The 109,992-nt window shown below is 37.8% G+C and overlaps 3 protein-coding genes and 1 non-coding gene across 5 annotated transcripts; 2 read left to right on the top strand and 2 right to left on the bottom strand.

Moving 5' to 3' along the window:
* Window positions 1–10,547: 10,547 nt before the first annotated feature.
* On the top strand, window positions 10,548–60,703 carry Su(z)12 (Polycomb protein Su(z)12). Of its 2 annotated transcripts, none has more exons than XM_089251462.1 (15): window positions 10,548–10,831; window positions 32,538–32,584; window positions 33,509–33,573; window positions 35,375–35,443; window positions 38,287–38,342; window positions 38,484–38,576; window positions 38,695–38,892; window positions 40,119–40,327; window positions 41,422–41,563; window positions 44,722–44,963; window positions 50,569–50,726; window positions 50,871–50,966; window positions 52,209–52,314; window positions 56,222–56,301; window positions 59,920–60,703. In XM_089251462.1, exons 1-15 carry the CDS (start codon window positions 10,753–10,755, stop codon window positions 60,143–60,145), a joined length of 1,866 nt encoding a protein of 621 aa, XP_089107588.1. In that variant the 5' UTR covers window positions 10,548–10,752; the 3' UTR covers window positions 60,146–60,703. The 2 variants fall into 2 exon arrangements, with proteins under 2 accessions (XP_089107588.1, XP_089107587.1); XM_089251461.1 differs by having other exon boundaries at window positions 10,622–10,831; window positions 40,119–40,336; window positions 59,920–60,278.
* A 6,743-nt stretch (window positions 60,704–67,446) lies between these two features.
* Window positions 67,447–96,988, bottom strand: LOC149068001 (nucleolar protein 11-like). Its single transcript, XM_089251638.1, has 15 exons — window positions 96,552–96,988; window positions 93,195–93,308; window positions 90,357–90,413; window positions 89,055–89,270; window positions 87,392–87,542; window positions 86,968–87,123; window positions 86,772–86,857; window positions 81,919–82,077; window positions 78,862–78,935; window positions 77,751–77,870; window positions 76,151–76,225; window positions 75,159–75,237; window positions 72,266–72,346; window positions 69,865–69,978; window positions 67,447–67,614 (listed from the first exon to the last, which is right to left on the bottom strand). Exons 1-15 carry the CDS (start codon window positions 96,678–96,680, stop codon window positions 67,495–67,497), a joined length of 1,731 nt encoding a protein of 576 aa, XP_089107764.1. The 5' UTR covers window positions 96,681–96,988; the 3' UTR covers window positions 67,447–67,494.
* A 67-nt stretch (window positions 96,989–97,055) lies between these two features.
* Window positions 97,056–108,807, top strand: LOC149067999 (thymidine kinase, cytosolic-like). The gene is made up of 7 exons (XM_089251713.1): window positions 97,056–97,263; window positions 100,246–100,277; window positions 101,290–101,403; window positions 104,401–104,494; window positions 105,574–105,663; window positions 106,701–106,820; window positions 108,535–108,807. The coding sequence occupies exons 1-7, from the start codon at window positions 97,198–97,200 to the stop codon at window positions 108,652–108,654; spliced, it is 636 nt and encodes a 211-aa protein (XP_089107839.1). The 5' UTR covers window positions 97,056–97,197; the 3' UTR covers window positions 108,655–108,807.
* On the bottom strand, window positions 104,744–104,817 carry TRNAS-GGA (transfer RNA serine (anticodon GGA)). Its single transcript has one exon. It is a non-coding gene; the product is annotated as a tRNA-Ser (tRNA).
* Window positions 108,808–109,992: the final 1,185 nt, after the last annotated feature.

The raw sequence follows: 109,992 nt of genomic DNA, 5'->3' as shown, positions 1-109,992 counted from the left end.
TGAATGAATTGAGAGTCACGTTGGCGCATGCTGGTGACAGGGTGCGAATACGGCGCAAACCTCATGAAGCGTCATGATCCTTCATGTTAGCGAGTGCCCAAAGTTGAACTGAATTGGCGAAAGCAGTTGTGCTCTCAAATTTTCAGTTCCCTCCCCTTAGTGATAACGTGTTTGCAGCAGCTCCATTACTCCAACCCCCATTCGCTCATTGACTTACCCACTTGCTAACCCTAGGCGGAGATGTGTGTGTGTGTGTGGGGGGGGGGTGCCCCCCCAGCGTCAAAGGTGGAGTCGACTGATCTAATGTATATATGAGCTGACATCATCATCATCGTGCCCCCCCCCCAGACTTCCAAGTCAATCTCCGCCTATGTTGCTAACCTATTTGCTCATTCACTCCATTTTTGCACATTTGCACAATTGCTCACTCACTAAGGGCCCTTTCACACGGAGCGGATGCGGGTCCGGAAGAAGTTTTAACAATTGGAATATACTGCGCCTTTCAGACGAGCCGAAAAATCTCCTCACCTAGGAAATGTTCATGCGGGTCCGGACGTCGTCCGCATGTGTCAAAACCTAAGTGCGGGCTCCGCATCCGCACATATAAGTTTTGACAATAGGTTTATTCGGAGCTATTCACACGATGCGGATGCGGAGCGAATTCGTCCGCATCTTTGGCTACTTTTTGAAGGTGATTTTTCACGGAATTTTTTTAATTATTTGCCATAAATACCCTTAAAAACACCATATGATGGTCCCTGCTCATTAATATAATGTACCTACATACGTCTATCCCTTAGATATAGAAACTTTAACTGCCTTTTGTCCATATTTCACAATTTTATATAATAAAACCTGCCAACTACGGCCACTGACGGGACCAAAACTATAAGCCATTACGAATATTTAATTGACTACATACTTTAATAACTTTTAAATTTAATTTAAAAATTTTAATTTTTTTCTTTTTAAATTTTTAAAATTATTTAATATAAATATCTGAAATATTTTTTAAATATTTGTTATGTTTTTAAATTTTTAATCTGTTAATTTTTTTAAACTTTAAAAAAAATACTTTTATTAAACAACGTTATCCACGCACGGTGTTCACTCAGGGCCGGATTAAGACGTTTGAAGACCCTAGCGCTTGAATATTTTTGGTGGTTCCCCCGATACCTACAAGTTTATTTTACTCGATATTCAGTCTGTAAACTTAAAAAATGAAATTTTATATTTCAGAAATGACTAATCTCAGGATGGGATTTCACTCTAAAAGGTTTATGAAAGTTATTTTATAAAACTTGAAAAAAGCAACTAATAAATTGCAAGTGCTACCGATAATTTTATTAGTTGCTTTTTTAAAAGAATTATTATAAAATTTTTATAGTGTAATCCGTACTTGAGGCCGGGATTATACTATAAAGTTTTTTAAAAGATCTTTTATAAAAGTTGAAAAATTCAACCAATAGGCGCATCGGTTGCATTCAAGCAAATGCAACCGGTGATCTTAATGGTTGAATTTTTCACGTTTTATCAAAGAGCTTTTACAAAACTTTTATAGTGTAATCCCGGCCTAAGACAGAATTGTGATGTGAATATTTCTCAGCACAGACATTTTGAAAGTCTCAACCCCTCCCTTTTTTATACTTGCAAATTCTTTGATATTTGCTGAATTTTTTTTTTTTGGAACATCGAATGTTTTGGATTGGATTTTTCGAACATTGGATGTGTTTTTGGAATTTTCTTTCATATTTTTCCGAAAAGACAGATTTTTTTTCAAAATTTTTTGAAAATATTTTAAGATATTTTCTCCCATCGACTACTTGTGAGGATCGGAATAGAGGCATCTTTAGGCTCAATGATAAAAACCACCAAAGAATGCCTCTAGGCTGCCTATGGGCACTGAATCAGGGGTGAAGGAGAAAAATAATTACAAAAATTGCGAAAAAACAGTTTTTATGCACGAATTCCGAACTAAAGATGCGGGCGATTCGTCCGCATCTTCAGTGCTCGTTTGAAAGGGTATGCGGACCCGCGTCCGCATCCGCTCCGTGTGAAAGGGGCCTAATTTGCTCATTCCTCACTGACTTGTTCTATTGCCATTCACTCACTAATTTGCTCACTCGGTTATTCACAAGCCGAGCTCACTGAAGCGTAAAGAGTGAATACGGGTACCCGCATGGTTATGCTTGGATAAGATGGGAGTCGGGCAATGCCGTCTTAACGCATGGACCCACCCGGTCACGGCCCGGGGGCCTCCCAAAAATTAGATCCGATTGAAATTTTCTAGGATTTACCAGGTAGGGCCTCCGAAAAACCACTTGGCCCGGGTGCCCATGACACTCTTAAGATGGTCCTGGGATGTCCACTCAGGGCCAAAAGCAGCAACAAGATCAGCTTCGCAACCTATGGGACTGTCTTTCTCTCTCGTAAATAGTGAAATCATTGACACAGTAAGGACATTTATACATAACAGGACTGTAAGTGGATTCAGTGCCGCAACTAGATGCTTCGTCACCCGGGGCAAGTGCGCATTTTGGTGCCCCCTTGTAATGTTGAAGGAGTGGCCCTGAGTGGATTTGTACGACCCATCGTGGAAACTTCTGCGGATCAAGTTTGGGTCGATACCCATAGGTTAAGAACCCCCCCCCCCCCCCCTCAAAAGGGTGGGGCTGAATCCCGGCGGCCCGTGTCGATTCTTATCTCACACGCACACAATTCTTCATATTTTCACCCAAAAAATGTCTCCATCACAAGATCGTGGAGTTTCGTGAAAGCTCAAAATAGTGTCATTTTGACCGCAGTAGACTTCATAGTTTCGAACTAAAAGCTACCTCTCAGTTATATAAGTTATAATAAAAAATGGTCCCGAGTACATCAAAATATAATGAAAGGAATAAAAACCTCTATATACATTTTTTCGATCAGCGGTTGTTGATTAAAATTAACTATTACTGAAGAAATTACATTTTTCAGATTTTGAATTGTAATACGCTTTTGTAATAACTTCTTTCTGATGAAAGCATTATTGTGGCTGCACTATCTACCCAAACGTTGTCGATAAATGTGGTGACGAAACAATATTCATTTTAGTCCCGTTCACATGTGCAATAAAACATCCCGGGAAGTTCCGGGGTAACGGGGATTTCCGCTACAAACCATTCACATGACGTTTAGTTTATGCCGGTAATCCCCATCTTCTTTCCGGAAGTCGTCACTGGTTACGTAGGTTGAACGGAAGTGATTGATTCAAGATGGCTGACGATGGAGCTTATCATGGAGGAAAGAATAATGTATAAGGGGGAATGTATTCTTTCCTCCATGGGAGCTTATAGTAGTTTTCGCGGCGCAAAGGATTATGGGAAAGAAGGTCGGGGTGACGACCTCCAATCCACCCCAAGAAAGATGGGGGGGTTTTTTTATGAGCTTCTCTCCCACCTTTTTCATCCCTACGATGGGAAAAAAGTTGTCATGCCGGTAATTATCACCACCAAAGCAACCCCTAATCTTGCACATGTGAACGGGGCTTATCGTCATGATAAGTAATTCATGACACTCATGAATAACTAATTCGTCATTTTTGAAAGAAAAACTAGTAGAGTGCTCAAAATTTAGAGCAAACCCTAAATTGAAAGAATATCAAGAAATTTCTTTTGATGTTATAAGAAAAAAAAAGGTGGGGGGGGGGTGTCAACTTTGGGCCATAATTGCTGGACCCCATCTTAGTGCATGGGTCCATCTGTGTAGGGCCTGTAGACCCCAGGCCCTTACGGGGCCTCGTGTTAGTGAGACTAAAAAGTTGAAAAAAATGTGTTTAATTTCATAATAGCGTGTTATATACGTTATATACGGGGTATAGCACTTTATGGGCCGTTCAAGTATTACGTCATCATCGATGGGGGGGGGGGGGTTTCCGATTTGCTGACTTTTGATGACAAGGGGAAAGGGGGGGGGTTTGGATAATGCTTACGTCATCAACCACCCTTTATGAAAATATGAGTTGGATTCGGAGGGGCAGAGCTGATGACGAAATTTTGCTGACGGGGGGGGGGCGGGGGTGGTCAGCGTTTTGTTGACTTTTGCTGACAAGGGGGGTGGGGGAGGTCAAAAATGGCTAAAAATTTGCTTACGTAACACTTGAACGGCCCCTTACTGGCGAACCGTTGATCCTAGAGGCATACTTCCAATTAGAAAAAGTTTTCAAATAACGTGTAGTACTCAGATACAGAGGTACTCTTAACGAATGGGACCCACCCGGAGGTCTCAAGGGAAGAAGGGCCTCACAAAAATGAGATTTCGTTGAAATTTTCTAGGATTTACCTGTTAGGGCCTCAGAAAAACCACTTGGCCCGGGGGGGCCCCCCCCCATGATGCTGCTCTTAAGACGGCCATGCTCAGATACATCATTCATGTTGCAAAGAGTTGTATAGTTATCAAAAAAAAAAAAAATTACATGGACACCCTGTGCCCACGAGAAAGTTGTTGCCTGGCCTCTCCTGATGCCCTGATGCCAACAGAAAAGTTTCCACGTTTATAAGAGCAATATTCGCTGAGAAACTTGAATTCAAAAATCTGAGGAAAGTTGGGAAAGAAGAACAAAAACTAACAAAGCACACTTTTTTCTCTTATTTTTGAATTCAAGTATTACACACACGCGAAGATTACACACAGAAACGTGGAAATTTTTTTGTTGGCATCAGGAGAGACAGGGCAATAGCTTCGTAATTGGGTTTTTTGGGCACAGGGTATACATATAAAAAGCTATTTTTTTTAATATTTTACTAACTATATATACAACCCCTTGCAACATGAATGACGTAACTGAAATTCCTGACATCGCACATTTATATCCTGCAGGAATGACTTCAGTATCTGTCAGCGTTTTCTAGTCATCCTATTTTGAAAACCGTCAGGCGGGCGATTGTGGGATACTGTAGATGCGCAAACGCCACCCGGAGTCGTTACAGCGAGTTGTTGCGCCACATACTTTTGAAGCAATCCCGAACTCACGTCAGTGCGTGCACCTGGCAGCAAGCATGCAGTCGAGATTCTGAGAATATAAATACGTCAGGATGGGGGGTTGCGCGCACACACATACGTACCTAGGGGCTGAGGCCATTTGAGCCCCCCCCCCTTCCCCAATAATTTCCGAAAAAACAATGCAATGCACCCTCCCTTCACCTCGTACGCCGTTTGAGTCCCGTATGTACGGGACGACCAGCAACTTTCAGCCCTCCCCCCCACAATGGTTCCTCTAGCTACACATGCACTGAGAACACACGTTGCGACATGTACCGATTCGTTAGAAATTCCGCATGGACCGCATGCTACTACTACTACTACTCAACTGTACATGCACCTCTCCGACATTCGTCTGCGGAATTTCTAATGAATCGGTGCAGTCTGGAATGTGTGTTCTGAGCGTATGTGTGACCCCCCTAATGTATTTATATTGTCAGAATGGCGATTTCATGCTTGTTGAGTTGGGGATTGCTTTAAAAGTATCTCCCTGTACTGACTCCGCAGGGCATTTGCACACCCATGTTCCTATGTAATTTTGGATTACTATCGTATGCCTGAATTGCTCTTTCAGTTTGGCGACGTTTTTCTGAATCAGTCTGTATAGGAAGGAGAGGGCATGCTCTGTCGAACTGAAGTGAAAACCACTGAAAAAATTGAGCGTATCGTATACATTGTGTTAGGGTTGTTTGGTTTAAACCATGTGGTTTTTTTAAAAAAATCAAATAGAAAGTTGCCTAAATATTTTTTCCTTGAAAAATATCATATTGGTTCATTATTAGCTAAAATGTTTCATTTTTACCATATTCTATATCCTTGGGGTACATTTTGATGGTATATCTTTAAATGACATGAGATTTTATAAGTGGTTTTTTTCAGAAAGTCTCATAAAAGTGGCCAGAATATATATATATTTTTCATATGAAGTGTCTTAGTTATTTAAAGTTATATATAAAAGCCAAAATTTCTCATTCTTACAACATTTTCTAACCTTTGGCTACATTCTGATGATCTATATATCTTTAGCAAATTCATGAATAAGGATTGCATCACACATCTAAATGTAGTGGTGCATTATCTCACAGGGTTTCTTTTTCCCTTCACAAAGAAGCAGCAACAGCAGTGACACCATCATGCTAGGGGCAGTTGATCCTATAATCCAATAAAGACTAGTGTACTAGTAGTTACATTACCTCACATACATTTTTCATTTTCTTTCCCATAATAAGTAGCACATCTCCTACTGTATATCTCCCAGTCTTAATATTCAATAGTTGTTTTTTTTATACTTTCACTGTTAAGCCCAGTTAATCAAGGTTCTACTGTATAGTAGTAACAGATTTATGAAAAATAATCAGCTATATGGAAAGCTATATCAGCTATATGGTGCTATATCAGCTATATAATCAGCTATATGGTGATTATAATTTAAGTTTTGATTCCAAACTATACTATAAGTACTGATTAGAATGACTTGAAAATTTGCATGGATACTCCTGAAGCAATGGAAGTTTCTTTCGCAAAAGGGGAAAAAGTGCAAGTAGATGATGCTGTACTAGGCCAGCAGTCTAATCTATTGTGTGCAGCCACATCATTTCAGCGCTTCCACAGCATCAGTGTGTGGATAGAACTTCTATCAAGATGCACATTGCAATACCAGCAAAGCAGCTGCTGAAGACCAATTTTGATAGGATGCACCTTAACCCTTGCAACTTCTGGCTGTGGGGGTACCTCAAAATGTTATAAACAGTGGTCAGATTGCAAGCTTTGGTGAATTGCAATCTCCAGCACATTCCCTATATGTTAGAAGTTCCTCAGGAATATTAACGGGGGGGGGGGGGGCGCGTTTGGTTTAATAAAGCTGAATTGCAAGAACAACCACATCATGACCATGGCATATTCCGATTCTGTTGTTGAAGAAGAATTTTTGTGCTTTCAACTTCAGATTGGACAACATATTTAACATTTCTTAAGTAAGTTGTAGTTATTTTTTGAATTACTTTCAAATACCCTTTTGTAGTCAATTTATAGCATGAAAAAACAAGAATCTTCCCAGGCTGGAGCGCTTTCAGTCCCGCCCACATGCCCCCCACCATGAGGTGGCCCCGTTATAAACGAGTTAAAAACGTATGAGGGCTCCCCAAGTTGATTACTGATCACAGTGATTTGAATTACGTTTTTTGTGATGTTTCCACGAATTATGAAATCGTGAAATGCTATAATTAAGGTATCATTCTGCCATGACTGGCTATCGTTTCCATTCTGCGAGCAAATTTCCCCACATGTTGGATGATGTCATTAATTTTACATTTTTAAGTATTTTTTCCCCTTTATCAAATAAAATTGAATTTTTTCAGGAATATTCATGTCAATTTTCAAGTCATTCTGACAATCGTTCTTTTTTTACAGTGTTTTGAAATCAGAACCTTAGTTGTAATCACCCTGTATATCGTAAATCATTGTTAATTAATCTGCATTATTTATGCTTCATTAAATACATTATATTCACCTAATTTTTATTATAGTTTTTGCAAAATAGCTTCCTAATTAAGTATACTGAAAGTAACTGGAGAAAAACCTTTATATATATTATATGATTAATAATAACATTAAAAGAATTTTCAAACACACAGTAATCCATTGAGTTAAGCAAAAAATTATTAAATTGCAAAAGGTTGGTTTTTGTTAAAATGTAATAAATATTTATTGATTAATTAGCATGGGAATAGTGTTAATTACAATTAATAAACATTTTATTTTAGTTAATTGTTAGAAGTTTGAATGATTTTTCAGAAATTTCATTGTTTTTAATGTTAATACTATTTAAAACAAAAAAACCCGGTTTTTTGGGTTTTTTTTTTTTTAAAAAAAACCGGTTTTTTACCTACCCTGCATTGTGTGAAGGATTTTTGAAGGGTTTACGGAAAATTCACCGCCAACAATTCGCCGCTAGGAAAATTCATTGCGGGAAAATTTACCGACAACAGTTCGATGCGAGTCAGTGAGTGAGGGATTGAGTGATGGAGTGAGCGAGCGATCTACTGAGTCCATGAGCGGTGAGTGAGGGAGTGAATCAATCATTTGTCACACTACTAGGTTAAAACTAACTAATTCACCAACTCACTCACTCACTAGGTCACTCGCTCAATCACTTAATCACTCACTCACTCACTAGGTCACTCGCTCAATCACTTAATCACTCACTCACTCACTAGGTCACTCGCTCAATCACTTAATCACTCACTCACTCACTAGGTCACTTGCTCAATCACTAGGTCACTCTCACAAACTCACTAGGTAACTCTCACAAACTCACTAGGTCACTCACTCACATACTCATTAGGTCACTCACTCCTCTCTCACTGACTCAGTAACTCAATCGCTCATTCCCACGCTGACTCACATCGAACTGTTGTCGGTGAATTTTCCGGCGATGAATTTTCCGACGCTGAATTTTCCTAGCGGTGAAATTTCCTAGTGGTGAATTGCATGGCGGTGAATTCTTGGTCGGTGAATTTTCCTAGCGGTGAATTGTTGTCGGTGAATTGCTGGCGGTGAATTTTCCGGACACGTTTTTGAAGGCGTATTTTCACTAAAGTGACTCATTTAGCAGAGTGCAGAGACGCATTATCAGGAGTTTAATAACATAAGAATACGCCATAGAGGACAATCAGGAATTCCGAAGAAGTGACCCAATAGGCAGAGTGATGCGCTATCCAGGTGACCTGCTAATGAGGTTTGACTGTACTTTTAATGTCCCTAAGGGCAGGGGTCTTCAACTTCTTTGGTCCCTGCGGAATTCCCATTCAATAGGAAATAGCACAAATACTCAAACTGCTCACAACGATAACCTGTCTACGGTGACTCAATTTACAGGTACTTGGAGGGCTATAGCCCAGGGCGGCAAGTTCAGAGAGAGCGGCAAATTTGAGGAATGACTGGCCAAGAAAATTAGTAGAATGAGAGAGAAGGGTGGCCAAATTTGTATAACCCTCAATAAATCCACCTCCGCCCAGACACAGTGCCGTCTTAACGCATGGGCCCACTCGGGCACGGCCCGGGGCCTCAAGAGGAGAGGGGCCTCACAAAAATGAGAAGTAACTGAAATTTCCGAGAATTTTCCAGGTAGGGCCGCAGGAAAACCAATGGGCCCAGGGGCCCATGATGCTCTTAAGACGGCCCTGCCCAGACAGCTGGAGGCTAGGTCAGTGAGGGACTAAAAAAGTGATCTAGAGAGTTTGCAAGCATGTGAGTGGAGAAAAGAGCGACTTAAAGCGTGAGCAAGCATGTGAATGACCAAATGGAAGGACATACAGAGCGAGGGACCAGGTCAGTGAGCGACCTAGAGCAGTGTTTTTCAACCTTTTTCAAGCCCGCGGCCCGGTTTCACTTATTTTTTGAGAGTCGGAGGCGTGGAGTGTGTGTGCAAGCTTGTGAATGGCCAAAACAGCGACCAAGAGCACGTGTAAAGGTGTAAATGATCATAAAAGAGATATAGCAAGGAGCCATGTCAGTGAGCAATCAAAAAGGATGATCCAGCACGGAATCGTGTCAAAGAGCAATCAAAAGAGTGCCCTAGACCATGTGCAAGCTTGTGAGTGACCAAAACAAACAATCTGCAAGCATGTGGGCAACTAAAGGAGTGACTTGAAGAGTGTGTGAGCATGCGAGTGCCCAAAAGAGTGACTTAGAGTCAAGTGTACTTGCAGGCGTGGGGATGGGGATGCAGAGCGGGTTATAGCACAGGGTGGCACATTCGAGTAGTACAAAAAAAAAAGACTAGGGGTTATTCAAGTATTACGGCAGGGCTCATCGGGGAGGGGGGGGGGTTTGAAGGTTGCTTACATCATCAACCACCCCTTTTTGAAGATATGAAATATTCTAAGCTGCTGACGAAATTTTGCTGACAAGGGGGGGGGGGGGGGGGGGAGGAGTCAAAAATGGCTGAAAATTTGCTTACGTAATACTTGAATGGCCCCCCCTAGAATGAGAGAAGAGCGGAAAATTTTCTCAGGCGGAAAAAACCATAAATGCGTCTCCTATCTATAACAATATTTTTTGTAGGTCCCTACGGTTTCGTCATAGACAGGCTATACCACGGTATGACTTTGTGGCCCGCGGGCTTCACTGAAAATTTTTAATTTTGCCCGCAATGTCGGAAAGGTTGAAGAACCCCTCCCCCCCCCCCCCCGCCCCGAAGAAGGCGTTCCTGGTTGGAGGGTGCCAGCATATGCCACCCTCTCAAAAAATTTCTTTTAACTTTTATTCCCTCCTAAAATTTACCCCCGCCCCACCAAGGTATAATTCCCCTCCCCCTTGCTCCCCCCCCCCTCCAGTTCCGGCCCTGTCAACCCAGCACGCAACACACAGGAGAGAGAGCGAGACGACAATCTCTTTCCTTTCCCCCCCCCCCTTTTCTCTCTCTCTCTCGTCAACTTCCCGCAAAGCCCGCGAGGTGGCGCTACAAGCGAGGGAAAGTTGCCGATTCTCTCTGTTGTGTTTTATTATTTTTTTTTTCTCTCTTATGGAAGGAAAGCAACCGTTTTTTTTCTTCTCTTGTGTGTGTGTGTGTGTGCGTGTGGCGGCGGCGGGTGTTGTTTATTATTAATTTGTGTTTGAAATTGGTGTGAGAGATAATTCATAATTACTAATTATTTAAATGTGTGTGTCGTACCGTGAGTTGTGATAATCGGAGGGATAATTTATCCGTCACCGCACACACATACCAGCATCATGCCGCCGAGGAAGAAGGCCAAAGATTCCATGGACCAATTCAAAAGTGACCATGAGCTTTTCTTACAAGCATTTGAAAGTGAGTTCTCTTTTCATATAACGATCGCCTCATTATAACGGATGCTACCGTACGTATAACGTTACTTTGCATCGGGGTATGTGATTTACACGACCGTTATGATCGTATTATCCGGGTTATTCCCCCCCCCCTTTTATTTTTTTGGTAATGGTTTCAATATACACACACACACACACACACAATCGGTGCTTCCCCAGATGTTGTTATTGCATCTTGTGTGGTGGGGGGGTCGGCCTCCCGCCTAAGACGTTTCTGTTATTGTTTTATTTGACGCGAAGGAAACGTTATAAGTGGATTTCTTGAATGGGGGAATCCGGCTTTGTTTTTTTTGTTTTGGCGGGAGGAACGTCTTAACCGGGTTTTTTTTCGGTGTTGTTTATGGGAACTTAACCGTGATATAACGGTTAGTTTTTCCGGGATGTGTGTTTTTTTAGTGATAGTGGAGAAAAAAAAAAGTTTTTGTTGTTATAACGGGGGGGGGGGGGGGTGTGCTGCTTTGTTCGTGAATTTAGTGAGCATTGATGTTGGGGGGGGGGTCCCTGAGCAACCCCATAAATATACCTTAGCAGGCCCTCCCTGGAAAACGCTCTGAAGAGGTGGCCCAGGGCCCCCCCCCCCTAGGCCAGATTTTTTCCACCAGGTACTCCATACTCTCGTGAATTTATAGCTTGAAGAAGCAAAATGATAAGAACCGTCCCTGGCCTGGAGCCCCGTAATTCGTTGTGCGGGCCTCCTTAATAGAGTGAACTACTAACGTATGGAAGGTAGATTCCGTGAATATGCCCCCATGACCTGCCGCAGGGCACCAGGCCAGATTTTTCATGGGCCATAGTGTGGACTTATAGCTTGAGAAAAATTGTCCCACGTAAGGCCCCCCGTCCTCATAGGAGTCGGGGGCCCCTCGTTATAAACTAGTGAACAAATGAGAGCCCTCAAGGCTGGTAAAAGCGGGGTGTCTCCGACGGGGCCAATATGGCCAACAATTTATAGCGTGAAAGTAATATGATTTGAATTGCCCTGGCCTAGAGCCCTGTCAGCCCTACGCGCATGGGGACTCCCGTTATAAATGATTGAACGAATAACGCATGAGGGCCTTCCAAAGTTGGTAAAAGCAGGTTCTTCTAAACGGGGCCAGGCCAGATTTTCCATGGGCCCTTCTGTAGTGAATTTATAGCTTGAAAAACAATTTTAAGAATCGTCCCTCCCTAAGGCCCCCTGTCAACCCCGCTTGGGTGAAGGAGGGGGGCGTTTTGTAAACCAGTGAAATAATTACACGAAGGGCCCCCCTACGAGACTGGTAGAAGCAGGGTCTCCCGAACGGGCTCCCAAGCCAGACTTTCCACTGGAGAAACGTTCTAAATGGCTCTGTTGCAATAAGCAACGTAAGCACTTCGGCTCCACAGGGGTGATCCGGGCATTTTCCGGCAAAACCAGAATTTGTTAATGTGTCGGAAATTAAGACCCCGACCAGACCCCACCCATGAGGTGGCCCCGTTTTTACAACTGAACTGATAACATGAGGGAAGCCCCCCCCCCCCTAAAAGGCTCGTAAAACGGTCACTCGAACGGGCTCTTAGGCCACACCTTTCACGGGGCCCTTTTGTAGTCAATTTATAGCATGAAAAAACAAGAATCTTCCCAGGCTGGAGCGCTTTCAGTCCCGCCCACATGCCCCCCACCATGAGGTGGCCCCGTTATAAACGAGTTAAAAACGTATGAGGGCTCCCCAAGTTGATTACTGATCACTGAGTGATTAGGAAATGTGTGCCGTTGCTTTTACCAGCCAACTGCTCCGCGGGCCACATAAATGCTCTAAAACTGTACTACAAGCCACTTAAATAATCTGTAAATATGTCGCGGATCACGTGAGTGATTTGCAAATGTGCCACGGGTCACTTGATTGATGTAGAACTGTGCCACATGCCATTTAACAGATCTGTAGATGTGCCGCGTATCACAGAAGTGATTTAGAAATATGTTGCTTAAGTGCTCTGGAACTGTGCGGGGCGTCGCCCAAGTGATCCGTAAATATATCGCTCGCTGGTCACTTGAGTGATGTGGGAATGTGCCAAGAGTCGCATAAGTGTATGTGTCCGATTTAGTTAATTTTTACAAGATTTGGTTTGATGTCGCGGGCAACATCCAATTAGTCCGAAGGAGCCATTTATGGGCTTCGGCTCCATGGGTTGAACATATGGGCATTAACGGTCCCTTGGGGGGGGGTAGAAGCTTCGGGTATAGCGTAGGATCCTATGGGTTAGATTGCGTAGGGGCGATGGGAGAAAAGCATTTCTGAAGGGGACGATGGGACAAAATGGGGAAACTATGCTTTAAATCAGTGATTCCCAACGTGGGCACTAACGGTCCCTGAGGTCGATGGAATGTTCCAGCGGGGCGGTAGAAGCTACGGGTATAACGTAGGATCCTATGGGTTAGATTGCGACGGGAAAAAAGCATTTCTGAAGAAAGCGATGGGTCAAAAAAGGTTAGGGAAACTATGCTTTAAATCAGTGATTCCCAACATGGGCGTTAACGTCCAATTGGAGCGATAGAAAGTTCCAGAGGGGGCGGTAGAATCTACTGACATAGGATCCTATGGGTTAGATTGCGATGGGACAAAAAAGGTTGGGGGAAACTATGCTTTAAATCATAGTAAGTTACATAGGCAAGAAATGTTTTTTTCTTGAAGCCACGAATAATGAATCTATGGTAGTATATTCAGTTTTTCTTCTTTCTAAGAATGTATCAGAATTAAAAAAAGAACTTGTTCTTGCCATTATGCCATTCAGAAAACTGATTCGCAATTAAAATACCAACTCAGATTGCCCTGCAAGTAAATTTCTAGCGTTCGGGAAGCGTGGTTTGGTGCACCACCTATGTAGGCGACCCTAACCAGCACCTCCTAGAGATAGAAGGCCTCCGCAGTCTGCTTGTTACGTCAGTAAGTAGTCCATTTTCCCTCAGAATATTCAGTATCATCGTTGTGAGGAAAAGAAATGATCGGGCTCACAATTGGCGATTTCTATACCCCACATCCAATCACTATGCGGTATTTGTGAGCCAACCAGGAAGATTCCACGCCAAAATAAGAAGAAACGAAACAGGATGCCGTGTTTCAAAATGTGGCAAACGTGCTAGGTAGTCTGAATGACGTTTATGGCAACCCGTGCAGAGGCCTTCTATCTCTAGGAGATGCTGCCCTGCTCATTCTTGAATTTTTTTCCCTGCCAGTCGCTGGCAGACCATCGATGAATGAGAAAGTGAGTGAGTGCCGTCGAATTTTCGTTTATCACGAAAATGAAAGGAAAAACTTAACGCACCCGCATTAACCATGATGAAGCTGCCAATCACAACCTAGAACCGTTAGTGGTCCTTGGCGATGGTTGTGCCGTGCGTACCCGTGGTGAACCATGCCACTTGCAGTCATAGAAGACGGTCTGCATGACCTTGAACATTGCATCTCCTGAAGACTAAGGGTGGATTCGCATCCTGCAGAGCAGACACTCATCGTGTCGTGTCAGACACGGCATTCATTCTTTGCACCTGCGCAGCCTCCGTACGATAGATGTGAATACGTTCATTGGTTTTATGTTAAAGAATGTTTGCCGTATCTGACTCACAGTACACGATAAGTGTCTGTAGATGTGAATCCGCCCTAAATCGTTAGTCAAAATAGAATGAAGGGGGTCTTATTATTGCTAATGCTAGCCTCGTCTGCAAATTCTTCTCTGGTCGTGACTCGATGATTCTGCATCACCTGAGTCAATAACGATCTCATTTCTGGATGTTGAGTGCCTATCAGAATGTGCTTCATTCTCCATCTTTGAAGCGGTTGTACACTCTTTTATCGGTTTGGTTTGTTTACACTCGGGAATCACAGTGAAATTTAATGCATAGGGGCGTTGTGTTCTAGTTTTTCCTACCATTTTGTCAAAAACGGAAATGCGACGACGCTCACTTAAACTTTCTCATTCATCGACGAACTAAATTTTTTTTCGTAGGGTTGCAACAAAGCTTCGCGGTGATGAGGAGAGAGTAAAGAAAACTTTTTGGAATTTATTCCACTGGCATTTGGATGCAGTATCGCGTCCTTGATCGTAAAGTATTTAAAAATGACATTTAAAGAATGCAAGTTGCACTTCGATGTTATCATCTTTCGAGCAGAATAACTGATAACGCTGCTAAAGAAACCAAGCTACATGTTGATCAAACAAAATGCTGATAATTTTAATCTCAAAAATAAGTTTGGAAATATTTGCGAAACGAGATGAAACTGACCTCGTCAAGATTTTCAGATATTCTCTAGCATCTGGCGGAACTTTCAACCAATCATGGCAAATTGTTAAGATGTGTTTGATCATTTTGGTCGCACCGCGGTAATTTTCTACACACGAGGACTGATTAGACCGGGACCTGCAATTTATTGCCGATTCCGAACGGCAGCCATTTTTTTTTTTTAATATACTCACCAAGGAGTTGATGCGCTAACCCCTCGGTGTGGGACTTCCTGCTGCAGCAATCTTTTTCTGTGTTCACGTCGCCGTTTTTGTTGTATCCCGGCGTCAGGAAAGTTTTTGACAAGAGTGAACGAGGGTATCGGACTCGCGGCACTTCTTGAACTCCTTTGGTACTTTAGGTCAGTGTTTCTCAACCTGGGCTTATATGACCCCCTTGTGGTACTGGGATACTTTGGGGGGGGGGCGGGCACGGGTAAAAATCGACTAGAAGGAAAGCCATGACAGGTAGCGAAAGGGACCCATAGAAAGCTGTGAAAAAAATTTTCATATGCGGAAAAATTAAATTTTCAAAGTGAAAAATGGTGAACAAAAGTGTGCCTACTTTCAGAATTTATTAGAAACCATTCATAGAATCAGGGCCATCTTAAGGCATGGGCCCACACGGACTCATACATAAGGGGGGTGCCCATGATAAAAAGATCTGATACAGTAATATGATTTTTTGAATTTGATTTTTTTGAATTAAAATTAGTGGGATAGTATTTCCAAGTAAAGTAGCGGGGGGGGGGGGGGGTGCCAGACTATCATTTTGTCCTGGGGGCCCATGTTGCTGTAGAGACATTCCATATCGTGTGGTCCTCATCTGCACAGAGGAGTGACATAATGGTATCGAGTGCTATGTTTTTTTTTTTTTAGTTTAAGTAATGCAACTCATGAGCTGTTACTACCAGCTAATGGACTTCCAGAAAATTCTGGGTTGTCCCAGGACATCATTTTGCCCTGGACCCATGATATTGAAATTGCGCAGGACATCCACAAGAGAACCCTCGCTGAACTCTAGTTTAGGGTTCCAGAGACTGACCTTATTTATAAAATATTTGTTCATTATAAATGTGAACCAAATACAGTAACTAAAAATGATCTCACTTTTTTAGATGAGGTTGGGGGGGGGGGGCTGAATAAGATGGGGGTCACGAGAAGAAAAAATGGTCCGGAGGGGGGCCATGGGCAAAAAAAAGAGATGTAGAACCACTGCTTTAGGTGAGTATCTTATTGACCAAGATACGTTTGATATTTTTTTCACATGGAAATGCATCTGTTGAAAGGGGGAGGGGTTTCCTGGCTGTGTGCTCTGGAGTTCAAATGAGTGAAAGTAAAAGATCTTACGGTTGTCGTGCTCCTCTCATTTATGAGATAAAACCTTCATTTTGTCTGTTATTTCTGGCCCTTGGAGGATAGGGGGGGGGGGGAGAAGGGAGGGAGGTCAACTAGGCTTGGATCAGCACTTGGTCAAAGCTGATATCGCGTACGCTGTTTTGGTCAGGGAAATGATCAAACAGATTTTGTGCGAACGCGGTATTATAAAGACTGTGTAATGTTTTTAGGTTTTAACCAGGGCTTGGAAACCAATAAAAAAATATTTAAGTGCCAGCCATATTTCTCAGGACTCAACCATGGTTTTTGCTCGAGAAAAATGGTTTTAAATAATATTTTTTTAGACCTTTCCAGGACATGATGGGGAACCCCCCCCCCCCCATGGTGAAAGACAGACTGCAATAAAACAGGACATGATTTGTCATCCTTCGTCCTTAAAGTTGCGTCCATAGTCATAGACGAAATCGCTAACCTTTCCATGCTAGCAGACAAGCTGACGTAATTTCCTTTATTTTTGGCTGACCTCAGACTTCAATTTATTATCATTAGGGATACGTAAATACAAAATAATCGCGATAAATGCGAAATTTGCCAATTTTGACGAATAAATGTTAAAATTTAATTTTTTTATACTTTTTTTTTTTAGCGAAATCTAGGTAATTTACTCTTTCAGAAGTGAGAAAGTCATAATTTTGTTCTATACTTGTGAGCGGGCTTGAAAGAGAAACCACAAGCAATACTGCTTTCCCCTCTGTTCAAGTTGCTGAAGACATTCTGTTAGTTGTAAATACAGTCGAGTTCATTTATAACATAGTCCCTAGGTGATTCCAGAGGTGTATGTAATAACCGACATGTATGTTTTCAGTGAGGCGTTGAAATTAGCTTACGTAGCAATAGAATTATTGAGATTTCCGTGGACAAAATAAGCTTATGCAGCACATAATTGAAATATAATATAGTATGAATATAGTTTTTGATTGACATCCGAAAAGTTTTGGAAATTTATTAGAAAACGCAAGATATACATCATGCAGATATTTTTGGAAAGGTGATTTTTTTGAGTTAATGCCAACAGTTTTCCGTTGAAGTTGGCAGCAGTGTACAATTTTTACAAATTCAGAAAAAAAAAGCCCCCACTGATGTTTATGAATTTTGTATACACGTCACCAATATTGACATTGCATTCATAGCAATATGACATTGCTATTGCATTAGCATAGCTCTTCAACAGTGACCGAGTTGATTTGCAACAATTGTTCTTTCATCATCGCCACCAATAGAAAGATCACAAAGTAATAAAAACAAGTAAAAATTTAATAACTCGGATCGGAAAGCATAAACGAACAGTTTTGCACGGAAAGACAGGGTTTTATTAAATGACAAATTAGTTACATTTATCATCGGCAAGTAGCGCTAAAATTAAAAAAAAAATAAATTTCAGTGCCATCTGCTGAACCCTAGAAAAATAGTTAAAATAGTCTGTTTTGACTATTTTTCTAGGGTTTTTCTTCAGTATGTTAAATATCCGGATTATTGGTGAAGACCATTCTTTTGGTTTGTTATATCCACAGTGTATGTTTTAAGCAGGTTATGTTATAATAGATGTAAAAATATATAGACGTAAAAGGGTCAAATTTTAAGGATTACAGAACCGTATGTTATATCCGGGTTATGTTATAAGTGCGCTCGACTGTATATGCAACTTTTTTGGAATTTCGGAAAAAGATGCTATAAGAAGCATTTGAAAAATAAGGTTAAATTAGGAGAAAGATAACGATTTCAACTAAGTACTTTAACACTTTCCAGTAATATGGCCGGGGGGGGGGGGGTTTAAATGCGAAATTTTTTATTTGAATTATGTTTTTAATTTATTCGAGAGGTTTTTTTTAGTGAATGAATGTGAAATTTTTCATTTGGAATTAATTCGTTACTGCGAATAAATAAGAAATTTCTGATTTTAAAACTTTTTTTTTTTTTTTGCGATATTTACGTATCTCTAATTATCATACATAACAAAAAAAAAAAAGAAAAAAAAAGGCGCCAATGTCAACTTTTTAGTCGCCATGATGTGACCTCACCACCCCTTCCCCTAGGATCTGTCAAGCTTTGGTCTACAGAGCATCGTGAATCTGTTCCAGACTATGCCTGCCACGAAACTGGGCTGGAAGAGGACTTACACCGTTCATTAATAGTGATGTTGCTGCGCGTGCACTTATTTTTAATGAACACGAAAAAAAAAATATATATATATATATATATATTTAGTAAACCAAAAATGTGTGTGTATGTAGTGTTTTATCAGATGGCCTTAAATTTAAAATCTTTTTTCTTGAAAAGAAAAAAGTTGAAATTCGACTAACTCTGAGTAATTGGTACAGCTGTTTGATCACTTTTTCCTTTCTGGTAAGATTTTTATAATCTGCCGTTGCGATATCCCTGACTGCCTTTACAAGGGGACACCGGTATCGTTTAGCAAGGGGCAATTCTAGGTTATCGTGTGTCGGAGGGAATTTTTCTCTAATAAAGGTTTGTTAATAAATGGAATAGCTTACCCCTGGAGGTAGGGCCGCCAAGTGGTTTTTCGGAGGCCCTACCTGGTAAATCCTAGAAAATTTCAACCGGATCTCATTTTTGTGAGGCCCCTATTCTCTTGAGGCCCCCGGGCCGTGCCCGGGTGGGCCCATGCGTTAAAGCGGCACTGCCTGGAGGTAGTAAATTCTAACACAATTGACACGTTTAAAAAGAAATACGATAAACATGTTGGGGTAAATCGAGAAGCTCTCCATACTTAGAATAAGACAGCCTTAAGTATTAATGGGCATTGTATAATATTTTATCATGTATATATATTGTTTATAGTTTTTATAATTTCATTTTTAATTGGGTTGCTGTATTTTTGAAATATATGACATCCATATGTGTTATGGGCATCTTTCCTCAGCCACCTCGTCGGGCAGTTTGCCTGTTGTTGCGTTATATTTGAATAAGCTGCAGTACGATAATCTTCCGTCACCGCAATGAAATGCTGCGCATCCTGTCTCAAGTTTTCCTAGATGATAAACCATACCATAGACATTCAGTTTTGGTCAATAAGCTTTAGAACACTGGATTTGTTGCACGATTTTGTCTATGAATGTCTTCATGCCCTTATAATTAGAGATGGGAAGAATATATTCGGTTACTATTTTGCTCTTTGGCCGAATATTTGTGTATATCTAAGTTCATCAAACTAATTTAAAAAAATTATTAATTACAATTTTTTGCATAAATTTAAAATTCACCGATTATATTTCATTGTACATAGTTATATAATTTTTTAAAATTAGTTTGATTTACTTTATAGAGATATAGCCTACATATCTCCTCCTTGAGGTTAACGTCAGGGGAATTTCTATGATTAGGGAAATATGAAAATAGAATCCTACAGCAATAAGGTGAAAGTGAGTAGGAATTACACAAGTCAAGTTTACTACTGAAGAATGTTTCTAGACAAGCTAACTGTGATACCTCGGCTAATTAACTCCTCAGCTTACGAATTTTTCGGATAACAAAGGCTTTTTTCTGCTTCGGCTAACGCATGCGGATTCGGCTAACTAACATTTTAGTTGACATGAATGCGTCAGCTCTCATAAAACAGCCGCGTCGTGAGCTAAATTTTCGTACCAATTAAAATGAATCCAGTGAGTAACTGTCATTTGAGCCAGATTAGTATTTTTCCCACCTCATAGAATCGCTTCCGAGATACCCTTCTCTTCCAGAAAGATTTAGTCATTTAATGTATAATGCTACTAATGACCCTAATAATATATAATATAAATGTAATTAATGTATAATGCTACTAATGAAGCTAAGAGAAAATGAATTTTTAAGAAAGCCCCACACTTGAATGGTTTCGGTGCATACAGCAATGAATACAGTGGACGGTTAGAGCATAGTCTCCCAAACTTTTTGTTCCATCGCCCCCTTCATCAGCAATTTTTTCCTCTCATCGCCCCCCAACTTCAAGTAAACCCATAGGATCCTATGTTAAATCAGTAGGTTCCATCGCCCCCTTGGACCATTCCATCGCCCACCAGGGAGCGAAGGGGGCGATAGTGCCCACTTTGGGAAACACTGGGTTAGAGCTTAGTTCGTTCCGCGAATGTGCTTGTTATACACTATCTACCAATAAGTATTTGGACACCTGTGATAGAAAAGAAAAACTAACTTTATTCAAAATCAATAGTTGGTAGAGCCTCCACAAGAGGCAATTACAGCGTGAACCCTCCGGGGCATACTTTCCACAAGTCCTTGTGTGACGGCTAGTGGTATTTTCTTCCACTCGGCTTGGAGAAGACATGTCAGTTCCTTCACCGATTTTGGACGGGTAGGGCACCCCTTAATTCGGCGATCCAACTCGTCCCAGAGGTTCTCGATAGGGTTCAGGTCTGGGCTCTGGGCAGGCCAGTCCATTCGATGAACCCCATTGGCACCATACCAAGCCTTGGTTAACCTCGCAGTATGACAGCTGGCATTGTCATCCTGGAAGTAACAGGGGTCCACCCCGTAAAACTGCCACAACGTACGAAGCACATTGTCATCCAAAATAGTGCAGTAGGCATCGGCGTTGAGCTTACCATGAATGGGGACCAAGGGTCCCAGTCCATACCAGGAGAAACACCCCCAGACCATAATTCCACCTCCGCCGAACTTGACTGTTGGCACAATGCATTCTGGCAGGAGACGTTCTCCAGGCAGACGCCAGACCCTGCCATCCGAACGGTAGAGGGTGAACCTTGATTCGTCGCTCCAAAGAACCCGTTTCCACTGATCTACGGTCCAATTTCGATGTGCTTTGCACCACATTAACCGAGCAACGCGGTTGGACTTCGTGATCAAAGGCTTATGGGCAGCAGCACGACCACGAAAACCAATCAGATGTGCTTCCTTACGGATGGTATTCATTGAAACAATACTCCCGGATGCCTGTTGAAACTCATCGCGGATGAGGGCCATCGGTTGTGTGCGGTTCTTCCGAATTTCTCTGGACAGCACCCGTCGGTCTCTATCTCCCAGTTTCGTTGGTCTGCTGACTGGGGGCAAATTCGGATAATCACAGCTCACCTTCCACTTCTTAATCACATAGGCCACTGTCGATTTTGGGTACTTCAGCTCGCTAGATATGTCCCTTAAGGATCGGTCATTTTTGTGATACCCGATAATTATACCTTTCTCGAAATCAGAGAGCTCCGAACTGCGCGGCATCTTGCATGCGACTAATGCCGATGTTGTTTCCTACACGATATATACCGGCGGAGGGCGTGACGTATCTCAGGACCGCAGATATCGTCATTTGCATAGGTGTCCAAAGACTTATTGGTAGATAGTGTACGAATCGCTCCTACGTCGAATCAAATCTCCCTATAGGAAATAATGGAAAACTCGGATAATTCGTTCCACAATTACTCATTCACATAAAAATGGCATTCAGTCAGAAATACCACACAATAATAACATATAATAGTTAGTGTTTCCTCAACCTTTCTGAAAATAAGGACCAGTAAAATGTCTGAAACCAATTGACGAACCACTTGTGTCCCGTAACTTTCGTTGTTCCGATATTTATATTACGTTATAATAAACAACGTTTTCATAATATTAATTATATTATGGTAATTATGGCAAAAGTAATAAATATTCATCTCACATATTTGTCAGGTTTAATGTTTTGCTCACAATTTTTTGGAATTTTAATTACGATTGGTGGTTGTACCTACTTGTTTTTGATGACAATTGGCGATGTCCCATATTTCGAATTACTATTCAAGATCCCAGTTGGCCGAATTTTTTTCGTGAGAGAAAAAAAAAACCACATTTTTGTTTGTAGCAACCCTTTATTTCCACACGATTCAGCAATTTTAGTAGTAATTAGCAAATTGTATTTAAATCAATAAATTGCAATTTTTGGCAAAATTTAGGATCGCAATTTCCTGCGTTCTCCTCGATGATGTATATGGTGAACCTAAATATGAAAGTATAATTTTGTTTTAACCCATATGGATGTTATTAATATTAATTACAACGGGTGAATAATTTTATCAAATCTGCCTGCGGAGACATAGATTGAGAAATACTAATATAGTACAATAACGCCATGAATAAAAAGACAATGCGATGATGGTTTACAAATTTACTTACTCTAAATGAGGAGGGACAGGACGTTTAAGACGATTTACAGGCGTTTCCATTTTTTTTTATGTGCCTTTGAAAAATAACCTATCCAATGACAGTTGTTTTTGCCTCCTTTTTAGGATTTCTCAGAAATGGGAAATTGCATTGTCTCTCTCTTGGACAGATTCATTGCTCGCTTTACTACAGCTTTAATTGATTGGTTCTTTTCTACAAAATTTTTCACGGATTCCCCCACATTCTCTATACATCTTACTAATCTCATTAGTCTTTTTCTCTTCCTCAGACGAGATATCGTCCACAAACTCTTGCTGTTGCCTGTAAAGTAGATCCATCAATGCGGTCAACTCGTGACCATGTTCTACCACTAGTTCTTGATTGTCGTCATCATGTACCTTTAGTCCCATGATCTTCCTCGCTCAATGGCACAATCTCTTCGACAAATGTTGGCTCCTGTTCATGAGCTACCCCCTCAAAGTCACGTTCAATAATGGAATCAGCGCAGTTTTTTCGAAGCAGAATTAAAAAAAAAAAACTTCAAGCATGCATACGCTTTTTTACAATGTTACATATAATTTCGTAGCGTACACAGTCACGTTCGCATGTGTGTTCATTATTCGAGTGAGGCACGCTGACCGGAGACTGTATTACCCACAATTCCACAGTACGTGTTAGGATGAAAGCGAAATATCGTCAGCTTAGTTGTGATAACGTGAAAATAAATAAGCAAAGCGCAAACTTTTTGCTCGTAAGGCGAAACATCGCTCGTTAACCAAAGTTCCTTTGTACCAAACTGAACAGTCTGGACATTCTAGGAAATTATTTTCTCCATGTGCATGTGAGAGAAATTAACTGACTATTACATAGCAAGCACATCGCCTCACACACATTTTTATTCAATATGTCTCACGAACCTGACTGCATAACGTACGTAGTGTAAAATAAAAATATATTGTTTTTTTTACCTTTAAGTTTACCTTTATTCAATTATGAAGTTGTTTATCGTAGCCTTCGGTCAGCACTCATTATTTTAGTGCTTCTTAGTATTTTATGAAAGTTGCTTTTTTGAAATTCTCTGGCCAGTTCTCCTAGAACAAATTAAACTATTTTTCCATAGAAACCTATGCAAAATCACGTTTCAGCTAACGAATGTGATTCTGGAATGAACCATCTTATTATAATATTAGCCGAAGTATCACTATTAAGCTACTGGAAAAGGCAAAAGGAAAAAAAAAATCTAAAGACGCAAAAAAAAAAGAAAAGAAGAAAACGAGTCGCAAATTTTATGATAAATTACTGGTTGTGAGTAAACAGTTGTTAATATTTTCTTGATGAGATGTGAAATTGTAACAAGTGTTTAAAAAAAATTTATTCTTTCAAGTACAATATTAATATATCATCGTTAAATTTGATTGTCAGAGTATCATGGCAATAAAAATCTTTCAATTGCGTAATTATAATCCAATTTCAATCATTTGAAATTTTCAATACTTTTATTTTCAATTTAGAAATTAATTTTATTTTAATAAATTTTACGAAAATTTATATTCAGCCGCCAAATATTCGGTATTCGCTTATATCACTATTCCTCCCATCCCTACTTATAATGATGATAATACCATCCAATAAGGTACGCGGGATTTTTTTCAAAGCGGGGGGGGGGGGGGATTCAACTTTTTTTATTTCCCTCGGGGTGGGGGGTCGTTTTTTACTGCAAAAATACATCATAATCTTGGCTTTCCCCTTTGCTTATGCCTATGATACGATACATCTTGGAGCTTGCAACTCAAGATCTCCGCATTTTAGAGTGAAGCTTCTTCACCCTAACTCAAGAGTCCACTCACTCATACACGTGCGGCATTGGCATGTTTGTATAGCAGGCGAAGCTTAATCCACCCACGTGTTTTTTTTTTTTTTTTTTTTGCAAATGGGAAGAAAAATGAAGGAAAAAGGTCTTTGGCTTTCTGGAGACCATTAATTCAACTGTTCTTTTACTGGTCTATACCTCGCTTGATTTTTTTCCCCTTTCTGTTAGTAATTATTGTCTGGAAGTTTCAGGTGACTGGTTTTTTCGTCTGTGACCTTTCTATCGAATTTCATCGTAGCGGTGTGGTGCTTGCGAAATATGTATATTGTGAAAATGAAAGAGACGGTGGCAGAAATTTTCTATCTCTCTTCCCCCCTCCCCCCGCCCCATGAAATGAAACGGCAAAAACACAAAAATTAGAACAGAGCTTAACAAGTCCCAGGAAATGTTCAACTAAGCAAGAAAATGAATTAATTTTAACATTTTTATATTTTTTATCAGTAAAAGTAATTGAAGTATATATAAATGTACAAGTTTTACACCGATAAAGGACTTGCTACTCAAAATAGAAGGCTAATAAAACCTGCCGATACTATATTGATTGATATTATATTAACCCTTACAGCGACAATCCCGACATATCTCGTCAAACTTGATCTGCTTTATTTCGGCCACCCCGGAATATCTCGGGTTCTTCACACGCTTTTATTTCCAATGTGGCTGTTATAATGCGGATCAGGAAAATTTTAAAAACCGCTTAACGCCTTCGCTTACAAGGAATCGGCGAGAAATTCGGATGATCTCTATTTGACGAATGGGTGATAAATATGCTAATCTTGCCTTAACCTAACCTAACCGCACCTTAAGAAAAGGGAAAGAAGATGAAGGGAAAAAAAAGCAGAATAAAAGGAAGGAAAAAATGAAAGGGAAAAATAGAGATAAGAGGGAGAGTAGGTATATTTATAATATATATAAACGAAGTCGATTTCTCTTTTTACCAGCACCCATCACTTTTTCTAGGGTTACAAAAAAGCTTTGCAATGATGAGGAGAGAGGAAAGAAAATAGAAACAACTTCTTTGAGTTTATTCCACAAGCGTTTGGACGCAATATTACGTCCTTGATTCTAAACAGTAATAGTTGATGAACTCTTCTGGTCACATTAATTGCATGACTGATTATGATTGTATGACTATGAAATGAAGTACTTTTTTTTCCCATAAATCAGCTTCCATTTCTTCCGCATTCAGAGGAAGAACGAGCGGTTTTTTCCCACCTTGAGAAAAAACTTCCGAACCCTGGTTTTTATTGCACCTTGGTTCATCAAATGAAATAAGCTGCTTGTCCTTGGAGGCAAGAAAACAGCTTTCAGTCTTGGCTTGGGAATAATCTAGAGTTTCAGAGTTGCATTGTCATCGAAGAGCATCACAGTAAACCAGGGCTGGACAAATCGCAGAAAATCTAGGCCCCAGAAAAATTCTTGAAAAAAATAGGTCCAAAATAATGCTTCTTTTAAATTTTTCAGGGCGTTGACACCTTCTTCTATGCTGGTTGATATGCTGCTATAAATTCCAAACATTTTTGCGCTGCCCTCGGCCTGCAATTTAGCAACTACACAAAGAAAACTTTAGGCGCCAGTACCAATTTTTTGTCGCCGTAGCGATCTAGCGCCTGCGATTCATCCAGCCCTGCATTAAACCAGTTTTTTCAGACAATAACTTTGGACTTAAGGTGCTAAATTGTGACCACCTCCGTAAAAGTGGCAGATACCGTATAAGCTTTGGAATTTCATCTCTAAATCGGTAAAATTTTCATGTTCATATATACTCTAAAAACCTCTTAAAAATAAAAAATCAGCGTAGTTTCATTGCATACGATGTTTTAGTCCAATAAAACAGTTCTTTGATTTATCATTTAAAATAACTTCTACTCTCTCATTAATCTAGTGATCATACTTGAATTTCAGAATCGCATTCATTTTTCACAGAAAATCACGTAACTCCCGAAATCGTGAAACTCTGGGTAGCGTTAATTCAGAAGTATTACTGTATATTAAGAAGTATTCTGTCTAAAAACTCTTTATTTGCGCGATGCTTTAACAATCGTGATATTTATGTTCTTCAAAGATCAATTTCTTACTTAAGGAGAGAAGAAAGGAGCGGGATAAACACTCCTAACCTTTCTACTAGGACTGGTAAAAATAATTGTGTATTTTCAATGTAGCTGAAATTGGATAATGAATTTGAATATTGTATATAAATTTTGTATATAAATAAGAACCCTCCCCCCACATATACACGCACATCTTGGTGTTACCCGTAGCCAGGGTCTTTGACACGCGCTAAAACTTTTTTGGGGATATTTTTATCCAGTAAATTTACTGTATAAAAAAATACACGCAAATTTATACGGATCCCTAGGTAGATACACTCGTCCTCGTCAGCAGGGACAATGCTCATAGACGGCAGCAGTGTTATTCGAAAAATAATAATAATAATTTTCAAGCATTATCTCGCTTTTCTTTAAAATTATAAGGGGTATTTTTGAGGAATAGGTGTTTTTTATCAGTGAAAAATAGCTCTATTAACAAAAATTATTTAAAATTTAGGGTTAATTGAGTGTTTTCACTTTTCAATGAAATTTGAAGGAGTAAAATTGAATTTTGATGCGTATTGCGAATACGGTATTGGTGAACAATGGACACAGCAGTGATATCTATGAATATTCAGTTTGCGACAAGCGGCGATTTTCCCAAAAGTTGCACTACGAGATTAGCCGTGTGATATCTTTAACCCAAAATTATATCGAAAAGACCGCACGGGTGTCTCTCGCTTTACGCGGTTTTGCTATAACGCGATTTTGAAAAATTGATTTGAGAAATTGAGAGACCAGCAATTTTTTTTTTAAATTTTAATCCTGAAAATAGGCTCGCAAATTAGAGGTACGACATAATTAAAATGACAAAATCCATTGGATTTGTTGATTGAGATGAGACCATACATGGAAAAAACGCACAAATCCATCTCACTAATAAGCATCTTTTGGTAACAAACATATCGACAATGTCATCAGAATTTTAATCGAAGAAAACGATTCTAATGAATCTACAACTGTCATATTTGCGAGGGATGTTCAGAATTTTCTGAATTTGCTCCTCAAGTTTTTATAAAGAGACGAAAAATGGTACTTGTCAGCTGTAAATCTTGACTGCAATATACCACGGGTTCCTAACCATTTTCAGCTTCGACCTAAAACCAACAAAAAAAGACCAGCTTCTCGACCCATGGGACTTTGTTTTTCGAAATTATAGTGAAACCAGTGACGCAATAAGTGCCATTATAGCAGGACTGAGTGGATTTGTACGACTCACTTAGGGAAGTCCCTGCGAATCAAGTTTTGGTCGTAACCCATAGTTAATTGAAAGAATCCAAAGAATCTCTCTGGCTTTGAAATTTTTGAAGTGAATTTGTACGACCCGAAAATCGGAAGTCCCTGCGGATTGGATTAATTTAAGGTCGTGACTCATTGCTCAAGAGCCCCTGACTGCTAGTAAATTTGAGCGACCCACCTCGGAAGGCCTTGCGAATCAGGTTTCGGTCGTGACTCATATAGCTCAAGAAAGCTTGGCTATAAGTGGGTTTAAACGCCCCATCTCGGAATCTCCTGCGAGCCAAAACCCATAGGTTAAGAGCTCCTGCGATATACGAAGGGGTTGGGGTGTCCCAACCTTCTTCTACGTTACAAAAAAAACGGCCACTAACGGGACCGTGAAAATGTGGGAGCTATTGGGAGAAGTTTTATTTCGGGGAAAAAAAAGCAACTAAAATTTGCGATGCACGTACATAGCATGTAAAATAACAATCCATTTTGTAACAGATTACGATATTTATATAACTGATTATATTAAAATATACGGTTATATTCTGATAATATTATAATGACTGATTAATCTCGATCTACAGCACTATTATGAGATAGTAAAATTCGGGCGTACAGTGTTCAGGTAGAAGAATACAATAAGTAGAAAAAACTCATATGAACCAAGACGGTGTACCAACAATCCCAAATAATTCTTTGCTCACGCTGGACCTTCAACTAGACCACACAGTGTTTCCCAAAGTGGACGATATCGCCCCCTAGGGGGGACTGAATGATCCAAGGGGCGGTGGAAGCTATGGGTTCAGTATAGGATTCTATGGGTTGGCTTGAATTGGGGGCACGATGGAACAAAAAGTTTGGGAAACTATGAACTAGACCTTTCATTCCCGACTCCAATCCAATAGCTGAAGACATAAGCGCTGACATACATTCTTGTTTAAAGAAAAATTGACACACACATCCCTCTCAAAAAATTAGTACCTAAGAGTGCTGACAACAGGTCTGTTCTGTTGCCCCTTTATTATCTCTTCAATATGTTTTCCTCCCCACTGCATTCAATATACCCATTTAGCATTTGTACCCAAGGAAAGAAAGCATACATAATATTTTATCCCCCCATAAAGTTCAGGGAGCGGGAAAACTCCCTTCAAAATCAGCTTGAAAATTATTTCTCTCATAGCGATATGCGTATTTTTTTCCCGACTCCATGTCCGAAGTGGCCGTTATTCGGAGGTTTCTTGTAATGTTAAGCTTATAAGACGCGTTGCTTTCCAGCAAAATGTGGCCGTTAGATGAGGTTTTACTGTACATCAAACTAATTTCAAAAAAATATATTAAATGGAATTTTTTCCCATAAATTTAAAATTTACTGACCATGTTTTATTGTGTGGTGATATAAACCTTTCTTTGAAAGAGGTTATGTCACAAAGAATTTCTAGGATAAGCAAAACACATAAAACTGACAATGGAATCCTACTGCGATTTAGGTGGAAGTGAGCATGGGTTATACAAAAGTTCACTAACATAAACTCCTATTTTGTTTATAATTATGATGAATTTTTAAGAAAATTGATATTCGGGGCCAAATCACAATTAGTTCCCATCCCTACTAGAAATGCGCATGTGATTTGCGCAATTTTAGCAATACTTAGCATTTTTTTATTACTTTTATGTTTTTCCACCTTGGGGGATTATTTTTCGCGAACATCTGAGCAGAGGCGCAGCCCCCCCCCCTGTTCTTTAAGCTGATCAAAAATTGAAAAAAAATTAAAAATATTAAAGAAATATATGCTAAAATGTTTTAATCATTTTCAATTTAAACTGCTGTTTTTTTAAAGGCTTCTTCTCTGGAAGAGATTCCCTGTAGCCTTTCTCTTTCCGACTCGAAAGTGTGTCCTCCCAATTATGAGCGTACATAGGGCCACAACGAGGGGAGGGGTCTGGTGTCCCAGCGCTGGATTCCGAAGGGAGCTGAGTTGATTGTTTTTCCGTTCGAAATTACCAAGGAGAGGAGCAAAATAGACACTATACCTCCGAGCGACAGAGTGAATTTTCGTTTCTAGTTGTGTCCCTCTGCTTACTCCCCTGACTATGAATTAATTGCCCATCGCTCCTCAGGTTGGGAACTACTGCTACAGACTATTAGCGTACATGCTCAACTCATGACCCGCGGGCGAAATGTTGCCCTCGGAGTCATGCGATGTGGCCCGTGACTTCAAACCTGAATTTTGTAAAAATGTACCAAGGGGAACGTTAACAGATAACTTGAAATTCGGGGCACCGTTCCAGAGCGCTTAAGTGACCCGCGGCACGTTCAAAGATATTTCGAGTGCATTGCCATACTCAAAAGGAGGCCTTCGAGCTAAGATTGTTATTTTGCAGCAATAAAAAATATATACCCCCCTCCCCCGAGAAAATCCTGCTTACTCCTAGCATATTTACTTAAGTGGTCGGCGACGCGTTTCCAAATCAATGACGTGGGCCGCACTCTCCTAAAGGTTGAGCATCTTTGCTATTAGGTTCGATACGAAACGAGCCCCTTTATTTAACGGGGGGGGGGGGGTTCTTTCCGGGAACAGGCCCCGAGCCTAGAGATCGCGGTACGCGTCATTGTGAGGCATTTGTTTCACTAGCATCGAATTAAATGAATAAATTTGATAAATGTATGTGGTGTGGTAATTGTGAGAGAGAGAGAGGTCCATGTTTTTGACGCGCCTATCTGGTATTTGACTTGCCTGATATCTAGAGGTGGAAATGGCCGCGCGGAGTAGAGTGGGCCTTATCTTATCCGTCACCTGGCGTCTGATAGAGGAAGTTGAATAGAGAGGAACTATGAAACTGGAGTTAAAAAAAAATCTTCCTCTCTTTCTCTTATTTTCTCCCTTTTGCCTCCCCCTGTCTATTCAAAGTTCAGGAAATGGAGGGAAAATGATCTTGTGAGAATTTCCTCTTATGGCAAGAAAGGGGGAAAAAATGTCAACCCCCCCCCTTCTTTATGTTTTCAATATATTAAAATATATATACATAAAATTCGACTAGTTGAATCCCTCTCTGCCTGTAATCTTATTTCATGTACTGATTAAGATAGAAATTCAGCCAATTTGCATTTGAATTGTTGGTAATTGGTCAGTCATGAAGTTTTGATTGACCAGAATTTACCAAAATTGATTTTCTATCAGTTTTGAGTTTATTCTGGGCTTGTCTAATGGGGGGGGGGGGGAGAATTAGGTGCCAGCTGAATTTCTTAGCCAGTCATGTGGCTATGGCGGCATATGAGCATTACTTTGTGCTAATTTTCAATCTAATTATTTCAGATTTTTGAAAACTAATTAGTAGAGCCCGGATGTATTCAAATGCATATATGACTGCATATTTTATCACTTTTTATAGTTAGTGCACTTAAATGCATAAAATCACCAAAATTTTTGAATAAGTGCATATTTTTTAGCATTTTTTTATTGATGGCATTACATTAATGTTTGCGAGATTATTTTTCTCTCTCCATTCTTCAGAGTGAATTTCTTTAATTTTTGCAAGAAAATGTTTTACCATTGAGTATTGTTAATTTTTAGGGCATATTTTTAGGCATTTTTAAGGGGGAGGTCATTAAAGTATTAAATCAGCCGATTTTTAGCCTTTATTGACCCTGCTCCTTGTCAGCAAAACTTTGTGCCCCCCCCCCCTATCAGTGTCAGCAAAATTGTCAGCTCTGCTTCCTAACGAATATCTGAATCAGAGACGTACGCATGGGGGGGGGGGCATGAGCCCACTAGGCTCCCCCCCATATAAATTTATTTTTGATGCAAAAAATATTTTAAAAAACAATAATAAATTATCGGAAGAAAACACTGTTATATACTGTTATAATCAATTTCAATGCTGTTTGAAGGCTAAGAGATCAAAATTTTTCTTTAATTCATTGCGACCCACCCTGTAAACCTTTTGTGCCCCCTCGATCGTACGAGCCCTCTATGTATACCTCTGATCAGGATTGCCCTTCGAGAATATACAGAGGGTGGCAGAGTGAAAGTAGATACCCTGCCTCAATCACCATGTACACTCTTGATGAGCCTCCCCCCCCCCTCCCCAATTCGAAGCACATGTATTCGCTTGGGGTGTGTGCGTCTGTTGAGGTCAGAGGTCTACTAGGTCTTTTTTGATGATAAATATGAGTGGGAGTAGAAAGTGAGTATTTATAGAACTCTCACCTAGAATCTGGAGAATACTGTAAATATTATTTAATAATGGTTTCTGTAATATTATGAGGTTTTATTTTCTTAACTGTCTCTTAGTGTTACTGAATGCAAGTCATGTGGAATATATCATCAGCTTATTAAAAGCTTATTACTTGTTTTATCAATATCATAATGGTCTTGATTTTGGTTTATGCACTTAACATTATAAAATATTAACTTGCTATATGATTTGGTCTGTGTGGTTGATATGATTTGGATTTTGCAGTGCATCTACAATTCCCTCACTGCAACATTGGTTGAAAATCCCTGCTGTAGATATATAAGCAGCGAAATAATTTTATTTCAAAATAAAAGTTATTTCTTAATAAATTTTTGTTTTTTAATTAAAAGAAGCCACTCCATTACATATAGAAGAATTTACTAAATGGGAAAATTTTCCAGCTATGCCAATGTTAATAAATTTATCCCAAAGATTTCAAATGATATTTGAATGCAACAATGTGGTAATTGTTTATACTGAATGATAATTTATCTTTTGTTTTTCAGAACCCACTCAAATTTACAGGTTCTTGGGTGCTCGACAGTTAGTATCTGTAAGTAACTCTCTCAATTATTTTCGTGTAATTGTTTCATGAATTTTCATGTCAATATCGCTATGTATCTCTGCCAGCTGTCTGCATGCAGATAAGCTTTTTCAAATGAGGGACTGGCTCGCATCTGTGCCTCGGAGCTGGGAAACTGCAGAAAACGAACTTCAGCTGGCAACCACTATGCCGTCAATGGGGTTCAAACATGGATCCTCAGGACGAGAGTCCAGCACAATACCCACATAACCGCACAGCGATGGTTTAGGCCGCAGCGGCCCAGCTATTTATGAAAGAAAAATGTGCTGTGTGTTAACATGTGGGTGGTTAGAAAAAAAAAGGAAGTGCAATATGAGCAAAAAGAAAACTGTTACATGGCATGACGTGAAAATCTCAGTATGAACTACATCTAACTTTTGCTTAGCTTTCATTTTCAACTTTAATAATAAGCTGTGGTTGTGGATAATAGTAATTTATGCTTATAGCCTATGTAATTCTTGTAAGTTAATAAATAGAGGGTTATGTAATTATCAGCAACCATCGCTCATCCTTAAGGCCTATACAGGTTTTTATATCCCCAAAACATGAGTCAAATCATATGGGGGGGGGGGGGTCCTCTCTCTTAACATTTTGTGTTTCACAGACCCTTTTGTGAGACAGTACAAAAGTTCCACAGCACCCAATACACTGAACCCTCTGTAAATGACATGAAAGAACATGATGTGGAATTGGCTGTAAATCGTAGGCCGCAGTCTAATTTACTCTTGTTTACATGAAATGGCGATGGGGCAAAAGAAAAGGTCAAATGATTGAAATAGCTACATTATTATTGAAAAGTAAATCTTTCATGGGGATTTCAAATAATAGATTTTGTATGATTCATTCTATGGTATTCACATTCAAATCACTCTTTTATTTTCGTTGATTTTGCAGCCAATCTTTCTGCAGAGAACATTATCTTATATGAAACATCGTATGTCACGAACACATAAAAACAGGTAGAAATCATCTTATTTTCAAGTATTTGATGCATGCCATATTGTTAATTTAATTTCAAGCAGATAAATTTCAGCAGTGATCTGTGCGCAATAGTAAGGTTTTGATTGAATAGGTTATGCCTTCTCAGAATTCTTGGTCATTGCTATTCGATTAACCATAGCCATACTCTCTTTAAATTTTTGATATCAAAATTGAATTTAGTATTTCAATAGCAAAATACACACAAAATACAAATACATGCAGTGGAACTTAGGTTAACAGACGATTCAGTTAACGAGCAATTTTCATAATGAGCAAAATTTTTGAACATATTTTGTGACTCCATTAACCAGCGATAGTTCGCATTACAAAATACACACATTACGAACAAAAATTTTGTTCTTTATTTATTTTCACGTTATCACAACTGAACTGATGGTTCTTCGCTTTCGTTGATACACGTACTGTGGATTGTGGGCAATATTTTCCCCTACAGTCTCCTTCGGTTAGCCTGCCTCACTCACATGCAAGCGTGACTGTTTACAATATGTAACAAGATGTAGCATTACATACATAACGTTTATGTGCGCTTAAAGTTTTTTTTAAATTCTACTTTTAGAAAACTGTAGGCTGATTACATTATTGAACGTGACTTTGAGGGGCTAGCTCATGAACAGGAGCCAACATTTGTTGAAGAGATTGTCTTTGGGGAAAGCCATGGGACTACAGGTGCATGAAGATAATATTCAACAACTAGTCATAGAATAGGGCAGGAGTTGGCCATCGATGGATCTGCTTTGCACATAACAGCAAGAGTGCTTTGCACATAACAGCAAGAGTGCTTTGCACATAACAGCAAGAGTGCTTTGCACATAACAGCAAGAGTGCTTTGCACATAACAGCAAGAGTGCTTTGCACATAACAGCAAGAGTGCTTTGCACATAACAGCAAGAGTGCTTTGCACATAACAGCAAGAGTGCTTTGGACAGTATCTCGTCTTAGGAAGATAGAAGTGAAGAGTCCCTCACTTTAAATGAGATTAAAGAGATGTGTAAAATTGTGAATCTGTGCAAAATTTTGTAGCAAGAACCAATCAAATAAGGCTATACCAAAGTGAGCAATAAATCTGTCCAATGAGACAATGCAATTTCCCATTTCTAAGAAATTCTGAGAAAAAGTCAAAAGCAAGTTTCATTGGAAAACTTTTTTTTCCAGTCACACGAAATCAGTGTTTGCAAACAACAGAGAATCCGTAAATCGTCCTAAACGCTGTAGTCCTCCCCTCTCGTCGTTTAGAGTAAGGCAATTTGTAAACATTATTGTATTGCATGTTTATTTATGGCATTATATTATGTATATTTTATTGTATTATTTATTATATTATCATCGTGTTGTATTATATTGATTGATTTTTATTAGTCATTTTTATGTGAATGAATAGTTTTGGAACAAATCAGAGTTTTCATTATTTCCTATGGGAAAGTTTGATTCTATATATGAGTGATTCGAATAATGAGCAAGTTGGTGGAATGAATTAAGCTTGTTAACAGAAGTTCCACTGTATTACCAATTACGTAATAGCCCAAGGGAGTATATAATAATCCATCCAGAGCATATTGATGTTACATATATTAGGGTTGAGAGACATCAGACCGATCATTACATTAATATTTAGTCCTCATTACATTTGCAAAGGGAAGAAAATTAATACGTATTAACCTTATTCAGTTGCATTGATTTTGTTTATTAGTAGTTTTTTTGAGTTTGTGTGAGGAAATTAATTAATGTTTTTAATCGTGGTATTTTTGTTTGTTTTTGTAGAAAAGCGTGTAAACTAGACAATATCTTAGCAAAAGTCATATCACAACAGCATCAGCAAATGGGCGAGAGGTATGTCAAGGAGAAAAAAAAAGTCATTTTTCCTGTTATATTGTAACAGTGGGGGTGGAAAACCCCACTAAATTTTTGCATTTCTAGAGTAAAATCAACAATTTTAACACTGATTTCTATGAGGATCATCCTTTGCCTGACCCTCAAAGTGCTGCTGCTGATGATTGTGATGTCTGTCATTACTGGGAGGATTGAAAAAGTGGCAAACCATTATAAAGACATAAACTATTATACATATATACTGCAGCATTAAAGAAGTATCAAACCCTTGTAAAGGAATATACGAATTTGAAACGCATTGCTAGGGAATCATGATAACTAAAATAAACATTCCAAAAAGTGATTGTTGAGGCCCAGAAACCATTGTTGCCTGACAGCTTTTGCCCATTTCGGACATTTGCCTAATTAGCCTATCGTTAAAGTTGGGTCCCATTTGATATATATGCAAAATTTGTGGTGCCGATAAATCTAAAATTGTAGATTTGTATAGAGAATGCACGCGCCGCTCACACACACAATAATTTTATAAATATAGATTGCTAATTTTTCATGACGGCATCATAGATAGCTTCGAGTCTTGAGAAGTATAGATTCCATTGAAACCTTTCAACATTTTTTCCCTAAACCTTCCCATCGCCCCTCTATCCCAATGCAATAGTTTTCTTCATTTCTCCCACGAACATTCTCATTCATTTCCTGCTGTTGGATACTCCAAGTTTTCAGTAATCCAAGGTGTTCAAATTAGATTTTCAAGACTACTGTAAAATGTTCACAGGACAAAGGGAGCCTCAGGTATCAAAATTTTGAGAACCGAACCACTGCATTATACTATTTTACTTTTAGTATTTGATTCATTCAGTGGAGAAGTCGTTAAAGTTGTCATGATATAAAAATTTGCTACTCGTGCTAACTTAACTAACACTGGCACTTAAGCTGGGCCTGGGAAGCTGTTTAATTTTTCTTAAGTGGTATGAAACGTACCATTTACAAGGATTGATGAATGCAGGTTGTAAAACATTTGTATTCTTAGAACAATAAACATTCATTCATTCAAACTGAGCACAACTCTGTCAATCGCCCTAGGCAATTTACTACTGATTGAGTTGTGCTGGAAGTATAAGTGTCCCCCTTCAAATCTCCTGGGTCCCCTGGCCGCGAAAATGATTATATACATTATATATACATCATACAATACGATTACACACAATATATACATCAAACATAATAGACAAAAGCTGCCTCGCGACATTTGGCCAGTCGTGACCCAGCTTTAAAGTTCAGCCTTTTTGTGAGCAGTTGTCTAATTGGTGCTGTTTTCATTGCACTGCCTCGTGACAGTTGCCCATATGGCGCAGCCGTAGGAACAAAGTATGACTGAAGTCAAACATCATATAAACATGAAATTTGTATGCCTTACCGAGCGATGTATAAACGAAGTGTACCATAAAATAGCCATGTCATAAGCTGGATTTTAGCGGTAGTCATCATCAGAATTACTGTCACTTGAGCCCGACTAACTCCTGTCCACCTCTGGAATTTTCTTTCAGATACAAATACAAACACAACGCCACAACAGGCAAACCGCCCAATGAGGTGGCTGACTTAAGAACATCATGGATCCCGAGCCATTTTTTGGAGGCCCTACCTACTACTGCTACACCACACATGCATCCCCCCCCCCCCCGCGGAACCCCCAACGAATCGGTACATGCGGGAATGTGCGTGTACGTATAGTGAAACCTGACGTGAAGTTTTTTGTTTCTCTGTAATGCTTGTTATGTGTAGTGCTGCCATCTGCCACCAGTTTTTTCTAACTATGAGTAAAGTGTTATGATTGAATGATTTATCATTGTAGGACTGTTGCTCTCTGTGGCGAGACTTTTTAACGGGGAGATCGGCTCGCATTTGCGTCTTGAAGTTGGGAACCACAGAAAACCAACTTCAGCCGACCACCACTGTGGGGTTCGAACCCGGATCCTCGCATCGCGAGTCCATCACTATAACCACTCGACCACCACAGCGGCAGATGTTCCCCCACATCTCTTCATGAAAGTTTTTGAACCATTTCATGTAAAATGAAAGATTCAGCCAATAGAAAATGCTTTGGAAAGAAAGAAAAACCATGTTTTCAGATCATACATTCTTTCAGTGCAAGACTCTGGGCATCAAACTGTCTGTAGATTCAACCCCATAGACCCACTCTGTAATACACTATTACGTTACCGACTGTACCATTGTCGGGCAGTCTGGGCAACTGGACATTCTAAGAGCTTATCTTTTTCCATCTGCATATAGGAGACCCAGGAAAGAACTGACTAAATCACAAATGGAGGGGGGATACAGCACACTAACTGTACTGGGTTGTGTGCGTAGTGTAAAATAAAAATATCTCTCCAGTATCTCATCTTCCTATAAATTTTAATTTATCTACTTTTGAAGCTGTTCATTTTAGCCTTCGGTCAGTTTTTTATAGTGATCCTTGGTGTTAAAAAAAATGAACTTATCTGTAAATTTTGGACAGTACCTGGAATGAATTGGACAATTTCCCATTAAAAACCTGCCCAAAATTGCATATCTCTCTAACACCTAATTTCAACTAATGTAGCTAATTATCTTTGTCAGTCAAGGTATCACCGTATTTGTAACGCTGTGAATTCATCAAACTGATTGGTTTGTTATAAAAAACTATCACATTTTGCTGATGTGTATGATGTAAACAAACATTTAATTTGAGTCAATTTAACTAGGCTTCGCCAAATCTTATTCTTGTTAATAACATTCCGTGAGTTTTGAGAGCATTGTATTTTTCCTCTTTCTGAGCTATATTCTTAATTTTATTGCAGGCCAATTGGAAATCTCAACCTGACATTCATGGGTTATCATGACACAATAAATCGAGGTTAGTCTCATGTTTTATTTATTTGTTGAGAGAGTTTTCATGTAACACATGAAAATTGAAACATCTCAGTGTCTTTGTTCAGTGATGATCTTCTGTATATAATTCTCATGTGTCTGATCACTTTCTTTCGTTATCTCACAGCCTGCAGCGAAACAGTAGTTGTTGAAGCGATACTGAATAAAGTATGCTTCAAGAAAAGGAAAGAAACATCAAACCCTGTGATGCAGACTCCTGGTTAGTATTTTTCTATTGCTCATTTGATATCCATTGTTATAGTGGGTTTTCTTGAAAAGTAGTTGTGTGATCTCTCTAAATCCCATAAATTGTCTGAGTGGTATTTATTTTATTTCAGTTGGTAAATGTGAGGTTTTACGAAACCCAGATCCTAGCCACCCACCCGAAAAGTTCACTGCCATTTCTGTGCCGAGCGATTATTTTAACCTCAGCAACGGTCATCTAGTCAAATCTTACTCGCTCACACTACGCGTCATTTGCAATCCTTCCAAAACGAAAGTGAATGGCATCTGCAATGGTGACATCTCTGATATTGGTCAGTATAAGAATGATTCTTTGAGATTCTAAAATGTAAGTCTTGACTAAGGCTAGTCCTCCACTGGAAACAACACGGCTGCAAGCACGCAGGGGAAGTAAAGGGTAACGGGAACATTGTGTTGGGGGGAAGGGGGGATGTCTAACATCGTTCACTCTAGAAGTAAACCAACCACACTGCACAAAAGGCATAAAATCCCCTGTTTCACTGGATTTGCTGCTCGTCTGCTGCTGTCACGGAGTCACTGATGTAAAATCGGAGCAAGTGAACGACATTCTCCTACTTTTTGTGCAATGGGATCAGTCTTGCAAATACAGGTAACTGGGGCGACTTGTTTATCGCTTCCAGTGGATGACTGGCTTTAGTCAAATGGCAGAGTACTGAATTACTGTGAAAAAAAAAACAAAATCAGTTAAAAAGCTATAAATCTGAATTATAGCATAGTTGCCACGCTCTCAGATTTCTACTCTATTTCCCTGACTCCTGAAAAATTCTTATATCTCCTGAATTTCACCCGTGATTGTGAAAAATCCCTACATTTAGGGGAAAAAATTATTCCCAAAGAATTTACCGAAAAAAAAAAACCTGTTGCTTCATAAGCATTGTGTAAATTGTTACCATTCCCTCAAATCACAAAACGATTTTAAATTTTTTGGGAGAAAACACAAAATTCGCCAATCAGTCAGTGTTAATCCAGCCTTTTGAAAACCAAAATTGGCACAATCATGTGTATCTGCTTTATTCATATGTCCCGTTTTAGGCCCGATGGAGATTTTATAGTTTACGAGATTTGATCTTTGAGAGAAATAATGTCCGGTAATTTAATCCAAGGAATTTAACCTACTGGTTGGCTATGATTGACGATGGCTTGCACAATGTTATGTTTTTTGCAAGAAAATATTCCTACCTACTATTTTACTTTTACTAATGAAAAAATCTCTAAAATGTTTCAAAGATCCCTTTCAGATTTATTTTTATACGAAATTTTTGGATCCACACGAAAACCTAGAATTATCACTCTCCAAAGTTGGCAGCTTGTATCCTGATTTCCTTAATTATATCATTTTGGCGACTGTTAATATTTATTTGTTTATGGAAAGAAATCTTTGCTGCTTCATTCAATCGATTTGTGAACTTTTCGCTTTGTCGATTTGTGAACTCGATTGTGACTTGAACTTCCTAGGAAAAAAAATGTTATATAATTTTTTTTAATCATATGTTTGCAGATGAACCTCCACAGAAGAAGAGGAAAAATCTTCTGAAGGGTCTGCATGAGGACTGCCGCCTGTATTATGTAGATCTTGTTGTCTATGATAAGTATCAGAGGTGTCTGCTGGTCGAGGGCGATTACCAACTAGCCCTGAGAGAATATGGTCAGAAGAGCATAACCAAAAAGACCTCCTCCTGGGAAACTTTCCCTGAAACGAACGAATCCGTAAGTGAGGTGCATATGAGAAATTTTGAAATCTACTCTTTTTCATTAAAATCATATTTTAACCTTTATGTTATGGGCTTCGGACCCATAATTTAGATTATATTTAATGCTTGTAATTTTGATTGTATTTAAAAAGCAAATTTACTACTATACAATGAAATAATTAAGATTATGCAGTGAACACAAGCGAGTATTTGTGCATTCAAATATTCATGACTTATTAAAAGGGTTGTTTATAAAACTGATTTGGTAACTCACTTCACAATCACATAATAAATTGTTAAATTATTCAAAGGGGAGAATCTATTCGGCTTGGTTGTTTAATGCAAGGCTTGATAAATCCAAAAACAGTTTAGGCACCAGCAAAATGTTTTAAGCCAAGCACGTTTTTTTAACAGTCTCAAGTAGGCTACTGATGTTTTTACTTTTCCGGGACTTAATGCTTCTTCCAACATGTGGAAACAAATGTCTTTAAATCATAAAATTGTATCACCTTTAGACTCCAATTTAGCAATCACTTATAGAAAACTTAAGGCACCAGTACTTATTTTCTGTTTGCAATGGCAACCTGTCACCTGGAATGTCTTCTGCGGCATACCAAAGCCTCTGGTCAACACCAGGGCTGAACAAATGGAAAATAAATTTAGGCCCCCCCCCCTTCTGCTGAATTTTTTCAAAGCCAAGTATTTTTCATTTGGAGAGAGAGATATGGTTCGAAATAGTTATTTCTAAAGACTTGAGATGGTAACCGTTTTCATGTTGGTAGACATGCCAACACAAATTTCAAAAAAAAAAAAAAATTATTTGTCCCCATATTCAAATTTAGCAATCTCGCATAGATCGTTTTGGGTGGCTACTTATTTTTTAATTTCACCCCGTGTGGTGCCCAAGATTTGTTAAGCCCTGGTCTACACAGTTTAAGGGAACACAGAGATATAGAACTGGTGCCCATTCCATTAATTGCTATTTTTCCTATTGCAAGCAAAATATGTTTGGTTTATAGCTCATTAATGAATCTGACTGACAATTGTTATTGCTGAATGATCAATATTGAAATTTGTGTTAATTAATGTAATCAAATATTGTTTCCACAGGCGTTAGGACTTTTTGATGTGTTCAGTAAAGGTCCATTAGTAAGTCTGCACTTGGCCTGGAGCAACAATTCCAAAACTGTTAATATTGAACGACCACTGCCAGTCATCAGGCCAAAAGACTTTTATAAGAACGGATGGAAAAGTGAGTATATCTTTCATCTTGTGTGTATTATGGTGGATTATCACTGCCTGTCATTAACATTGCCGGTGATAATTAGGCATACCATAAATTCCAGAGTATAATCCACATGTGCAAATCTCATTCACCAATAATGAAATCTTAAAGAGTGTAGGTGGGGTTGTTTTTCACCTTTTTTTTTCGTCAAAGGAAGAAAATGTATATTTTTCTACTTGCATTCTATATGCAGGGCTCCCACTCGTCCTACTTTTCCTAATATGTTCTACTTTCTAGTTTTTGTCCTACTTTTTTACCAAACCCTATCTACAAAATTAGTGTAATTGGTTTTAATTGAACAGGGAATCATCAATATATTTCCAAATAGTTCAGATGTTGTAGATATCAATTAATGGTTCTGGCAAAGCAGAAATTGTATAGTTTCAAGGTTATTTGGGGGGGGGGGGGGCGTATGTTGACCATTTAGTTTATTAATTTTTCATTTACTTAGTTTGAGGGTTCAACAAGTATAGTAGTTATTAAAACCTTCTGTCTGGATGGAAAAAATAATTTTGTATTTACTTTTCATAGTAACTAGCAGTCATCGTTCAAAATTATGGTGCACATTTTGTGTATAGATGAAACAACAGCTTGCATTACAAAACAGTTGGATGCATAGGCCTATTCTAGGTTTGGTGAGTCTGATGCTACCCAATATCATTCCATTGTCTTCTGTATTTTTAGGGCATGCAGAGGCATAAACAATGTATACAGTATTCAGTAAAGAATTATAAATGAAAGTGCTTTATTTTTCAAAAATGATTACACTGGTATTGAACAGTAAAATGTAAACCAATCCCTTCAAAAAAGGGGATGGCAACGAAGTAAAACCATCCAGTTCACCTTGACTTATTTACATCTGAGCTTGTAATCTACACATTTTGCACTGTGCTTTTGAAAGTGGTTATTTCGAAGGAGCATCATATTCTTAAAAATCTTACATGCCTTCATAATTTGCAGTGTGCATTGTCGAAGAGAGTTGACAGATTGGACTGTGGAAGACTCCAAAAAAGTGTAATTTATATCGTGAGAAGAACAGAAAAGAATTGTCTGTTGGTTGCTGGTGCACTGTTTTGGTCAAAAATTGTTTTTGTAACCAAGTTATTTCTGTTATCTTCCTTTGATTTGAGTCAATCTTATAGGATACTGAAATAGTGTGCTATGGGGAGGGGGGAAAATTAATGAAGTTTTTTTAAATACATTTTTTTTTAGGATTTTTTGTTTTTGTTATGCTACGATTATGTTGTCTAGAGGGGGGGGGGTACCCTCCCCATCATACTTTTTAATCCTGCTTTTTCCTACTTTTTGTAATTTTTTGAATGGGAGCCCTGTATATATCATTTGAAAAAAATTATATGACATAATTAATTTTCAAAAATATTCTCATCTAATGCCAGTCTCTCAGAAAAACTAAGTTGCATATTATATGCAGATGCATGTAATCCTAACTGGAGAAATCAAGATATTTTTTTTCAAGTGTATAATCCACTAATTACACACAGGAAAATGTGGTACTTGCTTCCCTTTAAATGAGTCTACTGTTGCAATTTGCCGAGTGCCAAAAAATCAATAAATAGGAGCAGACCCCTTGACGGTTAAGACAGAAATAAAAATCAATATTAAGGTAGTATTTTATTTATTAAATTTTATGTATCAGTCACCTCATTGGGCATTTTGCTTGTTGTGGCCTTGTATTTGCATAATTAAGACCGGCAGAAAATTCCCGCATGCCAGTGGCTCTCAGCCTCTACGATATTCTGGGGGTGGGGGGTGGGGACAAGTGAAAATCAAGTAAAAAGGGAAGACAGGGCAATTGATTGAAAAACAAACAAAAAATGTGTGACACCATCTCATGGGTGCCAAATCAGGCACCATAAAACCAGTGGTTCCCAAAACTTTTTGAAGTTTGACCCCCCCCTTTTAACAAGAATTTTATATTGGCCACCCCTTTTTTTCAATTCCAGTTAAAATGTGATAGATGTCACTCTACCATTACTATTTATTCATATGGGCATATATATATATAATCAACTCTGCATTTTTGAATTTTTTTGAAAAACCATCATTTTGATTGAGATACGCCAGTGCTCATGCTTGTATGTGCATATTCAGCTGAAAGATCAACCTTTGACAACCAATGAAAGTTGAATTATTGTAGGGCTTCCTGTCATCAAAATCAGCAACTACATGACTTCATTAAACGAGATAATTAAACTTGTACAGGATTGTCTGCAAGCATGGAAAAAGATTTTTAACTTTTTATATTCGCTATTTTTGGGATTTTCAATTTATATTGCGAAAGAATAAAATAAGTTTATTTTAAGACTTTGAAATTTTGGAAATTCTTTTGTGACTCTCCCTACCTCATTTACGCAGCTCCCGGGAAGTCCCCCAACTGTTTGGGGACCACTGATTTGAACTATGATTGTTTTAACAATTAATTTGCTAATAAAAATGTAATTTTTTTTATTCGTATGCATGGCATGTACAAATTTGTGAGTTTTCAAAGTAATTTTACTAATGGAGTGTTTACACCTTCGGCTGGGTTCACACTGGACCTTTATGACAAGTGATATGATCCGCAACACATGAGGAATCTGCCCAGATCGGTTACAAAAAATCCAAATCAATACTGTTTTTTTTCTTCTAACCAATCTGTTTCCATTTCTTCACCTGTCGTGATCATATGGCTTGACATATCGGTCCAGTGTGAACCCGGCCTTAGGGCTGCCAAAAGTATTTCTTGCATGAGCCATTTTTAGATGTGATGTATAGATGGTTTTAATTATTTGATTGTACATGCACCAGTTCTTTTATGAAGAGTTTATGAATTTGTATCAACCTTTTAGGAACAATCCTGAACTTTGGTCACCCTTGTTTAGCCTAATTTACTTAAAAACCATTTATGGGCACATCCACTGTCTGTTTCTGCATCCATGTTCTCATTCCTTTTCCCAATGGTTTGGTTCTAGTTTGCATTAAATCAGATTTGTGCTTTCCCCCCTTTAGAAAGTTTCAGTGGGGGTAAATTAGAATGGTCTCCTATAGGAGCCTTAATTTTGCAGATATAAATCCCATTTACATGTGTCTTATGGCTTTGTTTATTTTTATATCCTTGTCAACAGGTCTGATCAATGGTGTGACCAGTCAAAACAACAATAATCATCAGGGAAACAACATTCATGCCTTAGAAAAGCCAAAGAAGTTGAGGATCTTCTATCAGTTCCTGTACAACAATAACACGCGGCAGCAGACAGAGGCGAGAGATGATCTGCGTTGCCCGTGGTGCAAAGTCAATTGTACTCAACTCTACTGTTTGCTCAAGCATCTGAAACTATGTCATAGTCGCTTCATTTTCAATTACATTGTGAGTCGTTACATGATTTTGATTAATTTATTCTTGAAAATAAGTTTATCTATTTGTTTCAAAATGCTGAAGGAAAGCCCTTTTATTTTCTGATTAATTTTTTTTTTTGTCCTGTTTCGAGCAGCCTTATACAAATTGGTGCATATTTTGAGGGCGTAAATTTGCTTAATTATTTTCTTATATTCATTTCTGATGCATTTACTTAAATTCCATAGCCCTGTTTACGTGAGGAATAAAATATCCCGGGAAGTTACCGGTGACAGGGGTTTTCGCCACAACCCACTTACATGGCATTTAGTTTGTCGTGTTCTCCCCTACCCCCATCTTTCCGAAAGTCGTCACATGGATTGAACGGAAGTGGTTGACTCAAGATGGCTGATAAAGGGGTTAACAGTATTTTTCGCAGTGCAAATGATCAGAGAAGAGGTCAGCATCACTCACCATTCCTCTGCAGAAAAGATCGGCTTCTTTCGAGATATCTCTGTTCCCTCCTTTTTTCTCCCTATGAGAGAGAAAAAAGTTTGCCATGCAGGTGATAATCACCAAAGCAACCCCCAATCTTGCACATGTAAACGGGTCTCGTGTGTTTGAGATGTTTTAATTTTTATATTTGGCTTATATGAGTTGTAATTTTACTGATGAAGGCCTTGTTTTTATTTTAACTTGTAACTTGAGAATTCACAAGAATAACCCATTACATGCAAATATTTAATATTACAGGGAGGTCCTCAAACATTTTCAAATCAAGAGTTCCATTTGTGCATGTCTTGTTTTTTTTAAAGCAGCATTTTTAAGAAAATTGCTAAAACTAGTATCAGAATAATGTTCATACTTGAATGGGTTTTTTATGGGGAAGTTGATCGATACCTCCTAAGAACTACATCTGCCTCAAGCATTGGATTTCGTGGAAATTTTAGTGAGCATTGGAGTGCTTGCGAGCAACAGGTTGAAAACACCTTGTCAAAGTATATCTGTGTAAAAAATCTGCCAAAGAATGGTCTTCCAGCTTTACAAAAAAAATTGTCTTACCACCCAGCTTTTACCTTTGAATATATACTGGACCGTTGTTCGTTTGGTCAGCACGGCTTTTAAGTTATCCTTGGTCATGATCAAATTAAATCCTCCTTTTGATAACTGAAAAAGAATTTCTTGGGGCAAAGGGTTGTCGATCGTATGAGTTCATTCCCTTCTCAACGTTTTCCAAACAGTAGTTGGTTGGCACATTACTGGATATAATGGATTAAAATTTTTTTGTTAGCTAAGGATAATGTTTGACCTTTTCAACAACAACACTGACCAGTAACCACAGCTTGTGCTTATGCTTTTATCAATCTATTGGGAACTGTTTGTGTGTTGTGGATTGGAATAGATGTCTTAGGAGAGTTATCTGTATGTCTAAAAGTGTGTGGTTGGATAAGAAGAATTGGAAGAGAATGAACTTATACAGACTGCCCCAAAAAAACTCACTTAATTGATAGTGGTTGCAGAAATCTTATTAGTCATATTAAGTGGTTTTTAATTGTTACTTTAACAATAGACTTTTTTTTTGCAAAAATTTGACCCATACTGTGCATACCTAGAAATGCACCCTTATTATTATGTTTGCTGTAAAATGCAATGTAATACATCTATTCCACAATTTATTAATGGCTTCCATTCCGAGCACCATATGTAACTGAAAACCTTCACAAGTTGAAATCATGCAAATTCACCAATTTGAGATCAGAACAGTAGGGAAGCGGGTTTAGTAAAAACATTTTTGCCAAACTGACCAGGGTCAATTTATAGCTGGGCAAGATAGCCAAACAATTGGCTTGTAATTCAAAGTCCAAAAATGGAACGCTTGTAAGTCAGGGAAGTGATTGTATAAAACTTCAATATGTAAAATGCCCCAAAGCAGAATGTGTCGAAATCTGCGATATACATCACAGAACAATCAGTGTTACTGCAGAACAATCTGGAAGAATTCTAAGACAGTATGAGAATTTTCACCACTGAATATTTTTGTTTAATCGAGGGCTCGTTGCAGAACAATGCAAAATATTTTGCTTTGGGGGTAAAATGCATATACTACTCTATCATTCAGGGTTGTTTGGTTTAAACCATGGTTTAAACCTTGGTTTTCAACAAGTGGTTTTTTTCAAAAAATCAAATAAAAGTTGCCTAAATATAATTTTTTTTTCCTTGAAAAATATGATATTGGTTCATTATTATCCAAAATGTTTCATTTTTACCACATTTTATATCCTTGGGGTACATTCTGATGGTATATCTTTAAATGATATAAGATTTTATAAGTGGTTTTTTTTCAAAAAGTCTCATAAAAGTGGCCAGAATATATATATATTTTTCATATGAAGTATCTTAGTCATTTAAAGTTATATATAAAAGCCAAAATTTCTCATTCTTACAACATTTTCTAACCTTTGGCTACATTCTGATGCTCTCTTTAGCAAATTCATGAATAAGAATTGCATCATACATCTAAATAAAGTGGTGTATTATCTCACAGGGTTTCTTTTTCCTTTCACAAAGAAGCAGCTACAGTAGTGACACCATCATGCTAAGGGCAGGTGATCCTATAATCCAATAAAGACACCAGCTGTCCTTAAAGGATAAAGACTAGTGTACTAGTTGTTACATATATTTTCATTTTCTTTCCCATAAGAAGTAGCACATCTCTTACTGTATATCTCCAGTCTTAATATTCAATAGTTGTTTTTTTTATACTTTCACCCACACACACTATTAAGCCTAGTTAATCAAGGTTCTACTGTATAGTAGTAACAGATTTCTGAAAAAATAATCAGCTATATACAGGGTGATTATAATTTAAGTTTTGATTCCAAAACTATACAATAAGTACTGATCAGAATGACTTGAAAATTTGCATGGATACTCCTGAAGCAATGGAAGTTTCTTTCGCAAAAGAAAAAAGTGCAAAATGTGCAAGTAGACGATGCTGTACTTGGCCAGCAGTATAATCTATTTTGTGCAACCACATCATTTCGGCACTTCCACAGCATCAGTGTGTGGATAGAACTTCTATCAAGATCCACATTGCAATACCAGTAAAGCAGCTGCTGAAGACCCATTTTGACAGGATGCACCTTAACCCTTGCAACTTCTGGCTGTGGGGGTACCTCAAAATGTTATAAACAGTGGTCAGATTAAGTGGTTTAATAAAGCTGAATTGCAAGCACATCCACATTATGACCATGGCATACTCCGATTCCGTTGTTGAACAAGAATTTTTGTGCTTTCAACCTCATAGCCAGAACACGCGATGGACAACATATTTAACATTTCTTAAGTAAGTTGTAGTTATTTGTTCAATTACTTCGTTTTTTGTGATGTTTCCATGAATTATGAAATCGTGAAATGCTATAATTAAGGTATCATTCTGCCATGACTGGCTATCGTTTCCATTCTGCAAGCAAATTTCCTCCATGTTTGATGATGTCATTAATTTTACATTTTTAATTATTTTTTCCCCTTTATCAAATAAAATTGAATTTTTTCAGGAATATTCATGTCAATTTTCAAGTCATTCTGACAATCATTCTTTTTTTACAGTGTTTTGAAATCAGAACCTAAGTTATAATTACCCTGTATATCGTAAATCATTGCTAATTAATCTGCATTATTTATGCTTTATTAAATACATTATATTCACCTAATTTTTATTACTTTTTTGCGAAATAGCTTCCTAATTAAGTATACTGAAAGTAACTGGAGAAAAACCTTTATATATTATATGATTAATAATAACATTAAAAGAATTTTCAAACACACAGTAATCCATTGAGTTAAGCAAAAAATTATTAAATTGCAAAAGTTGGTTTTTGTTAAAATGTAATAAATATTTAGTGATTAATTAGCATGGGAATAGTGTTAATTACATTAATAAACATTTTATTTTAGTTAATTATTGGAAGTTTGAATGATTTTTCAGAAATTTCATTGTTTTTAATGTTAATACTATTTAAAACAAAAAAAAAAAAAAACGGTTTAAACCAAAAAAACCCGGTTTTTTGGTTTTTTTCACCAACCCTGCTATTATTAAATATGTTCATGCATATATAATACTAGCTGATACCCGCGACGTTGCCCGTCTCGTAAAAAATGTATGTAAGCATAGCTTATTAATTATTTCTTAATCAAAAAAATTTCTGCATAAAGTAAGAAAAAATTACTTTTATTTTTAAATAGTTTAATTAAAAACTTCAGGCAATCACTTGTGGATACACAATATATTTTGTTTTTCAATCTGGTGTGTAGATGTACAAATTTTTTGGATTACCAACATGCAAACAGTCCGTGTGAAAAACAGGGCGCAAGTAGGTTGATACCTGCCACTGCTAACGACTGGCCTTGCACTTTGTTGATTGTCACGGCAAAAGCTAAACCAATCGGGAACTGTAATCGCTTGAAAGTGGATGGCATTTCTTTAGTGATAATTGGGATACGTGGAATGAAGACGTCTTCTCCTTTGGCACATTCAGTTAGAATCATTGCTTCAATGATGCAATTGTGCAATTTCTTCACGCAGAGTCAGGTGCCATCACAGAGTCTCGGTGTCTCCAAATTTCTTGAAAGCGTTATAGGTGCTCCGACTTTGAGGGTCAAGTTGTATGGTGGCACACTCGGAATATCCAAAGAGTTCAGAAATTCTGCAGGATACATAACTATCTGCGCTGAGTCTGTGACAGTGTCAACCGATTTGTAAGATGTGGAGTCTCCCGGAATAATCTTTAGCACTTTTTTGTTGATCTTGTTCACACTGTCAGAATCCATTTGGGAACGGAATCAGTCCAGTGCTTGGATCTACGGGAATTCTTCCCTTGCCAAGTTTGATGTGAAAATTATAGCCGTGCTGAGTAATTTTGCAGTTGAAACTCGCATGTTGGTGGATTATAATATTTTTTTAACTTTGTGCCAGAGTGTTGACGATTTGAGGTAAGCATTGAGTTCATCTGATGGCATTGAACAGTTTTATTCTCAGTTTTGTCGGCGTAGTTGTTGTTCTCTGTTGTTAGTGACGTCATGCGTCCAGCTTGTGTAGCGAATATTATTCAAACGCCTTTTAAGCATTTTTTAAATTGGAACTACCTCTACTATGGGCGGATGATGAGATAAAGGCTGCATTACACTTACAGAACACCCTGTATATAGGCAAGGAAAAATGTCTGGCGCTTCCCGGGTTTTCTTCAATTACTGGGAGGATTGGAGAAGTGACAAACCATTATAAAGGAATAAACTGTTGTAATGGCAGCATTAAAGATTTGGCAAACCATTGTAAAGGCATGTATACACGTCTGAAACACATTGTTGGGAACTATGGTAACCAAAGTAAACATTCCGAAAGTGATTGTTGAGGGCCCCAAAACCATTGTTGCCACACAGTTTTTTGCCCATTTCAGGCATTTGCCCAGCTCTGACGAACTTTTAAAGTAGCCTACGGTTCAATCCCGGTCCTGTTTGGCATATATGCAAAATCTGGCGACGATTGGCCAAAACTGTAGATTTGTATAAAGAACATACATACATACTTTCACATTTATATATATATATATATGTACTCATTCATATTTTAACATTTCAGCCACATCCTAAAGGTGCTCGCATCGATGTGTCCATTAATGATTCCTATGATGGTTCATATGTAGGTAATCCACATGATGTTCACAATCAGACCGGATTTACTTTTGGTCAACTAGGTCCAACTCGACGGAATCCTGTCACTCGTGTCATAGTTTGCAGGTGAATGTGCATCAACATTTATTTTCACACTAATATGTTTATTTTCACGTTATTTCCTTTCACACTAATTTCAAAAATTCATCGCGAAAAGTTCCCTTTGAAAGTTCCCAAATTTTACTATGTTGAGTTTGTTCTATTCCGTAGGCCAAAGCGAACCCCTCCATCATTGTCTGAATTCGTAGAAAGTGAAGAGGTCGTGGAACAAGAAAATCATAGGACATATATCTCTGGACACAACAGGTAAGGCTAAAAATGGTTCCATGCTACACACAGCATAGATTGTTTTCTGAAACATACAAAAATGTATTTATATATTAATTGCTCAGGGAAATCTACTTTCAAACTGTAGGTTTAACGATCATGGTAAAAAAATGATTGTTAGCTTTTGTGAGTTGGGAAAGGGATGTTTTTCTTCAGTTTAAGCGGGGGTTATAACTTATACTTGGACTGTAACATTTATGCAGTGGAACTTCAATAACTTGACACCCCAAAAGTATCGATAAACATGTTGAGACTTAAGCAGATTGCCAAGTTGACCGAGGTTGGAATTTGATCTCTTCCTCACAATTTTTAAATATTGCTAATAAAGGTAGGTGTACTTATGTATAGTTCAAAAATTCTAGTCTATCAACTATAAAAAAAAATTATCTGCAGTTTTCTATGGAATGTTTCCAAATAATCTTGAATTAGAGTGAAAAAAGCATAGAGTGACGAAATATCTGGTACTTATGAATGAACCATGCAATATCCAAAAATAAGGAAAACGTTCATTTGTTTAAACCGAATTTACCCAACCATCACCCGCTCAAAAATTGCACACACAGGTACCATTCAAATCTATGATTTTTTTTTTTTAGTTCCCAGGTCGAGTTTTCTAGTTACAAACAGTGGGAAGTGACCTTATCCTTAGGTCGTAAGAGGTTACGAGCTCTTTGAATGAGGGGGGGGGGGTGGGCACAGTTGAAATGTGAATGGAGAGCAGATTTTCCACCTCCCCTAAGCGAAAATAATACAAATTGTTGAGGAACGGGGGGGGGGGGGGCAGTAGACCACCCCCTACACCCTCCTCCTGTATCTGCCTATGCCTTAGGTGTAAGGGAGAATCTTCCACTAACGGAAAAATGTTGACATACACTTCATTGTGAATAATGTAGTGATTATTAACTGGCCAATGGCTGAGCAACTTAAAAAAATTAGTTGTGATAACGCAGTATAAATTGTAGTTGACTTAAGTGGAGTTTAGCCATCTTGTGTCGAGGTAGAGAGGTTTCTCCCTATTGAATTTAGTATCGTAGCAACCACCGGAATAATAAGTGTTGAGTTAACGAGGTTCTAATGTACTGTGCATCTTATCGTTTTAGGTCTGAGAGGGGAGGCAACTGTCAGTTGTTTTTTTCTCTGATTAGTTGTGAAAAGTAAACAAGTGTTTTCTTCCTATATTTCTTTGTGGTATAGTTTTTTTTTTTCTTTATAAATTTCCAGGGTTTACTACCACACTGGAACTTGCCTCACAGTACGGCCTCAAGAAATAGATGAGGATAGCGAGTCAGAAAATGATCCAGAATGGCTTAGAACAAAGACGCAGATAGTAAGTGATTCAGTTATATCTGTGTTTGATACCTGATTCCAATTCGTACTTCAAATGAATTATTACAGTAAATGTGATTTGGACAGAAAATACTATTAGTGACAATTAATTTAATTGAGCCTAATCTCTTAGTTTGAGGTATTCATAAACCTCTGTGAAATTTTGCCTGTGCTTGTGATGAGTTTTAACTAGACTGCAGTACTTTTCTACCTCAGTCTGTTGAAGCATCTTGACTAATCATTTATGCCGCAGCAATATAAAAAAATAGCGATTGCTATGTGCGTTATTGTATATTTTATTGCATTAAGCAAAAGATTCAAATTTTTCAATATCTCAACTGTAATGTTTGAACTACTACTATTACTACTTAACTGTACGTGCACCTCGCACACATTCCTCTACGGAATTTCTAACGAATCTGCACATGCCGGAGAATGCATGTTCTGAGTGTATGTGCGACTCTAACATATTTGTATAGTTGCGCTTCTTTCGTGCTCAAGCTGCCATCTGTCTTCCGTTTTCTAAAGTAAAGACGTAAATGCTTGAATTTTCACGCTATAACAGTATCGTGTTGCAGATCTGCCTGCTCTTTGCTGAGACTTTTCAAATACAGTTGGACCCCTGTATTCGCGGGGGTTACCATGAATAGGGGAAATCCATGAATAACTAAAACCATATTTTTTTCCCGTATATCTAGTTTATTGAACAGCATGAGAAGAGCAGGGTAACATAGAGATATAAGGGAATGTAAAAAAAGGGTGCAATCTCTCTCGCAAACAATTGTTGGCGATGTTTTCTAAAATAACATTGTGATTTTTGTTTGCTGTTTCTTCTTTATATCATCAAGTATGTTGGAATATGATGATAAGGCTTCCTCTACCAATTTTTCTATATGTGAAGAGCGTACCATAGAGGAATCTATGTCATGAAAACAATCTATTGCTGATTTAGACGTGCAAATCCCTTCCACTATGTTACTTATGGTGAACTTATCTTCTACTTCTTTATCTTGATCTTCTTCATCTGGTACTGCTTCAGTTTCAGAAGCAGTCTGCTGCATTATTTCCTCCTCAGTTAATACCTCTGAATTGCTATTAAATAGCTGTTCGACTTCCTCTATATCCATATCATCGAACCCTTCTCCACCCGCCTGTTTCACTAATGTGACAATGTCTTTTATAGTCTCTTCAGTTGGCTCTGTAGAAATGGTTGTGCCCTTTAGCGTTTGTGGCCAGAGGTTAATCCAACCCGAGGTGACTGTTTCTCTATTTGGAGCTGCCACGGCTCTTGTGATAACAGTAACGTCATTATCAAGCCATCCTAAACATGCCCAACTCAAATTTTGTAAACAAAGCACATGAATGACGATTTCTGAGGTCCGATTATTGCGGAAAAAAATCCAATAAAGGGAGAAACCTTGAATACGGAAGAATATGGAGGGGAATGGGGGGGGGGACATTATAAGGACCGGCTCGCATTCGTGCCTCAAAGCTGGAAAACCATAGAAAACCAACTTCACTCAGCCAACTACCAAGATAATGTTGAACTGCAACCTTTTGTGTGTGTGTGTGTGTGTGTGACCTCTTATTGAACAAGGAAAAACAAGAAGAGCAACTTAACTCTTTAATTTTCCGAACTCACGAACAACTGTAATTGTCAGGAATGTTCTAAACACATATGGGTATGTTTAGAAGCTTTCGGGAAACACAAGAAAGAAAATTAAAACAACACATTAGAGACAAGTCTTCATACTAGAAGTATTCAATATAGAGACAAGTCCATCTCAACCAAACGTCATCACGTGAATGTTATAGAGTTGAAACCTGTGTCCCTTCTGGGCACCCTATATACTAGTGGCACACCAGGTGAAAGCCTACCTGGGCATGTAAGACTTGCTGCCGCACATGTATGTCAAAACCATCTTTCCTTAGGTCTTGCTTCATTGACCATCTGCTTCAGATTACAACGTCCCTTATGGGAGTTGCTTGCCCAGTTCGAAGTATCCAGTAATTGTAGTAGCAAACGACAAGTGGAAAGTTATCACAACTAAACTTTTGCATGAAAATATTTATTAAGTTCGGGCGTTAGTTACACAATTTTAACACAAGATTATTCTACATAAAACCCTCTATTCAATATTAAGGAACCCTCTCACCAGTTTATGGTCAGTCAATAATCAGTCTCTTATTTGCCAGTGGGGAAGCCGAGGTTGACAGTCACTTTGGTGCAGTGTAGTCTGGTCAGTACCAGCGGAGATCTCTCGATTGGAGACCGGATCACGTTGATCAGCTCCAGGGGGGCCTCTCGGTTGAGGGCCGGACCAGCTCGATGTTACGTTACTGCATGTACCTTTAGACGAGGCCGCTGCTATGTTCGTCCAACACCAGCAATGAAGTTTTTTCAACTATGAAGATAAAATAATCTTTCGGTTCCGGACCTGCCGGAAAACAAATTCAGACACTTTAAACTATTTCATTTTGAATTACTATTGGATCGTTTTCCCAGCCTAAGGCCAAATGACATGGTAGCAAGACTGAGAACCGTCCAACTAGAGGGTTCTAGTTTGAATGAACAAAACAAAGGAAGAGCGGAAGTGAGAGCTGTTACAACGTACGGCCGGTATTTAAAGGAAAAACTTCTGACCGCATGTGTCTAACTAAGCCAATCGGCTTCAAGGTCACCTCATTTGCATGCGATTGCAGGCGGACATCATCACAATCGGCCTCGATCGTCGCCATACGATCACCGCTGCCGATGAATAGCAACAAAAAGTGAGCATACATGTTTTTATGTGGCGGCGACTTCAGACTTTTACACCGGGGGGGCCCTTTGGTACGTTACAAGATGCTTAACTTTGAAAGATTTTTACTGGGGCGAAACTTCCGTTACTGACAGAATAAATTTTTTATGATTATAATGTTCTTTTTAATGCACTGTTATATATTCACAGTGCATATTACACTGTTATTTACAGTGTAATATACTAAGAAGGGGGGGGGAAGAACCATTTTCCATAAATTTGTTTATTTTTTAAAGCATCCTTGGTTGCAATTATTAAATCGGGAGCTTTATTAAATCAGGTATACAACATTTGTTATTTTCAGGGCGGTTTTATTTTCTTGTAGTAGTTATTCTTTGCTAGTTATCACATGATTGAATTAATGGTAAAAGTGCTATGGAGTTTGAATCCAGACTGTTTTGGAATAACTATTTTCATTATAGTAGGCCATTGTTAGATGGAACTGTGCCAGGGTAATATCTGCGTCATCATCTTCCTGTTATACTCTAGCACACCTATCTAACTATATTTATTGGGTGCGATGGTAACCTCTTCTTGCTATTGCCAAAAATCAACATCAGCGTCATCACCCCACTGCAAAGAGTGAATGAGTATTAATTCTTATATTGATTTTTATTACGGCCATAAAAAAAAAATTGGTATGTAAAAGTATGTTTGCTGGATTTTTTAAAGTATATTGCAGAATTTTCGTAAGAAAGTTACAGAATTTTTTACCTTCTGAAGGTTGGCAGGTGTGAAAATAAAAATATATTCAGGTTTTCATCTTCCGTTAAGCTATCCATCATACAATCGTGAAGTTGTTTATCTCGGCCTTCAATCAGTATATATCTGTTTTACAATGTTTCTTGGTGTTTTATAAGACTTATCTTTGAATTTTGGGCCATTTCTGGAACGAATTAAAGAAACCTATGAAAAATCATGTTTCGGCTAATGAAGATTTAGGTTAAGAAATGTGATTCCAGAGCAAATTATCTTCATTAACCGAGGTATCAATATTTACTTTCTATCTTCCTTGTGTCTTGCTTTACGAATTTCACCAACCATTCATGTAAAATACAATAGTGCTTAAACAATTGCTCATTTTCTCTCTCTCTTCCCCCATTGCAGATGATCGATGAGTTCACGGACGTTAATGAAGGGGAGAAAGAGTTGATGAAGATGTGGAATCTTCACGTCATGAAATACAGGTATCAGATATCATTTTTTTTCCTTTTACGTATCTTAAGCAGTGCCGTCTTAAACGCATGGGCCTGGGGGCCTCACAAAATGAGATCTGGTTTGAAAATTTTGAGAATGCACCAGGTAGGGCCTTGCAAAAATCAATCATGATGGTCTTGAGACGGCCCTGATGTTAAGTTCCACGGGGCTGGAAAAGGTCTAAAGCATCATATGTAACTCCTTAAATCATATACTACTGCATTCAAAAAGTCCAGGAACTTCTATTACACAAGAAAGAATACAGTTAGAACCGATTTATATTTGGTGTTTCCTTTGAAGTAACTACTCTGTGCAAAATTATACAATTTCTTGCCTTCGTTCATACAAAGATGTAAATGCGAATTGAGGTTTTTTTTTTGTCACATCTTCCAGTGCCAGTTGGCCAATTGTGAACAATGTTCAGTGTCTTTTGGTATGTTTCCAGAGGAGAGGTTGACAGAGGCGATCAACCTTTTCTAAAACAACGACTATAGTCTGTTTCAGGTTAACTTTGCAGTGAAGAGAAAGGTAGAGAGTTTATTCCTTCACTGCAAAATATAATTCCCATATATCGGATGTTTATAATGATCCTTTATACAGAATATCTAAATTTTTTCTGTGATTTTGAAAAAAATGCTGAAAAAATATAATTTTGAACCGATATTTATTTGTTTAAAATTTTTAAATTAAAAAATATTGGTTACCATTATCAAAATTCCATAGCAACGGCAACAACATTCTAGCGCTATATCCTAGGAATTTCCCCTGCCAATGCTCTTTGTTTTTTTCTTTACACAGTTATATACCGTATATATATTTTTTATATCGTTATTTGGTTGAATTTTCCATAACGATACAATTTTTCATTCGGTTTTACATGCAGTTATAGGCTTACATAAACACAAATATTCAGTCAGTTTTATTTTCTCCCGAAAATAGGCTTCAGTGCGTTCAGATATTCACTCATAGATTACAGGACGTATTTCTCTTCCATGAGAGCACCAATACTATTGTGAGAGGCTCTTTATGGGTGCAGAAGTTTTGGTTTTAGGTCCTCCTTTTTTAAAATTATTTTTTGCCATGTTTATGGGATAGTAGTAGTTTCCGATCACGGAGAGTGTTGACAAGAGTCACATCTTTCACTCACACGAATGCTATCTTGCCATGTTACACTCATAGCCAAGGCCACCAATTTCTCCAGATGCCTCTTGCCTTTAGTGTCTCTACAGATAAAATAAGTGATAGGGAGGCCCACAGAGTGGTTTAGGCTTTCACCTTTTATGTGACAGTTGTATCTTTCTTTTCATTGGAGATAGCCACACACTACAAAGTTCTCTGCTCTTCCATTCCTGAGTACTATATTTTTGGTTTTTGAATGCTCGCTGTAAACAAAACTTGAATCCGTAAACTTACCATCCGTAATAACCATGAGTAGCACATCAATTGTAACGAAAGACTGAAACTGTCGTGAAAACAAGTGGCATCGACGTATACCGTTTGGGGGAAGTGGGGTGGTGGTGGGGTGAGCGACAGAAATTTCGGCAAGAAAAGTGAGTAAAAAATTCTAAACTTTTCTGTATCAAATTATTTGGTGCTATTCCTGCATTTACATGTGAAAGCAGAGTTGATCTGCTTGCTCTTAATTATTTAATTAATTTTTTTGATTGGCATCAAAAATTTTATGTAACGTTCATTTTTTCCATATAAATTGAAAAAAAGTTTTTGAGAGCCATGGTTAATGTACAGTTTTTTAAAATTATACGTTGCTTCCGTATTGCTGCTTGAAATTTTTTTTATAAAATAAATTTCAGCTGGGGGAAGTGAAAAAAATATTGCAGAAAAATATTACTATGCTTTTCGAAATTTTTAGTGTTACTTACGGCACATCAATGAAGAGCTGATATAAAATAATTATTTTTTCTAAATTGTAAAAATCAAAAAAACAAAAATGATTTCAAAAACCTAACTTCGATTTCTGAAAGTATCGGAAGTGGTTTTTTTTTTAAATTTTATAATTATTACTAATTTACTGTGCAGTTTTTTACACTCATTACGTTAAATGTTAAAAAAGATGTTTCTCAGTGAGATTGGTGAGAATCGGCCATACCTTATCAAAGCCGCACATCGATACATTGGTTAAGAGGCTTGCATTCCCATAGCAACGAGTGATGCGGTTCCCTCGTAGCTTCCCCTTCACTGCAAAGTTAACCTGAAATGGACTATATTTGGTCACATCCCGCAAGAGCCTACATACACAAAATGACCTACTGTTTGAACCCTTTAGTCCGTGATAGTCCTTCCCCTCCCCCAACACATTGCTCTTTATCTGCACCCCTTCTATCAGCAATGCATTAATCTTCATCCTTGACTTTGTGTTCTCGCCAATGGCTAATAAGGGTATCACATTCTTATAAGGGAGAGGAAGATATAGTCGGAGAAGACTAGAGATATCTATCCCAGTAGGCAACAATTCAATTTTGAAAATACTTCTGAATTGTGAGCAGCAAAAAAATCTCAGCAAATTCTTGAGAATCAAAATATTTTTTGCACTGTAATTTATATTTTACATTGAACAATTTTTATTTGTACATGATTTGCATTTTGATTTATTTTTCCATCTTGATATAAGTCGTTTTGGAATCCGCATCTCACATGACATGTCGATTTGGCTAAGGTTCTCATTTGGCTACAACCTTTTTCACCTGATTAGCTGAATGGCTACAATTGATAAAAAAAATTGGGAGAAACCCTGAACGTCAGAATGATTTGTTGAGATGCAAGTGACCAGATCTTTAGAAGACCAAGCCGCGGATCTTCATCCTGCTAATGCGCCAGCTCACAGGTCCCTCCTGGTGTCAGATTACATATCAAAATATCACATTCTGTTACTTCTACTACCTGCTTATTTTCCCTGATCTCACCCTGTGTGACTTTTTTCTTGGATAAAGAATTTTCTTAAGGGTCAACTATTCTCAGGTTCCGAAGAAGTGCAGTGACTGAAGCACTTGGGGATGTGACGGGAAAAAAAATTGCAATTCGCATTTATATCTTTGTATGAGCAATTGCAAAAATGTGTAATTGCACAGGGTAGTTATTTAGAAGGAAACAAAAGAAACAAAATGTGTATTAATTTTTCTGTAATAAAATAAATCTCAGAACTTTTTAAACAATGGGTTGCCCAAAACAATCAATATCCTGAAACATTTCATTTCTAAAAAATCATAATTTGGGTTTGTTGAACTGGGGGCTTATAAAATTCCTGGTTGCCATGGTGACCAGAAAATCAGTATTGGTGAGGGTTGCAAAGTTCGAAAAAAGGATTATTTTTTGTCTCGTTTTCCAAAAAAAAAAATATATTGCTTTTGGGTCTCAAAAAAAATTGGCTGCCATCTGATTTATGTTGCAATTTGTCACAAGCCATGCTATACTACTGTATCAGTGAATTCAGCTAAATAAATTTCCATTATACTAGGATTCTATGAAATCTAGATTGCGTAAGTTTAGTTTCCTGATTTGTTCAGCCCCGTCACTTCTAAAACAGTTACAGGATGGGAAACTAAAAGCGTTATGTATGAATTAATTGTTAATTTCCTTTTCTATCCCTCTAGTTTTGTCGGAGACTGCCAAATACCACTAGCGTGTTCAATGTTCATCGACGAGAACGGCCGGAGGATAATCGAGAACCGCCTCTACCACAACTTCCTCCTGCACCTGTGCAACCTCTTTGACTTTGGTCTGATCAGTGCCTCCGTTGTGTACCATACCATGCGCCAACTAATGCAACTACGTGATGAACTGGAAAACAAGCGCTGCATTGTTAAGAAACCTTTATAATGATCATCGTCGTCGTTCGACTAAATTGCATTGTTATTATTTTTGCGTCTTACGCTCCTCCGGAGAGACAGAGAGAACACAAGTTGATGGTGTAGTACTTTTTTTTAAATCAATATACAACGGGACGATCTTTTTTCTTACCTCTAGCCGACTTCACGTGTAACCTAGAGAGTGGGTTTTTGTGTAACTTTTTTTCTTCTCTCAAATTTTGTGTTTCGAGTGTTTTTATTACGAGTCATCACCACAAGGACCAGGACTTGAATTCAGAGTATTCTGTATAATTACATTGTAATTCTTTTTTTGTGCGTGTATGTTGCGTTACGTTTCTTTGAGTTTTCACCAAAGGACTGTTTGTCTGACTCTCCATTGCAATATATATATACCTGTGCAGTGCATCTCGTAATAATTTGTAATTTTTTTCTATAGCTTATGTTTTGGTTGGGTTTGTACATACATTATTTTGCGCTATGCGAGTGTTCTGATCGACATACCCCGTTGGATTCTTTTGTGTTCGCATAGATTGTGGAAATTTTAACATTAAAAACATTCTAACTGCTCATGTTCTTTTTATGCCTGAAGCAACAATGTTCCAATGCCGAACTTCTTTTCGCAAAGAATTTTTGTTGTTCCCAGACCAATATTTATGTGCGAAAAATAAGCTACCTATATATACTGATGATTGCCGCCATACACCAGCGATGGGTAGTATTGGTCTTGGCTATTTCCTGCTGTTACAGTCTTCGTCTGTGAGGTTTTTGTTCCTATGGTGGTGCCTCTTGATTTGGCACAATTCTGACGCCGAACTGATGTTGAATCACAACACAATATTTCCCATTTCAGTCTACCTGGCAATTTTATCTATTAGCAATCTTGACATTCAATTGCAAGGTACCGCTATACGATGATACCAGGGATAAGAAAATTTATATTGAAACTTTTATGGAGTCACTGGCAAATCTATGCCCAATCATCAGATGAAGCACCCAGTGTGGCAGCTCTGACCTGTGCTCAAATTTAAATCAGTATCATGCCTCTTTTTGTGATATATATATATTGGGGGGGGGGGGTATTTGAATTAGGAATTTTGTCAGTACCTCACAAGAGCCATTGTGGTGGTCGAGTGTCACAGTGATGGACTCGCATTCCAAGGACCCAGGTGAAACCCCCATTGTATCACCATAGTGGTGATCGGCTGAAGTTGGTTTTCTGAAGTTCTCAATCTTTGAAGGTGCGAATGCAAGCCGATCTCTCTGTTAAAAAGTCTCGCCACAGAGAGCAACAGGCCTGCAACAATAGTTACTTAATCATTTCACTTCCCTCACAGTTCGAGAAATAGATGGCAGCACTACACAGAAACGAACTTTACATCAGATGGACATTCCAACATATATCAATTTGTTAAAGTTCCGCAGAGGAATGTGGACAAGGTAGGTGCATGTGTGGATTAGTAGTAGTAGCTCACAAGGTGAAAGTTGGGTATAAGTATTGAGCGTTGTGGTACTAACGAGCAACAGGTTCAAGGTGTCTCTCTGTTAAGGTGTTCTTCCAGACAATGGCTGATATTGCCAATTGGCGACAGGCTTTATTCAGTTCAAAAAGAAAGCGGTAACATGGAAATGATGTCTTTATCTGCATGACAATGTGCTGTTAAAATGAAGCTATAGTATGAAGATTTGTTCCAGGTCTCTGAGACGGAGAGGTATCGCCACCCTTTTAAGTATTATTATTGAAGGAAGTATCAAGGTATTAATGCCCTCTTAGATTTCTACGTTGGTTTCTGAATTACATAAGCCTCGTTTATATGGGAAATGGAAAAGGTGGGTTTAAAACCCGCCTCAAGAATTTTCACGAATTCTTGCTCTCCATTTCTTTCCTTATGAGGGGAAAAAAGTCACGAAGTGGGTGCTGGAACTCCCAATGCTACCGCAATATTGCACATGTAAACGAGGCTAAAGAGAGAAAAAATCTGTCATCTAGAATGCAAATGAATTTAAATCCTTCATTCTAATTAGTCCTTTAACTGCTCGATTGAAATTAAGCATGTGTATTGTGCTTTGTGCAAACGAGGCACGTGCCCAGGACATAGCTGCAGAGTCTCACGGATTTTCCGGGAGGCTCCCAAATTTCTACTCTATCTCTCTGACTCCCGAAAAATTCTTATATATCATGAATTTCGCCCATTATTGTAAAATTAAAAAAAATCCATAATTTTAGGGGGAAAACAATGGCTGCTTTCATTTTCAATCCCAGAATGTGGAGGCATTGCCCAACTCCTTCCTGGATGAAGTGATGTTCGAAGTCTTCCTCTATCATGCGGAATGTATTCACTTACTAATTCCATTGGGGTAGAAAAATCATGGTACCAGATAAAATCATTACGGGGACACTGTGAGTACTTGTCCCTGGATCGAGTCCTGGTGAGCTCATGTGTTAAGATGACCCAGCTCCGAGATGAGAAAGTTTAAATTTTGATAACCTTTCATTTATCATCATGGTGATAGCTAACAACCAGTAGTCACAGGGAGAGATTTACTGTACCAGTAGGAAAAGTCTTGGACCACAATACTCTCCGCTGATAATCATCGGTGGGTCGTGTATATTATGGGCAAGGTGAAACTTCCCTCTCAACAAGTGAAATACCCTTTTGACTTGTTACGTCGATACATGCATAGACACATTATCTCGCATAGCGTTTGACAAGCAAACAAACTCCTTTGGCTTACGCCGAATTCATTTTCCGTTTTATTTTATATTTATATGTGTTGTGTACATAACATTTTTCTAATTTAATTTTTTCGTATTTCTTACACAGTTTGTGTGGATTTTTGCGATTTTTTTTTTCTCTTTTTTTTGATATTTTTGTAATGATAGAATTCTTTAATAAGGTTCTCTCTTGCGCTCCTGTGTGACTTGCTATAAACTTTCATCTGTTAGTCATAAATGTAAAAAAAATAAAGTGTGCAGGTTCGTGATTTCACTGCCATTCTACTAATCATACTGCCTTTTACGGAGATATAACGGTCTCGTCATTTTTCGGAAGCTTTTCTTTCGAACTGTATTTGTTAGTGGGTTTATCGATAGGTCGTTTTATTTGTAGTAGCACAGTATTTCCTTGTGTTTGCATAAGTTATAGTGTATCTGTTGAATGAAAGGGTTTTTGCGGTTAAAAAGAAACTTTTCCTGCTTTATAATATTCTTTTTTGTTATGCGACCATTATGTTTTCATTAGGCTTCAGGGAATTAAAATGCTCACTCTGCTTTTTAGAATTAGAATCGCAAGGTACTTGCATTGTTTTTTGAATGAGTCCGCGAAAGTGGCAGCTGCAACTGGTTGTAGCGTCATTTGTTTGAAGGTTCGACTGTATACTTGGTTCTCCATAGAAACACCTTGTATTATCGAACACAGTAGAGCAGGGGGTGCACAACCTTTTCAATCTGTGGCATTTTTGCCACTCGCTGGTCAAAAACCTGTATATACACAGAGGTGACCAAAAGACCTGTATTTTACGGGACACTCCCGTTATTTTGGTGATCGAAAGCTTTTTAGAAAACGTCTCCTATTTTTTTGACGCGGCTTGCTTGAATTTTTATTCATATAACTGAAATCAAGGATTACAATTATTTTGATGACATGGATTATATTATAATAATTATGGTTTTGTCATAATCAATTATAGTCATATCAATGTATTGGTGTCACATATGACCACTCTTTGTCAAGCGAATATTTTCCCTTTTAGGAAATGCATTTCAATTCATTGCGATTTGCTGCAGCCCTCTATTTCCTGCTATTTCATGTTTGGCAACTTTACTTGCCTTCGACAATTATTTCCGGCTATAATTGGCAACTCGAAATGCCTTTGATAATTTATGTCTATAATTGGCAACTTCACGTCCTTCGACAATTATTTCTGGCTGTAATTGGAAATTTCACTTGCTTTTGTTGATAATATGTGGTCACATATGGATCTCGATTTCTCACATTTTTATCGAGGAGATACAGTTATCTTAGGTATAGATTATATTGATTTTCTCTACCCGAACAGCTTTTGCAGGCCGGAGGTTGTGCATCCCCTGCAGTAGAGCATCAATAGACTATTATTATGCAATTATCTGGCATTTGCAGCCATCATAGTTTTTACAATGGAAGGATTTCAAGTTACTTGATGCTATGAGCACGAATGTAAACTCAATGTTTCACGCGCATGAATGATGAGCATCTTTGGGAGTCTGTGATCAAAAGAGCTAGAAATGTCTGTCTCTCATGTAGGAAAAATTTTGAGTCTGCATTCCTTCGAGATTGGCCAGGGCAGTCTGGAAATACTTCCATTATCAAACTACAGGGTGGTCATAAAATAACTTTGCTGATATACCTAACAGCCTCAAAAATCAATGAACGAGGATGAAATTTGAGATATGGGTGTTCCTGAGTATGCACTCAAGAATCAGGAGAATATAAAAACTTAACTCTCACGGTTACAGCAACAAAATTTTGAAAAATTCAAATGGCAACGCTCGCTTTTATGCATTGCAAAGTGACCATCTCGGTAAAACATCAGAAATGGTACTCGCAGCATGATAAACACAGGCATTTAGATGCACACAAAGAAACGCGTGGAAACAACTAGTGCAGATCACAGTGTTGCTGGAAGTTCATTCATTGAGGGATTGGTACACCAACCCCTTGGTTTTGTCCTCTGTGCTGGCATTCATAATTCTATGGGTACCATTCCAATGCCATTCATGGTTTTCACTGCAGCAATCAATTTAGCAATGCATAGAAATGAGTGTTGCCAGTTGCATTGTGTTAAAAATTTCATTGCTGTATTTGTAACTATGAGAGCTGGTTTTGTTTCCCCCTTCTCATCCCCGAGTGCATACTCTGAAACAGTTACCAGAGAAACATCTAAAGAATTTCACTAATGTTCCTTGATTTTTGCATCCTCCAGGGAAGGGGGGGGGGGGCTTGTACATCTGCAGAGTTATTTTATGACCACCCTGTTTTTCTGTAGGATCTGTTACCAAACATATCAAAAGGTGGTGAGTAGTTATATTTTGATAGAAACGGCAATGCAACACTGTTATAACAAAGAATAATTGTTATGTAACAGATTTCTCATTATAAGCTGTTTAAGTATCTTCTAAGATTCTTGCTACATCAGCATTTTGCAGTGCGTTCGAGATCGTTAAATGTGTATAGCGCATGGAAAAAAAAGTTTTAGACAGAGATATCGCTGATCTGTATTTAAATCTAGCTTGGTTGAGTTTAGCAGGTGCCGAAAACTTTTCCTTTACTTTGATGCTCTACCGTCGAATTTCGTTTTGAAAATATTGGCTTTTAAACCAGAAAAAAAATTGGTTTCGGAAATGTGTATAGGTTTGATAATGGATGGGGAAAATGTTCGGAGATGCTTTAATGAAATAATTTTCTTTTTTCCCAATAGTTTTGATACATTGCTAGATTAAAGACTACATACTGCCATGAAATGCTGTGCATAAATATTATATATATTTTATAAGAAAATGGTTCTTTGTTGAGATTTTCTTTCTTGCTTTTTCTGTGTATGATAGCCGAGAATTTTGCGAGCGACACTTGTTCTATGATATAACGGTGGTGAAATGTATTGAAAATAAAATAAAATAAATAAAAACAATTTTTTTCGTTTCGTTTAGTCTGAATTAGAAGAGTTGTTTTTTTCTTTTGATCTATGGTCCTACTATTATGATCTTGTCCACTTTCAGAAACACTAGTCTAAATTATGGGTGCACAGACTTTGCCCTGCCTACTAAACTGGGCCCGTTTAAAAATTTTATCTGGTCCACAATTTATAAATTTTTTGTTATATTGACATTGTCCCCCTCATGCTAGAAGCATGAATGTACAAAATGTTGTACACATTTCCCAAAATTTTGAGCACCCCTGGTCTCTTAATATTCGGGGGAGTCTCAAGTACACCGGTGTGCAAAAATTAAGTACGGAGCTTGGAAATTGAGGTCAAGTACTCTACGGATGAAAGCAGATTTAGTCTGACCAGCGATTCTGGATGTATACACATCTGGAAAGAGCGGGTTAACTCTCAATAACCCAAAACACCACCTATAAGAAGCCTCCGTATGAAGCTCCTGACGTCACTGAAAAAGGCCATCTCATCTATAGCCATTGGATATAGCAGGTCGACGAATGGGCCACCTTTACTCTTTTTGTGGTATATTCAGTGACTAGGGGAGATGGCCCAAGTCGCCAGTGATGTCATAAGCTTCGTGCAGAGGCTTTTTTCTATGGGTGGTGTTGAATAATTTCTCCAACATCATTAAAAGGGACCGGTTTGGAGAGGTATCGTTCTTGGCACAGTACATCCTCCAGGGTGGTTGTCATTGGTGCCCGTTATTGTATTAAGGTTCCTTAAGTGCGTTTTTTAGAGGTGTTATAGGTCCTCTTCATGGACGACAACTCTACACATCATATAGTGGCTGTTGGAAAGATATTCAATGCATCAATTGGATTTAGATCTAGGGACCTTACCGGCCAATCAGACACACTTGGCAGCACATCACCATTGAATGAACGCCAGGGGCTCTACCACCGGACTTATCCCGTTGCCGAGATCTCTCCCAGCCCAGCTTCGTGGCAGAGTCTGGAACAAAGTGAGTGCACCTAACAGTCTGAGCGTGTAGCTAATGTTGTGCTTGATATTTCAGTGCTGCCAACATGTACTTCAAATTGTGAGTGAAGTGTAATGATTGAATATTTATCTTTATGCAGTCTCGCACTGTGAGGGAAGTGAAATGATTGAGTAACTATCGTTGTAGGCCTGTTGCTCTCTGTGGCAAAACTTTTTAACGGGGAGTTCGGCTCGCATTCGCACCTTGAAGTTGGAAACCACAGAAAACCAACTTCAGCCAACCACCACCGTGGTGCCGGTGGGGTTCGAACCCAGATCCTCGCGATGCGAGTCCACCACAGCGGCGGCAGCACATCACCAGCTGCAATTGGCAGTAACAACACAATGGGGCAGCAATATCTCAACAACCCGTTGAAAACCTTGTACTCAGCATGGGCAGACGATGTAAATCCTCTACTAAAGGCTGGATTTTCCTTGCCAGTCACATGAACGTTTCAGACTTCTGTCCAATTGTGCTTGAAGCTAATTTTTCAATAAAGTTCCTTTACTATTCCAATGTAAATTTTTTTTACCTATGTACCACTCCTCTGTCCCATCTTAACTGGTTCTTTTCCGACGGAGAAATTCAAAAAGTGAATAGCCTTAGATAAAATAGTCACAACATTCATAAGACTCGTGTGATATTATGTACAAGAATTTTATTGGGAATATTTACATTTTTCTCTTTCAATACTTAATTATGTCCACTGAGTATTCAGCTTCCGTGTAGTTTTCGGGCAGCAGGTTCTTCCGTTTACTGAACTTCAAAAGATGAGAAATTTCATTCATTTCTTCGTAAACTTCAAGCTACGTTTGGAGAGAGAAAAAGAAGTATCAACTGTAGCAATATATAATGACAATTTTAACACTAGAAAGATGGTGGGGGTATCCATGTGAACCCATAACATTTTCCTGCAGTTTTGAACATTTTTATATTTTGAAGCACAATATACTTTTAAGACAAAATAGAGTAATAACAGTAATAATTAAGGGTGAAACCGTAGATCCATTTATCTATTTCTATTATTATTTAGTAATTGAAGCAATCTGTGAAAACAACCACTTGATCTGCGTCAGTGTGGAGGCAACTCGGGACTGGAAGAGATTTTTTTTCTCTGGAATATACAGGACAGGGTGTCCCGTAAGTACTAGCATAACCATTATCTCATCAACCATCCTTCCTAGAGATATGGTTTCATTTAAAAAATGCCCAAAATGTATTCAATAATTACCCTGTACCAGTTTTGAGAGTGAAAATGCAGCGTGTAAAAATTTTTTTATACGGTTCCCCCTGTGCTCTAACTTCCAATTTGAAACGTGACCGCAACAATTTCCTAACTGGAAATGGAGCACAGGAAAGGGCTGTATAAAAATTTATATTTTTTTCATTTTGTTACACACTGTATTTTCACTCTCAAAACTGGTACACAAGTTTTGAAAGCCGATTTAGTATGCTTTCAACTGAAATCACACCTCTACAAAGGACGGTTGATGAGATAAAGGCAGTGCTAGCACTTCCAGGACACAATGTACATAGGATTGCAGTGTGTTACATCATTCCCAGATTTGGAATAGTCAAGGAGTGTGAGATATTGTATTTATTTTAATTTTTTTTTCGCAGTTGGACAATGATCTTTTCAAAGGGTTTCAACCAAGCTTGTAGATTCTGATCAGGAAAAACTCGTGTAAATCCAGTGATATGCAATCAGTATCCGTATAAGCAATGAGTTTCTCATAAAATATTTTAGAATGTTTGATGCCCTATTGACGAGGAACGTCCCACAGAGTTTCAGCTAGATAAAAAAATTCCTTTCGCAAAAAAGTGAAAATGGGGGGAAAAGCTTTAGCAAAATGCTAATGTAATGATTGACGATTGGATGTCTACTCATTTCGTACCTCCTGTACGCATTTTTGCAAAAGTGGCTACCACTTCTTTCGCATTCTAAGACTGTAGCTCGAACCCTGACGTCCCATGATATTCCATACTCTTCAATGTGCAGCAGTTTCGTCGAAACCGGTAAATGAGATATAATGGAGATATCGGATATTTATGGATATCAATTTGGCCATAGTTTGAGGTAGTTTTTGTGCCTTCAATGTGGTATGTGTCTATTGTTTTCAGCAGCTTCTTATTTTGCATCGTCTGAGTATAATTTCATTCTGATTCACACATCCATCTTGCTTTGTTTCACAAATGTTTTGCCTAGGGTAGTTTCATTCTCCTCCAAATTATCATCAGCACCACTGCTTCTGAGTTTTTTTCACGCAATCTTTGTCACTCTGAAAAGTTTCCCCTCTGGTGAATCTGCATCTTGCCATTCCTACAGCAATCATAAATACGTGGGTATCTCGACTTTGAGAAACAAACGATTTGTTGGACCAAAATATTTGACAGCAAAATCTGAGATATCTGCTGATCAACGTCTACAGATAAGAATGAATGTTAAAAAAAAGGTTCAGAATGGGAATTACGCTGCATTAGATGAACAACGAGACTATTGAAAGGATATTGACTACAAAAATCAATTGGGACAAAGTTGGTAGTACTATACCATACATGTGTTCTAAAATATATGGGAGGGTTAGCGTGACCCTCTTCCATCTTTCTAGGTATACTGGTTCGTATCTTATCTCCGTTGTTAAGAAAGATGATGAAAAAAAGATTTAGTGTACAATAAAAACATGATAATTTATGAAAAGTCGAGAAATTTTTAAGCTTTTGGCTTATTCTTTCACGAGATATGATAGCAAAAAGAGCGCACAGGGTCATATAAATCCCTGCCATCTTTCTGGGTAAAATCCTGACAAAAAAACTCCAGGAATTTTTCAAACGTCAATGTCATGTCATATTAAATAGCTGTCGACTTTGGAGGATTTTTGTGCAGATCCAAATTCCAGACAAATATATGTTACTGCTAAAGCCTGAGTGTGATTGGTCAATTTCATTCACATTCATTGATTTTCGCAGCCATTAGGGGCCTGTATATCGGCGAAGTTATTGACAGCTGTGTAACGCAAATAAAAAAAAAGAATGGAGATTCATTGGGAAAACCTTACCTTATCTGTGACACAGCTTCGTAATTGCTTCAGCAATACAAGTATCTCCAAGTCATTACTCATCAGCAGGTCTTCGAAATGTGATTCAATCAATAACTGTACCCAATTCGCCATCTAAGTAAATGAGAGCAGAATTGAGAAACAGCATCAAGCACCTCTGGTGAATTTTGAAAGGAAGTTACGCAACTACAAGTTTTTATCTCATAGGATTTCTATAAACCATTAATCTGAATTCAGCAATTCAAATTCAATAATCTGTTCTTTTTAGGAGATTCGTGAGACCAGTTTTTCAGTAAGCCAACAGATTTTTAAAATGCTTTGAAAACCGATCGCAATAAAACCCATACTACTAATTCTTAACAGAATTGACCCCAGAACACAGAGAAAGTGTAGTAGACTCTCGCTAATGAAATCTGGCACATGTCAGACCAGAGCATGCCGGATTACCGAAATCGCCAAATTACTGGAAGTAAATTGAAAAAGCCCATTTAAGTGATACAAATTTTTGTGCTAAGCTATACAGTGACGTTTTACTCATCTATGTTTCAAGAACACCAGCCAAAAAAACGCTGGATTATTGGATGGGCCGGATCAGCGAGAGTCTACTGTACTTCTATTTTTCCATAACGGTATCAAGCAGAGTTGGCCTGGTTTCACCCAACCCAAAAAAATACACTAAAAATTAAACCTGAAAACTGCACTAACTCACAAACAGTATACTTTCTGATAATATTATTGAATTGTCTAAAATAGGCCCCAAAAATCATGAGGCGCTATGCAAATGCCATACTTGTCCTTGAATAAATCAGGTCCTGTCCTTACCCTAATAAAATGTGAAACAATTTTGGCCTCCCACCCCGAATTTTCTGTAACGAGCCACTACTGATATAATAATTACATAATAATCGCAATAAAATACTTCGTCTATCATATTTATGTATAGGCTACATTTTTACTTTTATTACCAGATGCATCCCACTCCCCATTCGATACAGACATCAAAGCATTCCAAAAGAATGGACATGCCTGGAGAAATCCAGCCTACTGTTTTTTTCTTTCTTTCCTCGCTAGCGGATGAAGAATCAAACTTTAATCATCAATAAAAATCAAGAATAGATGAGATTATATAATTGTTGTCTTGAGCGTCCTTTTCGTGCCCATCTTGTCGCCCCCACCTCTCAAGAGACTCCAATTGATATCCTCTTCGCACAGCCTCAGTGTTCCTGAGCAAATAGCCAGCATTGGCTACGGATGTTGTCTGTCCACATGTTGATGCTCTAATAACCTTACCCAAATATTGCTGACAGCTTTTTTGGGCAACAGTTAATAGTAATGAATGATTAGGGCTTTGAATTGATTAAATTTTTTAACCGATTAATCAAATATTTTTTTGTGACCATATAATATTAATAGATGCTATAAAAATATATCTCATTCATTTCACTCACCTATTCGGCAGATGTAAACAAATATACGAATAGGTTAAGAAATTGAGGCTGCCAGCAATTTAATATGCTGAACATAATTGCCCTATAATTTCTTCACTTTGACCTTGTCATTAAAAAGAAGGTTATTTTTAATTATTATTCACCAATTTTTCGAAACTGCTTTGAATAAGCCTATTAAAAAAATTACCTAAAATTTGAAAGAGTATTTTCGCACCTGAACAAAATTTAGAGGAATAAAATTGAATTTTGATGTGTGAAGCATGCATCTAAATGCATATTGGTGAACACTGCTAAAGGGTCAAAACTGTGACATTGACATGAATTGGTTAAAAACCTGAAATCAATAGCAGTCTCAAATATCACTTATCTAAAATATTCTGTGTAGAATACAATTTATAAGGCATCTAATCGAGTTTTTTTAAAAAGAAAAATCAAGTCAATTCACAAACTTTTAATAAAAATTTTGATCGACTTGGTTAGCTCAACTAAAATTTTTAACCGTGATTAACAATTGATTGATTAACCGACGTGATTAATCAGACCAGCCCTAGTAATTCGTCATGGTGAGATCTATTTAGGTCATGATCATTTCCCATGGTTGTGCATAAAATCTTTTACTAAGTGCAGAAAAATCTTAAATTATCAGCAATGTAATCAATTGATCTATTTTTGACCTCTGGAGAGATAAATTAATATTGATGCCCTTCCTTTTGTTTATGATCATCTTATTGCTGTCCGCTCCTGCTCTCGCCCAACTTCCAAAATCAATGAAGTCTTTGCTATGTAGGCTACAGTATATATAACTTGCTTTCTTTGTACTTCAATATCAGAAACCTTGAAAAAACCCCAGAAAAATGGATTTTTTCGGAAAAACCTGGGTATTTGCCAACCTGGCATTAAGATTTATCACATGACCAAATGAATCATAAATGAAAGAAAGCTGACTATCCCACCTGCAAGTCATCAGGAACAGAATCGCCCTCTATGACGAATGCTCTTTTGTTCATGAGAAATAGCAAGAATTGCAGAGACAGCTGTGAAAGGCAATAAAAAAATATATAGATAATGAATGTCACAAAATACAATGCGCAAAATGTTTTAGAAAATACACAGTCAAGCAGGCATGGATTTAGGGCATTGTGTTGGGAGGGGTGACTTTTTGTTTAGGTTCATTAAGTCATCCTATATTTCACTGGACCCCTCATTTTGGCTCTTGGGAGGGGCAAATCATGCATGAGCTCAGGCAGAAATCTTCAGCTGTGAATAAAGCCTGGGCACAGATATTTTGTGACAAACCTTTAGGTCCAACCGGGATCGCAAGTAGTATCACAACGCAATGTCTTAAATCTCAGCTCTGAACAATTTAGATTTTTTTCTCGGATTTTTAACAATTAATTTTTAAGGAACTTTGTCAAATATTTAAGATATAACCATAAATCTCACTGTTATGGCGTACCAGTCCTCACTTAAGGATCATCAATTCAAAGCATCAGGATGACTGCAGATTGTTCATTGGAACTGAGTTGACATCTCCTTCTTGCCCTTGGTCCTTAGAAGATAAGCAAGTAGCAGCTAATGAACATCAGGAAAGTTGATGGAACTACCCAAAGCTCAGAGGACCTGTCTCCCCAGGCGGAGATGAAAAACGACCAGAGAAGTAAGCAGTAGAATCGAGTGAAGCGAAGAGACAATCCCAGCGCTGCTATATATATATGACAGACTATGGGAGAGGTGGACAATCACAGCTGACTACCCCAAATTTGCATATTTTCGAAATTTCTTTCATCATTCTGGATCCATGATGCGGCAACAGTAGCCATGACATCATCTTTCACCAGTCAACTCGGGATCGGTTTTTAACAACTGGAAGGACGTGGGCATGATGTCTTCACGCAGACATCTAGCAATCTAACTTGAGATTACTGATGAAAATTTGATTATAATTAATGAATATAATTAGATTAATAAGTACTTATTTGAATGGGGGTGGTCACCTGATGCGGGTTCGTACACTACAATTACACTGAAGAGCCAAAAAAACTGGTTCACCTGCTAATATCGTGTAGGGCCCCTGCGAGCCCGCAGAAGTGCCGCAACACGACGTGGCATGGACTCAACTAATGTCAAGTAGTGCTGGAGGTAATTGACACCATGAATCCTGCAGGGCTGTCCATAAATCCGTAGGAGTAAGAGGGGCTGGAGATTTCTTCTGAACAGCACGTTGCAAGGCATCCCAGATATGTTCAATAATGTTCATGTCTGGGGATTTAGGTGGCCAGCGGAAGTGTCTAAAGTCAGAAGAGTGTTCCTGGAGCCACTTTGTAGCAATTCTGGACGTGTAGGGTGTCGCATTGTCCTGCTGAAATTGTCCAAGTCCGTCGGAATGCACAATGGACATGAATGGGTGCAGGTGATCAGACAGGATGCTTACGTACCTGTCAGAGTCGTATCTAGACGTATCAGGGGTCCCATATCATGCCAACTGCACATGCCCCATACCATCACAGAGCCTCCACCAGCTTGAACAGTCCCCTGTTGACATGTAGTGTCCATGGATTCATGAGGTTGTCTCCATACCTGTACACGTCCATCAGCTCGAAGCAATTGGAACCGAGACTCGTCAGACCAGGCAACGTGTTTCCAGTCCTCAACAGTCCAATGTCGGTGCTGTCAGGCCCAGGAGAGGCGTAAAGCTTTGTGTCGTGCAGTCATCAAGGGTACACGAGTGGGCCTTCGGCTCCAAAAGCCCATATCGATGATGTTTCGTTGAATGGTTTGCACGCTGATACTTGTTGATGGCCCAGCATTGAAATCGGCAGCAATTTGCGGAAGGGTTGCACATTTGTCACGTTTAATGATTCTCATCAGTAGTCGTTGGTCCCATTCTTGCATGATCTTTTTCCGGCCGCAGCGATGTCGTAGATTTAATTTTTTTACCGGATTCCTGATATTCACGGTACACTCGTGAAGTGGTCGTACGTGAAAATCCAAATTTCATCGTTACCTCGGAGATGCTATGTCCCATTTCTCGTGCGCCGACTATAACACCACGTTCAAACTCACTTAAATCAGCAGCAGTAACTGATCTAACAACTATGCCAGACACTTGTTGTGTTATATAGGCCGTGCCGACCGCAGCGCCGTACTCTGATTGGTTCCATATCTCTTTATTTGCATACGCATGCCTGTACCAGTTTTATTGGCTCTTCAGTTTAGTAGCTACGAATGGAGCCGAAGCAGATACCATCAGCTGCAAATAAAGCAGAGGTGATATCTACGAATGAAGCAGAGGTGGACATCTTCAACATCAAATGGGGCACAGGCAGACATCTTCAACATCGAATGGGGCACAGGCAGACATCTTCAGCATAGAATGAAATCACAGTAGATATCTCCAGCTGCAAATGTAGCTGAGGCAGACATGATCAGCTGCAGCAGATAATTTGGGAGTGATAATTAAGGGAGTAAAGGCAAATATCTCCAACTGCAAATGTGGAAGGGGGGGGGGGTGGCGGCTGACATCTTCACTTGTGAATGAAGCTGCAGCAGATATCTATAGCTTCAAATGTAGCCAAGGCAGGCACTGATCTAGGGCGATATGTTGGGAGGTGATTTATTATTCAGGTTCCTGGAATCACACGGGACAGATACATTTTCCCCTTATGTTTTGGTTCTTGGGTGGGGCAATCGCCTCCCTCTGAAACTGAGCAAGTTACATTATTGGGATCACCTACTATTTTCGACATCAACTGGTTGTAGCTAATGAAATAAATGCAAGAATAACAAGCTGGCTAGGTAAGAATATAAGCATTGTGAAACTGAATGGAAGAAAAAAATAGAACTTACCCTGGTTTCTTCTGAAGTAAGTACTTTTAAGTTATGTCGCAAAAATATGTCACTGAATTTGACACTAAATAAAGAGGATCTAAAATTTTGATTAAGAAAACTACGAATTGCAATGAACAATTTATAGAATAATATCAAGAAAGAAAGAAAGCCATTTCATATCATACAGGTCAACCGGGGGTAAGTGTTGAGTAGCAGGCTGTAATTTTTTAAATACAGCCGATGGATGCTAGATTTTACAAACCTTTAATCTATGAATTAATCTGATTGAATGTTTTTAACAGCTGGCTGATGCAAAGATATATTTAGAAAATTGAATCGCCCTCACTCACCCGGCAAGTGAGAGGATGTGGGTTCGATTCCCTGCAGGGCAGTTGAATTTTCTCTCTTCGTTAAATATGTCTTCGCATCAATCAGCTGTTAAAAACCTTTGTATGTAGCGGAAAGTGACACCATCCTTGATAATCCGGTCCTAAATAATATAGTATTCCTATAAATGCCTTTCTCATTTACAAACTATTTTTCACATTCATATGGGTTTAAAAAAAAGCGAGCGTCAAGTGTAATCTTGTAGCTTATCCTCTCTATAAAAACTTACTTATCCTATCTAGTACAAAATTATCACAAGCATAAACTGCATCTCCAAGTATCTGCAGTATCAAACATATTTTACTTATAGTAAGTTCTTAGGTTTTCTATACATTAATTTATAAGTGGCACAATTAAACATTTTTGTCACAACAAAACATACTCACCATCAACTATGGAACGTCCATAGTTTCTACAGATTTCTATCATAAAATGGAATCATGAAAAACTTATCTTGTCTAGTACAAAATGATCGCAAGCATAAACTGCATCTGCTATAGCCTATAGCCACAAGCATCTGCAGTACATTTATTTTATTTTCCTCAAAACAAAAGCTTTTTCATTGGATAGAATAAGTAAAACACACACATATAATTATTTAGTGAACAAAATTGAAAGGATACAACAGAAGAAAATCGCCATGCTCAGCTAGAGATTCGTCATCATCAATTTTTGTGAAATCTAGTTGTTCACTTTTCCTAGTCATCAAAATAGAGAGAAATACCCATTTATGTGAGTTATAATTGTATAGTGAAACATATATCAATACATCACATGAAAATATAGTGAATGAGAAAATGTAGTACAGGAAGGAGTTAATAGAGTATGTCCATTACACCATATGAAAAAGTTCGAATGAATAATGAGCACAAATTGAGATACAGTGAAATCTCCCATAACAGACTGCCCAGTTAGGGGGGGGGGAGGGCACCTCTCATCAACACACAATTTTTTTGAATTATTACAGGTTTCAATATATTTTCCTATCTATTAACGGATACTCCCAGTTAGTGGACAAAACGTTCAATCCCCGGGGCGTCTACTATTGAGAAGTTCGACTGTACCAGCATGTAAAGTAGGAGTGTTCAACCAATGGCTTACAAGAGCTAGAAATGCAATCCATCAAACAATCTTAAAATGACATAAATAAACACAGCAATACCGCAAAGTTACATGATAGGTGGGACCAACAATAACTGTGTAAATCGGGGAACAATTTTGCATACAAATATAGGGTATATTTTTCTGTGTTGCGGATTACTCGTAAAAAAACATAATTTCTTGTTGTGGGCTATGTATATTGCGTCAACACATCTTCTGGTTTTTTGGAAGTTGGAGCAGAAATAAATACTTAAAAATTTGTGAAATTTTTTTTGAACGATTTAATGATTGTTAATAATGATTCATTTTCTACAGCCAAGGGCTAATTCTCCTGAGACCTACAGTTTATTGTGGATTCTGAATGGCAGTGTGTGGGGAACTTCCCGCAGTAGCAGTCTTTTTTCTGTGGTCATGATGTTGCCATTTCCATTGTACCTCTACGTCAATGAAATTTCTGACAAGAAAGAATCTGGTATCAAAAGATTTATGGATGGCATATAGATATGAGAAGAAAAATATTCATACTCAGATTATACATGACTGCAGATTATATACAGAAAATTATGATATATAAATATTAGTTAATTGGGACCATGGGGAGCTCTGAGGCTGTGCAACCCATGCCCGTATGTACAATAGGATGGGAGGCAAATCATGGTAAAGGAAAAAATAATAATTGAAGGGAAAAATTTGGAGAAATGTTTCGTCTGTAAAGTCAAAGCTATGAATATATCTCATATTGGATGGAACAATTTGCAGAGAAACCAATTCTTAATTTATCCTTGTGGCATATATAAATATGCAAGTTTTCTGGGTCATTCTACTGGTGCAGTTTGTGGGGGGGGGGGGGGGGAGACGCAGAAAAAATTTAACAGGTGAGAATTTTATCTCATTGGGACAAATGTTGGGTTTGAGAGACAAGTCTTTCTAGCTTGGAGGAACTAAATTTCATGAAATTCCTGCTGAGTTGAAGTAACACTAAAGTTACTCTTTGCTGGTCCATACATGCAACGTTCGAATTAAAAAAGATCTTTGGATTGTAACTTTTTAAATTAAATGTGATGAAGATTAGGAAAATGTTCATTAAGAAAAAAAAGTGTAAAATTTTTTTGTAAAACTCACTTCAATGCGAATCGGACCAACCTAATCAAGTCCTTTTCAGATACATCCTTTTGCCTCGCCAACGCAGAACAGAATGTCTTGGTTTCTTCTATTGAAAAATTATCAAGTTTTTCTTTTAACCTAATAAAGAAAAATTGATATACATAAGCTGCAAAATTTAGAATAAAAATCAATATAAAAACTTTTATTTGGTCATTCGTTTTCATGTAATTTGAGAAAGTGAAATACTGAGTCAAAATATGGCAGACGAACAGATCGAAAAGCTGACCATGTTAAAAGTTGCTGATGAAACACACAAAGCTTTTTCTGGCACTTTTTAAGCAACAATACACAGTTTCTAGAATATAAGGCTGTCATGGTTTGAGGGATGAAAAGAACTTCAAACCACAAAAGTCTGTTATTCTAAAAACAATGTATTTAAAGGGTGGTAAATATATAGAATATTCTACTTGTGCCGTATAGTCAACTTAACCTTTATTTCGCAGTGCTGCTCTCAAGAGCAACACACGAGTTTCTTATATTTTTCATGTAAAGGCAATTTATATTTTGAGCTCATTTCAGCTTTTAAGCAACTCCTGAACATTTGATTTTTACTTGTGAGTTGTTCATGAAGTTTTTATAACTATGAGCAGAATACCTCAAAGTACACGTCTCCTATCCTATTTCCTGACAAGAACAATTTCTAAGTCTTGCATTTTCGGAGAAAATGTCCCACGTGTGGAGGAGACATATTGCTGTGCATTCTTCAACAATGATAGAAAAGTAAGTTAAAATGGCATTTTTATAATATTCAAATCTACGTAAATCATATAAATATAGTGTGTTTTCTGAAGTGCAACATCCCATATTTTTTTTAATATTTCCAATAATTTTTTCGTCATGTGATGGCATTTTATAAACTCATAAAATTTTTTTTTAATCTGGATATTTTGATGCACGCCAATTAAAGGGTTAACAGATCAAAATTAACTTGGGAATGTTGTCCATAAGTGCATGAACATTACTCACTCTTTTTTTTCACCTTTTAAACTGCACATTATATTTTAAAGGTATAATATGACATCAATACAAAACGAAAAATTCTAGAAAATATAGAACAGAAAAAGCTTACAAATCTAAACTCATGGAAAAACAATCCATAGGTTTTGAAGCTTCACTCGATTCTTGGGATTCTTCTTCAACCTCCTAAAATAAAGTAAAATTTTCAGAAAGACAAATAGTCAAAAGCTCCGCTATATTTAAATGCCATCCTATTACCCAGAAAGTCAGGCGTTCCCAATATAAAAAGTTTGGCTTGGCAAACACTCTATTGGTTCGATCAGGAACTCGTTTTTTTAAAACCTTTTGGCATACGCAAAGGATAAAAAAAATTAAGATTGCAACTAATATTCAATTGATAGTTATCCTTTCACATAGATTAATAATTATTATCATATCGTCCCTCATAATTGAATACATTTTTCATTCAATTTTTAATAATCCATCAGGTAAGCATCTGAAGGAGAAATCATGTTTTGTATAGCAACATATCTCAGAGATGCCGCTGTACTCTAATTTACCTGGGTTCCAGGACCCAGGGTCAAAAAATCTAGGTCCCTTTTGAGTAAAAGTGGGTTGCTCTTGAAAAAAATTATCTTGAAAAAGTATGTCCCCACTCCCTCCTATAATTTGCTGATATCTCTATGAATTTTATCCAGCATACCTCCAGGTCGTTGATCACCTGCTTATATCTCTTTGTTGAGACAGAGCAGTGGACCATGTTCTGGGTAAGAGGAGGTAGATCTGTGCATCAAATAAATAGAAGAAAGCCCATTAACACAGAGAATTTAACACATGGAATGTATAGCACATGTAATAAATCTAAACCAAATGTACAGTTGATCCCACTTATAACGTTCCCATTTAGAATGTTTTTCCACTTACTACGGCAACTTATTTTCATGGTCCCAACACTAAGTAATTCTCACTAAGATTTCCTGTTTAAAGTGTTTTCCTGCTTACGGCGTTTTTATGAAGTTTTTTTGAAAAACTTTATAAGCAGGATCCACTGTAACAAAGTTAGAGGCACACATTTATATACTTACTAATAAATCAATCTATAAATTCCCTTCCGATTGATTTTTAATTTCTTTAAAAAAATCTTATAGCTCTTTCAATAATATCTTCTGATTTAAATTTAAAGCAAATGGGATTCTCTCTCAGTGTGAACTCTCAGACACTCATCTTCTGATTTCTGTGTCATATAAATCCTTGTGAAGCAATTTCCTAATACAGTTACTTTATTTTTCCTCCTTGATGGCCCACTGCTCTGATCTGTCGTCATTTAACTGCCACATATTTTCACACCTGAATATGGGGCTATGCCAGCAGAGACAGATTCAATAGCGGGCACGTGCCCAGGGCCCTGACTTTTTGGAAGAGAGGCCCCAAAAAACCAAAACCTCACACTTTTTTTATAATTTAAGGGGCCCAATATTTTCTTTTGCGCCCGGGGCCCAGATCAACTTTAATCCACCAATGTATGTCAGATTTTTGTTGGTGAAAGTTAAATGTGTTTATGTGTGCCCAGCATTTGGCGTGTTTTGTGTTCAGTAGATGGTTCCATCTATCCAGAGCCACAACTAGATACTTTTTCTCAAACAGAGAAAGCACACATTTTGGCACCCTGTGTATTGTAGAAGAAGCAGAATCAAGGGCGAATTTGGCGCCCCCTCTAGTCCAGAGCCCGGGTGGGAGGGAGACACTAGACCCGCCTGCTCTCCACCCTAGTTGCGGCCTTGCATCTATCCTCCAAATTGGTAATGCATGGATTCGAAATTCAATGTACACATATTTGTGTTGTAGGTCTGTGTGATTGTCATGGCAACCAGAGCTTTTTTCAAAGGAATAGCCAACTCATATTTTTGGCCAATTACCTTTGCGAAATTGCGGGTTCCAAACCCGGATTTTTGCCAAAGACAAAATCGCTGGGTATTGGGGCTGATCCCCCCATCCCAAGAAAATGGAAAATATTTTTATAGAAAACTAGCTTGCACGTTGCTGCGACCTCAGAAGAAAGGAAATTCAAGGAAAGGAGAAAAAAAAAGCTATGTCAGAAACCTTCGCGGGAGTGTATTCAACAACTTCCCAAAGTTTTATAGTGATTGGATGAATGGTGTAGTAATGCATAAAGGAAAAACAGACATACATTTGTTTTTATATATAGATTAAAATATTGGAGAAAATACAGTCTTTTATAATATGTTAATTTAAAAATTCTTTTTGAACATTAGTGACCCACAATTTCTGTGGAAAAAATCCTTCCGCCCCTCCAGGAGCCGATTCTGAGTACACACACGTGATTTTTGCAAGGAGATATGTGACTACCCCATAGCGATGACAAAACTGGATATTCAAGGTAGTTTTTACAGATTAGTTTTTTCTTCTTTTTATGAAATAATTTTGGAAAATGTTTTACACTTTGTACAGGCGTTCCAAATTCATTATGATTTTTCAAAAACTGTGCATTTGCAATCTTGTAAGAACAAGGCGAATTTACGGTGTATAGACCACTGTGTTTGAATGCCAGCAGATTAGCCATGAAAGTACTGTAATTTCCAGTATGTAATCTGAAGAAAGAAAATCAGCAGGGGACAGAGAGAAAGAGAGAGAGAGAATAGAAACTTCGCAATTTGAAAATTCTACACACACATGGCCCTTCATTAAGGGAAGCAACTAACAACCCGCGTGTATATCAATATAATACAGTATAGTATACAAAGTTGTAAAACCACTTTTTCGAGGTTTGCGTGATTGTGATAGACTGTGAAAAGAAGGGAAAAAGTTGGAGGTTTTTCTTCTTGGAACTAAAAAAACGAAGTGTGAACCAAATTTTTATGTGCCCTTTTCTGAAATTTTTTCTAAAGTGCATCAAATACCTGAAGATACAGAGATGCCAGATACAGTCGAATCCTGTTATAATGAACTCCAAAAGACCAGAGAAATCACTTTGTTACAACGAAATTTTGTTACAAAGGAATTCCAGGTTTATGCATTGGTCATATGTAAACTTATCTGGGGGATTAAAAAAAAGGTTCGTTAAAACGGGATTCGACTGTACATGCTTTAGCATGTCAATGGCATCTCTATATCATTATGATACTTTTGATTTAATAAAAAGCTATCTTACTTGAAGTTTTCCCTCAAAATTCCATTCGTAAGATGTGCTCTTGTGATCTTCAGCAGTCTTGCCAACAACCGCAAATAGTGTTGATTCTTCTAATTCCACAGGAATCGCCATAACACCATTATCGATGGAAACATAAAGTTTAGATCCCACTGCTTTCATCTGGTTGATAGAAGTAGCAGCAAAAATGCAAGAGAAGAGCAATATAACACACTAGAATACAATGAATGACTCGACACACATGGATTAATAAAATTCATTACACAGGAAAAATAAATGTCAGTTCAAAAAAGTCAAATATCAGTTGCAAACTGTAAAGGGTGTCTAAGAAATATACAAATCTCTAGAAGCGAACAAAGGCAAACTGAAGCCACATACAGTCAGTGCTGTCTTAATGCATTGGCCTGAGCATGGCCCAGGGTACTCACAAAGATGGGAACCACTTGAAAATTTTGAGAATTTCCCACGTAGAGCCTCAGAAAAATCATTCGATCCGGGGCCTAATGATGCTCTTAGGACAGCCCTGTATACAGTAGCAATGTTTGGTAATGAACCCAATCTTCAAGTTCTAGTATACGGAGAGGATGAAAAATGAGATTGGATGGCAATGTATGGGAATGAAGTACTTTTTATTACCCAAAAGATGCATGAAATTTACTAAAGATGCTCATACGCACATGGCCATGAGCTTGACACAAGCTTGTGAGTGTCTGAACCATACAATCACACATATTTCATTTTAGTATGCATTTGTTTTCTCATGATAATTGCTCTTGTTTTAAGTTGCTATATATTTTAATTTTTATTCAACATCTATATTCTTTATGGGCAGATCTTTCTAGCTTCCTTGTTGGGAATTTTGCTTATTATGGCATTTGCATTTTTGAAAGTCTGCATCATCGGCTTCATATGCAAGTCACATATCAGCCTACTCCATATTTGTGACTTCAATCATCTTGTTACTTCAGAAGGAGTTTTAGAAATATGAGCAGGGTTCATACTCATTTTCATAAAAAAAATTCCCGGACTTTTCCAGGTTTTCCTGTCAAATTTAAAAAAAATTCCAGGTTTTCCAAAAAATTTAATATAGATTAATAGAAATTTATTGTATTATAAAATTATCCATATTAACTGTAAAATTAATAATGTTAATTAATTACAATATGATAACATCATAGTCATTGGTTATTAATTATCATATTTTTTTACACATGCATTTATGTTTTTCAAATGTGCCTGATGGAAAACTAGGACATAATTTAGGAATGAAAGATTTACCTTTTCTGCGATTTCAATGCCCATACAATTTAAGCTTTTACTGTTGTTTCCTTTGTGACCTAATTTGTCAAATATGTAGATGGTTTCACTGCATTACAATTCTTTGCAGTTAGCTTGCACTCGCTTAAGTGCTACAACCAAGAAGTTTGGCAATCAGGGGTTGTTTACCAAATTCCTCTGATTTCACATGCCTGGTATGGCTCTGAACAGCTTATCTATGTCACTCAAATTGAGCACTTTGCTCCAAAGCTAACACCACACTTTATACGGATCATTTCTGACTGCTTCGATCCAATCAGCCTACTGAAGATTCAGGTTTTCATCCCCCCCCACACAAGACTCTCAGCATTTTCAAATAAAAAATTCCCCTCGTGCAAATCAAAATATACACATGTGCCATCCGCCTTGCTAACTTACATCCGCATACAAAATTATCATAACTGAGCTTTGCACCCATGGCTTTCTACGATGCGTAGTTATGATGTTTCCGGAAACACCATAAGTAGTTACGATAAGGTCACACCAATATGTTTTCTCACATGGACTTACGAAATCCTCCTTTCCCTATTTGGTGGTATCTTTAGCTTTTGCGATATTTTATGGATTACCAATATTTACAATATGTTATCGAATTCCCTTTTTTTTCCAGAGGGAATTTTTTTCAGCCCATCTTTTTTCTCTCTCGATCAGACGACAATAATGATGATTAGTCAACATAGACAGGTCATTGTCTGAAATTTAAAGGTTTTAGAACAAAAATGGGGCTCTTTTCCCTGACTGTTTTTAATAAAAAAACATTTCCTTGACTTTTCAGGCTTTACCTGACCAGTGTGAACCCTGTATGAGTGTCTTGACTAGAGGAGGCTCTTCTTGAGCCATGAAAATCATATGGCTACATTAGGCAGCAGTCTAAGAAGGGCACCAAATTTGAGTTGAAAGGCAAAAAAATCTTGAACCGAAAAAAAGTGGTTGAGGGAGAACATGAGTATACATTTTTTCTCAAGCTGCCACTGGTCTTGAAGAAAGCAGTCAAGCAATCAAACCACACTGTATGCTACATGAAGATGGTGTTTTCGAACCTGTATTACCATATGATTCTAATTTGTATATTTGCACTTACCTCTCCTGGAAGTTTGTGCATACATTTCTGAAACATTTTTCATTTCTTAGTGTCTCAACATAATGCAAGCAGTTTGCGTAAAGGTGGAAAAAAACATAAGCAGAAGTCGGGCATTTCTCACCCCCTCTCCAAGGAACTCAAGTAATTTTTCTCAATTTAATAAACTATTGGGAGACATTGTCACACCCAATAAAACAGGAAATCCTCTGTACAGTATTAATATATCAATCTCTCTGCAGAGGGCAGGCAGGCAGGCAGACCTTCAACAAAAGACTTACATAACATGGAAAAAATTCAGCCACATGTTATTTCCACTTCAAAATGAAAGAAGACAGGTGGCAGCACCAGCATACCAAACAAGAGCATTACACTGACAACATAAATATTTTAGAGCCCTCACATATATGCACAATATATTCCAGCATGTACCAATTCATCAGAAATTCTACAGAGGAATGTTTACAAGGTGCATGTTCAAGTAGTGCAGTAGTAGTATCAATACAGTCAATTTGCAATAAGTCGAACACAGATAAATTGAATATCAGTTTAAGTTGAAGTTTTCACTCAGCCCTGAACTTTTTCCATATTTTAGTGTTAAAAAATTCCCTTACAACTCTTAAGTTTTCCTCTTTTAAGCCAAAGTTTTCGGGAATGAGTGAAATTAAAAAGAACCATTTAGTAACAATTTAGCAATAGAATAAAGCATTATTATTTAGCAACAGAATTTAGCATTTAGGTAAATTTTTAATATTAGAAATAGACCTTAGCAGTTAGCTAAATTTTTATCATTAGCAATAAAATTTAGCATTTAGCAATAGAATTTGGTATTCATCAAAAGAATTTAATATAGAATTTAGCATTAGCAATAGAATTTAGCATTGAACAATAGAAGAATTTAACGGATTCATCTGTCTGCCTGCAAAAGTGGACCAAAAAGAGAAAGGCAGTAAAAAAAATCACTAATTTCTGACAGAAAATAATCTTTCATACAACTTTATTTATAATTTGTTTCATTTATATGAGTATCATGTATGCGTCCGTTTCCATAATACATTATGTATGTCTAGTTTATCTCTAAATATTCTCATTCAATAATTAAATTTGATTAAGATAGAATAACTTATCTTTTAGAATTTCTTCATCTCTAGTAGTTTAACATGTTTCCCTAATACAATATTCGTGAATAGCGATGTTATTTCAGTGAATCTCCCCCCCCCCTCTCTCAAATAGGAATTTCCAATAGGTCAAAATAATGATAACTTGAAGTCTTTTGTCGTTGCTCTTATGGTGATACGACTGCAGAGTTGCCAACTGCTATGGATTGTCTGTAGTTTCTACAGATGGCTGCAATGAACTACGGAGCTACGGGCGACACTCTCAATACTACGGAAATTGGTTTAAAAAAAATCGGGTCTGAGTTTTTGTGGTGTTTCAGTTATTTTAATTATTATTTTTATAAAATTGCATGGATCTTTATCGTAACAATGAATTCATATATGCATGTGAGAGAGTTCAAGAGAAGACAAACTCATAGCCGATCTGTTTTGTCTGTGCGCAGAAGGCAATCTGTAAAGCCACGTATAAACCCGCCGCTCTACCAACACCTTCTACAGCAGAAAGCCTATGTGCGACACTTGCAATGTCACTGAAGTCGTCCATTTCACCTACAGTCATTGCATATATTGCAAAAAAAAAAAAAAATGATTTGCATACGTCGACCTGCTTCATCCAATGGCTGCAGGTGAAATGGTCGACTTCAGTGACGCCAAAGCTTCACATGAAGGCTTTCTGCTATAAAAGGTGTTCGCCCTATTCGATGTCCAAACGTGCAAAATCTATTTGCTGTCAAAACTGCCTCATGCTGTGGGCTAAAAACAGGTTTTTGAATGGTTTAGTGTGGCGGACCCGGCTTCATTTGCATAGTGCATGGTCGAGTTCACAGAACTTGTGTCAGAAAGAATGTTTTGTCATAGGAGCTCTGATACGAAGAAAACGGGAATGGGAGGTCTAGGGTTGCTTGAAGTTCATATAAACAACCCATAAGGGCGTATGCAGGTTGGGATTACATTCAGTATTCATAAATTATTAAGGGACTCGGCACTCTCTGAACATTGTTTTGGGAAGTGGGGGCATGTGGCACGAGCCCTCTAGGTTCCAGTGCCACTGAGGTGCAGTATTTCATGAACATTGAATTAAAATTTAAAAAAATAAATAAAAATTTTGAGTGAATGTTTTTATTGTAATATGATTATGTTGTCCTATGGGGCAACCTCCCTCCCATGGTAAAGCTGAATGTTCATCACTACTGACGAGCTTTAAGCCAATGTTGGCATGTTTGTGCCAGTGTATATCGACTCAAATTTATGGAATCCAAAGTAAATTGATAAAAAATAAACAAACCAGAGATTTGCATCTTAGAAATACAAAACAATAGCAATGAAAAGCTCAGACTGCTAACCTTGAAATTTTTGGACAGCACACGTGTCACTGTTTTTACAGACTTCTGTGTGCAATATTTCAAGTCCCAAACTTCCAGAATGGTACCTAGTGAGAAAAATGTGGAGGAAACATTTTAAAATATAAATGTTTGACTTGATTCCAACTCAATTTCATTATTACAAAAATCAAAATTTAAAAAATAAATAGCTACTGACCCTTGCTTTTGGAGAGATTTTTATTCATGACAGCCAAATGTGATTTATCGAGAGTCTCTACAGCTGAAAAATTATTTTCTTCAATGTTGGAGAGATTGAACAATACAGTCGGCTCATTTCCTTCCAGTGGATACGCTTCAATTTGGCCGTTGCTCCCTGCATAACAATAAACATATATGGCAGATATCCACATTTATGAACTAAAAATAATACACACAACACAATATACTGTATATATTCTGTAATAAAATAGGTCATGAGCCTAGAGCACTTTGTTATGCATCATTAAGTATGAGAAGAGATGCAAACTCAGAAACCCAGCAGTACTCTTTACATAGTATATTTCTTTGACGAAAAAAAAAATAGTAGTCAAAAATAATTCTGGAATGTCAATTAATATCATTATGTGAATAAGTGATCTTACATGCTGCTATGAAAACTGGAGTCTTGATGGACCACCCCAAACACCAGCTTTGCAACTTCTGATTTTCTTTTGATAAATCATGTGAACATATTGGATCAAGAGTCCACCCATCCTGAACCAAACGGAAACCCCAAAGCTTGTACTCTGTTTCCTGAAATGGTACATCTCTATGAGATAATATGAAGCATCAAGTATTTAAAAAAAAAGAAAAGGCATGATAAGGTTAAAACCTTGTAGTGTTAGCTGTTATGATTGCCAAGGTGCCGGAATAATGAATATTTCTGACAGGAATAGATGTTATATCAATGAAGAGATGGCTTTTCTTCACAACAGGATCAGACGAATGCAGATGAAGGGCGATTCAGTAACATAGTGTTGTCCTCAGGAAGTACTGGACAACTTTAAAACCAACAGTTAAAACATACAGTTCTGACACAATTTGAAGATTTGATTGTTTAATTATGATCTGAAATTTTACTGGTTCTCCATCCCTATTCAGACAGAGGCAATGAAAAGAGGTAGAAGTATAAGAAGAAAAATTCTCTTCCGATGTCTAAGGCTCAAAAGATTTATATATACTGGATATACACACAATAGTCTCTAAAGAAAGCCTCATCGTTCCAATTGAAAACTTTGTTAGAAAAAAAATTTGTTAAATAGAAATTTGTAAATTAAGTTATAAAAATGAAGACTTAAATGTACCTAGCCACCTTTAACATATATCCTTAACTGTAAAATCGTCTGTAATCCTACTTTGTGTATCGCTTAGGTATTGCTAGACAGAAAACTTTACAGCATTTTTAAGTTGTTTTCTCCATATAACACAAAACATTTGCTAGAAAGACAACTTTAACAATTTTTTTCTCTCTAAGCTTTCTTTCCCTCTGCTCCATGATTATTGATGATTTTGTTGAAACTTTGACAAATGAGAAATCACGAAACATTACAAAACAAAAAAAAACCTGTCAGAAAAACTTCTTTATATAGAAATGATCTTTTTGCAATATGGAGAATAAATAGCATGTAAATGTCATTCTAAGTCAAAATTCTATAGAAAACATTTCATTAAATAGAAAAGTTTGTTGAATGGAGACTCGACTGTATAATGCATCAAAATATGCAAATTAAAGTTGATAATATGGTACATTACTTCCTTCTACTCTGTTGGAACACTAGGATCGAATGATCCAACAATGAATCAATTGGATCAATGAATCAAATGAAATCTTTTGTCTATTAACTTGTGTAGAAAATATCGTCGCAGAATATGATAGTTTCACAAAAATTGTTGAAAATGTCAAGTTGTAAATTCAGTATACTTTGTATGATATTTCTTTTGTGATTTTAATTATGCATCTGTGCAATAACTATGCACTTTTATGACTAAATGCACCTTATATTCTCAGTTTTTGGTTAATTTGCAAACAAAGAACCATTTCAATTATCGTTAATGCCGTATTTTACAGTTTCTATAGGAACCCCCTCTGATGTGGTCGCCTCTCTTTTACAGACAAATATTTTTGTCTGTGAGTGTCCACAAAAGCAGGGTTTTACTGTACTTAAAATATACATTCAAGTTGGTTAATATATTGTAGTAAGAATATAAATACAGAGATTAACATTATTATTCATCTCAACTTATTAGGATAAAAAAAAAACTTACTTTGACAGTAACAAAGACGAAAATGACTTCTTGGCGACGACTGTCTAACAAAATATCAGCCCATACTAAATCCCCATTGACACCTGGGTCTGAAATGGATGTAACCAACTGTGGATTCAACAGAATTTCTTTGACAGGGAGCACGACACCTGACATGAAGATTGCGAAGCATCCGGATCCGGGTGATGACAGCAAAGTGAACACTTCAGATGGCAGCTGCAATAGAATAAAAATATGTAAAAAAAAAATCAATGCTAGTAATGTAATGCCAGTATAAGTTGCTCTATGATGTACAGTAGTCTTAGATAATTAAAAATTTAGGGAAATTTAGGATTGCACTAGACTCTCGATAATCTGGCCTGTTTAGTAATTCTGCATTTTTAAACATGTTTTCTTTGATATTAGAAGAAAAAATGTCACTTCCATGTTGAAATTTATATTCTTTAAATGAGCTTTTTCAATTAACTTCCACTAATCTGGCACACCCTGGTCTGATATGTGCTAGATTAGCGAGAGTATACTGTATTTTTGAGCAGATCTGAACTCTGTACAAAGGCAATCATAAGCCATACGAATATGAAAAGGGTTTTAGAAAATATAGTAGGGATTATTCATAAATGAAAATAAAATTGTAAGGATTTTTTTTTCATTTTTAGGAAAAACCTTATACCACAACTGCTTATCACCCAACAGAAAGTTGCATATTAATTGTCATAACTACACTCATAAACTAACAAAATCATGCCAACAAAAGAAAAAGTTGCCATTACACTCAAAAACGGGACAGATCTTTTCAAAACGGGATGTAGGTTCAAAGTCATCTCGTCAATTTGACTGTTAAGAAGGACCAAACCAAATGCTGGTTGTTTGGCAAATTTCCTCTTTTCCCTGCGAAAATGATGCATTTCTCAGTGATTTGACAAAATGGTGACACTTGACGTCACTTTTGGGAGGAAATAAGGGCAACTGACTTTTTCCACATAAATTCTCGGGAAATAATTTTCATCTTACCATAAGCAGGTTTTTTTTCTGCCATCATCGTTAAAATTTGAGAGCCTCCTAGAAAATTTGGGATAATTGTCAGCAATGGTCTGTATAATGTGCTATTCAATAGAGTGCGGAGCGAGGTAAATAGCCTATATTGCATAAAGGTTAAACTGGTTTTTTCTCCCCTTTCCATAGCGAGAATATTTCATTATTATCTGATTATTTAACATAAAAATGGATGTTGAGTATAATTTAATAAAGGAAGAAAGAAAATAAAACAATATATGTAAAGATAGTATCGAGATCATTCCTCACCTTCACTTTTGTGGCTTTCTTCAAGCTTGAAGTTGTATCTGTCCAAGTCAATAATGTCTGCTCAACAAAAGAAAATAAATTAGAAACTGTACTTATATATATTGTGATTCAGAAAACATCAGATATCGTTTATACAAATATTTGTTCATACACTCACATTTCCACCAATATTAACCCCTTTGCGCAGATCTTGCTAAGTGGTACGTCACAGGTCCATTCAAGTGAGTCATAATATTTTATTATACCAAATATATACCGATTATGGGGCTGGGTGCTGTTTAGTGCCTTTCAAACTGAAATTGCTGTACAATATGTACGTACTGCATAGTACTACTGGAAAAAAATATAAAAGTCTAGTTCTTGGAGGGAAAAACCAAGAAAGGAGGAGTCTCAAGAAGGAAATTCGAAAATTTTCCTTGCCTCGAATTATCCAAAAATGCAAACTTCCAGGGCTCAGATTTTCGAGGCCCTACTGTATTAAGATCAACCCTTCAAGCTGGTTCACAAATTTAGTGGAGACAAGTCCCATTTGCAGAGCGGCATACTGTTGCTTGTCTTGCTCCAATCTCTCTCAGTTGAGTTTTTTTTAAGCGGCACCATAGAGCTTTTTTGAACATCTATGGCTAGCCTTAGGCTCTTAGAAGATTGAGTCATCAGGATTATTCCCTTCGACTAAATTTCTGAACTGGCTTGAAGGGCTGATCTTAATACAGTGGAGCCTCGAAAATCTGAGCCCTGGATTTTTGGATAATTCGAGGCAAGGAGGAACAGAGCCTATTTTGTTCCCTTCCCTCCCATGTAATTTCGAATGGAAAAACAGTAAACTCAGTGCCCTTCATGATCCAGTTCCCGGGCTTTGCCTGCTGTGAGAAGAGGGTAGCATGATAATATGGCAGCTGTATGAGGAAACTACTCATTAAAAAATTAAAAATGGGAATTAATTGGTCGCTGTTTCTTTCAACCAAGTCGTAAACTACAAAATGGTCGAAACTGATATCAACCAGGATGGTAGAAACAGGTCTGGATGGTTAAAAGATGATTGGTCTCAGATCATTTTTGTCGCACCACGGTCATTTTTTGCACACAGGGGCTAATTAGACTGAGACCTACAATTTGTTGCCGATTCTGAATGGCAGGCTTATTTATATACTCATCGAGAGGTTGGCGCACTAACCCCTCGATGGGGGACTCCCTGTGGTAGAGCAATTGTTTCTGCAGTCATGTCGCTGTTTCTGCTGTACCCCTGTGTCAGGAAAGTTTTCTGACAGAATGCAACCCTATTTTTGTAAAAAAAACCACATTCTGATGCCCGTTAAAAGTAAAAACCAATCTTAATATTAAAATTTTTAAAAAAAACTGTTAAAACTGTTACTGCATCAGTGTAAGACCATTTCAATGTATTTGAATAGTTTCCACCAGTTTAGTCCACTTTTAGCTGTTGGCCTGGTTAAAACCAATTTTGACCAGCTAAAATTACAACCCTCCTCCATTTGTTCCAACATTTAAGAATTTTCTGAAACTTTCAAGACATTTTAAGAAATCATCCAGCACGGTGCATACTGAACCCAAAATCGCCATCTAGGACTATTTAAAAAAAAATTGTAACTACAAATATGGTCATGTCAGAATATACTCAAGCAGCACCAGGGCCACAACTAGATGCTTGGTCAGCCGAGCCGAAAACATGCATTTCTGTGCCCCCTTGTAATGTTGAAGGTGAGGTTAAAGGGTGAAATTTGATTCCCTTCCCAGGCTTTGGTCCGGTGTCCCACCTGCTTCCCCCCTAGTTGCAGTCCTGAGCAGCAGTTCCCCCAAAAGCAGAATATGCAAAAATCTGTGATGTATGTCGCAGAACAATCTGGAAGAATTTTAAGAAAAGTGTAGAAAACACTATGAAGGTTTTTTTAACAGCTGGCTGATGCGAAGATATATCTAGGAAAGAAAGAAAATTCAACTGCCTTGCGGGGAATTGGACCCACGTCCTTTCACTTTCCGGGTGTGAACGCCTTAGACCACTAGACTACAAAGGCAACAAATATCTTAATCTTTCCTTGGAACTCGCATGCACTGAACCGTACATGGATGGTCAGACACAATTTAGGCCAAACCTCACAATTGCTGCCACTGCCACCAGATGGCGACTTATCTGAGGATAATGTCACTCTCTGCTATATAGGTCCGGCTGTCCATCTATGGTCAGTGCACACGAGCTAGTCGAAGATTGAGATAGTCGTTGAAGGAAAGATTGAGACAGTCGTTGCCTTTGTAGTCTAGTGATCTAGGACATTCACCTGGAATGTGAAAGGACTTGGGTTCGATTCCCCGCAATGGCAGTTGAATTTTTCTCTCTCTCTCTCTAAAAAATTAATCTTCGCAACAGCCAGCTGTAAAAAACCTTCATATGAATAGAGAAGAGTGGCATCATCCTCGGATAGAAAACACTATTATGGTGATTTTTACAGCAGAACATTTCAAGTCGGCTGAGGGTTTGTTGAAGAACAATGCAAAACATTATGCTTTGGGGAAGCAACACTACAACAATATAGTCAATTCCTCAAGCACAGCACTGGGAAATCGGAATGACATTGAACCCGACTACTGAAAGAATGAAAAGCCACATATATGTGGGGGGTTGGAAGACCCAGTCGAGTTGGAAATAGGGTTTGATATTTGTAACTCTTCGTGCCTCAGCTGCTAGGATCAATTAAAAAAAAACTTTCAAAGTTAGGCATTGCTCAATTTGTGTCCTGTACAAGCATCTATCAAAATCGGGCAAAAATTGTAAATTTATATGGATACTACATGCACAGTAAGAATTAGATAATTGAAAAAACTCACATCATGATCGGATATACAGCATATCGTGTCATCTTGATCAGAGAAGGCAACGGGACAAGTGAAGGTGTGCGGGTGAGTTAATGTCCATGTCTGCACTAACTTTTGGTCACTAGCCTGTGAAAACAGAATTTCAATAAATGAATTTACAAAATGAAAACGAAAATGTTAATCTGAAAGCCAAACTATTAAGCGGAAGTGACAAATGTTACTTAATTTCAATCACTTCCTCTAGACCATAGCTTCCCAACCTTTTTTGTCCCATCGTCCCCTTCTACAGAAATTTTTTCTCCCATCGCCCCCCCCCCTCGACGCAATCTAACCCATAGGATCCTATGTTATACCCATAACTTCTACCACCCCCCTGGAACTTTCCATCGCTCCCAAGGGGACGTTAATGCCCATGTTGGGAATCACTGCTCTAGACCAATGTTTTTCAACCACTGGGATAACACCGATTCTCACCCTATTCATATAACTGCTACATAATTATAGATTTTTTTATTTGTCTTAGCGAATTTTAGCACAGCCAAACTCTGTTGTAACCGTCTTGGCTCTAACGCCACTAATGAGTGTTCCTGACTGATTCCCATAGAGAATAATATTGGTGAGCCTTGTTATAAAGTAAAGTTAATAATTTAATGTATATGTTAATAATTAATGTAATAATACACCATTTTTTGAGAATTTTGGCACTCGAAAGAAGTAGCCCCGTTGGAGCTGACCAAGCTTGTGGAAAATTAACTATATATTTTTTTGTCCTAGGGCAGTTTTTACTGTCACCATCGCAACCCGGCATTCGTCAAGCACCGCTTAACTTCTTTGCTCCAGAGGTACACATATGTGTACTTAACTCAAGTGGTCCTAGTAAAGATATTGACCTGAATTAATTAACTAAAAAGATGTGTTTTTCTTTTGAAGAACATTTTGACATTAAATCAATCAACGCAAATCAATTTTGAAATTGTTATTTTTTTTAAATTGACCGTTTTGGTTCAGGTTTGAAGAGTTTACAAAGTCTTGAAAATGTGAACCCTGGTTATTATAACAAAAAACTTTCGTGGAATCTTTGATGTTGTTACAATAGGGTTTGACTGCAACTGGTTGTCAAGAACATGAAATTGGAACAGAAGACATACAATGCTATGACTCCACCTATGTGCAGATTATACAATCAACTTTTGGAGAACAGCTGTAGTATAATCATCGCAGAGAACAACAGACCTACAACGGTACAATTCAATCATTACACTTTGCTCATAGTTAGAAAAATTGATGGCAGATCGCAGCACTACACATAACAGGCATTTCATGAAAACAAACTTCACCTTACGTTTACAACACACGCACGCATATTCCAATTCATTAGAAATTCCGTAGAGGAATGTGTACGAGGTGCATGTATGGTTAAGTAGTAGTAGAAAAACCCCTAGATCTTCTTCCTGGTGGTGCGGTTGACTATTTTCGTTCGTTGCCGTTTCTTTTTTCCCTACATGATGTTATTATTTCCTCCGCCTTGTAGGTTGCTATCCTTTTCTTACTGTTGAATGACATCACCCCCATAGAGGATGCTGGTTAAAATATGGTTTTGTATTACCACGTTGTTCAAATAATTTGAAATCGGCAACACTTTTTTCCCCCTTCCTTCCTTGTACAGCATGTACCGTTTACCACAATGAAGTATGCCACCTTTGACTTTTCATGTCAAATTTCTTCATTTCGGATATCATTCTCTCTCAGATTGCACTTTAAGTATTTCCATTTTTATTACTTTTTTGCTTACAAGCCATTATGTCAGTTTTACTCCTACATGGTTTTTATTGACGGAACCCAGAGAGACTTTTACGCCCTAATTATGTTATTATTTGAAAGAGTCTGGGTTTCAATTTTTTACTGCACAGAATAGTTATTTATACAACAAAGGAAAGACGGAACAGCTTTGGTATAAGGGACATGCCAAATTGGCGACTTTTTTCCGGCAATAAGTTGCTGTCGTTGGAGCACTCTGGTTTGGTGTTGTTCTGCTGGGTTGTCGCTGTTCTGGAAAATTCTGCCAGGTGGCGTTAGTTGTTTAGCGCGTCTTTTCAAACAGCCGTACAGCCATTTTGTCGTTTGTGCTTGTTCCGAGTGTTTGGATTACATTTTTGTCGCTGGTCAGGTTGTATTGTTCCCTTTTTTTTCCCTTTATTTAAACAGTGCCCGTATTTTATTTATACCCTGATCGCTTTATTATTTAAACAACGGTCCGGGCTTTATTTTAAACAATGCCCGGGTTTTACTTAAACCCTGATCGATTTATTATTTAAACAACGGTCCGGGTTTTGTTTAAACCGATTGATTTATTATTTAAACAATGGTCCGGGCGTCATTTAAACAATGCCCAGGTTTTATTTAAACCCTGATTGATTTATTTTTATCCACAGTTTCATTTTTTAAACAATCCAGAGCTTATTTTTGTTTATACCATTTGTTTTTTACTGTTTTCTATGCGGGTGATTTTTTTTCTGGCGCACGTAGTGTCTGGCGGCTTTTTCTTGGACCGTCAGACATATTTGGCGTCACAAAAAAAGTCGCCAACCTGTCCCTTACATCAAAGCTGTTCCTGAAATATAAAGCGAACAACATTCATTTTATACGTTGCTTCATTTCCAATCTCGATCCGTTACCTAGTTTAAGATGCTCCATTTACAATCACAATACCTTATAATGTTGTTTTGCTGTGTTATTGTTTTTGTCATTTTTCCGTTTCAATTGCTGCAGTATAATGCAGCGATTTTTTTTGGCAAGAAACATGTCTTCGTTTCACTCTTTTGGCGACTCCTCGTCATGATTACCAACGTTTTCCTCGCCAAAGAAAAGGTCGCCATCTAGGGCGATTACACTACAGCTGTTCCGGAAATATTCAAATTGCAAAAATAAAAAAATAAATTTATCAAAGAAAATTTATTAAAGAAAAAAGACTTAGCTGAGGGGTGCACAAGTTTCATTCCACGGGCCCGATATGCGACGATTACCGCTCGCGGGTCATGAAACCGTTGTATTTATCGTACGAACACCTTACGATGGCTAGATGGAGCTCATTTGGGGGACATGTTTGATCCGCGAACCGGAGGTTGTACACCCCTGATATAGATGTTACATATTGTGCCGGAGGTTTCGCACCCCTGATATAAATGCTACATTGTGGGCCGGAGGTTGTGCACCCCTGATATAAATGCTACATTGCGAGCCGGAGGTTGCGCACCCCTGATATAAATGCTACATTGCGAGCCGGAGGTTGCGCACCCCTGATATAAATGCTACATTGTGAGCCGGAAATTGCGCACCCCTGATATCGATGTTCGGATTTAATTCTCTTACCACAATGGACGAAATCGAGTTGGAGCCAGTGTTCACAAATATGAAATCTCCGCCCGCGGCAACAGGTAATCTTGACAATTTCGAAGCGCATTCCGAAGTTAAAATGGTCTCCTCACCGATCTTCGTCATTTTAGAATAAAATCACAGTCCTATATATACAAATAAATGAATTACTACACATTTGTTTACACCGACCACACGTCGGAAACGTGCGCTGCCATGAAGGCAGAAGTTTCGTCCGGAAGTTTGCTTCACTGAGAGTTTTAATTCTTTTAATCTAACTATAGATTTTTCTCATGTTGAATGATCTCTGAACCTATTTATAATTTTTTTCATCTTTAGTTTTCATTATTTTACATATTTCTTTTGTTTCCAACAAGTCTTGGGGTATTTTTTGATCAAAGAAAATTCTTTGTTATGGCCGTCAAGTCGGCTGTGACTCCGTTTCCTAGTTGTTATAGATCAAAAATTTAGATGAAATTTTTTTTTTACTGTTGGCAACACTGTTGTGTTGTTTGGTACCGGGAACTTTTTGGCGGTTTGTATCAAAACGCGGGAAAGGCTGCGACGCATATTCCTTTATAAGCTTTGTAAAGGAAGTTTCATTCATTTCTTTTTTTGTAGGTTTGCATCAACCCCGTCCAGAATGTTAGTGTTCAACAACCCGAACGTAATGCTCAACACCTCTTCGAAATTGAGTGGTCAAATACAGGTAAAATGCCATTTCCAAAATTAAAAAAAGAAGCAAAGACAGAGATTGAAGCCGGGTTTTCCTAGGAATAGGTTTTTTTGCGCCGCGTGAACCGAATTAAACCATTTTGCGTCGGCAGAAACGTGTTACATAATCACGCTACGCGTTTGCGTTTTCCTAGCCTGGCGCATCAGATCAGGACGGCTGTATTATAGTATATAGCCTTGGTATCAGCTGCTCTCTGTCGTCTGCATGCTCCGTACGCGCTGCGTACGACGCATTTGACTGCTCCAGAAGCAATCACGCCCGACGGAAAGCGCTGTCGTGAGCCGCGTTGCGCTCTGTAGGAAAACAGTCATGCTGATTTTCTCATTGGTGAATGGACGGCGTGTCGCGCTGGGCAAATCACGTTGCGCTCGGCACAGGAAACCTGCTCCTAGGAAAAAGTTTGTTGCGCAGCGTGAACCGAATTGTACTATTTCGCGCCGACAGAAACGTGTTACATAATCACGCTACACGTTTGCGTTTTCCTAGCGTGGCGCATCAGATCAGGGCGGCTATATAAATTATGTGACTTTGGCATCAGCTATTCTGTCTTCTTCATGCTCCGGGTTGAAGGGAAGGAAAAGAAAACACACAAGTGTGAAGAGAATATCGGCAAAACCGTGGCGCACGGCGCATTTGACTCCTCCAGAAGCAGTCGGCCAATCAAGTCCGACGTAAAGCGCTGTCGTCAGGCGTATTGCACTCTGTAGGAAAACAGTCATGTTGCTTTTCTTATTGGTGAGTGGAGGGCGTGTCGCGCTGGGCGAATCACGTTGCGCGCGGCCCTGGAAACCTGCTCCTAGGAAAACCCGGCTTTAGAAAAAGTTCAAGCCGGGTTTCCGTTGGAGTAAAATTTCTGCTCCGCGTGCAGCGTGAAAAAAATACTGATTGGTTAAAACAGGGTTCGTACGGGTCAGGGAAAACCTGGAAAAGTCAGGGAAAAAAATTTTTACTAAAAAAAAAATCAGGGAAAATGGCCCATTTTTGCTTTAAAACCTAGAAATTTCAGACAACGACCTGAAAAATCGTCATGATTGTCGTCTGATCGGGAAAAAAGATTGATCAAAAATAATAATGAGGAAAAAAAAATCCGTCGGGATGAAAAAGGGAATTCCGATAACATCGTAAATATTGATAATCCGTAAAATGTTGCAATATATCAGAAAAAATGTTAGATACTGCCAAGGAGAAACAAGGATTTCGTAAGTCAGCTTGGAAAAGCGTATTGCTACGACTTTATCGTAACTTTTTCTAGTGCTTCCAGAAACATAACTACGCATCGTAGAAAGCCATGGGTACAAAGTGCCGTTACGGTAATTTCGTAACATGGGCAGATAAGTTATCCAGAACTATGCCAAGCACGTGAAATCAGAGTTCAGTGAACAACCCCCGATTGCGTAGCTTCTCGGTTCTAGTGCTTACGCGTCTTCTCTATCAGGTGTATTTGAAAAGCATAAATGCGTGTAAAAAAATCTACGATTATGATGTCATTATGATATTGTAATTAAAATTATTAATTTTATAATTAATATAAATAATTTTATAATATAATTAATTTTTTTTTAATTTTTATTAATTTATATCAATTTTTTGATTTTAAAAAAAACCTGGAATTTTTTGAAAATTTGACTGGAAAACCTGGAAAAGTCAGGGAAATTTTTTTACGAAAATGAGTATGAACCCTGTTAAAAGCTTGAAATTCAGGTTTTTTTGACCAATCAGGGGAATGTAAGGAGAGCGCAGAAGTTTAGAAGAGGACATGGAGGAGGAGGGCAAGAATTAGATTATTTACAGGGGTGAGAAATTCAGAAAACAAAATGAAAGGTGCGATTTAGGTAAAGAAGGGCCAGGTAAATTTCAGAAATTTTCAGAACAAGGCAGTAATGGGAATTCAGGAGAACAGCTTTGGTATAAGGTGCAACTTGGCGATTTTTGGTGCCAAACATGTTCAATGGCCTGATGGAAAGTCCCGACACTATGGCACCGAAAAAGAGAAAAAAAATCGTCAGCATCGAAAACAGCATAAGGTATCCAGACGCTTTTAAATAACGGTTCTTCCTGTTTAAAAAATAAAACTGTGGATAAAAATAAATCGATCAGCATATAAATAAAACCCAGTATAAAAAGAACTGATGAGGATATAAATAAAACCTGGACTGTAGTTTAAATAATAAATCTAACGTGGTATGCAAAAAAAGAAATGTTAAAGTTATAACCTGGTACGTTTATATCCAATAATCGGTTATAATGGCAGTATAGCAAGAAAATGGCCATTTGAAATTTTAAAAGAGGTTCTGTGACTGAGGAAAAACAAACAACTTGCCCCATCTGGACGAGTTCTAGAACATCGGCAACCCAGTGCCATTATGTTGGCATGGCGACTTATTGTTGGAAAAAGTCGTCAACTTGCCGTGTCCCTTACTGAAAGGAAGAAGATATGTGTGACAAATTTCAAAAATGACAGGGACAGTAATTCAGAAAACGACAAGTAAGGAAAGAAATTTTAGCAAGAGGTAGGTGTCTCCCAAAGCAGAATGTTTTGCAACAAGTCCTTGGCTGAGTGGTTCTACAGTTTTCCTACCCATTTTGTTTAAATTTTTTCCAGATTGTTCTCTCTCTACGTCACAGATTTCGGCATATTCTGCTTTTGGGTGGGGACAGCAATTGAAAGTGAAGGACAAAAATTCAGAAAACTACAAGGAAGGGGGATAAATTTTAGAAAACGGTGGGGGCAGAAATTCTGAAAAGGGAAGGAAGGAACCTACAAGGTTCTACTATACAAAAACACAGCATCTTTATCGCATAGATGGCATAATTTTAACTGCTTAATAATTTTCTAATATATTATTTGTACTCATTTGATATTTCCCTATTATATGTTTAAAAAAAATTGTTGAGATTGATTTTGTCTTTTATTTATAATTTTATATATTTTATCAGAAGTTTTTACTCTAACAGGTGATCTTTGGCCCGATGTTTTCGGGAAAAACGTAAGTTATTGTTAATCATAATTTTTCATTTATCATAGTAATTTGAGTTTGAGAATGATTCTTGGGTGGGGGGGCCTGGGCCCTTGTTTGAAATAAATAACGGGTGTTTTGTCACCTTCAAGTCCAAATACAATGGAACTTCGGTTTATATGATCATAAATCATTTTGTAAACATGCTGGTAATTGGAAACTCCAATGATCCTTTACCATCGATTTATTTACATCATTGTATAGTTAATTCGCAATATATGGTATACCTATTTGTCGCTAAGTTTTTGACTCCCAAAACAGTGATATGTCGCCATCACCATCCTCTTGAGCCCGTTTTCAGACATTATTGGATGTTCCAATCGTTTTGTCAGGAAACCATAGCAAATAGCTTCAAATTGGATTTGGTGTTAATGAAATAGTCGCCAGGCAGCAGTGTACAGTATATTTGGAATTTACCACTGACAGGAATGTTTACATTTATCTGTTTGTTAGCATGTGTGTGCATCCATATGAACTAAAACATTTGTTAGCCAAGGCAGAAAAAAAATCTGTTAGCTGAGGAATTCGTAAAAGGAGAAACATTTGTTAGCTGAGTAAAGTACCACTGTACTGGAAATCTGTTGACATCATATCCAGCATAGAAGAGATCAGACATAGCATATATAAGTTCATAGCTTGACAAATATAAGATCGCGTGGCATCTACTGGTACCTAAAATTTTCTATGCGTAAATACTGGCTTTGGGAGAAGAAAAAAACTTGCTACTTCCTAAAATATTCCATTAGTGCCTTGATTTTTTAAAAATTTGTTGTCCTATGTAAGTCTCATGGCCTCGAGGACTGGTGGATAAAGAAAGTAAATCAGCTGAGTTGATTTGGATAAAAATTAATATTTTAATGTTTTTACATATATTTTTTCCACTCTTTATTATTATTGTGAGAAACTTCCAGAAAATAGTCATGTGTAAATTTCAGATTTATCTCAGTTATACAAACATTTGCTGGTTTTTGTCATTTCACAGGACAGAGCTGATTAGACGACTGAAACGGTATCAAATTGCGAACTACAGTTGTTTGATTATCAAATATGCAAAGGATGTGAGGTACCAACAGGACAGTCTAGCCACTCATGATCAGTATGGTCTTTTTACTCCTTTTATAATATATCTATTTTGATAGTATGCAAAAATGTTTAACAGTATTAACATTTGCCATATCACACCCATTAACAGACACTATTTTGAGTCCCCATGGACGAAGCCATAGAAAGTGCATTATTCAGTTGGTATTAGCTGATAATGACAGACATAATTTTCAGTCCTATACAAGGTCACTGTATGACCCTTTTTCACGGGGCATCCCTGTGTTTCCTCTTTATTTGCTATCCCGAAATTTTTAGAAGTCTCCTGTATCTTGTGTAATACATTTTAATTCATTGTGACTTGCAGTAACCTTTTATCTTTCGCCGTCTTACAATTTTTCAACAAGAAATTTGCAACTTTTTGACCACAACCGGCAATGCCCTGTGTTTCTCTACAAATTTTTTATTTTTAATCATATACACTCATGTCCATAAATTAAAATTAATGCCAGCTCCGGCAAATAAAGGTTCAGAAACAAAACAAACGTTACTTATTCATAAAGCCCATTTATTAAACAAAAGATAAAGAACAAAAACGATGGTGTATGTATGATACCATTCATAAAAACTACGATTTTTGCTCCCTGGAGCAATTGTAAAAAATATCTCCTTTACAAAAACTTACTATTACATGGTTGGTATGATGGTTAATACATTGTATGTCTCCCATACGATGAAATACAGTCCATGCAATGCCTAGGCATGCTGAGTATCAAATTATCGATCTGATCTTGGGGAAGATCACTCCACTCAGCAAGCAATGCTCTCCGAAGTTCCGGTACACATGTAGGAGGTGGTTGACGGGCTGCAACTCGTCGGTCAAGCATGTCCCACACTTGCTCTATCGGATTCAAGTCAGGTGAGAATGCTGGCCATTCCATACGGGTTATATCCTCAGATTCAAGGCATTCGTTTACGATGTTTGCTCGGTGAGGACGGGTGTTGTCATCCATAAACACAAATTCTGCGCCCATGGCACACCTAAACAAACGTACATGTTGTTCCAGAATGATGTTCCGATAAATTTGGGTTTTCATGGTTCCGGTTTGAACATGCAGATCTGTTCTGGAATCCAGTATAATTCCACCCCAAACTAGCAATGCTGCACCACCGTAACCAATGGTGTCGTTCAATGATATTGTCTTGGTGGTAACGGGCACCTGGCGTTCTCCATATGAAAGTCTGACGTGAATCAGACTGCAAGCTAAACCTGGACTCGTCGGAAAACATCACACAAGCCCACTGTGACGATGTCCACATTGGATGTTCTCTACTCCAGGCTAATCTCTGCCGACAGTGAGTTGCCATGAGTGGAACACATCTGACAGGCCAGCGAGCATATAGACCAATATCTCCCAAACATATGTACACGGTTTGCCTTGAAACTGTGGTACCCGTGGCTGCGGATAGCTGACGAGACAGGTCGGATGCTGTGCTCCGTCTGCTTCTTTTGGCAGTTACTGCCAAATACCGGTCTTCATTCGGCGTTGTAACTCGGGGGCGACCTGTACTGTAACGTCTGTTGACATTTCCGTTATCTTGGAATCGTTGCCAAAGCCTAGAGATGACACTTTGGGCAATTCCAAGTTCCTCGGATACTTCCATCTGAGTACACCCACATTCCAGGCGGCCGATAATTCTACCACGTAAAAAATCATCCACATACGTCCTCTGTGTCATAACTATTCGCTTATGGCACTGAGCGCCTTACAGAACTCTTGTGAACAATTTTACTTCTTTGCCACCATTCCTTATATACCCCCCTCTTACACTCTCGTCATTGTGACGTACTATCGGCATCATCTGGTGGCTTCCTGAAATTTGCATATCATTCTTGAAGATGTGTGTGATAATTCTACCGGTGAAATTTTTACTTTAGATTTCGATTTCCGTGTGATTCTGAATTAGGGGGGGGGGCTGTGTGACCGCACCTATCACCCCCCTCAGATACAAGGTATGTTCAAAAGTATCCAACCATAATTTTTCGTTCTTAAGCAATCAAATTTGGGAGGCATGGTTTAGTCCGTGCATGTAGGTGATCCTAATGTGCAGATTTGAATTTTTCTCTGCCAGTTGTTGTTCAGCAGATTGCTGATGGATAAGGACGCTTAAGTGAGCGCGATATCAGATTTTTGTTTTTGACAAAATATCAGAAAACTTTAAAGCTACTACATTAAAATTTGTGTAAAGGTTATTGGTTTATTGAGTCCCGAATGGAAATAATCCTCAAACTTTAACAGGCCTTTGGTGATGAAGCCATGGACACCACTCTGATAAAGGAGTGGTACAACCACTACAAAGATGACTGCACATCAGCGGAGAGACCGCAGTCATATTAATCTTTTTTTACCCTAGTGGGGTGGGGCTAAATGCACCATCACCAAAGGATTCAAGAGATTCTGAGTCACCTTCATGATGCTGTGAGATGCAAACGGCTGGAGTTGTGGGTAATTGGCAGCTCCGTCATGATAATGCGCCCATCCACTCTTCTTATTTAGTGTAGTGTTTCCTGGTCAAATGCAACACATCTGTACTTCACCAGGTTCCCGATTCCCTACTCTCCTGACATGGTTCCGTGTGATTTCTTGCTTTTCCCCCAAGCTGAGAGGGATCAGATTTCAGTTTAACAAAAATCGGACAGCTCTCATTTGCAATTCCTCACTCATCAGCGATCTGTTGGCTTCTGCAGACAAGGAAAAAATTCATAATTAAATGGTGCCTACATGTGTGCACCAAACCACATTTTCGTTGCTTCATTGGTTTATGCACGAAAAATTTTGGTCGGATACTTTTTCAGCAAACTGTGTATCTTCTCATGCTGACTACTGGCATCGGGAATCAAATGAAGACAATAATCCTTTATCTTCTGATTTCTACTGCATATCGTATTTCTCCCTTGATTGTCTTCAGAATATTTACTTTTTATATGATTTATGAATGTTTTATGGATTTTTCTTAAAGTATTGATTTTTTATTTTTTTTTATTTTTAAGGCAAACTCTGTCTGCAGTGTCTGCTATTGAATTGACTCCTCTGAAAGCAGATGCTCTACGTTATGATGTCATAGGCTTAGATGAAGGACAATTTGTAATTATTTTTTTTCTTCCTTTCGAATTTGTATTAATTTTGGTTTCAGGATATGGGTCTGTGATGAATCTTATTTAAAATGTTTTTAAGCGATGAATTATTAAGTTTTTGTAAAGGGAGTCCTCAGAAATTTTGGGCTAGTGGTTGAGTTCCAGAACAGGGGAGATCTTTTGTTATACATAGACCAGTCAAAGGTTTTTAACAGCTGGCTGATATGAAGATATATTTTTTGGAATGAGAAAATTTAACTGTCTCTGCAGGGAATTGAACCCATGTTCCTTCACTTTCCGGGTGAACGTCCTATACCACTGGACTACAGAGACAACGAATATCTTAACCTTTCCTTGGAGCTTGTGTGCACTGAACGAAACTACATGGACGGTCGGACAATTCAGGACAAAGCTCACAATTGCTGACGATGCCACTAGATGGCGACTTATTCGAGGATGACATCACTCTGTTATCCATACAAAGGTTTTTAACAGCTGGCTGATGCAAAGATATATTTTGGAAAAAGAGAAAATTCAACTGCCCCTGCGGAGAATCAAATACCCACATCCTTTCACTTTCCGGGTGAATGTCCTAGACCACTAGACTGCAGAGGCAACGAATATCTCAACTTTTCCATGTGTGCAATTGAGCTCCATGGAAAGATTGAGATATTCATTGCCTCTGTAGTCTAGTGCGTTCACCCGGAAAGTGAAAGGACATGGGTTCAATTCCCAGTAGGAGCAGTTGAATTTTCTTTCCAAAAAAATATATCTTCGCATCAGCCAGCTGTTAATAACCTTTGTATGGAGAGTGATGTCATCCTCAGACATAGACCAGTTTTAAAAATAATGATTAACTTTTACTACATTTTCAGGCAGACATGACAGTTCCCCCACTCTAATATTTTACTTAAAAATAAAGTTCCGAGACAGGAGAAATTTCTGTCCCTTTGGACATCGTGAATGAATGATAAAACTTGACGTTCTGTCAGCTATTAAACTTCTGAAATTTGTAAATTGTCATTGAACTACCTTCAATGTTGAACGGTTTCAAAAAAAGTATTTTTTTTTTTAATTTTTCTTATTCAGTTTCCTGACACTGTAGCTTTTGCTGAAGAAATGGCTAATTTGGGCAAGATTGTCATTGTAGCAGCATTAGATGGAACGTATCAGCGCAAAGTAAATAAGTTTCATTTTTTAAAACTATATAACTAACTTGTTTCGCAACTTTTTTTTCGAAGTACTGTTATGGTTTTACTTGCCTTTATGAAGTGGCTAATCAACTTTCAAGTTTAATTTCTTTCTCAAAGTTACGCAATGTATGCAATTGTACCACAGAAATCTTGAATTTCAAATCTAATTTAAATACTTAAAATAATGAAAAAATCCCATTAGTTTATTCCACCGCTCAAAGATAGGGATACAGTAGACCAGGGCTTAACAAATTACAAGAAGATCTAGACCCCGGAACAATTTTTTAGGCATCAAATATTTTTCCTATGAAAAACAGGTGAAAAATAGTTTTTTTTACTTTTCCTGGACATGTTTTACTGACTTTGGTAGTGATAGCTACGCTGATATAAATTCCAGAAATCTTGCCATCAGATTCTAATTTAATAACCACACAGAAATTTTAGGCATTGATATTAATTTCGTAGTTACCTTGGCAACAGGGAGGAGTTGTAATGAGTGTCAGCTGTATAAACGGCCGCCCACAGGCATGCAGCGCCATGTTTTCTTTTTCTTGAAGGAAGACAACTTGAAAACTCTTGATTACTGGACAGGCCAGATTGTGGAGTCTGCTGCAGGGCTTGACAAATCCTGGATTACCATGGTAACTAAAAAGTTGACATGGGGTCAACGGTGATGTTGGTCCCAGAAAAGTTAATGAATACATTATTTTGGACTGATTTTTAGGAGGGAAGATGCTCCGCACCTATTAAATTTGGCTCGTGTTTAAATTTAATTTTTATTAAGATCTGGTCTACTGTATTTGCATGAAAATCCATCAGCATGGTACGGTTGCAGCACTTTGTAAAGTAAGAGTTGTGGTAACAAAGCAACATAGTGATTAAAGTGTTCCCACTAAATCAAATATTATGAATGTTGATATTTGTTTGAGCGGGTCCAACTAGGACTGTTTTCCCATTATCTGTGCATTCTGGTAGTGATACCTACTTTCACATACGCTTCAAATTTGTTATTTTTTTGAATAGGGCTTCGGGAATATCTTGCAGCTTGTGCCGCTTGCAGAGAGTATCATCAAACTAACTGCTGTTTGTATGATTTGTTTCGGAGACGCTTCATATACAAAGAGGATAGGCAGTGAAACAGAAGTGAGCATTCTTTATTATGCACATATACAGTTATACAGTTCCATGCTTGATTTTAGGAACTGTATATTTTTACAAATTAATCTTCTGGTCCTAAACAATATATTATTCCTTCAAATGTCTTTCCCATGTACAAACTTTTGATTTTACAAACTAATTTTTCATGTCTGAACGGGGGTTCGTAAAAACAAGCACTGACTGCATGTATTTAAACAAATCCATAGTGACAAACTTCTAGGAGGCATTGTGTAGTTGATGCTTGTTTTTATGAACTTGAATGGATTTGAAAAATTAGTTTGTCAGTGGGATAGATATTGAAAGCCATGTCATATTATTTGCGACCAGAAGACTGGTTTGTAAAAATTTGCCTGTTTGTGAAATCGGGTGCCAACTGTACATCCAATCATCATCAAGTTAGCTATCTGTTAGGTGAGATTAATTTATTGATCTTATGAATTTAATCAAGTTTTTTTTTTGTAAAAAAGACACTCGCTGCTTTAGGAGTATAATACAGACAAATACTGTTATATTATATTCCTAAAGCAGGAATTCGCTAACTTGTAATGTTTGCAGTTTTATTGGGAATGATATTAGAAATACAGTCCAACTCAGTTATAGCGACAGGATTTTTTTTTTTATAATGGAGGTTGACTTTTTCAAGTCAGATGCAGTCACAAACGGTGCTTCAAGTTCTTTTATTATGATTAGGATGACCATGTTTTATAAAAAAAAAAATTGGGGAATTTAGATTATAAATATGCTAGACATCGCTGATTTTTGCCAAAATGTAGCAAGTTGTCTGTGAACCTGGAGGAATTATAGTGCTATATCAATAATGTATTCTATGGAAAAAAAATAGAAAATGTGTGAGAGGAATAGTTGTATTCATTATTATTAATTTATGAATTATGCAATTATCGTCATTCCCAATCTTGGCAAAGATTATGAATTTGAAGCTTCTAAGAGAAAAACAGGAAATATTTGTATAAAAAAGTTGGGAAGGGTAAAATACAGAACATGCCAATAAGCAAGTCAGAGTCAAAAATGCTATCATAAAGAATCAAGTAGAACAAAATAAAAAATTCTGTGATGAGGTCAGATTCTAGCTACAAATTCATTAAGGGGAAACGCCTTACAAACGGAAGCAGAAACAACAACAAAAATGTGTTACTATATCTAAGGTTGTTGCATTTTCATCAATGTTAATTACAAGCGAGGTTGACCAATATTATTTTTTATGTGAATCAGCAGGGACCATCAATTATTGATATAATAATGGAGGTATTTTTATAATCGAAATTAACTGTCTCGCACAGGACTCTGCTGACTTTTTATTGATATTGTAGAGATCAGGCTATTTAAACAGTTATAATTAAATGGGAAGGGAAAAAAATCCTATACACCCCTGCTGTTCAGTGATGGCAAATTTGACTTTTTATTTAATCCTAAAAATGAGACATTTCCTTCTGATTACTGCCCTAATGTTGAGAATTCATGTTCATGAAGCTATGTCATAAGTTGCAGTAGAATTTCAACTCCAGAAGATGCCATCACATCATAGATTCCGCATTATTCGTTTGTCAATGTAGTAGTCTTAATTCATATGCGAGATTTAGGAACTATTTACTGAGATAAAGTTTTAGTTTCAGTATTTTGGTTTTTGAAACCCCCATAACAAACACAAAATTTACCCTAGTTTTTTCTTTCACTTTTTCAGCTGGAAGTCATCGGTGGTACCGACAAGTATATGGCAGTGTGTCGGAAATGTCATGGTGTGAATTTGTCAGCTATGCAAAGAGTACAAGAAATATCTATTCAAAATAAGGAGGGTAAATGAATTTTGAAGGAACCAGTAATCTTTTCGTATCATGAACGTACTGTGAAGCAGATCCCCAAGTGTAAAAATATCATACCATATTCTGCTACCGGTAAACATTTTTTTTTACATCAAGAATTTTTCTTGTTCTTAAAATAAACATTTTATGCATTATGTGCCTTTTATGTGTATACAATGAATAGAGATAATGGATGTTTTCTTTTAATATAGTCAAACTCATTTATATGCGTAAAACCATCTTTGTTTGCTATCTCACCTGTTTGACTAAATCCGCTACTTACTGTAATTTTTTTCATTTCCTCCCCCCACATCATCAACTTAAGTCAACTCATAGGATAATATGTTATACCCATAGCTCCTCACCCCCTTGACCATTCAATTATCCCCGTTTCATCATGTTTGAAAAAGTATTGAATAAATAATGTCCTTGTTTTTTTAGAATCATTCATATGGCATAGCTGCCAACTTTGGAGAATGAGGATTAGGGAGGTTTTCACACAGATCCAAATTCTGTACAAAAATAAATGTAACAGGGATTTTTGAAAAACAATGTAGGGATTTTTCATTAAATAAAAATAAAATTGTAAGAATATTTTTCCTTTGAAAAAAACATGATATCTTGCAAGCTATCTGCGATTAGCCATTAAGTTAAATTACAATACAATACAATACAATACAAATACAACGCCACAACAGGCAAATTGCCCAACGAGGTGGCTGACTTATGAACATCATGGATCCCCGAGCCATTTTTTGGAGGCCCTACCTACTACTGCTACATCACACATGAACCCCTCCCCCCGCGGAACCCCCAACGAATCGGTACATGCGGGAATGTGCGTGTACGTGTAGTGCAACCTGACGTAAAGTTTGTTTCTGTGTAATGCTTGTTATGTGTAGTACTGTCATCTGCCCCCAGTTTTTCTATTTTTTAAATATGTGCCCAGGACTTCTCGTACACCCTGTATATTATACTGTCATTACTACTCTCAAATCAAAGCACGCCAATAAAAAAAAATGCCATCAAGCCCAAAACAGGACACACAGACTTAATGAAACATATGGTCAAAGTAAATACAAGTAATGTTGCCAATTTCGGATGTCAAAAGACGGAATTAATGCTGGCTGTTTGGCAAATTTTGTCTTTCCTCCTCTCCAAAAAATGAAATATTGTATCTGTGATTTGACTCAATGGTGGTTAATATACGTTTAAAAGTTTTTTTATTTAGTTTGGTATTCAAACCTGTGAAAGGTCAAAGGTCTCTGACTTCATTAGGTGCACAATACAATGGGATATCACAGTAAAAACAATAAATTAATCACACACAGAACACGTGT

This window comes from Pholcus phalangioides, unplaced genomic scaffold (assembly GCF_987345545.1).
Source record: "Pholcus phalangioides strain wild (caught in Gottingen) unplaced genomic scaffold, Ppha-v1.0 ptg000027l_1, whole genome shotgun sequence".
In the NCBI taxonomy this organism is placed as follows: domain Eukaryota; kingdom Metazoa; phylum Arthropoda; class Arachnida; order Araneae; family Pholcidae; genus Pholcus; species Pholcus phalangioides.
The sequence above is the reverse complement of the archived record's forward strand: the minus strand, read 5'-3'. Positions and strand labels throughout refer to the sequence as shown.

Coding starts and splice junctions, on each gene's coding strand:
- LOC149068001 (XM_089251638.1), bottom strand. CDS start 96,680: ATGACGAAGATCGGTGAGGAGACCATTTTAACTTCGGAATGCGCTTCG. Junction 93,309..96,551: donor ACTCGATTTCGTCCATTGTG/GTAAGAGAATTA, acceptor CTGTTTTCACAG/GCTAGTGACCAAAAGTTAGT. Junction 87,124..87,391: donor TCCAGTTTTCATAGCAGCAT/GTAAGATCACTT, acceptor ATTGTTATGCAG/GGAGCAACGGCCAAATTGAA.
- LOC149067999 (XM_089251713.1), top strand. CDS start 97,198: ATGTTAGTGTTCAACAACCCGAACGTAATGCTCAACACCTCTTCGAAA. Junction 97,264..100,245: donor AATTGAGTGGTCAAATACAG/GTAAAATGCCAT, acceptor TTACTCTAACAG/GTGATCTTTGGCCCGATGTT. Junction 101,404..104,400: donor AGTCTAGCCACTCATGATCA/GTATGGTCTTTT, acceptor TTTATTTTTAAG/GCAAACTCTGTCTGCAGTGT.